A 144,179-nucleotide genomic window follows, 5' to 3' on the forward strand; every position below is an offset into this window, starting at 1 on the left:
CCCTCGTGTTCCTCGAGGATGCGCCAAACCCTACGGAGATAGGGATAGACGCCGCCCTTGCATTCTTCCCCCGAAGAATACTCCGAGCAGCAGATGATGCCACACGGAGACATCGCCAAGGGCCACGAGACTTCTCGCGTCAGCTACTGCGCCATATTTTGGGCGTGATAACCTAGAAGTATCGACTGTTTCGTGAATGGCAGCTCACTCGCCTACCAGACACGAAGCGCCACTTAAACCGCATAAGACGGGAAATTAAGGCAGCAGTCGAGCAACACCGGAACGAGGAAAGAGCAGACCTTGTGTCTACGCTAAGTCCTGAGAGCGGCAGTGCATGGAGGGTGGTTAAGTCCTTTCTACGCCGGCGACAGCGAATACCTCCCTTACAGATCGGGAACGACTTCGCCAGCGACCCGGACGCGAAAGCCAGCGCTCTGACTGACGCGTTAGCAGGGAACTTCACACCGAGGAGCACATACGGCAGGTCCACGGGCAACTACCAACCTTCCGCGCCGCAAGGCAGGAAGGCGACGTTATCGAGACGATAAAGGAGGAAGAAGTTGCTGTACAGCTTCACTGGAAGAATCCCAAGAAGGCTGGAGGCAGCGACAGTGTCACAAACCTCCTGCTGAAGAACCTTCCGCCGGTAATACACCGGCTACTTGCCGATGTTTTCAACGAAATCCTCCGCTCAGACATCTACCCCTTTGCATGGAAACATGCGGAGGTCGTGGCCCTTCTAAAATCCGAAAGGGACCCACACCAGGTATCCAGCTACCGAATCATCAGTCTGCTCCCGTCCCTCTCGAAGGTTTTCCAGAGGCTGTACGCGAGAAGAATGATGTAGCACGTCACCCAGGAGGGCATAACTCCTAACGAACAGTTCGGATTCCGAGAAGGACATGCCACTTCCCACCAGTTCCTGAGGATAGCAGAACCGGCGATGAGAGCACCAGAAACAAGGGAATTCCTTGGAGCAGAGTTCCTCGACGTCTCCAGAGCGTTTGATTCGGTGTGTCACGACGGTCTCGAGTTCAAACTTTTTGAACATGGGATACCGATGTCCCACGTGACGCTACTGCGGTCTACATCTACATCTACATCCATACTCCGCAAGCCACCTGACGGTGTGTGGTGGAGGGTACCCTGAGTGCCTCTATCGGTTCTCCCTTCTATTCCAGTCTCGTATTGTTCGTGGAAAGAAGGATTGTCGGTATGCTTCTGTGTGGGCTCTAATCTCTCTGATTTTATCCTCATGGTCTCCTCGCGAGATATACGTAAGAGGGAGCAATATACTGCTTGACTCTTCAGTGACGGTATGTTCTCGAAACTTTAACAAAAGCCCGTACCGAGCTACTGAGCGTCTCTCCTGCAGAGTCTTCCACTGGAGTTTATCTACCATCTCCGTAACGCTTTCGCGATTACTAAATGATCCTGTAACGAAGCGCGCTGCTCTCCGTTGGATCTTCTCTATCTCTTCTATCAACCCTATCTGGTACGGATCCCACACTGCTGAGCAGTATTCAAGCAGTGGGCGAACAAGCGTACTGTAACCTACTTCCTTTGTTTTCGGATTGCATTTCCTTAGGATTCTTCCAATGAATCTCAGTCTGGCATCTGCTTTACCGACGATCAACTTTATATGATCATTCCATTTTAAATCACTCCTAATGCGTACTCCCAATCTGAACGATCCTTCCACGTCAGGGCCGACTACGGTACGTCTACAGATCGACAGATACGTGCACGGGTGCCGCAGGGGTCCCTAAAAACTGCCGACGCTCCGAAAGTGGCAGGATTTGAACTGACGCTGTACGCGAATGATACAGCCCTGTTCATTCGCAGCATGAACGCCGAAGTGCTTAGAAACCGCCTCCAACACGTGTGCGACGCCTTGGGATCATGGGTAACAAAGTGGCGGCAGAAATTCAACGCCACGAAGAGCCAGGCAGTTGTCTTCACCCGAAGACTCCTGCCGCCGGGCTTCCGCCAGTCTAAATCCTGGGAGAACCTATCCCATGGATCGGGACGGCGAAATAGCTATGGGTTACCCTAGACCGCAGGTTCACCTCGTGATTTCAAAGGGAGGGCAATAGGACACCTTCGCACCCTGTATCCGCTGCTAAACACGCAGTCGTCATTGCCATCGCAACACGGCACCACCCTATACCTAACTTTGGTTCGCCCACTGTTAGAGTATGCAGCCGTGGTCTAGGGCAAAGCCGCAGATGTTGACTTTGTGACTCTTCAGCGGATACAGAATCGCGCCCTGAAGACTGCCATGCATCTTCCGAGGCGCTATTCGAGGCGCCTTCTCCACGAGGACACCGGGATCCTGCCGTTCCGAGACAGGATCCGCGCCACCGCCAGGAGGTTCTACGAGAAAGCGGGCCACCCCCGCAACAGGCTCATACGAGGACTGACCCAACAACCACGCCTCATACCAACCATGCGCACACCTTGGCCTGACCTGCTGAGGGATTAAGTTTTACTAATCCCCCAACAGAGTGTGTTCACTTTGTCTGCAGGTATTCACCAGCAAGGACGAACCAAGAAGCCAGGTAATATATTCTCTCCCCCTTAGCAACTGCAAGAATGAAAATTCTGTCTAAACTGCACCATCTCGAGCAAAGTACCCGGTTCGTCATATAGTGTCAGCGTCAGAGGGCAGTGACCTGAGAGTCAAAAGTACTCTCAGTATGGTGTGTGAGCCAAACAAACACGGGCCGCGGTGACTGCCTCGTTCGTAGCAGACGTACCTGTGGGAAGCACTTACTGAACAAACGGGCGAGCATCCCGCCACGCTATAAGTCAGCGGCCAACCTTCGGGGCTGATGCAGCTATTTTAGGCAGCTTTGAGCCTGACTCTGGATTCAGCAGCTTCCACACCAGCTTGAGAAGCCACTAGCCGCCACGGAACACAGGGCGATCACATGTATTCTGGGGAATACAAGAAATAATGTTTAATCTTGTCTTATTGCCCCTGGTGACGCCACACAGGTTCTTCGAGCTGCATCCTGATGAAATATTAGGGGTTTCCAGCCCGGGAGTGGGTGACCCCTAAAAATTGGATGTCGGAAGTGCTCAAGTAGCGCCACTTGGAATTGGAGGGCAAGCAATACTGGTCAAGTCTAAGGAGAACGATTCCGGAAGTGGTTTCGACTGCGTATATCATCGCCTACAATAGTCACACAGAGTGAGTAGGAAAGAAACTTTTCACTTGTCCTCAGACTATATAGTCTTAATTAAAATACTGTTGATCAGACCAGACTGCATTGCTACATTAAGTCATTTTTTAGACCATATCCTTGCTTGCACTGTAGAATTTGTGGGACACCATCACTTACAGGCACTCCATTTCTACTTCAACATATCATGTGGTTAAAAAAAAAAGTTTTAATAGGATAACAGCTGCGTACTCAGCATTGCCTGGGTATTATTTCTTCCAGTTCTCTTAGTCCATCTCATCCTTTCCCCTCTCTCTCTATGTCCTCCGCCCTTCTATCCACCTCCTTCTGCCCCCTCTATTTGACCATCTTCTCCACGCCTCATTCTCTGTCTGTCTCCTTCTACCCCTCTCTGTCCATCTGTTGCTCCCCCTTTCTCTGTCTGTCTGCTCCTCCCCATTCTCTCTTCTCTCCATCTACTCCTTTCCCCTCTGCCCATGCCGGTCTGTGTGGCCGAGAAGTTCTAGGCACTTCAGTCTGGAACCGCGCGAGCGCTACGGTCGCAGGTTCGAATCCTGTCTCGGGCATGGATGTGTGTGATGTCCTTAGGTTAGTTAGGTTTAAGTAGGTCTAAGTTCTAGGGGACTGATGACCTCAGATGTTAAGTCCCATAGTGCTCAGAGCCCATCTCTTCCCCCCTCCCCCTCTATCTCCTCTAGGCCTCTCCTCCTCACCTCCTCTAGGTCCTCCTTCCTCTCTGTCCATACCCTCATCTGCCCTCTCAGTCATCTCCTCCTTCCTCCCTCTCTCTCTTTCTCTCTCTCAGTCCCTTTCTCGGTCCATTTCCCCCCCTCTCCCTGTCCATCTCCTCCTCTCTCTCCATCTGCTCCATTACCCCTCACCCCCCTCCATCCACTCAATTACCCCTCTCTCTGTCCATCTCCTCCCCCCATCTCCATCTGCTCCATTACCCCTCACCCCCCTCCATCCACTCAAATACCCCTCTTTCTGTCCATCTCCTCCCCCCCTCTCCATCTGTTCCATTACCCCTCTCTCTCTCTCTGTCCATCTCCTCCCCCCCTCACCATCTGCTCCATTACCCCTCTCTCTCTGTCCATCTCCTCCTTCCCTCTCACTGTCTGTTCATCTCTTCCTCCTCCTGTTCTCTCTTCGTGTTATCATCTCTATCCCAATAGGAGGTTGCTGGTTCTTGCCCTCACAGCATTTCTGTCCAGATGGTAAGAAATATGGGTACCAATTTTGGCTGATGTTGATCCCAGGGTTTAGGAGTAGTTTTTTATCTGTGGCTTTTCCTGCATACGCACATTTCACACATATTTCAAATATATTTAATGTATTTCACCTGCAGTTTCGTTTTCACGCAGCTCAGTGTTTAGACGTCATATCTCCTGAATTATGAGTCGTACAATTTTGCGGATACTTTCAGTGGTATATGCGAATACAGTCTGCAAAGTGTGTCGCAAATACAGCTACTTCTAACATCATGCCTGATGCTTCAGTTTTACTGCATGAGCAACGAAAACGTAGTAAACGATAAACTTTTTTCCTTTCATTGTTTTGCAAGGGCTACCAGTGAAAAAACGTTTCGTATAAGTTTGAAATTATGGGCAAAGTTTGTTGCAAGTCACGAAGTGATCTCATTCTCAAATACTGGGTGAATAGAGCCTGGGGCTCATGCGTCATGGGCTACTCTCCATTTCCACCCTCACCGCCACCCCTTTCATAGATAGATCGTTCTTACACCTACATAGATCCTTTCCAGACAGTAAATGATGTTTGTATGCCAAGTTTGGTTGAATTCGACTCAGTGGTCTAGGACGATAAATGGACCACATATACATACATACATATGCACATCCATTTTTATAATATTAATGGATATATTTATTGGACCACATACATGAATTTTAAATTGCCTACCTCTTTCTTCTCTGGACCCCATGTAGTGGGATTTGGCGCTCCCAACTTAGATATACATCTTAGTGGGACAAACCCGTCAGCCTCTTCCGAAATGCCTTTAAATTCAAGCACCGGATTGAGACTCTAACAATAACAACAAAACTTAACTATAAACAGAGAATACAAACAATTTTCTGGGGAGGACAACCACAGTTCAGAAACATTGTGAATAGTAATAACAACATTCAGCACTCAATAACCATTCAACTCATCATTAAAAACATTCAACATTCAGTAATCACCAAAATTTTCGTAAAGATTATAACAATTAAATATTCAAGAATGATGAGGTGTTTCTAAAAGCCGCATAGCTGTATGACGGTGCTTTATTCACAGCTACCGGTTTCACGTCAGTACAGATGCATCTTTAGGTTTAGCTATCAGGAATACAAATCAAATGATTAGATTTCCATACTGTAGATGATCCATTATGGGGTCTCAGCATTCAGGAAGACGTCCACGTTAAGAGTCAAGTCGTACTGGTGGGTTGTAATAATAAAATTGAGTACACCCAAAAGGTGCTTGTCAAAATGTACAAAGCATGACTTTTGAATGAACCAGGCTGGATGACAGCCCGAAAGATATGTTACAAGATCCGATAGGCACCAGCTATATAAAATCAGTATAAATGCAACATAAAATCCCGTGTGCTGCGCGTACTTCCGTTGTCCTAACGGTCCAGTGTGGTATAAGCAGTCTGGGGAGGCTACCAGTAAACAGCTGGTGTCTACCGGATCTTATAAAATTTCCTTCGAGCTCCTATCCATCCTGGCTCATTCAGCAGTCATGCTTTGTACGTTTTGACAAGCATCTTTTGGTTGTACTCAATTTTATAATGAAAATCCACCAATGTGGTTTGACTCTTAATGCGGACAGCTTCCCGAAAGGTGGGACTCCGTAATGGTCCATATACAGTATGTAAATGTAACCATTTGATTTGTATTTTTGACAGATAAATCTAGATGCGTCTGTACTGAGGCTAAACTGATAGTTGCAAATAAACCCTCTTCATACAACTATGCGACCTTTGGAAACACCTCATCATTATTGTCTTTTTAAGTGTTATAATTTTTATGATAATTTTAGTGGCTACTGAGCGTTGAGTGTTGTTACTGCTAAACAGAGAATGTTATGACGTAATTAATTACATGCAATAGTTCTCTGTGGAAGCAGTACAACTTGAGCTACCATTTTCACACAAAATTAACTTTGTTAATGACAAAAAGAACTGATAAATATTTACAGCCTGATTTCATCTGTCCGGCTGATTCCTGTTGCTGCCGGTGACGCTCCGTCGATGCGACTAACGGTTACATTGTCGAGACGGCATCTGATACGTATACGTATCACGAAGAAAAAAAAACAGATGATAATTCGAACATCATGCACTCTCAACATTTTTCGTGGAACTGTTCTGTTCAAAGACTGAGCTCGCACGGATACAGTACAATACACGCAATATTGCGGAAGCCGTCAGCGCGCATACGCATAATTTCGAGAACTCAGATCATACCACCAGTGTTGTTCTCCAGTCATCTTGCATGTACGACATATTCCATCATTTCGACGCGTCCTTTTCCGCGCCATTCCTAGCTGTGCGCGCACGCCTGCTTTCAGGAAGTCGATTGTGACGCAACGCCAGCGTGATTCACGCGGTACAAGCAGTTTCCCACGGCGAGGCGACCGCGGCTACAGTTCGCCGTCAACACTCGCGCCGAGCACATGTTGCCCTGAAGCAAAGAGTTCACTTCCCACACGTGTGTACATCGTTTCATGTACTGCACGACTGGCATTTTAGCGAGTATCGAGAGGCCCACACTCGAATATGGCAGCACGCTGCCAAGGATAACCTCTGTTTTCAGCGTCGTGCAGATGAAGACTCTAAATTTATTTTCGCAGTTCTTCAAGAGCAGCATCTACATTTACACTCACGTGATTAATCTACAATTCACAATTACGTGCCTGGCAGAGGGTTAGGAGCGGAAAGCGTTTGACTCGGTGCCCCACTGCTCCTAACTAAGGTAGGAGCATATGGGACTGGTTCCCAAGTATGTGAGTGGCTCGAAGACTTGTTAAGTAATAGAACCTAGTACGTTGTCCTCGATGGTGAGTGTTCATCGGAGATGAAGGTATCATCTGGAGTGCCCCAGAGAAGTGTGGTAGATCGGCTGTTGTTTTCTGTCTACATAAATGATCTTTTGGATAGGGTGGATAGCAATGTGCGGTTGTTTGCTGATGATGCTGTGGTGTACGGGAAAGTGTCGTCGTTGAGTGACTGTAGGAGGATACAAGATGACTTGGACAGTATTTGTGATTGGTGTAAAGAACGGCAGCTAACTCTAAATATAGATAAATGTAAATTAATGCAGATGAATAGGAAAAAGAATCCCGTAATGTTTGAATACTCCATTAGTAGTGTAGCGCTTGACACAGTCACGTCGATTAAATATTTGGGGGTAACATTGCAAAGCGATATGAAGTGGGACAAGCATGTAATGGCAGTTGTGGGGAAGGCGGATGGTCGTCTTCGGTTCATTGGTAGAATTTTGGGAAGATGTGGTTCATCTGTAAAGGAGACCGCTTATAAAACACTAATACGACCTATTCTTGAGTACTGCTCGAGCGTCTGGGATCCCTATCAGGTCGGATTGAGAGCGGACATAGAAGCAATTCAGAGGCGGGCTGCTAGATTTGTTACTGGTAGGTTTGATCATCACGCGAGTGTTACTGAAATGCTTCAGGAACTCGGGTAGGTGTCTCTAGAGGAAAGGAGGCGTTCTTTTCGTGAATCGCTACTGAGGAAATTTAGAGAACCAGCATTTGAGGCTGACTGCAGTGCAATTTTACTGCCGCCAACTTACATTTCGCGGAAAGACCACAAAGATAAGATAAGAGAGATTAGGGCTCGTAAGAGGCATATAGGCAGTCATTTTTCCCTCGTTCTGTTCGGGAGTGGAACAGGGAGAGAAGATGCTAGTTGTGGTACGAGGTACCCTCCCCCACACACCGTATTATGGATTGCGGAGTATGTATGTAGATGTAGATTTAGATACAGAACCACCTTCAAGCTATTTCTTTAGCGTTCCACGCGGGGAAAACGGATGGGCGTCAATAAAATTTGTGACACTGAGGATAAGGTAAAGGATAGAAATTTCATGAGAAGATTCTGCCGCAAGGAAAACCGCATTTGTTTTAATGATTACCACTCCCAAATAATGCATGTATCATATCCATGGCACTCTGTCCCCTATTTAGCGGTAGTACGAAACCAACTACCCTCCTTTGAACTTTTCTATGTCTTCCGTCAATACTATTTTTTACAGATTCCACGCTCAACAGCAATAATACAGAAAAAAGCGGACAAGCATTGTGTAAGCAGTCTCTCTACTACGCCTGTTGCATTTTCTAAGCGTTCTCCAGTAAATCACAGCCTTTGGTTTGCTTTCCCCGCAAGATCACATATATCTAGTCGTCCCAATTTAAGTTATTCGTAATTGTAACCTCTAAATACTTAGTTGAATTTACAGCCTTTAGCTATGTGTGATTTATCGTATAACCGAAATTAAGTGGATTCCTTTTAGTACTCACGTGGATAACTCACATTTTTCATTATTTAGAGTCAATTGCCACTTTTCGTACCATACATCTTGTCTAAATAATTTTGCAACTTGTTTGAACATCTGGTGACTTCACTAGACGGACGATGACTGCTTCATCTGCAAACAATCTAAGAGGGGTGCTCAGATTGTCTGATAAATCGTTCATGTAGATCAGGAACAGCAGAGGGCCTACAACGCTTCCGTGGGGAACGACAGATATTACTTCTGTTTTACTCGAAAACTTTCCGTCAGTTACTACGAACCGTATCCTCTTGACAGGAAATCACAAATCCATTCGCACATCTGAGGCAATGCTTCATAGCATAGGAACGGTGTCGTAAGCCTTCTGGAAATCCAAAAATATGGAATCAATTTGACGTTCCCTGTCTACAGCACTCACTGCTTCGTGAGAATAAAGAGCTAGTTATGTTTCACAAGAACGATGTTTTCTGAGCCCGTGTTCGCTACTTGTCAACAAATCGTTTTCTTCGAAGTAATTCATAAAGTCCGAACGCAGTATATTTTCCAAAATTCTACTGTAAGTCGACGTTAGTGATGTTGTTGTTGTGGTCTTCAGTCCTGAGATTGGTTTGATGCAGCTCTCCATGCTACTCTATCCTGTGCAAGCTTCTTCATCCCACAGTACCTACTGCAACCTACATCCTTGTGAATCAGCTTAGTGTATTCATCTCTTGGTCTCCCTCTACGATTTCTACCCTCTACGCTGCCCTCCAATACTAAATTGGTTACCCCTTGATGCCTCAGAACATTTCCCACCAACCAATCCCTTCTTCTAGTCAAGTTGTGCCACAGACGTCTCTTCTCCACAATCCTATTCAATACCTCCTCATTAGTTATGTGATCTACCCATCTAATCTTCAGCATTCTTCTGTAGCACCACATTTCGAAAGCTTCTGCTCTCTTCTTGTCCAAACTATTTATCGTCCATGTTTCACTTCCATACATGGCTACACTCCATACAAATACTTTCAGAAACGACTTCCTAACACTTAAATCTATACTCGATATTAACAAATTTCTCTTCTTCAGAAACGCTTTCCTTGCCATTGCCAGTCTACATTTTATATCCTCTCTACTTCGACCATCATTAGTTACTTTGCTTCCCAAATAGCAAAACTCCTTTACTACTTTAAGTGTCTCATTTCCTAATCTAACGCCCTCAGCATCGCCCGACTTAATTCCACTACATTCCATTACCCTCGATTTGCTTTTGTTGATGTTCATCTTATATCCTCCCTTCAAGACACTGTCCATTCCGTTCAACTGCTCTTCCAAGTCCCTTGCTGTCTCTGACAGAGTTACAATGTCATCGGCGAACCTTAAAGTTTTTATTTCTTCTCCATGGATTTTAATACCTACTCCGAATTTTTCTTTTGTTTCCTTTACTGCTTGCTCAATATACAGATTGAATAATATCGGGGAGAGGCTACAACCTGTCTCACTCCCTTCCCAACCACTGCTTCCCTTTCATGTCCCTCGACTCTTATAACTGCCATCTGGTTTCTGTACAAATTGTAAATAGCCTTTCGCTCCCTGTATTTTACCCCTGCCACCTTCAGAATTTGAAAGAGAGTATTCCAGTCAACATTGTCAAAAGCTTTCTCCAAGTATACAAATGCTAGAAACGTAGGTTTACCTTTTCTTAATATAGCTTCTAAGATAAGTCGTAGGGTCAGTATTGCCTGAAGTGTTCCAACATTTCTATGGAATCCAAACTGATCTTCCACGAGGTCGGCTTCTACCAGTTTTTCCATTCGTCTGTACAGAATTCGCCTTAGTATTTTGCAGCCGTGACTTATTAAACTGACAGTTCGGTAATTTTCACATCTGTCAACGCCTGCTTTCTTTGGGATTGGAATTATTATATTCTTCTTGAATTCTGAGGGTATTTCGCCTGTCTCATACATTTTGCTCAACAGATGGTATAGTTTTGTCAGGACTGGCTCTCCCAAGGCTGTCTGTAGTCCTAATGGAATGTTGTCTACTCCCGGGGCCTTGTTTCGACTTAGGTCTTTCAGTGCTCTATCAAATTCTTCACGCAGTATCATATCTCCCATTTCATCTTCATCTATATCCTCTTCCATTTCCATAATATTGTCCTCAAGAACATCGCCGTTGTATAGTCCCTCTATATACTCCTTCCACCTTTCTGCTTTCCCTTTTTTGCTTAGAACTGGGTTTCCATCTGAGCCCTTGATATTCATACAAGTGGTTCTCTTTTCTCCGAAGGTCTCTTTAATTTTCCTGTAGGTAGTACCTATCTTACCCCTAGTGAGGTAAGCCTCTACATCCTTACATTTGTCCTCTAGCCATGCCAGCTTAGCCATTTTGCACTTCCTGTCGATCTCATTTTTGAGACGTTTGTAATCCTTTTCGCCTGCTTCATTTACTGCATTTTTATATTTTCTCCTTTCATCAATTAAATTCAGTATTTCTTCTGTCACCCAGGGATTTCTATTAGCCCTCGTCTTTTTACCTACTTGATCTTCTGCTGCCTTCACCACTTCATCCCTCAAAGCTATCCATTCTTCTTCAACTGTATTTCTTTCCCCCATTCTTGTCAATTGTTCCTTAATGCTCTTCCTGAAGCTCTCTACAACCTCTGGTTCTTTCGGTTTATCCGGGTCCCATCTCCTCAAATTTCCACCTTTTTGCAGTTTCTTCAGTTTTAATCTACAGTTCATAACCAAAAGATTGTGGTCAGAGTCTACATCTGCCCCTGGAAATGTCATACAATTTAAAACTTGGTTCCTAAATCTCTGTCTTACCATTATATAATCTATCTGATATCTTATAGTATCTCCAGGGTTCTTCCGTGTATACAACTTTCTTTCATGATTCTTGAATCATGTGTTAGCTATGATTAAGTTATGCTCTGCGCAAAATTCTAACAGACGGCTTCCTCTTTCATTTCTTAGCCCCAATCCATATTAACCTACTATGTTTCCTTCTCTCCCTTTTCCTACTACCGAATTCCAATCACCCATGACTATTAAATTTTCGTCTGCCTTCACTACCTGAATAATTTCTTTTATCTCATCATACATTTCATCAATTTCTTCGTCATTTGCAGAGCTAGTTGGCATATAGACTGTACTACTGTTGTAGGCGTGGGCTTCGTGTCTACCTTGGCCACAATAATGCGTTCACTATGTTGTTTGTAGTAGCTTACCCGAACTCCTATTTTTTTTATTCATTATTAAACCTACTCCTGCATTACCCCTATTTGATTTTGTATTTATAACCCTGCATTCACCTGACCAAAAGTCTTGTTCCTCCTGCCACCGAACTTCGCTAATTCCCACTATATCTAACTTTAACCTATCCATTTCCCTTTTTAAATTTTCTAATCTACCTGCCCGATTAAGGGATCTGATATTCCACGCTCCGATCCGTAGAACGCCAGTTTTCTTTCTCCTGATAACGACGTCCTCCTGAGTAGTCCCCGCTCGGAGAGCCGAATGGGGACTATTTTACCTCCGGAATATGTTACCCAAGAGGACGCCATCATCATTTATCCATACAGTAAAGCTGCATGCCCTCGGGAAAAATTACGGCCTTAGTTTCCCCTTGCTTTCAGCCATTCGCAGTACCAGCACAGCAAGGCCGTTTTGGTTAATGTTACAAGGTCAGATCAGTCAATCATCCAGACTGTTGCCCCTGCAACTACTTTATCTGCCCATCCGTTGTGGTTGCACCTACGGTACGGCTATCTGTGTCGCTGAGGCACGCAAGCCTCCCCACCAACGGCAAGATCTATGGTTCATGGGGGGAGTAATAATAGTAAGAAGCTAAATATTACCATTTGGCCATCTGGCGCACAGATATCTGTTCGTCCAGAATCCAGAGGCACATGCTGCTGGCCTGTTCCATCATGCAGTATTGGTAGAGCACAAATACTGTAATTTATAACTCTGGACTACACTACTATACAACATTACGCTACATTACAATTACTGCACTACGCTACTGTTCTTGTTAGCAGGACCAAGCTGGATTTCTCATTTGTCTGGATAATTAACCCTTGGTGCGCTGTGGTGCAACTGAGCTATGCCACCCAAGGTGCAGAGATTGGGAGATGGCTGTCACGGTCTCGGGAAATCCTTACCGGTCCTCCCAAGGCTGCTCCCCGTTTCCAGAATGTTGTGGTAGGTGGATGTTACCCCTTGGCGCGTCTCTTTATCATGACGTATAACCTCTTCTCTGTTGTATCTCAGCTATGTAGCTTGCAATTCATAGCCTAATATTTTAGCTGCTAGCGAGTTCAGCTTCTGCCACAGCTTCTCAATCTTTATTATATTGTAGACTGTCGCATTTCCAAATACGTTCTTGTCCTGCTCTGTTGCTTCTAAGGGTGCCAATGCTCCACATTTACAATTGCCTGTGGTGCGTTGCCGCATTTTTGGGAAACAGCTAGGACATGCTCCATGTCCGACAGGTAATTTATAGCTCCCTTCATCGGAAGGAAGAATGTCATTCTTGTTCTTTCTTCTCCATTAAGAAGGAATTAGTAGGTTCTCCTCCTTGTTTCTGGCCTGCCCCAGATTGCTTGCTATCTCCTATCAATGAATTCCTTTATTTCCGTATTCGGTACGGTTCTTGTGCCCAGTATCTCCTTTACTTTATCACGTTTGCGCTTTTTGAGCCAATATCATGCAACTCTCTTTCTTGCTGCTAGGTCTAGATGCATCAAGTCTAACATCACCTGGGATTCGGAGTGGAACAAGAGGCCAGAAGACAAAGCGGACCTCTGTCGGAAACATGTAACAAGTCCTTCAACGAAAGTTGCAGTCAAGATGTGAAAGCCGACAGGAGAACTTACCTCAACAGAGGAAATTATTTCGACTGTTAACACATACCTGTGCTCATAGAACCTCATTACAAACGAAAACGTTTTCAAGAGGTTATTGGAATACAAAGAGAACTGCGTCAAAAAGGGTTCATTTTAACTAAAACATAAGTGTCCCGTTGTTGGGACAAGAAACTTTTACAACGTTTTCGTATTGCTCAAAATGTGTCAGTGAAAGTCACAGGAAGCATAATTTTTTTGACGATCTTACCATGACGTTGCGAGTTTCCTGTAACCTAGAAAATTCTATGACCTTGTGAAGTCGTCGATGCCTTTACGTGTTCGACCTTCTACTGGACTAGATTGGAAGAATGTGGCCTATCAGACTTTCAACAGCTATCAGTAGAGTTTAAACGATGACGATTAGATACCTGCCTTGTGTTACAATGTTTCATCAAAGTCAAGCAGTGATAAGAAACTATTTGATAACTTCTCTGCTGCGATATGCATTAATTTTTTCTCGCAGTAAGGCGTCGAGCTGAGAGCAGGTCAGTATACATCGTGTGCACAAGGTTACTATTTTAATGCCGTTGGTATGTACGTAATTCTATATCATATGCCACATGGCGTAGTCAGTAAAGGAGAGTATTAAAGTGAGTGTAGCTACATTAGTCAAACCCCTACGTGGATTTTACGGGCGTCAACGTTTAATTTGTTTGTATCGTACAGCAGCGTCAGTGTCAGACATCGGGAGCAGCATCGTCACAAGTTGAACTTAATGTGAGAGAAGTAATCAGTGACGGGAGAATTGAATAGAATTGAATCCCTTCACGAGCTGAGTAGCACCCAGCTGAACTTCTCGGCGTCTGCTTCACTTCAGTGGAGTGACTCGTGACACTCGTAGTTAACACACGTGCTTGTAAGTAATTGATTTATCGTATTTTGACTTCGCTTCCGTCAGTACAAACAAAAAAATCCAGAAAGAATCTTCCACACCAAAGCGGAGTGTGAAACTTCTGAAACTCCTGACACCCTTTGTTCCGGAAATACTGGTGTGGCAAGATATGCAGGAAAGTTTCTACGAAGTTTGCAAAGTAGGGGGACATGTACTGGCAGTACTGAAACTGTAAAAGCTGATCGTAAGTTGTGCCTGGATAGCTAAGCTGGTAAGAACATAGCCCAAGAAAGGCAAGGGTGCCATCGAAGTCCCCATCGGCATACAGTTTGTATCTATCAGGACGTTTCTCAGGCAGAATGTTCATATTCTACGAAGTTTGCAAAGTAGGTGGACATGTACTGGCAGTACTGAAACTGTAAAAACTGATCGTAAGTTGTGCCTGGATAGCTAAGCTGGTAAGAACATAGCCCAAGAAAGGCAAGGGTGCCATCCGAGTCCCCATCGGCATACAGTTTATATCTATCAGGACGTTTCTCAGGCAGAATGTTCATATTCCGTGGCATTGTCAGTTAGGTCTTTCGCTCCTTTACAATAGTCTAAAACCATATGACAGATAATAACTTAAACCCGTATCTCTGCTTTTCGTTGTAAGCTCTCTGATAGCTGGTAAATAGAGAACACATCAAAGACCTAAACAATCCACAACCTATATTTTCTCCCTTTGTGATTGATCCCAGTCTACGTGTGACGATGTATCTGTCTAGCAATAAATTTTAGAATTAAAACACAATATTTAAATTGTAACTGGATGAAACGGACCACGTGTTTCTTCCCACAATACCTCACGAAACAGCCAAAGGTACTTAGTATCATTATAATCTGCTACACACGCCATTATTTTTATTTACTGAAATTGCTTTCTTTCCTTTGCTTACTAGTTTTCTAAGTAAAAATTTTAGAATATCTATTCATAAAAATTGTAACAAAACCTATTGTCATACTCTGCAAGCCACCTAACGGTGCGTAGCAGAGGGTACTTCTGGTACCACTACCTGATCCGTCCGTCTCTGTTCCACTCGCTAATGGCGTCTGGAAAGAATGAACTGTCGGTAAGCTTCTGTATTACCTTTAATTTCTCGAATTTTCTCGTCGAGCCATTTTGCGAGTTTATGTGGGAGAAATATTCTCTCGAAATTTCAGTAGTATATCTCCCCGTAATGCACAACGCCTCTTTCTAACGTCTGCCACGGAGTTTGTTGAGCATCTCTGTAACGCTCTCGCACCGACTAAACGATCCCGTGACGAAACGCGCCGCTCTTCGTTGGATATTCTCATCTCCTCTATCAATCCTAGCTGGTAGGGATCCCATTTTGATTAACGGTACTCAAGAATCGGTAATTTACTTCCTTCGTGGGTGAGTTACGGGTACTTAAGATTCTTCCTATGAATTTCAATCTGGCATCTGTTTCTCCTACTATTTGTTTTATGTGATCATTCAACTTAAGGTCGCTCTGCATAGTTACGACTAGAAATTTTACACTGGATACAGTTTCCAGTAGTTTGTCATCAATAATGTAGTCGTGCAGTAGTGGATTTCTTTTCATATGCATGCGCAATATGTTAAATTTGTTCACGTTCGGGGTCAACTGCAACAGCCTTCATCGTTCATCAATCCCTTGCAAGTCACACTGCGAATCGGTTCTGTCTTCCGGCGTTGCTACTTTCATTCGACAGTCGTTGACGGATTAAGGTTACGTGGGCTTCGGCGAAAAGTATCCATTTCGCTCTTTTTTCTTATCTTAAGTGACCTTCGATTACGTCGTTGTATCATTCTGTTCTTAACTCTTGAAAACCAGCGAAGAGCTTCTTCAGGCCCTAAGCTATCCAGTTTCCTGTCAACATGTCCTGTTCCCTTCCATTTCATTTGCACTGTTTCGTGTAATTGCGTTTTCCTCTCCAATCTAACCCCAATCCACTAGTTCATTTTTCTATTTCTCCAAGTCATCCAGTATATGTGCCCCCACCACTATAGCACCACTAGATGATCAGAACTCTCTTTTTGAAACAGTTTTGTATTCAAAGACAACGTTCCACTACTACAGCTCAAAACACAAAAACTCCCACTAACTGATTCTTGCAATTCGGTAGCTCTACTTAGATTACCTTTAGAGAGCTCTTCAGGCCATCCTTGCTCTCCTATTTATTATGTATTCTGTGACACTCAGTCGTTGTCTTCAGTTGTTCTACATACAGAAACTCGTAAGTCGGTTATACAAATTAATTGTTAATTTGTAATCTTTCTTTGGTGTCATTATATACACTGGCTGCAAATAGGTGAGCACCCGGAATGTTAGGAGGAAACGAAATGAAACTTCGCTGGTTGAGGGGATATGAAATGTTACTGCAGTAACGACAAAATCGAGTCAAATTTCCAAAGGATTTCACAGTGTGAGCGCATTTGTCACTATGAGATACACCCTCTCTTCCGTGGATGCATTCACTGATGCGGTTGGGAAAGGTGTCAAAGCCGTTGTATCTACATCTACAACCATTTACATCCATACTCCGCAAGCCACCTGACGGTGTGTGGCGGAGGGTACCTTGAGTACCTCTATCGGTTCTCCCTTCTATTCCAGTCTCTTATTGTTCGTGGAAAGAAGGATTGTCGGTATGCCTCTGTGTGGGCTCTAATCTCTCTGATTTTATCCTCATGGTCTCTTCGCGAGATATACGTAGGAGGGAGCAATATATTGCTTGACTCTTCGTTGAAGGTATGTTCTCGAAACTTTGACAAAAGCCCGTACCGAGCTACTGAGCGTCTCTCCTGCAGAGTCTTCCACTGGAGTTTATCTATCATCTCCGTAACGCTTTCGCGATTACTAAATGATCCTGTAACGAAGCGCTCTGCTCTCCGTTGGATCTTCTCTATATCTTCTATCAACCCTATCTGGTACGGATCCCACACTGCTGAGCAGTATTCAAACAGTGGACGAACAAGCGTACTGTAACCTACTTCCTTTGTTTTCGGATTGCATTTCCTTAGGATTCTTCCAATGAATCTCAGTCTGGCATCTGCTTTACCGACGATCAACTTTATATGATCATTCCATTTTAAATCACTCCTAATGCGTACTCCCAGATAATTTATGGTATTAACTGCTTCCAGTTGCTGACCTGCTATTTTGTAGCTAAATGATAAAGGATCTATCTTTCTGTGTATTCGCAGCACATTACACTTGTCTACATTGAGATTCAATTGCCATTCCCTGCACCATGCGTCAATTCGCTGCAGATCCTCCTGCATTTCAGTACAAATCTCCATTGTTACAACCTCTCGATACACCACAGCATCATCTGCAAAAAGCCTCAGTGAACTTCCGATGTCATCCACCAGGTCATTTATGTATATTGTGAACAGCAACGGTCCTATAACACTCCCCTGCGGCACACCTGAAATCACTCTTACTTCGGAAGACTTCTCTCCATTGAGAATGACATGCTGCGTCCTGTTATCTAGGAACTCCTCAATCCAATCACACAATTGGTCTGATAGTCCATATGCTCTTACTTTGTATCTTCTGCTGAGGGAAACTGGCCCACGACTGTTGTAACTAGTCCTTGATATCCTGGCTGCTGGAACTGGGACGGAATTAAAGTCTAAGTTAGTCCCAAACATGTCCTGTCGGCGACACATTTGGGGATCTTGCGTCATGCAGACAGTTCGTAGACCCACGCGCATGTTGAAAAATGACATCACGAAACATGAGAGAAAATACGTGTGGACGCGGGATGTCCGTGTAGTCAGAGTTCCCTCAATCACTACCACTCGTGACCTGAAGTCATAACCGACAGCTCCCCACACCATGATGCCAGGAATAACTCTGCTATGCTGCTCCAAAACACCTGAGGAATGGGCCTCTCACCCGGTCGCCGCTCAATGACGACGGTGATCCCGGATGGTGCAGAACCACGTTTCATCACTGATAACAATATGGCGCCATTGATCAGCATTCCATGCTTCCCTGTCACGGCACAGCTCCAAGGGTAGCTGTTTGTGATGCTAATGGCAGCCCTACGCATGGGACGATAATTCCCTGGTCTGGCTGTTGCTAGTTTCCAACCAATGGTGCAAATGACACAGATTGTTGCGCGGAGTTCACTACCTGATCTCGGATGGCAGGCGCAGATAAAAATGGGGTTACGATGTGCTTCATGCACAATACGGGCGAATCTACCTTGTGATTGTCAGACATGGTCGACCAGAACTGTGACGACGATTACGCCTGTCCTTATGAGCAGTCTAACAACGACCCACTGTAACATCTGAATGCCTGTCAAATCTGGATATTGCATGGTTCGACGAGTGGGCCAAATGGCCGCAATGAGGGGCTTTCGAACCAGTCAGGTGCTGATAACGCAGTGCCACATGATTACGCGAAGTATCTGGTCCTTCACAGCGTTCACACAACACCTGGCACTCTTAATGTCTGTTATATAACTTACCAGGCCTCGAAACAACAACAAATACGAGAAACACTAAAGCACTATGGTGGCCGTCCTAGTTGTTACAAAGAATAGCAACTCTGTAACCATTTACGTACACACCATCGATGTCACATTGGCATCCGACATGGGTTCTAAGTAACGCACTTTTTTCGCCAGGCAGTGTATTATGTTAGCCTTTTTAAAACTGATTTTCAAGTCTACTTCCAAACTTCATCTATTCTTTCAACAGTTGTTGAATGTTATCTACACTGAGGCACAGAGCGGGCGAACACACTAAGAGAAATGAAACAAGAATCACAAAATCAGAGAGGTATGCATCAAAAGTAAAGAACATTGCTTAGGAAAGCCAAAAATTAAAACAACACTAAAAATTGACTGGGCGGTGTCATTAATTTTATTTTACCTGCATAAGTCAATTGAGGGTCACAATTCCAGTTTAATGGACAATAATTGACATTATAAAATAGGCATGAACATGTGAGTAACCTGGAAAATATGCCGCGTCGTATAGTAAACACTGGTTAGAAAACTATTCGAATCTCTACAGAACATCTTTCTCTCTCTCTCTCTCTCTCTCTCTCTCTCTCTCATTCACACACTCACTCTCTTCCGCAATCAAGAATGAAGTACCAAAAAGAAATACGTGGAGAAATTCCGAATTGATAGGAAGAAAAACGGTATTATTTTCTTTGATCCTCTTCGGTCTTCTTCAAAGGTAACAACTCTTTGGATTTAGATTTTTTTCTCTAATATTTCCAGAAACCTCTCAATGGATACCTGCAATTTGAACTGTTCAGTAACAGAGATACTTGTTGATAGTGGTGTGTGCGGAGTGGGTGGCCCACAATTTTTGTGTCTCATCTGGTTTTACAGGAATGTATTTTGAAGTGTTTCTCTCAGTTACCGTATTCGTATGTTACTCAAATTGTGAAGAGTAGGATTTGAGACCGCAATGCATGTGTCATCTCAAACGGGCTGCATGGAAATGAACTTCCTTTTTAAAAAAATTAAAATGTCGTATGGCACTGTTAACTGCTATATCCCACAAGATATCGAGGGGGTGGGGGTGGGGATGGGAGGTAAAAGGGGAGGGTAGGTTCAGCCGCCTGTCGGTAGGTTGCCCTTCTTCGCGCAAATTAGCCCCTTTCTTTGCGGATGTGTGAGAGATGCGTCGTGTGTATATTTTTAGAGTGTATGTAGGTGTAATACATGTGTGTGTAGTGTAGTGTCGTGTTAGTCTTCTGGGATGATGACTGGAAAGAGTGAAACCCGGTGCCGGCACATAGAATAGCACCAACGGGGCTGCCGGGCTTTACGTTTCCGTCCGACTGATGGATCATCATCAGGGAGTCTTGCACGCACTCATTTTATTTTCGGAGAGGTTTAGAATATAAACCTGGATATTGCTCCAAAGATCGGTGACCAGCAATTTTACGCCGCCACCTCTCCTCCCCTTGCAAACGGCCTTGCAGCAGTGGTCTCAACGGTTTCCGTCAGATCACTGAAGTTCAGCGCTGTCGGATTTGGCACTTGGATGGATGACCGTCCGAACTGCCGAGCGCTGTTCGCAAGTGGGGTGCACTCAGTCCTTGTGAGGCAATTAAGGAGCTACTTTATTGAGAAGTAGCGACTCCAGTCTCTTATACTGACAACGGCTGGGAGAACGGTGTGATGACCACATGACCCTCCAGTGACACCTATAGGCTGAGGGTGACATGCCGATCGGTCAGTATCGCTGGGCCTTCCGAGGCTTGTTCGGACACAAAGAAAGTCCTCCTCCTCTGTTGGTCAAGTGCTAGCAGTAAAAATATCATCCACAGGATTCGACTCCACTTCCCTCTAAGCTGAGAGTCATTGGAAAGGAGTGTTCTGCCGACATCGGCTGCGGAAGCGGTTAGAACCTTTATAACAGACAGGACGCTGTTTTAGTGACCAGCATTTGTATCTGAATCACTGCAGGTTGTGGCTCATTGTCGGTGCCCCGTGCTTATTCGGATAGCTGAGCCATGAGGAACTCCTACGCTTGAGGTATAAAGATAATATCAAAACTAGTACACGAGGGGTTGCAGCAAAATTTATTAATTTGTACAGGACAGCATGACATGTTCGTCGATTCCCTTGTCAGAAAAGATGAGTATAGGGAAATGTACCTTTCTGGACGCATCAGCGGCGGGCACTTGAGTGTGGGGAACAGATTTGATTATTTGCCATTGTACTTCTCTAGTTATCATGCTGATGTTGCCCGTTCTCACGTTTCTCATTTCCCGCAAAAAAGTGATAGTGTTGATGGCGAAAAAACAAGGTCTTTTAACTACTTGTTTGCGTTAACATCAAGTCCGTATCTAGCATGTCATATTTTCTGACTCAGAATGGAGAGGTTCCTCTTCTCCACCATTCTGTGAAATTCTGCGGAATAGTAGTTCACTTAGACAAAGACTCTCCAGCGACCTTAACCTAGTATAATAGCTATCCTACTTCCTACATGACTACGCGTTCAGGACGTCTATTAATGACAGCTGGCCTAGCGCGTCACACTATACTGACGAAGAGAATGACAGTAATCACTGAAAGCGACAACCGTCGCAGCTAGAGCATCGAGTTCATGGGAGCTCTCGGTGAATGTAGAACATGTGAAGTTACAATGAAATCATACTGCTCGATGTTAAAGTGCTAATAACGATGGCTCACCTCGCCCTTCAGAGCGATCAAGACGCGTTCACTGGCAGCGTAGCAGGTAAAGCACCCATCAGCTGTTAGAGACAATTCATCAAAGGAATAATGACACTCAGAAATGAATTAAATCAGTGGGGAACGTTGAAATTTCATGACAGACCGGGACTCGAACCCGGATTTCGCCGATTCTCGCTAACAGTAGCATTAACCATCTCGGCCATCCGGACATGGTCCCCGACGGACCCAAATTTCCGACTTATCCACACACACACACACATATATATATATATATATATATATATATATATATATATATATATATATATATATACTCCTGGAAATGGAAAAAAGAACACATTGACACCGGTGTGTCAGACCCACCATACTTGCTCCGGACACTGCGAGAGGGCTGTACAAGCAATGATCACACGCACGGCACAGCGGACACACCAGGAACTGCGGTGTTGGCCGTCGAATGGCGCTAGCTGCGCAGCATTTGTGCACCGCCGCCGTCAGTGTCAGCCAGTTTGCCGTGCCATACGGAGCTCCATCGCAGTCTTTAACACTGGTAGCATGCCGCGAAAGCGCGGACGTGAACCGTATGTGCAGTTGACGGACTTTGAGCGAGGGCGTATAGTGGGCATGCGGGAGGCCGGGTGGACGTACCGCCGAATTGCTCAACACGTGGGGCGTGAGGTCTCCACAGTACATCGATGTTGTCACCAGTGGTCGGCGGAAGGTGCACGTGCCCGTCGACCTGGGACCGGACCGCAGCGACGCACGGATGCACGCCAAGACCGTAGGATCCTACGCAGTGCCGTAGGGGACCGCACCGCCACTTCCCAGCAAATTAGGGACACTGTTGCTCCTGGGGTATCGGCGAGGACCATTCGCAACCGTCTCCATGAAGCTGGGCTACGGTCCCGCACACCGTTAGGCCGTCTTCCGCTCACGCCCCAACATCGTGCAGCCCGCCTCCAGTGGTGTCGCGACAGGCGTGAATGGAGGGACGAATGGAGACGTGTCGTCTTCAGCGATGAGAGTCGCTTCTGCCTTGGTGCCAATGATGGTCGTATGCGTGTTTGGCGCCGTGCAGGTGAGCGCCACAATCAGGACTGCATACGACCGAGGCACACAGGGCCAACACCCGGCATCATGGTGTGGGGAGCGATCTCCTACACTGGCCGTACACCACTGGTGATCGTCGAGGGAACACTGAATAGTGCACGGTACATCCAAACCGTCATCGAACCCATCGTTCTACCATTCCTAGACCGGCAAGGGAACTTGCTGTTCCAACAGGACAATGCACGTCCGCATGTATCCCGTGCCACCCAACGTGCTCTAGAAGGTGTAAGTCAACTACCCTGGCCAGCAAGATCTCCGGATCTGTCCCCCATTGAGCATGTTTGGGACTGGATGAAGCGTCGTCTCACGCGGTCTACACGTCCAGCACGAACGCTGGTCCAACTGAGGCGCCAGGTGGAAATGGCATGGCAAGCCGTTCCACAGGACTACATCCAGCATCTCTACGATCGTCTCCATGGGAGAATAGCAGCCTGCATTGCTGCGAAAGGTGGATATACACTGTACTAGTGCCGACATTGTGCATGCTCTGTTGCCTGTGTCTATGTGCCTGTGGTTCTGTCAGTGTGATCATGTGATGTATCTGACCCCAGGAATGTGTCAATAAAGTTTCCCCTTCCTGGGACAATGAATTCACGGTGTTCTTAATTCAATTTCCAGGAGTAGATATATATATATATATATATATATATATATATATATATATATATATATCAAACATCAAATACTGACCGAATCGATTCCACAGACCGAACGTGAGGAGAGGGGCTAGTGTAATTGGTTAATACAAACCATAAAAAATGCACGGAAGTATGTTTTTTAACACAAACCGACGTTTTTTTAAATGGAACCCCGTTAGTTTTGTTAGCACATCTGAACATATAAACAAATACGTAATCAGTGCCGTTTGTTGCATTGTAAAATGTTAATTACATCCGGAGATATTGTAACCTAAAGTTGACGCTTGAGTACCACTCCTCCGCTGTTCGATCGTGTGTATCGGAGAGCACCGAATTACGTAGGGATCCAAAGGGAACGGTGATGGACCTTAGGTACAGAAGAGACTGGAACAGCACATTACGTCCAGATGCTAACACATTTTGTTGGTCTTTTTCACTGACGCACATGTACATGACCATGAGGGGTGAGGTACACGTACACACGTGGTTTCCGTTTTCAATTACGGAGTGGAATAGAGTGTGTCCCGACATGTCAGGCCAATAGATGTTCAATGTGGTGGCCATCATTTGCTGCACACAATTGCAATCTCTGGCTTAATGAATGTCGTACACGCCGCAGTACATGTGGTGTAATGTCACCGCAGGCTGCCACAATACGTTGTTTCATATCCTCTGGGGTTGTAGGCACATCACGGTACACATTCTCCTTTAACGTACCCCACAGAAAGAAGTCCAGAGGTGTAAGATCAGGTGAACGGGCTGGCCAATTTATGCGTCCTCCACGTCCTATGAAACGCCCATAGAACATCCTGTCAAGGGTCAGCCTAGTGTTAATTGCGGAATGTGCAGGTGCACCATCATGCTAATACCACATACGTCGACGCGTTTCCAGTGGGACATTTTCGAGCAACGTTGGCAGATCATTCTGTAGAAACTCGATGCATGTTGCAGCTGTTTGGGCCCCTGCAATGAAGTGAGGACCAATGAGGTGGTCGCCAATGATTCCGCACCATACATTTACAGTCCACGGTCGCTGTAACTCTACCTGTCTGAGCCAGCGAGGATTGTCCACGGACCAGTAATGCATGTTCCGTAGATTCACTGCCCCGTGGTTTGTGAAACCCGCTTCATCGGTAAACAGGTAGAACTGCAACGCATTCTCTGTTAATGCCCATTGACAGAATTTCACTCGATGATTAAAGTCATCACCATGTAATTGCTGATGTAGCGACACATGAAACGGGTGAAAGCGGTGACGATGCAGTATGCTGCTCGCCGACCGTGGCCCGTGTTTGTTACAACACGCAACTGAACGTCGGAGGTTTCAAACGTCAACTTTAGGTTGCAATATCTCCGGATGTAATTAACATTTTACAATGCAACAAACGGCACTGATTACGTATTTGTTTATATGTTCAGATGTGCTAACAAAACTAACGTGGTTCCATTTAAAAAAACGTCGGTTTGTGTTAAAAAACATACTTCCGTGCATTTTTGTATGGTTTGTATTAAACAATTACACTAGCCCCTCTCCTCACGTTCGGTCTGTGGAATCGGTTCGCCAGTATTTGATATGGTTTACGAAATATATCCAGCGGTAACGTTAGGTGACTCACCCTGTATATATACAGGGTGTTACAAAAAGGTACGGCCAAACTTTCAGGAAACATTCCTCACACACAAATAAGGAAAAGATGTTATGTGGACATGTGTCCGGAAACGCTTAATTTTCATATTAGAGCTCATTTTAGTTTGTTCTTCCACCTACGCTCAATGGAGCACATTATCATGATTTAATACGGGATACTCTACCTGTGCTGCTAGAACATGTGCCTTTACAAGTACGACACAACATGTGGTTCATGCACGATGGAGCTTCTGCACATTTCAGTCGAAGTGTTCGTACGCTTCTCAACAACACATTCGGTGACCGATGGATTGGTAGAGGCGGACCAATTCCATGGCCTCCACGCTCTCCTGACCTCAACCCTATTGACTTTCATTTATGGGGCATTTGAAAGCTCTTGTCTACGCAACCCCGGTACCAAATGTAGAGACTCTTCGTGCTCGTATTGTGGACGGCTGTGATACAATACTCCATTCTCCAGGGCTGCATCAGCGCATCAGGGATTCCATGCGACAGAGGGTGGATGCATGTATCCTCGCTAACGGAGGACATTTTGAACATTTCCTGTAACAAAGTGTTTGAAGTCAAGCTGGTACGTTCTGTTGCTGTGTGTTTCCATTCCATGATTAATGTGATTTGAAGAGAAGTAATAAAATGAGCTCTAACATGGAAAGTAAGCGTTTCCGGACACATGTCCACACAACATATTTTCTTTCTCTGTTTGTGAGGAATGTTTCCTGAAAGTTTGGCCGTACCTCTTTGTGACACCCTATATATATATATATATATATATATATATATATATATGTGTGTGTGTGTGTGTGTGTGTGTGTGTGTGTGTGTGTGGTGTCTATTCTTTCGAACATGTCTGAAAGAACAGACACCACGTTTGATCCTGCTGCTTCATATGTCAATTAATCAAAGGAATAATGGCAGTAGCTGCTTTGGAAATGAATTAAATCATTGCTGAAAGTTGAAACTTTGTGCCGCACCGGGACTCGGGAGTCAGATGTCTCCGTTTCTCGCGAACTCTCGCGTTGACCGCTTCGGCCACACAATACGCTTACCACACAATACTGAAGTAGCGCCTATGGCCATTATCCTCATTACTCGTAGCGATCCGGCACAAATTATCGACCGTCTCCAGTGATTTAATTCGTTGTCCAATAACAGCTAATACCATTATTTCTTTGATTAACTGTCGCATAAATAAGCAGGGTCAAATTTGGCGTCTGTTCATTCGGATACGTAACGAACTATTTAGAAGTGTTTTTCCGGATAGGTCTGAACATCGTGTGCCATAACCTGTACAGGGCGCATGATTCTCATATTTTATATAACGACGCCACTCGAAACTGTTGTACCTGAAGTGAACGTTAGTGTTCACCTACAACTACTAATTATTCTTTTATTAAATCGTCCGTAAAAGGGCGCAAATACTTTGCTAATGGTAGTGCAATTTTGAAGCTCATCAGAACGGTACGCCCAGTTGATTTTTCTTCCTGCTCTTCTGAGAGCTTCCTTTTAAATTTTAAAACCCATTGTACACACTCAGGTCCTTCCCATTACCCGTTTCCACATTCTTCGACGTAGTAACCCATGTAGTGCCTTTGTAGATTGAACTTGGTGAAAGCAGTATCTTGCGATACATTAAACGTTTTGTGCACCTCTCTTTCTGTGTGGAAGATTCCTCGAACTGCGGATCGACATGCACAGACATTGTCGGTGTTAACAATAACTAGCTGTTACTGCTATTAGCTGCCGCCGCTGTCAAAACTTACGCTCCTGTACTTCACACTCCCTTGTTACCAGGATCACATGGTGCACAGTGTGAACGCATTTCCCTCACTTCCCACTACGCCGCAAGTGGCGTGCTCGGGAGTACGAGGGTTAGCGGGAGCGATGTGAGTAAAATTAAAAGGAAGGAGAACTTCTTACTGACTCTGAAGTCTTTCGGCACCAAACGTTCCCTTGTTTATAAGAAAACATAAAAACGTAAATCCTCTTGAAACTTAAACTCTCAAAGATGAAGATAATCTTAAAATTATAATCCTCTTGAAATACAACCTCTTAATAAATTAAAGTTCTGTTAGGAGAAACCTGAGATTGCTCTTAACCACGCCAAACTTCTAGCTGGCTAAGTCCCTTCTGGAGACTAAAATGCTCTAAAAATCCTATAATACTTCTTGAGAATAAAACTCACTGTAACAGAAAGTATTTTTTGGGGGGAAGCTCTTCTGTTGAAATATATATTTGGCTTCCTAAGTTAAAAACTGGCGTCTTCCAAGCTGGGAATCAATTACCAGGTATCTTTGAAATTTCGAGCTGTATTTATCTCCAAGCCCTTTAACTATGTCCCAATATTGTAACGTGACGTAATAGCACTAGTCTTCTAACGGATTTCGTTTTGTTTAGATCTAATGCCACGTACTCAGTTAACCACAGCTGTCGCTCCTGGCCCTCCTGCCCAATATAAGCACATTACCCGAAGATATCGCATTGGCTGTTGTTCTATTAAAAGTACTCTGTCTTCAGGCCACTAATGGCCTACCGGGACGATCCGACCGCCGTGTCATCCTCCGTGGAGGATGCGGATAGGAGGGGCGTGGGATCAGCACACAGCTCTCCCGGTCGTTATGGTGGTATTCTTGACCGAAGCCGCAACTATTCGGTCGAGTAGATCCTCAATTGGCACCACGAGGCTGAATGCACCCCGAAAAATGGCAACAGTGCATGGCGGCCTGGATGGTCACCCATCCAAGTGCCGACCACGCCCGACAGTGCTTAACTTCGGTGATCTCACGGGAACCGGTGTAACCACTGCGACAAGGCCGTTGCCTGTTGATCTATTAACGGGTGCCAATTTCTTCTTGGCGTGGAGACGCACTCTGCCTTAAAAACTTGCAATATTACGAACACTATCAATCAATGATAAGATCAGTTACACTCGTAAAAATTTTTATTTCCTAAAAGGAAAGGACAACCCGGTTTCGGGACCGATGTTCCATCTTCAGGTGCATCTGCAAGTTTATAAATAAATAATGATGTATATCCAAATAGTTAGCATTAAGAAAGCTAAGCAGAACTCATAATAAAATTCTTAAGAAAAAACTCAATGTACGTACATCAAATGTGAGTCCATAAAAGTCGAATAACAGAGGTTAAATTAGGTTAAAATAGTGCCTCCCGGGTACATGGCATAAACTGGAGAAACCCTCAATTCCTAGGCCTAACAGAAAACCTCTCACAGAGTAGCAGCCGGCCGGTGTGGCCGTGCGGTTCTAGGCGCTTCAGTCTGGAACCGTGTGACCGCTACGGTCGCAGGTTCGAATCCTGCCTCGGGCATGGATATGTGTGATGTCCTTAGGTTAGTTAGGTTTAAGTAGTTATAAGTTCTAGGGGACTGATGACCACAGATGTTAAGTCCCATAGAGCTCAGAGCCATTTGAACCATTTTTGAAGAGAGTAGCATCTTCATAAAAAGACATAGGTCCCTAAATTAAGAGCGGAACCATCGTAAATAAGATCAAAATATTATACGACGCAACATCCTATAATTCACATTCCAAAATTTACGAAGGTCCGGACTTAAAGGCGCATGGGAATTCCTAAGGGACCAAACTGCATAGGTCATCGGTCCCTAGACTTACACACTACTTAAACTCAGTTAAACTAACTTATGCTAAGAACGACACACACACACCCATGCCCGAGAGAGGACTCGAACTTCCGGCGGGACTGGCCGTGCAGCCCGTGCAGGACGCCTCAAACCGCGTGGCCACTCAGAGCGGCTGCCAGACATGGATCTGCATAAAGTTAGGTAGGCAGTCTTTCAAATACTGAAACAAACAAAAAAGGATATATAGTCTATACAACTACAGGCATGTGTGAGTAGACCATGTGATCCCTGAGTGGAGGTTGTGACTTACCAGTTCTGCATACATACCTATTAGTCCCGCACTATGCACAAGCGAAAGCTGAAATGCCGGCGAGACAGGCCGTGTATCCATAACGTAAGCGAATGCATCGCTCGCGTCACTGACGGTCAAAATCTGAATTATACCCCTTCAGAACTGTCGATAAACTAAAGAAAATGGAAGACAAAATTACAAGGCATTTTATAGCCTACTAATAATGCAGATGAAGCAGCCAAAAAATTACAGCAATATTGATCACAGTAACAATAGCCAATACAGTAAAAATCTCAATGAAAGATTTTTAAGAAATATTCCTAACGTCAACAATAGCCACATCAATGGAAGACCAAATGGAGACGCACAATAAGACTACACTTAAACTCATGTCAGGTGCTGTCTCCCACTAGTACTTGGCATCTCCGTGTCCTTCACAGTGTAACTCAACATCTGACACTGTTTACGTCCCTTATGTACCCTAAGAGGCGTGCTGATAACATTAAACAAGAATAACCATCTGACAGTGTTCACGTCCCTTATATATGCTACCAGCGTGGTAACAACAGTAAAGAAGAATAACACTAACGCACTCTGGTGGCTTTATCTATCTGTCACAGAGAATTTCAACTCTAATCATTTACATACCTTCCGACGGTGTGTACTTGTACGAAGCTAGATTGTCATCTGTCAGTATCTATATATTTTCTTCTAGTAAGGCTTAACCACAAACTTCTTTCCTTGCCTGTCTCTACTTAGTACTGCATTTTGTGCCCTATCTCCTGTCATAACATTAGCAAATGTCAGAAAGAGCGTGTATTTTATATGACTTGGCCCATTTGCATTTTTATTCTCGCCTATCAAATTATCTATTAGACAGCCGTATCAGAGGACATCCTCTTCTTATTCCGCCCTTGGTTTTAATACGTTGTTCACTAAAAATATCTTACAGAAAAAAATCAATTTTCCTATGAGTGTAAGGCCACTGGCCCAGGCACTCTATTGTATTCATCATCATCATCATCATCATCATCATCATCATCATCATCGTATCCAGTTTTGGTTTAAGCATCCTTGCGCCTACATTTGTATATGCCATTTCTTTCTGCACTCCTCTATTTTCTGAAATATGCTTTTGATACCCAGTTCATTCCTTATTCCACTATTTTTCATCCGTTCTATGAGTCTGTAACCAGTCAGAGGTCGTAGGAGTCTCATCTCTGCAGCCTTAATCCCCCTCGATTGAATGGCGATTATACAGAAACTCCAGACATTCGCAGAACCCGTTTATTCTGAATCTGGGGAACTACGTCCACAACCATAGATGGAAACATAAAAGACCAAAAGACATACTTGCAAGGACATAACATCTATGGCCAAGCTTACGCAAACATAACGGCACAGGCGAGCCCCTGTTAATCAGACGCATTTACTGGATATCCAGCTGAAATACACTGCCGAATAACTAGCACCATACAGGGAAGCCGTACCGTACACTGCATGCAAACAAGCTCCACACATCCCCCACACAGTGAGATGATCTATGGCCGATCTCCCACTACTGTATAACGATCTTGATTGTTCCAGGAAAGTAGCAGCCGCAGCAATTGGGACACATCGCCATCGCCTGTCACGGTAATGATGCATGATACCTATACTAACAAATCCAACCTTGCATGAACTATCGCAGCTAGTAAGCCACTACTGCTCTTATTACCCATCCCACTGTCGCAGAGGTTTTTTTTCCCACGGCACGAGCCATGGCACTTTTTTCCCTCTGCTCTTCAAATCGCTACCCTCACTCGCGTTTCGTCCACTATCTATCACCTGATGGACAGTGTTAATGCGTAGCCTTACCCAGACGCACGGACAACATCACAGCCCAGCATCCTGTGATCCACCCACTAGATAACTAACATGTTTACGGAGGTGACAGTAGAACTTTTGGTTTGGTCACCACGTTGGTGCGGGCGTGGAGGGGCCCCATCTCTAGTGTCTGACGCACACATTAGAACAGGCACTGACATCGCATTATAAGATTTTAGTACAATCTCTTTTCTAAACTTTTTGAGGAGGGTGTGATTTATAGTACCTACCAACAGCTGTAATTTTTGCAGTCCGTATTCTTGATCACTGTGTGCGATATATGAGACCTCACATCCAGGTATTTCAAAGTATTTATTTGTTCTAGCGGCTTATCTGTAATTAATAGTTTTGCCCCTAAATGCTCCTTACCATAGTACAGCTTTATTTTAGTTTCATTTTTAGATAATGTCATATTATAATCATTTGCCACCTTGTGCAAGAGCCAAATTGCTCTCTGCAACTTGTCAACTGGTGTGTATTTATAACTGCATTATTCAGCTAACAATGGTGCACTAGTATATTCTGCCATATCTTTATAACGTTGTCTGTATATATATTAAATAATGTTGGTGATAGAGAACAACCTTGTCTCATTCCTTGACAGATGTCAATTTGAGGGTACTGAATGTCAGGGTAGGTTAGTATCCAAGCTTTTGATATTCAATGGTCAACGTGTACACAAGCTGGAGTGAGCAAAATCTTGACTCAACCAGTACTGTGGCCTAATGCGCAATGGTACTTTACCAAGCGGCATCTGCAATGGCGTTGTCTCCGTGCTGGATCTGAAAAACTAATTCCCTACTCTGGCCTTGACTGAATTCACTCAGTTGCATTTTTCCTTCATTCCGTAGAACGTTAATCCTTCCCTAGTCGAAATAATGGCTATTGCACACTTGCTATTGGTTGGAGCAATGTACACAATTTCTTTGCCCGCAAAAATGCCAGCAGGAACAATTAACTACCGCTTTGCTATCTGTCGCCATGATACGCGAAGCGTATCGTCCTCACTTCCTAGAAAGCAAAGCTACCAGTTCCCTCGCTTATTTCCACACACTTGTGCAGTCCGCCACGATACGAGAGAGAGGTCTCAAAATGGTTTTATATAATTGGAATTTCTCCACCATGTCGCATCTGCGTCGCCCAGTATTTCTACAGCCAATCACTGTCTCGCTAGAGGTGAATAAACAAATTTATTTTTCTTCCTGGGTCACAGCCTAGCCCTGTTAATGACGTGCAGCCACTTACCCTTGGTACCGGCCTTATTTATGTTAAAAGGAATAATGTATTGTTCTGGCCTTATCCCTTTCTGCGCTGAAGCTCGCCATTCCCTTGCTAAATGGGACTTTTACAGTATCATTAACCACCTGCTCGGTTCGTCTCCAAAATTCGTTTCACTTTAACTTGTTTGTTCATGCCAGTCCATTTATTGGTAGATATTGTTTCATTAGTTTTTGGTACATGAGATTAACTGCGATTGCCGTTTGTCGATATAATATAATTATTATTTTCTGAGGATCTCATACTGCATCGCCCTGTCGTTATGGATCAAGCTCATGTAAGGTCTGTAAAATCTGGATGCCTTAGAAACTCAATGAACATCATAGAGCATGTCTGAGACGCCTTGCAACGTGCTGTTCAAAAGAGATCTCCACCTCTTCGTACTCTTATGGAGTTAGGGGCAGCCCTGCAGGATTCATGGTGTCAGCTCCCTCCAGCATTAAACTAAACTCCGTCCGAACAGGCCTTGGGAGGCCCAACGGTACCGACCGGCCGCCATGTCATCCTCAGCCCACAGGCATCACTGGATGCGGATATGGAGGGGTATGTGGTCAGCACATCACTCTCCCGGCCGTATGACAGTTTACGAGACTGGAGCCACTACTTCTCAATCAAGTAGCTCCTCAGTTTGCCTCACTTGGACTGAGTGTACCCCACTTGCCAACAGCACTTGGCAGACTGAATGGTCACCCATCCAAGTACTAGCCCAGCCCGACAGTGCTTAACTTAGGTGATCTGATGGGAACAGGTGTTACCACTGCAGCAAGGCCATTGGCCCTCCAGTATTACTTCAGACATTAGTCGAGTCTATACCACGTCATCCTGTGGCAAATCTGCGTGCTTGTGGGGGCCCTACATGATATTAGGCAGGTGTACCATTTTCTTTGATTCTTCAGTGTATTATATTTACTAGATGTTGGGATACACCATTCTTTTCTAAAACTTCCCATAATTTCAATCCATTAACTCTGTCAAACGCTTTCTCATAGTCAATAAAGTTTTTATATATGGGGTGATTGTATTTGCAATGTTTTTCAGTAATTTGGCTGACTGGGAAAACACTGCCTAAACACTTCCCATACAATACCTGTTCTGTTCTTCAGTAAGACACGTTGCTGAAAATACCTTCAGTCTTTTTGTTATTTGTTTTCATATATCTTGTAACCAGAGTTCAGAAAACGAATACCTGGATCATAATCACGTTTTCTGCGATTCCCATTTTTAAATAATGGCATAACAAATGCTGTTTGTCAATATTATGGTATGTTGCTGTATTTCCAACAAGTATTTACGCAACTCATTAGTCTTGTGAGTAATGATTCCGAAGTATATTTAAATAATTCATCGATCTTGTCTTCCGTTACGAATTTTCTGTTTTTAGATGTTTACATATTTTTAATATTAGCTTTAGTTCTTCCACGGATATAAGATCAACATGCTCGTCACTAATTGCAGTTTTCACTTCTCCTCACACCTGTCCATAGATTTATTTTGGAAATAAATCCTGAAGTGGGGTTAATTTGAATTATCTCTCTTTCATCTTTTCAGCATCCAATAGGTTTTAGTTTCTTTCCCACGTACATCATCCCCATTTCTCTGATTGCCAGTAAATATCCATAGCTTTGTCATTTTAGTTTTCTTGTCTCTCTTTTGACCACTGCTGTGTGTCGCTGGTATTCAAATAGCCTTCTTGTAAATATTTCCGGTAGGCCTGACATCGGCTAGTTCCTTTCTTGGTTCCAGATTGGGAGTCCCTTTTTGTTTTTTATATTTTATCCTTTTCCCTAAAGCTTCACCAGCAGGTACTTATATTATTCTTAGTATTTCTTCCGCTCTTCATTAATATTCGGTTTTTCTGGTACATGTTTTAGTTCCACGTCTAAACGTTTTCTGTGTAACCAATTAATGGCTGAATTTTGTAGAAAATGTATCATATGGACTTCTTCTGGTGTTTGTTTTTTGATTGCGCTTTTATTTTTATACAGTGGGATTCTTAGTTTTGATATTACCAGGAAATGGCAATATTAACGTCCTATCATTTGTAGACTCCGTTGTCTTCTATTAACAGGACGGGTTTCTCATTTGCAATAACCTAGGGTATTATAGATCTAGTACCCCTATCACTCCATGTAAATTCATGAACATCTTTATGGGAAGGAAAAACTATTTGTTATGTTTAAATGATTGAAGGCAGAAAAACCTATTAACTGATCTCCATTACAGTTTTTAGTATGTTCCCCATATGGCGTTCCTTTTCTATTTCCACAACTGACCGCAACTTTTCTTTCACAAGAAAGATAGCTATCAGGGGCTCTTGGGGCTTCTTTGTGTAGTAAAATGGATTCTTTCGTCTTCTGAGCCTTTTCCTGTACTAATACATACAAGTATCCATCGAAGAGTAGCAGTACATAAAGATACATCAGAGAACCTAAACCGAAAATAATATTTCTTCACCTCTTCCCATTTCAAAACCAGAGAAGGTATTTTGCATTTTATGTAGAAGTTGACACCATCTTCCGCAACTATCAATACATTTTAATAACGACGACATATGGAAGTTTGGGTCTGGTCGTGGATCGTGCACGGATAGCCAAAGCGGTTAAGGTGACCGCTCGCCTAAAACGGGAAATCCGGGTTCCAGACCCGGTCTGGCACAAACTTTTATTATCGTCACTCCCTTAACACAGCTAATGGTTGTTCGTATTCGCAACTGCGAATAAATTTCATGTATAGGTTCATTTGTACATTATCTAAAGAAACACTCGGTCATTCACTCTCTCAGCTTAGGATTTGGCTCAATTATCCAAAGATATTTTAAAGTTATTGAAATGTATATCTAATGTATGAAGACCCATATCAATAGTTTCATATGACGGGCAAAGAGACTTCTTCATGTACAGCGAATATTTGCTTATTCACACATTCAGAGAAGGCATTCAGTTTAGTGAATGAAATTCCACTCGTTTTATGTGTGGTGCAAAAAAAGAAGCATTGCGGAAGCATTTACAATTTTACTTCTAACATCAGATGGCAGTTACATTAGGAAGATGTCAACGCCCATTGTCTAGGAACAACTTTTCATGAAAACTGCAGCACCATGTAGATGGTACGAAACAAACTTCAAATTAACATGAAGTGTACCACATGTCTGACCATAGATTCTGTGTACAGGGGGAACCAGAACTCCCCTAACAAACTTTCAGAAGTGGTATCATGCACCAAAACAAGAAAAAAAAGTCCAATAACAATGGGCTCTATAATGCATACATTAACAGCTATGAGCACTTGTTCATCTTCGATACTGTGAAACACACCTCTTCTACTGCAAGCTCTTCACTTCCCATATCTTGGGACGAGGTAGTATGGCCCAAAAATAGAAAAAAAAGTCTGGTAAACGTGGGCTCCAGAGTGCATACCTTAAAAGCTATGAGCACTTTTTCGCTATAAAAACGTTTTAGAGCTCATCTTGATTAGACTTCGGCCGGCCGCGGTGGTCGTGCGGTTCTAGGCGCTACAGTCCGGAACCACGGGGCTGCTACGGTCGCAGGTTCGAATCCTGCCTCGGGCATGGATGTGTGTGGTGTCCTTAGGTTAGTTAGGTTTAAGTAGTTCTAAGTTCTAGGGGACTGATGACCTAAGATGTTAAGTCCCATAGTGCTCAGAGCCATTTGAACCATTTTTTTTACTAGACTTCCTTTTTTGGTTTTGGCCATACTAGCACCTCTAAAAGTTTTTCAGTGGTGCTCTGGTTCACCCCACAGAGAGAAAGATTACACTGCTGGTTTCTCATTCAGAAATCACAGTTAAATATTGCTTGTTTCTGAGAAGGTCGTGTTATACCTCATGTAGGGATTGGTTCAAATGGCTCTGAGCACTATGGGACTCAACTGCCGTGGTCATAAGTCCCCTAGAACTTAGAACTACTTAAACCTAACTAACCTAAGGAAATCACACACATCCATGCCCGAGGCAGGATTCGAACCTGCGACCGTAGCGGTCGTGCGGTTCCAGACTGTAGCGCCTTTAACCGCTCGGCCACTCCGGCCGGCCCTCATGTAGGGAGAGGAGACGTCTACCAGCGTGTGTTGGTATTAAACAGTGGCGGATCGATGCCTTTCAAGACTACAATTTATCATACCGTGGTATTTCTGCTTGCGTTTGTCAGGTTCCGTCGACTTTTACGAGAATAGTGAACAAATGGCTTCAGGACGGCCATACTCAACTTCGTGCAGGATCTCAACGGCCGCACGTGACTAGCTCCTCAGAAGACAGACTTACATTGAGGTGACAAAAGTCATGGGATAGCGATATGCACATATAAAGATGGAAGTAGCATGGCGTACACACGGCATAACAGGGCAGTGCACTAGCAGACATGTCATTTGCACTCAAGTGATTCAAGTGAAAAGGTTTCCGACGTGATTATGGTCACGCAACGGCAACTGAGGGACTTTGAATGCGGAAAGGTAATCGGAGTTAGGCGCGAGGGATATTCCATTTTGGAAATAGTTAGGGAATTTAATAGTCCGAGATCCACTTTGTCGAGAGTGTGCCGAGAATACCAAAGTTCATACATTACCTCTCACCACGCACATGCACAATGCTGTGGCCGAAGGCCTTCACTTAACGAGCGAGAGCAACGGCGTTTGCGTAGAGTTATCAGTGCTAACAGACAAGCAACACTGCTTGAAATAACCACAGAAAACAACGTGAGACATACTACGAACGTAAAAGTTGGGACAGTGCGGCGAAATTTGACGTTAGTAGAATATGGCAGTAGATGACCGACCTTAGTGCCTTTGCTAACAGTACGACATCGCCTGCACCGCCAATCCTGGGCTCGTGACCATAACGACTGGACCCTAAACGGCTGGAAACCCCTGGCCTGGTCAAATGAGCCCCGATTTCATTTGGTAAGAGCTTATGGTAGGGTTCGAGTGTGGCGCAGACCCTATTAAGCTATGGGCCCAGGCTGTTAACAAGGCACTGTGCAAACTGGCAGTGGCAAAATAATGGTGTGGGTTGTGTTTACATGGAATGGACTCGTTCCTCTGGTCCAGGTGAACTGATCATTGACTCGAAATGGTTATATTCGGCTACTTAGAGACCATTTGCAGCATTCATGGACTACACATTCCCAAACAACGATCGAATTTTTATGGATAACAATGTGTCTTATCACCGGGCCTCAATTGTTCACGACTGGTTTGAAGCACATTGTGCAACGTGAATCCCATCCAACATTTATGGGACATAACCGAGAGGTCAGTTGGTGCACAAAATCCTGCACTGGTAATACTGTCGCAATTATGGATTGCTATAGAGGCAGCATGACTCATTATTTCTGCAAGGGACTTCCAACAACTTGAGTCCACGTCATGCCGTGTTGCTGCACTACGCCGGTCAAAAGGAGATGCTACACGATTTCAGGAGGTATCTCACGACTTGCGCCACGTGCCTTGATTCATAAAATGCTCTTCATTGTATCAACAGAGGTGCCCACATGGACAATGTGGTGACATCTGGAAACCATGGATTATAAACTCGGCGACGATTGTTGCGGCTTCCCTGACGCAGCATCGCAGAGCGGTACGAGCAATGACAGCACTTGACTCAGGGAGTGGCACCACCGTCGTCTTTCCAAACGAGCCTCGCTCCTGCGTACAGCTTCGCAATGGATATATCTGGGTCTAGAGGAAAATGAACGTTGCCAGATTGCGACTCAGCTCCTGGTGTGATAGCATGGTATACCACTGGAGACACAACACCATCACCTCTAGTTCACATGTCTAATAATTTGGATAGCTGCCGTTACATTTTTGAGGTGTTAAGACCGGCGGTCCCTCTGACATTATCTTTCAACAAGATAGGGCAAGACTGCGCGTTGCTCATGTTAGACGTAGCTCAATACAGAGGCTGTTCGACTTTTGCCCTGTCCCTTATGCTCCCCAGGCTATAGGTCTCTGGGTTGCCCAGAAACTGGCAAACCACAACGAGCTACCCACTGGGACTGGTGAGCTATGGCAGAGAGTTGAAGCAGCATCTCTCATCGAGGCTCAGTTCGTCTCGGTGCCCAGCTGGGTTGTTGCTTTCAGAGGCAGCATCTCTGTGTGCTAAATGTTACACCCTGTATATACCCAAATCACCTACAAACTTAATCATGTATCCTTCCCTTTATATTGCATATATATAGAAGTAGAATTACTGGTGTTGCAATTGCAGTGGTCAGCTGCAAACATATGGCCACTGTATAAATTTGTCATTTCGGGTGTGCCGTCTGTCGAGGTTTATGACAAATTATTGGACAGCCAGTCATATCATTACAATGAGAGCAATTGAGCAGTGTGTGGTGCGTATTCCAGTGCGACGTGGAAACTAAAGCATTTATAGATGTTCCATAAAGGAGATAAACTGGATTCTCAGTCTACGAGCGCCGCAATGTTGAGCACGGCATCGCAGCTGAGGACCGATGGCATGGGCGGCCGGGGTGGTCGAGCGGTTCTAGGCGCTACAATCTGGAACCGCGCGACCGCTACGGTCGCAGGTTCGAATCCTGCCTCGGGCATGGATGTGTGTGATGCCCTTAGGTTAGTAAGGTTTAAGTAGTTCTAAGTTCTAGGGGGCTGATGACCTCAGAAGTTCCATAGTGCTCAGAGCCATTTGAACCATTTGAGCCACTGATGGCATGGAGAAACGGTAAACTACTCTCGCGACAACCTGGTTGACATCCTGGGCCAGTGTGTGTCCATCAGTGTCGATCTAAATGTAAGGCTTTTGTGTAGTTGGTGAACTCGAGTACATGTTTCGTTTCAAGATGGCGATGATATCTTTGACAACAACACATCTAGCTGACTCGCATGTGCCCTGTACGAATGCCTTGAAGGACTTGTTCAGTCTTCAGTAGTACTCCAAACTCATCAAATTAGTCACCTACTGAGATCTTGTTATACAGAACTACATGTCCAGCAACTACACACATGCCATACCGTCAAATCGACGCTGATGGACGCATTGCCTGACGTGGTTGATCTTAGCAGAAGGTAGCTACCGAACTGTCAACAACTTATACAACTTCGTCATGTTAATTTGCCGGTGAAAATAGTAAATAAGAATACCTACACGGTTTTAGGTAGCTGATCGTACACGGTCCAGTCACATTAAGGTGACCAATTGTCAAAAGCCAGATTAGCCACCTTTTGCAGCGCAGACGTACAGAAAAAGGGTCACTGAGATTCTAGAAGTTGAAAATGGCTCTGAGCACTATGGGACTTAACTTCTTAGGTCATCAGTCCCCTAGAACTTAGAATTACTTAAACCTAACTAACCTAAGGTCATCACACACACCCATGCCCGAGGCAGGATTCGAACCTGCGACCGTAGCGGTCGCGCGGTTCCAGACTGTAGCGCTTAGAACGGCTCGGCCACTTTGGCCGGCTCTACAAGTTACCAACAGCGATGTGGAGTCATCCTGACTCCAATGCCGTGGCCAGGGGGCTAGGTTTCATACTTGATGATCCACGGCGCGAACAGATTCCCGCATTTCTCGATTGGATTTGAATTCGGGGGATGGAGAGGGTTGGTAGCAGGGGAGTATGGTAAACTCATCGTGGTGCTCTTTGAACCACTCACGTATTCTGCGAGCTATGTGGCACGTCGCATTGTCCTGCTGGTAGATGCCACTATATGTCGGGATGGACATCAATAGTTGTGATTCACTGTGGCTTCCAGAATGACGAGATTTACTAGGGAATGCCATGAAAACATCCCCCAGAGGATAACGCTCCCTCCTCCGGCCTGAATCTTCTGACGACTGTGGCAAGGCGATACACACCAAAGGCCATCTGTCTGATGAAGCATAAAACGTGATTCATCTGAAACGGTCACCATTCGCCACTCAGCGTACCACCAGTTGCTGTACTGGGGTGCAAATTCCATCCTTCGTCGCCGATGAAGAGCAGGCACCATGGGTGCATGAACCCTTAGCCCGAAAACCAATGATCATGCCCTTTTGGAAGTCAAATAAATCACTCCATTCCCGCTTTACAACGACTGCACTGTTAACGGCGTACCCCGATAAGCTTTGTAGACTCTTCAGTGACACTGCAGCCACCTGCCGCCTGTGATTGGTTATTGCACACTGACATCGAACATAGACAGTGCTCACATTAACGTGACTGGACCGTGTAATCCCACGATCGTATAGTGTACCCACTTCTTATGGCAATTTCGGTAGCGAAATTATCAGCAAGCAGGTAACGAAGATCATCGTTCCAAATAAACAAAAGCCGTAGACGCGAAACGCTACCGACTGGAGACATACACGCTTCTCCCGTTCTTTGATCTTGATTAGATTAGATTAGATTAATACACTCCTGGAAATTGAAATAAGAACACCGTGAATTCATTGTCCCAGGAAGGGGAAACTTTATTGACACATTCCTGGGGTCAGATACATCACATGATCACACTAACAGAACCACAGGCACATAGACACAGGCAACAGAGCATGCACAATGTCGGCACTAGTACAGTGTATATCCACCTTTCGCAGCAATGCAGGCTGCTATTCTCCCATTGAGGCGATCGTAGAGATGCTGGATGTAGTCCTGTGGAACGGCTTGCCATGCCATTTCCACCTGGCGCCTCAGTTGGACCAGCGTTCGTGCTGGACGTGCAGACCGCGTGAGACGACGCTTCATCCGGTCCCAAACATGCTCAATGGGGGACAGATCCGGAGATCGTGCTGGCCAGGGTAGTTGACTTACACCTTCTAGAGCACGTTGGGTGGCACGGGATACATGCGGACGTGCATTGTCCTGTTGGAACAGCAAGTTCCCTTGCCGGTCTAGGAATGGTAGAACGATGGGTTCGATGACGGTTTGGATGTACCGTGCACTATTCAGTGTCCCCTCGACGATCACCAGTGGTGTACGGCCAGTGTAGGAGATCGCTCCCCACACCATGATGCCGGGTGTTGGCCCTGTGTGCCTCGGTCGTATGCAGTCCTGATTGTGGCGCTCACTTGCACGGCGCCAAACACGCATACGACCATCATTGGCACCAAGGCAGAAGCGACTCTCATCGCTGAAGACGACACGTCTCCATTCGTCCCTCCATTCACGCCTGTCGCGACACCACTGGAGGCGGGCTGCACGATGTTGGGGCGTGAGCGGAAGACGGCCTAACGGTGTGCGGGACCGTAGCCCAGCTTCATGGAGACGGTTGCGAATGGTCCACGCCGATACCCCAGGAGCAACAGTGTCCCTAATTTGCTGGGACGTGGCGGTGCGGTCCCCTACGGCACTGCGTAGGATCCTACGGTCTTGGCGTGCATCCGTGCGTCGCTGCGGTCCGGTCCCAGGTCGACGGGCACGTGCACCTTCCGCCGACCACTGGCGACAACATCGATGTACTGTGGAGACCTCACGCCCCACGTGTTGAGCAATTCGGCGGTACGTCCACCCGGCCTCCCGCATGCCCACTATACGCCCTCGCTCAAAGTCCGTCAACTGCACATACGGTTCACGTCCACGCTGTCGCGGCATGCTACCAGTGTTAAAGACTGCGATGGAGCTCCGTATGCCACGGCAAACTGGCTGACACTGACGGCGGCGGTGCACAAATGCTGCGCAGCTAGCGCCATTCGACGGCCAACACCGCGGTTCCTGGTGTGTCCGCTGTGCCGTGCGTGTGATCATTGCTTGTACAGCCCTCTCGCAGTGTCCGGAGCAAGTATGGTGGGTCTGACACACCGGTGTCAATGTGTTCTTTTTTCCATTTCCAGGAGTGTACTAGTTCCATGGATCATGAATACGGTATTTTGTAATGATGTGGAACGAGTCAAATTTTCCAATACATGACATAATTAAGTTAATTTAGCCACATAATTAAGTTAATATAACAACTTTTTTATTTTATTTTTTTTATTTTTTATAATTTTTTTGTTTGGTTTTTTTCTTTTTTTATTTATATCAAAAAATTCCTCTATGGAGTAGAAGGAGTTGTCGTTCAGAAATTCTTTTAATTTCTTCTTAAATACTTGTTGGTTATCTGTCAGACTTTTCATACTATTTGGTAAGTGACCAAAGACTTTAGTGGCAGTTAGATTTAATCTTGAATAGTGAAGATCATCCTTTCTCCTAGTATTGTAGTTATGCACACTGCTATTACTTTTGAATTGGATTTGGTTGTTAATAAAAAATTTCATAAGAGACTATATATACTGAGAAGCTACTGTGAATATCCCTAGACCCTTAAATAAATGTCAGTTGTTCTGGGAATTACTTGCCGGCGTTCCTCACACATATCTCAGAATGAGTCGGCAGTTCATAAAACAGTCTCTGATCGCCGCCAGCAGTGTTGTGATTAATACATATCTAAGCCACTCAACCACCTTAACAAACAGAACGATAACAGATGCTGATATAAGAAGAAGTGTGTTTGTAGCTAATCAGGTTTCGTTATATCTGGCACAATCTTTTGCCTTCATTCTATTCGATAGCGTCCTCGCTTCCCACGATATTTAGACTTTTCTACTTTTATCCGGGACGCAAAATACTAACTTTTCTCGAAGTCACCACATAGATTTTGGAGGAAATTTTGTTTTCTGAAAACAATTACAGCTCTTAAACGAAGGCTGTTTTGGTTGCACTTTTCTACACGAAAGATTCCCAGTCAGAATTATTTCCCATAAATTCTGTTTATTATAAAACTTCCTATTGATGTACATGAATAACAAATCCTTATAGGCTCAGTTCGACTGCAAGCAATGCCGAGAATAAGAAAACTATTAGTTGTTAACCTGGTAAAACATACATCTAACACGTGAATAACTTAGCAAAATTTGTATAATTTGTGTGAATGGGATAAGACCATAATCTATAGAAGATTCATGACAGGATAACTACATGGTGATCGCGCAGCGACTGCCTAAATTTGCTAGAAGAATGAAAGAACTGTCCACGCACGCAATATAAAGAGCCTCCAACTAGTTGCAAAAATACTGAGTTCTGAAATGAGGCTAATCAAAACACTGCACCTACAGACGCTCATTGATTCTTGTGCCTTGCTCGCCTGAGCTGCAATCTCTGGCCACGTTCAACCCTCAGATGTGTGAAGCATAGTGGATGCCTCGATCGGTCGCAAACTGCCACATATTAGCTCTGCCTCTGATCTCCAGATGCCATACCTAACTCAAGTGTTTTCTTCCGTGCCTCGACTAGAAGTCTCCACCAAGTTCCAAGTTGAAGTCTGTTCTACCACTCCTCCAACCAAAGCGTACTCTACTGTACCTCGAACAGACTTGTCCTCCACTGTCTCTCGAACTGGAGTGCCCCTGCCGAGAAGTGAGTTCGTTCTCCACTCTGCAAATCTCTGCAATTCTCACGCGCCAATGAGATTTTTCTTTTTTGCTGATAGAGAGATAATCATGGCAGGTCTTCAGTTAGAGGCCACACTTCCTGTGGATGCATATTATGCGTCTTTAATGGAATGGTTTCCATCGCCTTCTCAGCAGGACTAACTAGATTTACTTACGAAGGCACCCTAGGCCTGACACTTTTTGGTGTCCCCATTTTTTATTCCCCATTTCAACGTTTTCAATTTTCATACATTTTTATTTCCCTACGAAATTAAGATTCCATATTACAAAAATTAAGATCAATAATGGTTTAATTAAAATAAACATGCCATGATAGATTCTGAATTTATAGCCACCAAATGTTTAAGTTTCGCCGGTATCTTACATTTTTCGTTCAGTAGTTCGTTTCCAGTTTTGTACACCACTTAGCTCCTTCACGTCCTTCATTGTGTTATATCAGACTACTTTTTTAAAAAGAATAAGTCCTATCTCGTACAGTAATGTTGACATGTGGCAGTCTATTGCCGTACTGGCGCATCTCATGTACCAATCACAATTTGATTTATAATCATTGCTATTTTACGATCATTCCTATCATTTCGTAAAATATTTAACGTTTTTAATGTCAGTGATTATATGAATGTGTGGTGTCCAAAAGAACAGACACCACGCGGAATCTGCAGCTACGATGCGTATTATGTAAGTGAAGGTGGAGGGGGGAGAAAGGAAAGGAAAGGACAGGGAAGAAACTAATGATATCAGCTACTTCGGGACTTTATGGGAAATCCTAACCTAGCAAGCAAGACATCCTGGGTTCGAGTCCCAGTCTGGCACACATTTTCACTCATCGCCACCGATTCCGCATAAAGTCCCGCTACAGCTGATATCATTTAGTTCCTTCCCTTTCATTTCCTTTCTGACCCCTCCACCTTCTATTACATAATACGTACCATAGCTGAAGATTCCGCGCCGTGTCCGTTCTGTTTGACATGTCTGTAAGAACAGACACTACACATTCGTATAATTGTTTCACCTCGATGGACAATTAACTCACAGCCTTCATTATAGACGCAGACGCACATTTACGTTCGACCTCTTATGTGAATACAAAATTAGCGAACATGGAGGATGTGAACGGGGACTGTGGATAAGTGGCACTGTAATCCGTTCCTCGTAAGAATGAACCTGATGCAAATAAACACAAACGCGCTGATTGGTCAGAAGCCGTAGCACACGTACACTGCTGTTGTTACGCTCTTGGAAGTAGGTCCTACTTATGTACTAGATATCTTATTAGTAAGTTATGTAAAATGTAACTTTAAGATATTCAAATGTATTAATAGCCATCAACTTTTTACTTAATTGCGATTTAGCTACGTAATTTTTATTTCAAAAATCGTGGACAGTCACAGCCTCTGCAGCGTTGTGCTCTGATTGCAATATGCAGTATGAAAATTGCTGAGGCTGCTTTCTGTTCAGTAGTGAAACTCGCGCATGGAACACGGTTAAAAAGTGCCGAGAAATAGATTATTCTTAATGTTTTTCATGAATTTACGGAGATAATCGGCTTTGAAGTTTCCCAGCGTTGTATATACTGCAGTGGATAAATGTATCCACATTGAACGTGTAGCGCAGTCGGTAATGTAATTGAGTAAGAACGAAACGCGGATATTCGTGCACTAATTCAAATCTCCCTAGTGTATGTTTTTTCTCGTTCAATTTGAAATACCTACATCTCATAATTATAAAACTCGTCATTTTTTATGAATAATGCACGTCTTCTTTTTTCTAGTTATATACTGGACACGAAATGCCTGTTTCCATTTCAAATACTTTTCTTAATTATCGATGTTTTATGAAAGACTGTTCATAAACGTTGTTTAAATTAAGAAAACATAACAATTTAATTTTTAAGGCAAAAATGAAAAACCAAATCCTCTTTATTTGGACTATGTCCACTGTTTAATATATCACAGAGGTAAATAAGTATCGTAGAAACATGAAAAACAATCTTTTTCACAGCATCGAGCACATCATACAAATGCTGCATTTTTACATTTGCTACTATACCATTACAATATGAACCCAACAGAACTGATCTGGAGCCAAGCTGAGGGATTTGGCCCGACAAGTAACAAGACTGTTAAGCTGCCAGACGTACTGGAACTAACGCACGCAGCTTTCTCACACGTCACTGCCGAACGCTGGCGGGGTGTAGAACAGCTCGTCATAAAAGAAGAAGAGAAAATGCTGCGCCTGGTTAGATTCGTGGATTCTGTTGTTGACAGGCTCGTTATCAACGTAGCGGGTGACACTTCCAGAACTGAAGTGTATTTCTCGGATTCGGATAAGGAAGGAGCTAAGAGATTACCAGACGTCTGGCTGTAAGTAATACCTTCAGTGGCTTCAATATTTACTATATGATGAAATCCTTCAATACTCTCTTACGTTACACACAGCTTATGAAAAACAATTACCCTGTGGTTAAGTCAGGAATTTTCATAATTTTTGTTTTTAATTACAACAGTACGTGAGCTAAAAACGATAATGTGTTGCGGTTTTCGAGAAGTCGTCTAAGAAGCGGATTGTAAGAGATTTGCAGTGTATTATTTCATTCTGGTTAAAAAATAAATGACATTCGAAGCCGTATTGCTCCTCTTTTTACGTGTGAACTGCAGCTGGCCACGTCACTGCAGGCTAGCTGTACCAGCTGACCGGCCAGTGCTGTTCAAGTTAAATGCGCCGGTAATGCTGTTGTCCCCTATTGTTACTAAGTCGACGTCCGCGCGCACAGCACGAAACGTACCCTTATTATCTTACTTGACAGTACTCGAGACAGCTTGGCTGCAGTCCCACGTGAAACTGAAATCCAATGAGGTTCCAGCAAACGCGGAAGAATACATAGTGCAATGTTTACATCAGGTTAATTCTTATGACGAACGGATTATAGATGAGAGCGTATTAAGATGGTCCGCGCATTGCTTGTAAACACTGTGCCCGCCTGACACAGTGGTTAAGGCAACTGCCCAGTAAACAGGAGATCCCAGGTTCAAGTCCCCGGTCTGGCACACATTTTCACTCGTCGCCGCTGATTCCGCATAAAGTCCTGATGCAGGTGATATCATTAGTACCTTCCCTTTCCTTTCCTTTCTGCCCCCTTCCACCTTCTATTACACAATAAGTATCCAAGCTGCACAGTCCAGGTGGTGTCTGTCCTTTGGGACACCACGTATTCATGTAATCACTGACATTATTCATTATAATCGTTAAATATTTTACGAAGTGATGGGAATTATGTTAAAATAGTAATTATTATAAATCGATTTGTGACTGGTACATGAGACGCGCCGGTCTCGCAATAGACTGCGACATGCCAACATCATTGCACGAGTTAGGTCTTATTCTTTTTAAAGGTAGTCTGATCTAACACAATGAGCGACGTGAAGAAGCGAAGTGGTGTACAAAACAGGAAACGAACTACTGAATGAAAAATGTAAGATACCGGTTAAACTTACACATTTGGTGGTTATAAATGCAGAATCTATCATGGTAAGTTTCTTTTAAGTAATTCCATTATTGATCATAATTTTTGTAATATGGAATCTTAATTTCGTAGGGAAATAAAAATGTATGAAAATTGAAAACGTTGAAACGGAGAAATAAACGAGTGAAATGACACCAAAAAGTGTCAGGCCTAGGGCGCCGTCGTCTGTAAATGTGGCACTGCTGAGAAGAGGGTGATGGAAACCATTCCATTAAAGATGCATAATGTACATCCACAGGAAATGTGGCCTCTAACTAAAAAAGTGTCATAATTATCTCTCCACTGGCAAAAAATCTGGGCTACCCCCTTGTTCAGATCTCTAGGGGAGGACTGCACAGTGGGTGGTAACTATGAGAAACTGATCGAAAAATCAATGAGAAGGTAATATTCTAAGAATCAGAGTCTGAGTGTGGTATAGGCAGCTAGAGAATTAGAAAAGGGAAATGCAAAAGTTCGCACTAGTAGTAGGTGGCCAATGAAGTGAACTGCAAAGCAGATAAGAATCTGCTCAGAAGAACACTGGATAACATTAACAAAGGCATAAAATAGTACAGCAGTAGTACAATTCGTTATGAACAGGGAGACTGAGCAAAAACTGAGTTACTGCGAACAGATCAATGGTAGAATTATTCTCATCAGAAGAGAGTAAACTAACTAATGAAAGAGAAGAAAGTCTCCTTGAAACGTTCTATAAATTTCATCAATAATAACAAGTGTATTTTTCCAAAATAACAAGAAATGAGGTGCATAATGGAAAACCTGGAAAGGCGGACAGATACCATCTAGGTTACATCGTGCTCTTATAAAACTTCGAAATCAGAGACCGGATTGTAATTTGCACTCGTAACAGATTAATATTCAAGCAAAACTCATTATTGATATATTTTAAGAGATTCGCAACAAAAACATTGGGTACTGAAGTATGGAGGAACGCTGAAGTATTGACTAATGATGTGCGTTTGAAGTTCTCTGAAGCTGTAGATAATCTGGTAATGAACACTGAAGGACCAAAGAAACTCGTGTAAGCATGAGTATTGACGCGCGGGTTGCCGCACGGTTTTGGGTGCCTTGTCACGGTTCGCGCGGCTCCCCCCTCGGACATGGTGTGTGTGTTGTCTTTAGCGTAAATTAGTTTTAGTTAAATTTTGGTAAACATTTTTGGAATACAGTGATCAATAGATTATTATATTTTGACTAAAGTTCAGTCTTGATCACACCATTTATGTTTCAATGATATAGGTAACCGGTTTCGGTTATTTTTACATAACCATCATCAGACCGATGGCTCCTTTAGGATGGTAGGCGGAGCTCTCCTCAGCTGCTACGAACTGCTGATCAGTTAACTTCGTAGCAGCTGAGGAGAGCTCCGCCTACCATCCTAAAGGAGCCATGGGTCTGATGATGGTTATGTAAAAATAACCGAAACCGGTTACCTATATCATTGAAACATAAATGGTGTGATCAAGACTGAACTTTAGTCAAAATAGTTTAAGTTAGATTAAGTAGTGTGTAAGCCTAGGGACCGATGACCTCAGCAGTATTATCCAATAGGAACTTACCACAAATTTCCAAATTTTTCCAAGCGTGCTTATTCGATTACAGAGATACGTAAACAGGCAGAATACGGCGCTGCGGTCGGCAACGCTTATATAAGATTAAAAAAAGTGTCTGGCACAGTTGTTATATCGGTTACGGCTGCTACAATGGCAGGTTATCAAGATTTAAGTGAGTTTGAACGTGGTGTTACAGTCGGCGCACGAGCGATGAAACACAGCATCTCCGAGGTAGCGATGAAGCGGGAATTTTCCTATACGACCATTTCACGAGTGTGCCGTGGATATCAGGGATCCGGTAAAACATCAAATCCCAGGCATCGCTGCGGCCAGAAAAAGATCCTGCAAGAACGGGACCAACGACGACTGAAGAGAATCGTTCAGTGTGACAGAAGTTCTGCAGATTTCAATGCTGAGCCATCAACAAGTGTCGGCATGCGAACCATTCAACGAAACATCATCGATATGAGCTTTCGGAGCCGAAGGCCCACTCGTGTACCCTTGATGACTGCACAACACAAAGCTTTACACCTCGCCTGAGCCCAGCAACGACGACATTGGACTGTTGATGATTGGAAACAGGTTGCCTGGCCGGACGAGTCTCGTTTCAAATTGTATCGAGCGGACAGACGAGTACGGTTACGGAGAAAACCTCATAAATCCATGGACCCTGCACGTCAGCAGGGGCTGTTCAAGCTGGTGGAGGCTCTGTAATGGTATGGGGCGTGTGCAGTTGGAGTGATATGGGACCACTGATGCGTCTAGATACGACTCTGACAGGTGACACGTACGTAAGAAACCTGTCTGATCACCTGCATCCATTCATGTCCATTGTGCATTCCGACAGGCTTGGGCAATTCCAGCAGGACAATGCGACAACCCACAGGTCCAGAATTGCTACAGACTGGCTCCAAGAACACTTCTGAGTTTGAAACACTTCCGCTGCCACTAAATTCCCCAGACATGAACATTATTGAGCATATCTGGGATGTCTTGCAACGTGCTGTTCAGAAGAGTTCTCCATCCCCTCGTAGTGTTACGGATTTATGGACAGTCCTGCAGGATTCATGGTGTCAGTTCCCTCCAGTACTACTTCAGACATTAGCAGACTCCATGCCACATCGTGTTGCGACACTTCTGCGTGCACGAAGGGGCGCTACACGATGTTAGGCAGGTGCACCAATTTCTTTGGCTCTTCAGTGTATATCACAGTAGGCAATTTATTTGAAGAGGAATGAACCTCCCTAAAAAGCACAGTTACAGACGTTCGGCAGACAAATATTGATACAAAGAAGGCAACTGCAAAGGAATCCAGTTTAGTCCCTTCAGTATCACTGTGACACTCTCCCATCTGTTAAACAAACCTGTGACCATTCATACTGCCGTCCGCAGTGGCCTAGCGGTTCTAGGCGCTACAGTCTGAAACGCGCGACCACTACGGTCGCAGGTTCGAATCCTGCCTCGGGCATGGGCGTGTGTGATGTCCTTAGGTTAGTTAGGTTTCAGTAGTTCTAAGTTCTAGGGGACTGATTACCTCAGAAGTTAAGTCCCATAGTGCTTAGAGCCATTTGAACCATTCATACTGCCCTTCCCTGTATACGTTAAATACCTGGTATGGGTTCCACAAACTTGAGCGATATTTCAGAACCGGTCGCATGAGTGATTTGTAAGGAATCTCCTTTGTAGATTGATTGCACTTTCCTTGAGTTCTACCAATAATTCTACCACCTGCTTTACCCACGACTGAATCTATGAGATCATTCCAGTTCATATCTCTACAAAGTGTTACACCCAGGTATTTGTATGAGTTGACGGATTCCAACAGTGACTTATTGGTGTTATAGTCATTTTTCATTTTGTGTAGTCCAGAATTTTACATTTCTGAACATTTAATGCAGGTTGCTAATCTTTGCACCACTTTAAAATCTTACCAAGATCAGACTGATTATTTGTGCAGCTTCTTTCAGATATAACTTCATTACAAATAACTGCATTATCTGCGAAAATCCTGATTTTACTATTAATATTGTCTGCAAGGTCATTAATATACAACATGAACGACAAGGGTCATAACAAACGTCCCTAGGGCACACCTAAAGTTATTTCTATATCTGATGATCACTCTCCATCCAAGATAACATACTGCGTCTTCCCTACCAGAAAGTCCTCAGCCCAGACACAAATTTCACTTGATATCGCGTATGATCATATCTTTGACAATAAGCATAGGTGTGGTACTGAGCCAAATGCTTTTGGAAATCAAGAAATACAGCATCTGCCCGATTGCCTTGCTCGAAAGCTTTCACTATGTCATGTCAGAAAAGTGCGAGTTGTGTTTCACATGATCGATGTTTTCGAAATCAATGCTCGTTAGCATTGAGGAGGTCATTTTGTTCGAGACACCTCATTATGTTTGAGCTCAGAATACGTTCTAAGATTCTACAACAAATCGATGTCAAGGATATTGAACGGTAGTTTTGTGGATCACTTGTATTGCCCTTCTTGTAGACGGGTGTTACCTGTGCCTTTGGGCACGGTTTATTGTTCGAGGGATCTACGACAGATTGTAGTTTGAAGAGGGACTGACTCAACTCCAAATCCAGTATAGAATCCGGCAGGCAGAAATTCCATCCGCCCCTGGAGCTTTGTTCAATTTTAACGACTTCAGCTGTTTCTCAACGCCACTGACACTAACACTTATTTCATTCATCCTTTGAGTGGTACGAGGATTAAACTGTGGCAATTCTATTGGGAACCAGTTGATTTTGGAAATGACCTCTTTACAAGGCATTTTATTCTGAATGTAAATTTATTGTATAGAATGCGCCACACAGTTACGGCATCTTTTTCGGTTAATTTGAGTCGTTTCTTACGCAGATAATAAGAGTCCCTATTTCGCATATTGTAATAGCATATCTCTAATTAACTGTACGGTTGTGTTTGCTTTCGAATGCGTAACTTTTGCAAATGTATACAGTGAAGGGCAGTCTGGAAGTCGTAATATTTAGTCCTCTGAATTTATTTCTGCGTGATTATCTTGGGGTCAAATTTGCAATCCTTTCTTCTAAAGACTCACTAACTTGCTGCATTTGTGTAGCCTATAACGCAGCCGGACAATAGATATCTTTCTCATTAATAACATGATAGTGCTTATTTTTGAGCAAACTTTGCTGACATGGTCCCCTTATGTCAACTGTCTATCAACGATGAGACCCAAGAATTTGTAATTCTCTCCTTTTTGAGAACTAAATTACCTAGTCCAAGGCAGATATTGTTAGTCTTTGTAGTTTGTTTGTAATTGTCTGTATATTGTCTTATTTGCGTTTGCAAACAAGCTTTTTTCACAGAAATATTTATAAACCTCCCTCTTTTTTGTAGTGGCACTTATTCCAGTTCTTCTGCTGAGTCATTTTTAGCTATGAGTGTAATGTCACCCCAAAAATGATTCTGTCATATCGTTTACATACAGAATGAAAAGATGGGGCTCCAGCTCAACGTGTGTGGGATTGGACTGTGGGAAGTATTGGGGAGATTATTATACGGAAAAAACTGTAGGCAATCAGTGTGTGGAGGGATTGATAGGTGCGATGTGAGCCTAAGGAGATGAACAGTATGACAGCGGAGCAAAGAAAATATTAGTTGCAGACTTCATTTGCGATTGGTGGGTTAGATAAGGTAGCCTGTATTTGGGTCGGTTTAAGCGATGAGTTCATGGCCTGCAAGAGAAAGGCCACTGAAATTAGGTTGGCATTTAGGCAGTACGAAACGCAGTGGTCTAATAACTTTTGTGCTGTTAAATAGAGGGTTGCATCAGCGCTGGACTATGGTCGGTCAGAAACGTAAACGACGAAAATCCATCGATTACATCCATACTTTGTTGTAAAATATGTAGCATTGTTTTATACGGAAACTCATTTTTCTTTCCATACTATTAGGGGATGGAGCGCGGGAAGAATGGCGATTTCACACACTGTATACCTGGTCGAGCAATAGTTATGATTTGTACATGACGAAGAAGGAAATCTGCTGCGTGCTATTCAGAATAATCGTCCCAGTATTCACATTATCCATTTAAGGAAAATATGCAAAGCCTAAATCCACAACGATCGGACGGGGATTTGAAGCCCTCTCATTGCGCAAGTGAGTCCGGTGTTTGTAATTGTCTAAAAATGGTTCAAATGGCTCTGAGCACATGGGACTTAACATCTGAGGTCATCAGTCCCCTAGAACTTAGAACTACTAAAACCTAACTAACCTAAGGACATCACACACATCCATGCCCGAGTCAGGATTCGAACCTGCGACCGTAGCAGTCGCGCTATTCCGGACTGACGCACCTAGAACCGCTCGGCCTGTAATTGTCTGTACATTGTCTTATTTGCGTTTGCAAACAAGTTGTTTTCACAGAAATATTTATAAGCCTCCCTCTTTTTTGTAGCGGCACTTCATTCCAGTTCTTCTGCTGAGTCATTTTTAGCTATGAGTGTAATGTCATCTCAAAACTGCGATGCATCGCTTGATTTACTTTTAGTGGTAAGTAGATTGTCTAGAGAGAAATTCGTTAACGAGTAACCTGTCGCTCAGATTATCCGTTTCCACGATACAGTCGCAATACCAGTTCCCTTAAACAATTCATCTCAGCATACTCCCGGTATTTGGTTTGCCCGGTAACAACTTCGAAGTAGACCACTCATTTTCGACGTTTTCAGTGCCCTATATCTATACAAAGTAGTGGTTTTATATGCCATTTGTTTCACATAGGAAGCATACCGTAGTTTATCGTATCCCTTATCGAACTGAACATTGTCTCTTTGCTTAGACATGCGTTAGTGGTTTCTCAAATGAAATTTTCTGTCACGCCATATAATTGCTGCCATTACATTCCACTGTAGATGTTACGATTACATGGTCGCTTCCGAGAAACGGCTATTCGCAGCATCACCGTTACTCAGCACATTTGCAATTTGCTTGTGCTGCAGATTATATGGTCGCTTCCGAGATAGGGCTATTCGCAGCATCACCGATACTCAGCACATTTGCAATTTGCTTGTTCTGCACACTCTAGCTGAGCAGACGCTGCTTTGGCCAGCTGTTGCGGTGACCTTGACCGGAGTCCGGACCCACCACACGTCTCTTCCCCCACCACTGGCAGCCAACGCTGTGGGACGCTCGCCAGTAGTGAGTAGCAATTGTTTTACTGGTGTATGCCGGGCGGACGCGGGATGCTCGATTTTGTAACAAGTGGTTTGTAAACAGAATTATTGTTTTATTTACTTTCGTGTCTTTGCTCACACATCACTGATATTTTAAGACTTCCGTGGGAAACATCGAATCTTTCTTGTAGGAGATACGTGTGAAGTGATGTTCAAAATAGTACTTTGCTTCATGTTTGCTTTCGAAACGCTGGAAAGTTATCACGGACGAATCTAAACAACAGAAAAACCATCAAGTTTCCGCCAGTTATCAGTAACATTTTCTTACTTATTGATTTACTTTGCACCAGTTGGCATCACATACTTGCATTTCGGCGTTTCTGCTTTCCTGTTAAGGGACTGAAAGGCGCTGCGTTGTTTACGGGACAATGAAGTGATATTTTTAGATGACAAAAAGTGCTCTATAAATCGCATGTAATGGTCAGCAGCATGCAGTGGGTGAGTTGCTACAGTAGACGTAAAATTGTGTAGTTCGTTGGCTCCAGAGCAGCCTCAAAATTGGGCTATCATTCAATCAACAACTGAGTTACCGGCACTTTTAAACATTTCTTTGCAAACAGACCATCAGGAATTGTTGACAGCGACTTAATATTCGCCCTAGGTGATGCAGTCAACTTTAATGATGCAGAATGCATACGCTGTACGATACTGGACAACTTTGCAAATGAACTGTTGTAATTGTTAAGTGCACGATTTTGTTAAGATGTGCATGAGGATAGGTGGTTGGATTACAACAAACACATCTTCACTGTTGATAAATGTATTCCAGAGAAACAGACTCGTACACTGTACAGAATGACACTACCGGCACAAGTATTTACAGTTTACACACTACACAGAGATGCTTTGGAGCGAACTGCACAGCTGCCCCAACGAGCACACGCAGAAAGGAGAAACGTAAGCCAGACGCCTCATTAGCTTTTGAGACACTGGAAATGGCGCTGAATTCAAATGACAGCCACCGCATTAACTACACAGAACCACAACGTGAACGGGCTCTAATATGTGTTTATTTATTTATTTATTTCTTACACCATGGATTCAACTGTGAGAATTTCACATGGAAGTAGTGTGTGTCAATTTTTACATTGTTAATGACAAGTACTTATACACTATGTTTACAAGTAAAGATTAGAAAGTTACGTAACTACTACAATGATCCGTAACACTATATGATGAAATGAGAAACCTTAGGCCTACAGATTACAAAGCGTAAAACATAGTAAATTAAATATGAAAACGTCATATAACCCAGAGGGTTAAATATAAGCAGTTAACACGAAAAGTGTGACATATGTGACAGGAATATACAGCTTAATGTTCATTTTAAATGATAATGCATCTTATTTTATTTTAAGGCAGTTTCTCTTTGTGTTTCATAAACTCTTCCAAACTGTAAAATGGCATGGCTAAAAGAAGTTGCTTCAGAAGCTCTTTAAGTGTAGATTTGTTGGCTATTTCACATTTGATTTCTGGAGGAAGAGCATTAAATATCTTTATACCAGAGTACTGTACACACTTCTTCACAACCTTCAAATCTTTACCTTCAGTGTGTAAATTGTGTTTCCTCCTTGTGTTGTACTGATGGCATTCACTGTTACCTTTGTATAAATCAGTGTTTTTACTTATGAAACACATAAGTGAATATATGTATTGAGAAGTAGTTGTAAGAATTCCCAGATTCTGGAACAGGCTTCTGCAACTGCATCTAGGGTCTACACCACATCACTCTTATAACACGCTTCTCAGCAATGAATATTTTCTTTCCACAAGGTTGATTTCCCCAGAAAATAATTCCATATGCCATCAAAGAATGGAAGTAACCATAATACGCTGCTTTTTTAATGCTTAAGTTTGCACTGTCAGAGATGATTCGCATTGCAAAAATCGAAGAGATGAGTCTCTTGTAAAGATCTAAAATGTGATGTGACCAGTTCACTCTACAGTCAATCTTCACACCTAGAAACTTTGTTACTTCCACTCTTTCTATGACTTCTGTGGCATATTTAACAGTCATTTTTTCCTCACTTTTGGCAGTTGGGGTGAACTGAATATAATTAGTCTTACTAAAGGTTAGTAAAAGACCATTTGCAGTAAACCATTTAATTAAATCTGTAAGAATAATATTAATTTTCCCATTTATCACCATTAACCATTATGTTCGAATCGTCTAAAAAGATGGTAAAATTACACTGTATCATGCTAGAAGAAGGTAAATCATTTATAAATAACAGGGACAGTAAAGGACCAAGAATAGAGACCTATGGCACTTACAATTTATGTTTCTCTATTCTGATGAAATCATTCCACCACACAAATTGTCTGACTTATCTAAGGCTACTTTCTGTTTCTTATCTGTCAGGTATGACTGAAAACAGTTGTTTGTTACACCACTTATTCCTAGATGGTCTGCATTCAGTAATAGTATTTGGTGGTTCACACTGTCAAAGGCTTTAGATAAATCACAAAATAACCATGTTGTCGCCATTTTCTCATTTAGAGATTCCAAAACCTTATCTATAAGGCATATATCGCTTGTTCAGTTGACAGACCTTTCCAAACTGATGTTTGCTAAGAATATTGAATTTATGTAGGTGTTCTAAAATTCGGGAATACATAAGTTTTTCTAGTACCTTTGAAAACACAGTCAGGAGAGATATTGGTCTGAAATTTGTAACATCAGTTTTCTCCCCTTTCTTAAACAGAGGCTTCACAATAGCATACTACTTTAGTCTATCAGGAACAATTCCTTGTTGCAAAGAGGCATTGAAAATGTGACACAGTCTACTGCTTACAGAAGCACAACACTGTTTTAACAATTTTCTAGAAATATTATCTACCCCACAGGAGTTCTTGGTTTTCATGGGGACAATTGTTCTATCAGTTTGTGATTCACAGAACCCTTGCAGTCTATTTGCTCAGACACTCATTGAAAGTGTTTATTAAAGATTTCAGCTATGATCTCAGAATTTTGGACAAGATTCCCTTTGTGTTTGATTTTGAAGTTTTCTGTGGGTCTTTTTTTATTGTTCCCTGTCTCCTTGCTAACTATTTGACAGGCAGTCTTCATTTTATTATTGGAGCTGTCAATTTCTCTTACATAATACAGTGCTTCTGATGTCTGAATAACTTTCTTTAGGATTTTACAATACATTTTATAATGTCTGATTAATTCTCTGTCCCTGGACCCTCTGGTTGCTCTATAAAGTTCCCTCTTACATTTACATGACACTCTAATACCCTTTGTGATCCATGGCTTCTTTAAGGATGCGGAAATATTGTTCCTACCAAACTTTTTAGAAAAAGCTTCTTCAAAGTGGGATAAGAATTCATTTATGAATTTGTTAAACTTTATATCAACATCATCTACTCTGTGCACTGAATTTCAGTCTTGATGCTGCAGCGTATGGTTCAAAATTTCCTGGGACTCTTTGTTCATAAGTCTGATTGCCTTCCAGGATGGGACTGTTTTCTTGAGAGGTCTGTAGTCAGGTAGAGTGAGGAGCTGTCTATCATGGCCTGATATGCCATTTAAGATCGGGGTGACAGTGAAGCTCTGGTATAAACTTATATCCAAAAATATACTGTTGCACTGACATCTTTCATTGCCTTGTGGTGGTCTTCAGTCCGTAGACGCAGCGCTCCACATTAGTTCATCCTGTGCGAGCTTCTTCATTTTAGGCATAACTGCAGTCAACACCAATTTGGACTTGCATATTTTATACAAGCCTTGGTCTTCTTCCACAATTTACATCTGTCACACTTACTTCCACCATCAAACTGATAATTCCTTGATACCTTAGGATGTCTCTTATCAACTAATCCCTTGATTTAATTAAATTGTACAATAATTTTCTTTTTTCCCTGTTGGCTTCAGTAACTTCTTATTAATTATTCAACCTACCCATGTAATTTTCGCCTGGCTTCTTCTGCACGTGTTCACAGGAACACACCTCTCCCAGAACAAGACCTACATTTTATTTTCACCTGCTGTGTTTTGTACTTAACTGCAAGTGTTTAGTGTTAATTTGTGTATATTTGAGTCTGATGAAGCTACCTCACTGATATATACAACTTATCCTATAAGTACAAAAATAAAAGTATTTAATAAATAGAATTAGTGTCTACTTACAGATGTAAGTGTGGTTTGTGGTAAGCCTACTCATCTGTAATGCAGTCTGAGGTCTAGGTTAGCTTGGAAGATGATAATTAGATTGTGAGTTGGTGGAGCGAACATGTGTAAATGCAGAAAACCTGCTTGTGGTAACAAATTGACAGCTAGTGAAGCATAATGTTTACATGTACACTGCACTGAAAAATTTCGGGGGAGGGGGGGGGGGGGGTCCAATACGTCACTTTTACCGAACACTGGCCCAACTAGTTCTGTGAGTACTTTAATTGCAAGCAGATGGTGAAAAACTTGATTTTAGAAATGATTCACCTCCAAAGTAACAACTTGGGGACCAGTCTCCAATGAGAAATAAAAGAAATTGTATTTTTTTTTAAAAAAGAGAGGTATGTTATTCTCAATTAGCAAATACAATAGTGTTACAATGAATTGTAACAGTTCAAATTACATGTTTCTGCCAACTTTTTTTATGGAATGGTGTAAACAAAAGATAAAAGGTAGGTATTCAGTTATCCACATTCAAGTCTTGAGACACCAGATGAGGGGGAGAGGATATGACCAGAAATGTTAATAATAGGGAGGATGGCATTGTGTGGTGTTCATATAGAAGAAACATTAATCGCAGTCTCAGTTTGCCCATATTCCTTTGCCATTTATCCCTACTGTCTCTTACGGTGTCCATCCCCCCACTCCCCCGCTCCATCATTTTGCCTGTGTTTATGAAAATCATTTAATATTTCCAGAATAAAAATCCCTCTCTTCCACTTACAAACAGAATTTTTAGTTTATTTTTATGTGTATTTGTTCTAAATTTACTGTGTAATGGGACATGAACCATGTTAGTCAGAAATTACATAAGAAGAAACCAGTAACTAGTAATCTCGTGAACCATACCAATATCTGAATCCCCATTGTAACCATTTTGTGCTGGTGTGGGAGAGTGACAATAAGTTATTGCTATTATGCTGCTGTACATCAAAATGTCTTCCCTTCCTTTGAGCACTTGGAAGTTTTTAAGCCATCAAAAATAGGGCTTGTTACAAAATAGGAAATTTGTTGTATTTAAGCATTACAGATCTGTGGTTTAATATCAGTTTTGTATTTGAGCATTGCAAATCTGTGATTTAATATCATTAGAGCAGGAGTTGATCTTGGAAACAAGCCCCATTCATTCATGTTCTGTAAATCCCATCATGAAGGAGAGCCCTCAGGGATATGTAACAAATCAAGTTATATATGTTTATGGGCTGAAGCAATCACCACAGCCTAATTCCATAAAATATAGTAATGTGGGGGTTGGTTGTACAATGACTACTTCTGGGTGGTGCTTGTCAGGTGGCGCTCGACCCCCATCTGGGACATTTTGGGTTCATTTGATGGCGAGGGAGACACAGACATTGTAGGAGTCTGCAAAAAAACAATTGATGAACAAAACAATTCTTTGTTGTTCAGTGTGTTGTGGACAGTTATATGGGAGCACCTTTGTCTCAGGCATTCTCTTCCCCCCCCACCCCCCCTCCCCCCACCCCCAACCCCTCTCAGTGTGATAGGCATAGCAAACAGCTTGGGGCATACCCATTTTGTCTGGGCGGTGGCATACTGAATTGAGCATTGCTGAGAAGCTGGGGTGCTGGGAGTGTGGAGGCAGTCACGGCCCTCAGCAAGAAGCAGGCGGCCAGTGACAAGACAGCGAAGGCATCTTAACACTGTAGCTGGTGGTGTCCTAGTGGTGTGACAGCAGGTAGTGCTTTACAAGAAGATGAACCCTAGATTGTAGGCTGCAGTACTAAATCATGCAGCAGCAGTTCCTCAGAAGCATAGAGCTGGGTGATAGTCTGTTCGCATCTCAGACCAAGAGTTGGCGGCAGATAAGTCTTGTGAAGAAGGCAGCAGTGTATTGGCTGCCAAGGACATCATAGTTACTGTTATTCATACCTGGTTATTCATGAAAATTTTAAGTTTAGGAATACATGTTAGTACCAGTGTTAACAAGTGCGCATGACACACTATCACGCATGCCCTCTCGAGGCTATAGCCAGTTCCAGTACAACATCCGTTGCAGCTGTACTGAAGTCACAAAGTGGGGCCGAGGCTGTTTCCCAGGTAATTTATTGCAATATGACATGTATTACTATATTATAGTTTTTAGTTTTTGACGTTGACCATTATGGACAAATTGTAGTTCCTTTTATTCTGGAGAAGGTTGGGTTATCCCAACTGAAATCTAAGTAAATCTAGGTAAACATTGCAACTGAGGCTGTTGTTAATTTAAAATTTACTGTGTAGACTCTAAGGACGTGTCCGACATGGACTGGGCACCAAAACATTGTTCACTTGACCAGGAGCTGGTTTGGGTCATAACGAAATTCAATGGAGGCACATTTAAAAATAGAAACCAGCAGTTAATGTGACACTGCAAGAAAGTTGGCTGATAACATCTGTTTCTTTTTGTTTGTTGGTCATCCACTTAATACATCCAGCAGCCACAAGCAGTAAGCTATCTCTTATGATTTTGTTGTAGAACCTCTGATTGCCCTATCCCTACCCTCAGGAGCCTAGCCAGTAGACGCTAGGTATGGGTCTTGCGATCCCAGTGTTCATTAGCAGAAAACTGGTTAACATCAACAATTCTCTGTAACTATAAGATCTGTGCATGCTTCGATGCAATAGCAGAACATGGTACGTCACATGGAATGAAGACCTTGACTTCACTGCCATGATTGTGAAGACGGTTCAAATGGGAGGGGGAGTAGAAAAAGAAGCTCAGTACCTTCAGGGTGTGCTAAGTGCTTGTGGGGTGGATGGTTTTTAAGGCAAGATACTCATTAGTGGCTAACCTCTGCAGAACCCATTGCACCTCAGTCATACACATCCTCAGCCCGTACACATCCTCCATGAAGTCCCAATCTCTCCCTATGTGATTTCCATATTTTTGGAGCCCTGAAGAAAGACTTTAATGTTGTAGATTTGCTTTGGATGAAGAGATGCATGCCTGGATACAATCATGGCTCTGTAGGCAACTGCAAACATTTTTCGATGAATGCATTGACCACCTTGTCTCACAGTGGGATAAATGTATTAACAGTTGTGGTAATTACTTTTTACACAACGTTCTTACTTTATTTTTCCATCTATCTTGTTTACATTTGACTGCTCCCTTATACTCTGTATGCAGGACAAGTACTCTGCTGTGTGGGAAACTGCTACCTTTGTGCAGTGGACCCCTGACCTATCAAGGGAAGTCCTACATTTCTCAATGCCATAACACAGGTCCAAAAATATGCAGGTAGGACTGTGACAGAATCAATGGAGCCTTTGATTGAGATGTTCACTCAGCTCAAAAGCAAAGGATCCGATCGGTATTGGAAACGATGCTGCAAATTTTGAGCTCTGCTTACATCACGTGCACAGTGCCAGGAGGCTTCACCACTTCTGCCAGCTGCCTGTACGAACCCAAGCAACAGACATCAGTGGGCTGACATGAGCCACAATTTGCAGATGATTACGCCTTGAATGCTCGATAGGTACAGGCACAGTCTCCTCCAAACATCTCGGATGAGCCCTCCCTGCCCCCCTCACTGGCTGCCAAACCGAGTGTACATTGGATTTCTTTCTGGGCCAGGATATTGTTCCCTAAGGGGCTCATAATCCCTCCTTGTGCCTTCTCAGATCCTGCTGAAGGAGTGGCCACCTGTCCACTCTCAGGGTGAATGAGCAAGGAAGGCCAGATGGCCAGCCTCCACATTAACATTCCATCTCGTGCAAAATTCAGCATGCCCTCTTCTCACATGATATCCTGCAAACTGCAGATAAAGGTCAACAGGAGGAATCCATATTCCTAAATTTCCAAAAAGCATTTGACATTGTGCCCTATTACAGAAGGTTAATGGAGGTAGGCAAAGATAGGAGCATACGGTATAGGTTCCCAGATATGTGAGTGGCTCCAAGGCGTCTTGAATAGCAGAACCTAGCCCATTATCTCAACGGTAAGTGTTCATCAGAGACAATGGTACCGTCAGCAGTGCCCCAAGGAAGTGGGATAGGACCACTGCTATTTTCTCTATACATAAATGATCTGGCAGACAGGGTGAGCAACAGTCTACAGCTGTTCGCTGATGATGCTGTGGTGTATCGGAGGTTGTGGTCATTGAGTGAGTGCAAGACGATAGACTAAATTTCCAGTTGGTGTGATGAGTGGCAGCTAGCTCTAAATGTAGAAAAATGTAAGTTACTACAGATGAGTAGGGAAAAAAAAACCCTGTAATATTCGAATATAGCATAAGTGGTGTGCTGCTTGACACAGTCACATTGATTAAATATATAAGCATAAGTTTCAAAGCGAAATGAAATGGAATAAGCATGTAGGCTAATGATTGTATTAGGGAAGGCGGGAAGGTTGGCTTCGATTTGTTGGGAGAATTTTAGGAAAGTTTGGTTCATTGGTGCAACCCATTCTTGAGTACTGTTAGAGTGTTTGGGATCCTCACCAGCTCAGATGAAAGGAAGAAATTGAAGCAATTTATCTGTGAGCTGCTATATCTTTTACTGGTAGATTTGAACAACATGCAAGTAAAAAGTGGGATTTGAAGCTCTCTGCACAACAGTTCTATGTTGGCACCATGAAAACAAGATAAAGGAAACTGGGGCTCGTATAGAAAGTAGTTTTTCCCTTACTCTATTTGTGAATGGAGCAGGACAGGAAGTTACTAGTAATGGTACAGGCTACTGTCCACTGCACCCTACAGTGGCGTGCAGAGTATGTGTGTAAATGTAGATGTAAAATGCATTACCACCCACCACTTATCGTGTGGTGCCGTAGCATCCATCTCGTGTATACTGCGAGGTGCCTTGTCAACAGAGCCCGTGGCCAAAACAAGAGACACCAAGGTGTCCAATGTGACATGTCAACTCTTTCTTACTGCTACACCCAGAAGCAGGAGTCTGAAGACTTCTGTCTGTGGCAGAAAGCATCTTCAGGTGTTCGCAAACTGTGACCAGTTCCTTCTGCATTACAGATAGCATGCATATGCCCTATCCATCCTAGTACTACTAACTCAAGAATTAATTATAAAAGCACACATAGAAATTTAAATATGTAACTTACTATCTACCAGCATGTCACCAACGAAGGCTGATGCCTTACTGAGCTTTGTAGCTGGATGTTCAAAATAAATGTCACCTGCACTACAGACTGCATGAATCTATACTTTACCCTTACTAAATTTAAGAATTAACCTAAGAATACATAAAAAATTAAATACGTAAGGTGCTGTTCTGCTGGCATGTCACAGGTGGTAGCTGGAAATCATGATCAGCTATTAATTGCACAGGTGAACATCTTACGTGGAGTTATGAAATTTCACCGAAGAGCAGAAAATCCAAACAATTACGAAAAAAATAGATTACTACTCACCAAAAAGATGGTAACATTGAGTTGCAGACAAGCACAATGAAAAGACAGTTACACAGTGAGCTTCTGGCCAAAACCTTATTCAGAAAAAAAAGGAAAATGCTTACATTCACACAAGCTTCACACTTCATGCACACATGACCGCTATCTCCAGTCTTTTCACTGTTCCTGTCTGCAACTCAATGTGTCATATTTACGGTGAGTAAAAATCTATCCTTTCCATAATAGTTGATATTCCTACCTGGATGTTTTGTTTTTAAACAATTAAAATAATTGTGATCCGTATGTCAGAGTGAAGAAGATCTATAAGGGATGCACACCTAGCTTTTGTGTGCCATTTGCATGTACACTCATTAGATCAGCTGTGAGGGCAAGTTCATTAAGAGATATCTAGTTCTGGCACGGACAGCTGTATGTGTAATGTCCAGATTTAAAAAAAATATATATGGAAAGCTCTGAATTGACTCAGAGAACTAAAGAGACCCATCAACCACTGAATGTAGGTATTATCCCTGCAGCTGTAGCTCTAAATTGGAAATGTTCTCAGAATTCGAATCCCCCCATTTTTTTCAGTGCCATTCATTTCTCAAAAAAAAAAAAATTTTCCATTAGTCTTGTTGTAAATCACTTCATAATTTTTCAGTGATTTTCAGAGAGGGGGGGGGGGGGGTTGCAAGTGTCCCATTCTTTAATTTTAGAAAAAAGTAAAATTAAATTAATATACAAAATTTTATATGGGCAGTTCCTCCATGTTTTCATAAACGACAAGTTAGAGAGGATGTTTAGGAAAAAAATTGTCAACCTACTTGTTTCCACATAAAAACTGCAGCCAATTCTCAAATTTTCAGTTTGCAATTACCTACAACCAATAGGATGTATATAAAGCAAAAAAAAAATGAAAGAATTTATAAAATCAAGTTTAATTGCAGTACACAATATCTCAGTTCTCAGCTAGATAGTGGGTTTCAAGGCCTGGATGATTTGATATGGAATGCCCCGTTAACCAAGTCGGCTATTTATACACACTCCCCTGAACAACCCAAACTTTCACGTCGCACTGTAGGTTCATTCCATTTCATATCGCTTTGCAGCATTATACCTAGAGATTTAATTATCATAACTGTGCCTAGCAGCACACCGCCAATACTGTATACCAGCGTTACAGGGTCACTTTTCCCTACTCGTAACCTACATTTTTCTACTTTTGGAGCAAGCTCTCATTTGTCACACAAAATAGAAACCCTGTCTAAATCATATAGTCTTTCATTTTTATTCGACTGCCCCTTGCAAATAACTTTGATGTCTCTTGGCACTCTGTGGTTTAGACATTATGACTAGCAGTACTCTACAGACACTTTTACTTATCTGCTCCTACTTCTGTAAATAGCAACTGCTATTTTGGAAATGTAATCATTGTAGAACTTAATAACTCTGTAGAAGAGTCAGAACTGTTGTAGCACTGGAGTGTGCTACATAGCATAATTGCAGGAACTGTGGCAGCATGTCGACTTTTATCCCTGTTTTGCGTAGGTTCCCCATTTGCACCTGTATTTCACAAAAACAAAGTAATCCATGATCGCCGGCTCTCTCTGTGGTGACTGGAAACACCATCATTGAATGTATATGACACACTGATGGACATGTTGCAGAAGCAGAAGATAGTCCCGGTTGGCGAGTGCCATTCGAAGGCTGCTGTTCAGAACTGAGGAGGCACATGACAAATGATGTGCCTTGAGTGATGGAGGCCTCTTCTGGTAAAGCTATATACTGAGGGTTGAGTGCCTGAGTGATGGAGGCCTCTTGTGGTAAAGCTATATACTGAGGGTTGAGATCAAATCATATTTCAACTTACCAAATGTCCACTAAAAATATACTATTTTAAATTTTAAAAACTTTTGTCTCTTACCAAAGGATATGCTGCAATGGTTAAGTCACTGAACTCATGTTGTCTAAGAGTAGGATTCAAATCCTGTTCAGATAGATATAGGCTTTCCATAGTTTCACTTCATATGAAAGCTGGAATTGTTCTTTTGAAAAGACAATGTCCAAGCTGTGCTTCTGTTGAATTTCTAATGAATTCATCATCAAAAAATTGTAAAACCCTCGCCTTTGTTCCTTTTTAAAATCTATTATCCTCCTTTTGTTTATTCCCAACTTGAATATGATTATACAATGTATGAAACAGCAGGCATGTGTAACTCAAAGTAGTTAGATACTGTTCATTTTAAGGGGAACAGCCATGTGACCTCTAGTTACCCAAGAAGAATGAGACAGCATATCTGGGTAGTGACACCTGTTTTAAGGATCTAGCCACTGCTGTAACTATTGACATAAAATAATTTCACCAGTAAATCTCATGAGTAGTAGTTTAGAAGTAGACATAATGTCTTACACAGCTTGACATTGTAGATGTTAAGAGGCTGAATCATAACAGGAGCAGTTCACTGACATGGCTGATTATAAGACCCAAACTAATTTTAGAAACGAGAAAATACAAGAACCATTGCACCACCTATGATTGTAGTTAAATCAGCTATTAAGTAAATTTTTTAGTATCATCACGATTTTGTATATACTCCTCAGTATAAGCAAGTCAATATCCTTGGATGCTAATTTATTTTTACAGGGACTATTTCATAAAGCAGTTAAGTAGATGATGAGATGACGTCACTACAGCCAGAAATTCTTCATTGGCTCACATTTGGTCAGTGTACTAACAGAGACAATGATGGGGGAACATTTCTGATACTGTAGCAATATTCAGAACCAAGGAAAGGTTTCCTTATTTTGGGAACCAGAACATGTGAGAAATGGGGGAAATAATATTTCAGACACAGTAGCCAAAGATGTCTGCAGAGATACTTATACTATATCCCTGCATTCTCTGATCTCATTACTGAGAAGGAAGCACTTATGAGTCAGTGGGAGGAAGGGCGATTGCAGGTAATATACAAAAAGCTGTAAAGTCACTCATTTGTCCATGGTACTTGTCCTGACTCAGGACATTACTTGGAATCTCACACCTACCTTTGCAGATGACAGGACTCAGTAGATTGTGGTACCTTATGTCCCTCCTCCATGGAACGCAACTTTGATTGCTGAGCAAAGATAATCAGTATTATTATTAATATGTACTATGTTTTTGAATTGGGTCCGCTCTTAGCAAAACACAATTTTGTTTTTTACCCCAAACTTGTTTCGCCGCAGTTGCAGTGTCATCAGTGGGCTTTTATTTTATGGTTGTTAAACATAAAGAATGTTCTTTACTGTTCGTAACATAAAATTATCTATTCATACCTTTTAATCACTTAGTGTGGTTTTCCTGCTGTATTATGTTTTTACAGTGTCTGTTTTCTTTTATGGTTTGTCATCTGCATATGTGTGTGTGTGTGTGTGTGTGTGTGTGTGTGTGAGAGAGAGAGAGAGAGAGAGAGAGAGAGAGAGAGAGAGAGAGAGGATGAGGAGAAAAGAAAATGTAAGTGAAACATAATGAAAATACACACACACAGGTGCGCGTGCACTTGCGCAGGGGGCTCACGGTTCTTTTGTGAGTTCATGCGTAGTGCGCATGGGGCTCCAAGCTATTGCAGCCAATTCTTTCCCTGGCAGCATTTCCTTCACCCTGCCTTCCCTCCCTATCCTCGCTCCTTTCCTGTTGTCACCTCCTTCCTCTCTCTTGGTGTTCTGATTTATGTTGACCTGGCTATCCACCTGGTTTTCTGTATTGGTTGCAATTTTGTTCCTTTTGCCTATTCTTTCATCCTTTTTGACATTTAGGTCCCCACTTGAGGTTTGACCTCCACTTCAGAATTTCCTGTTTTTAGTGTGAGCCATATGGGAAAGAACTCCCTCTCTAGCATCTACGATGTGGATTCCTTTCCCCCCTTCCTTCCCCTCTCCCTTCCCCACTGTAGCCCCATTCCATCCGCTAGGTCACCAGCATGTATAGCCAGTCTGTGTGGTGGGGCTGTTATGTACCCATATGGCTGAGTGCCCTGACAACACGGGGATCACACTACTGATACCTGAGCTGTACCTTCCCCCTGTATGCCAAGGAGTGGTTGCTTACCTTCTTGGAGCATCGGAACTCCCGGCAATGTCTGTCGTGCCAGACGGCCACTGCTGTGGCTGGGTGACGGCCATGGGGAGAGCCCCTGGTCGGAGTGGACAGTATCAGGGCAGATGCTTGGGACATGAAGCATATCAAGCTGCAAAAATCTGGCTGTTCTCAAACAGCTGTCTCTTCGAATGATGAAGGATCATTGAATGCTGCTTTGTGTGACCTGGCAACCTCCCTTCCCTGGCTACACCATGGGAGGAGGGCCAAGCTCGCCATCTTGCAATGAAACCCTTTCCCCATTACTTTGTTTGTACTAGGACATATGGGGGCACATTCCCACTGTTTTTCATGGAAAATATCGAGGATAAATTTCATGAAGTGGATTCTCTTAGTAAGATGCAGTCGGGCTCCCTCTTGGTCAAAGTTGCTTCTGCCACCCAATCCACAGCTCTTTGTGCCTATGATCATCTTGGCAACGTCCCGGTGTCTATCACTCCTCACCGATCTATGAATATGGTCCAGGGAGTTACTTTTCATAGGGTCCTCATCCTGCAAACTGATGATGAACTCCAGCCTAATCTGGTGCAGCGTGGCATTCATTTTGTTCAACATGTGCAGAAGGGTCGCAAAGACAACCACACCAATACTGGCGCCTTCATTGTGGATTCCCGGAGAAGGTCAAAGTTATGTGCTACAGATGTGACATGAAGCCGTACATCCCTCCACTTATGCAGTGCTTTTGGTGCTTGCATTTTGAGCATATGACTTCCATCTGTATGACAGATCCTTTGTATGGTGACTGTGGCCACCCACTCCATGAGGGAAGCCCTGTTCTGCCACCTATGTGTGTCAATTGCGCTGACCACCACTCCCCTTGCTCACTGGATTGCCCGCCTTACAAGAGAGAAAGGAAAATCCAAGAATACAAGTCCTTGGATCACCTGTCTTATGCTGAGGCTCCATCCATTGTCACTATCTTCAACTTTTGCCTCTGTTACTTCATTTCCTCCTCTTCCCTTGACCTTATCCCAGCCCCGTCCCTCTCTTCTCTCCCCCTCCCATGCAGTTTCCACGACCTCCCATCAGGGAGCCACTCCCCCGCATCAGCCAAAGAAGTGCCCCCCTTCTTCGGCATCTGCTGGTGATCAGGTTCCCTCCCGGGACCCCTCTCCCTAGTGTCTCTCAGGCCAGAAGATTCTACCCACCACTCGTTCACGAGGCACACCATCTGTGCACCCCAAGGTCGCCCCCTCTCTTTCAGATCCAGATCTTGCAGAAGCCTGTACTCTCTCTGTGCCCTGCCCACCCCCACCTCAGAAAGAGTAGAAGAAGAAACATAAATCCCAAGACAAGGCACCCCCAGTGCTCCCGTAGGTGCCATCTCGCCCCTCATGACCTGAGTCTGATAATTGTAAATAATAGATTTCAGCTATCAGTCGTCCTCTTTAAATTTTATTGGGAGATCTAGATTTCAGCTAGAAACTAGCCATTCTCAACGTACTATCATTTTTGATCAATGCATGTAATGCCTGTTGGTCGGGCTTCATCCACAGTTCAATGAGTATGATAGTGCACTGACAATGGCTAGTTTCTAGCTGAAATCTAGATCTGCCAATAAAATTTAAAAGGACGACTGATAGCTGATAGCTGAAATCTATTACTTACAAGTCGCTGAGTGCAAATGCCTTCTGAATGGAAGGTAACCTGATGAGTCTCATACCTTATTTATGGATGTAACTCCACCTTCGTCAGTGATGACAACTGACCGAGTGACCTGACCTCCCCCCTCAGCTTACCACAAATCATCCAGTTGACTTGCAACAGATACTATCATCACCTACCCCAAATGCAACATCTTGTCCCTTCCTATTCTGTGTTCTGTCTTGTTCTTCAAGAAACACATTTCTGTAATGAACACTCTCCAATATTTTGTTATTATCGGGCATTCTGTCAGAACCGTGGTGGCCCCGGATAGCATCCAGTGGGGTCTGCACTTTGGTTTGCTCCAATGTCATTAGTAACTGGATCCCTCTATGTACTAATTTGGAAGCGATAGCAGTTTGAGTGCACACAACTCCGGCAATCACCATTTCCAGTGTCCACCTCCCTCCAGGTAGGCCACTTCCTTACATTACACTGTCTACCTCAACCATTCAACTCCTGCCCCCATTTCTCCTCCTTGGGGACTTCAATGCCCACCATCCACTGTGGGGGAGTGTCACTTCGACGGGTAGGGGTATCCTAATTGACCAACATATCATGGATCTCAATTTGCCTCTCCTTAATGATGGTTCCACTACGCACTTCAGTGCTGATCATGGCACCTTATCTGCTATCGACTTCATGATCTCCTCCCCTATCCTCGTGACTTCCCTACACTGGTCATCCCATGATGGCAGACAGGCCCCCACATTGGGCATTCCGCAGGGCCAGATGGCCTTTATATACATTTGCTGTGAACTTTAACACATACATTTGCTGTGAACTTTGACACCTCCCTCTTGAATTCCATTGATTTAGTTGTGCAAGGCATCTCTGCCACTGTTTTTCATTATGCTGGTACTGTTGTCCCCCTATCCACAGGTCCCTCTCACCACCACCTGGTTTTATTTTTTATTTATTTACGTATCAAGTTCCTTAAGACCAAATCGAGGAGCAAACCTCCAAGCCCATGGAACATGTCAGTACATAAAATTACAACATAAAAGTAATAACAGATAAAAATAAAAAAGTTTATGAACCCAAAAGAAGTCAGTCCATAAGTTTAAGTAAAAGCAATCAACAGTACAACAAGAACCAGCTTACTTTTTCAAGAAACTCCTTGACAGAATAGAAGGAGTGACCCATGAGAAAACTCTTCAGTTTCAATTTGAAAGTGCATGGATTACTGCTAAGATTTTTGAATTCGAGTTGTAGCTTATTGAAAATGGATGCAGCAGTATACTGCAGATGTAAATGCAGGTTTGATTTCTGCCATGAATTAACTGAGTGAAAGCTGCTTATTCTTGGAAATAAGTTAATATTGTTAGCAAGAAATGACAGTAATATATATATTGAGAAGCCAATGTCAAAATATCCAGACTCGTGAACAGGGGTTGACAAGAGGTTCATGGACTTACACCACTTACTGCCCGAACCACCCATTTCTGAGCCAAAAATATCCTTTTAGAATGGGAACTGTTACCCCAGAATATAATACCATATGGCATAAGCAAATGAAAATAAGCAAAGTAGACTAATTTTTGTGTCAACCGATCACTCAGTTCAGATACCGTTTGAATAGTAAAAATAGCAGCATTAATTAAGTCTTAGAACACGATCCTCAATGTGGGCTGTCCATGATGGTTTACTATCTATCTGAACACCTATAAATTTTAACTGTTCAGTTTCACTAATCATATGACCATTCTGTGAAATTAAAACGTCAGGTTTTGTTGAATTGTTTGTTAGAAACTGTAGAAACACAGTCTTACTGTGATTTAGCATTACTTTATTTTCTACAAACCATGAACGTAGGTCATTAACTGCTCTATTTGAAATGGAGCCAATGTTGCACACAACATCCTTTACTACCAAGCTAGTGTTATCACCAAACAGAAATATTTTAGAGTTACCCATAATACTAGAGGGTGTATCATTTATACAGGGTGTTACAAAAAGGTATGGCCAAACTTTCAGGAAACATTCCTCACACACAAAGAAAAAAATATGTTATGTGGACATGTGTCCGGAAACACTTACTTTCCATGTTAGAGCTCACTTTATTACTTCTCTTCAAATCACATTAATCATGGAATGGAAACACCCAGCAACAGAACATACCAGCATGACTTCAAACACTTTGTTACAGGAAATGTTCAAAATGTCCTCCGTTAGCGAGGATACATGCATCCACCCTCTGTCGCATGGAATCCCTGATGCGCTGATGCAGCCCTGGAGAATGGCGTATTGTATCACAGCCGTCCACAATATGAGCACGAAGGTCTCTGCATTTGGTACCGGGGTTGCGTAGACAAGAGCTTTCAAATGCCCCCATAAATGAAAGTCAAGAGGGTTGAGGTCAGGAGAGCGTGGAGGCCATGGAATTGGTCCACCTCTACCAATCCATCGGTCACCGAATCTGTTGTTGAGAAGCGTACGAACACTTTGACTTAAATGTGCAGGAGCTCCATGGTGCGTGAACCACATGTTGTGTTGTACTTGTAAAGGCACATGTTCTAGCAGCACCGGTAGAGTATCCCGTGTGAAATCGTGATAACGTGCTCCATTGAGCATAGGAGAAAGAAACTAAAATGAGCTCTAACATGGAAATTAAGCGTTTCTGGACACATGTCCGCATAACATCTTTTCTTTATTTGTGTGTGAGGAATGTTTCCTGAAACTTTGGCCGTACCTTTTTGTAACACCCTGTATAAATATGGAACAGGAGTGGCCCCAACAATGATCCCTGAGGCACTCCCCACCTTGACCGTACCCCACTCAGAGACCCCACATCATAGCCATTCTCAACATTGTGAATAATGACCTTTTGCTGTCTGTTTCTAAAGTAAGATATGAACCAATTGTGAGCTACTCCCCGTATTCCACAATTGTCCAATTTCTGGAGCAATATTTTGTGATCAACACAATCAAATGCCTTAGTTAAATAAAAAAATATGCCTATAATTTGAAACCTTTTGCTTAACTCGTCGAGTACCTCACAGAGAAAAGATAATATAGCATTTTCAGTTGTTAAGCGACTTCTAAAGCCGAACAGTACATTTGATAGCAAATCATGTGATATAAAATGATCGATTATCCTTACATACACAGCCTTTTCAATAACTTTAGCAAATACTGATGGCATAGAAATAGGTCTAAAATTGTCTACATCATCCCTTTCTCCCTTTTTATAAAGCAGCTTTACTACTGAGTACTTTAATCATTCAGGAAACTGACCATTATAAAGGAAAAATTATAAATATGGCTAAATACAGGGCTAACATGTGCAGCACACTACTTTAATATTCTGCTAGGCACTCCATCATAATCACGAGAGTCCTTATTCTTTGGTGATTTAATTATTAACTCAATCTCTCCCTTGTCTGTATCCCAGAGGAGTATTTCAGACATCAGTCTCGGAAAGGCTTTTGCCAAGAGTGTTATATTATTCCCTGTAGAAGCTAAATTTTTATTTAATTCACCAGCAATGCTCAGAAAATGATTGTTAAATACTGTACATATGTCTGATTTATCAGTAACAGAAATATTTTTACTGCAAACTGACTTTACATCGGAGACGTTGTGTTGCTGACCAGACTCTTCCTTCACAACTGACCATATGGCTTTAATTTTATCCTGTGAATTAGCTATTCTATTTGCATACCACATACTCTTTGCCTTCCTAATAACATTTTAAGCATCTTACAATACTGTCTGTAATAGGCTACTGCAACTTGTAACTACTTCTAACATTTTGGTATAATTCCCACTTTTGTTCTACATGATACCCTTATCCCACTATTCAGCCACCTGGTCTGCCCATTACTGCTAGTACCCTGTTTAGAATGTTCTAATGGAAAGCAACCCTCAAAGAGCATGAAAAATGTGTTAAGGAAAGCATTATGTTTATCATCTGTGTTATCAGCACTATAAACATCCTGCCACTCTTGTTCCTTGACAAGTTTTTAAAATACTCTCTATTGCTGTTGGATTAACTATCCTACATAGTTTGTAATTACATGTGACATTTGTTTGAGTACAAAAGCCTTTTAGTGTTAAAATTTGTGCATCATGGTCTGAAAGGCCATTCATGCATCTAGTAATGAAGAATGAATAAAAATATTGTCTATGGCTGTGCTACTGTTTCCCTGCACCCTAGTTGGAAAAAACACAGTCTGCATCAGATCATATAAATTTAGGAGATCTACTAAAATCCTTTTTCTTGCACCATCATACACAAAATTTATACTGAAGTCACCACATATAACTAATTTCTGGTACTTCCTACAAAGTGAATCGAGAGCCCTCTCTAGCTTGAGCAGAAATGCTCTGAAGTCAGAGTTAGGGTACCTATAAACAACAACAATTAGAAGTTTAGTTTCACTCAATTCAACTGCCCCTGCACAACATTCAAATATCTGTTCAGTGCAGTGCCATGATAGGTCTATGGACTCAAATGGAATACTATTTTTTATGTACGTAGACACCCTCCACCCCACAAGGAAATCCTTGAAAAACAGCCAGATAAGCTGTATCCTGATAAAGGAAGCCTCGGAATTGTCAAATTATTTAAGTGGTGCTCCTTGGTGGACCAAGGATGTTGCAGTCACTGTCCAGGACTGCCGACAGGTGCTGTAGCGATTTAAGCAACATCCTTCACTGACCAACCTCCTCGGTTTTAAGCATCTCCATGTTAAGGCTCGTTATTTTATCAAGTGGAATAAAAAGGTATGCTATAAGCGCTATGCTTCCTCCCTGGGGATGCATGCCTCTTCATTGCACGTTTGGTCCAAGCTCTGTAACCGTCTAGGCCGCCAGCAACAGTCAACTGTCCAGGGTCTGAACCTCCGAGGTGCTCTGTGCACTGATCCATTGCGAAGGACTTAATTGAGTTCAGAAAGGGTGGGCTAAGTACAGTTAGCGGTGTCATGTTTGATGCTGTTAGAAGTAGTTCCTGTGAGTTAATATGGATAGAGGTCATTAGTCATGACAACTGGAATAAAATAATAATTCGATCCTTTTACTGACTTCCCAAATCAAATAATACAATTGCTGAAAAGTTCAAAGAAAAACGAAGTCTAATTTCAAACATGTACCTGACTCATACAATTACAGTTGGTGCCGACTTCAATTTACCCTATGTTGGCAAAAATACATGTTAAAATCCGGAGGTTCACATAAAACATCATCCGAAATTGTGCTAAATGCATTCTCTGAAGATTATTTCGAGCAACTACTTCATGATACCACTTGAACAGTAGACAGCTGTGAAAACACTATTCATCTCTTAACAATAAATAATTCTGAGCTAACAATGAGCATGTAAATGGATAGTTGGATTAGGGAATGCAGGCTTGTCTTAGCAAGACTGAATACTGTAACTCCCAAATCCATCAAAAATAAACATATTCAAAAAAGCAGATAAAAATTTGCATGACACCTTCATCAGAGACAGTCTCCATTCCTTCCAAATTGTCCGCAGCTCATGGTCTAGTGGCTAGCATTGCTGCCTCGAGATCGCGGGGTCCCGGGTTCGATTCTCAGCTGGCTTGGGGATTTTCTCTGCCCGGGGACTGGGTATTTGTGTTATCCTCATCATTTCATCATCATCATCATCATCATCATCATCCCTCATCATCATTATTCATGACTGTGGCTAGATTGGACTGTGTAAAAATTGGGACTTCGTATGGGCTCTGATGACCACACAGTTGGGTGCCCCACAAACCTAACATCAACTCCTTCCAAATTAAGAGTGTAGGTATACACCAGATGTTGCTTGAATTCAAAGAAATAGCATCAACAGCAAATGAGAGATTTGTAGCAAATAAATTAACAAATGACAGAGCTAATCCTCCATGGTACACAAAACAGGGGCAGAATACTGTCACAGAAACAACAGAAAAAGCATGTCAAATTCAAATGAACACAAAACCTCCAAGATTGGCAATCTTATATGGAAGCTTTAAATTTAGTGTGAACTTCAGTGTGAGATGCTTATAATAGTTTGCGCAACAAAACTTTGTCTCGAAACTTGGCAGAAAATCCAAAGAGATTCTGGTTGTGTGTTAAGTATCCTAGTGGCAAAACACAATCAGTGCCTTCTCTGCATGATAGTAATGGAAATACTATCAATGACAGTGCTGCTAAAGCAGAGTTACTAAATGTAACCTTCTGAAATTCCTTTACCAAAGAAGACAAAGTAAATATTCCAGAATTCGAGTCAAGAACAGCTGCCAACATGAGTAACTTAGAAGTAGATATACTCGGAGTAGTGAAGCAACTTAAATCACTTAGAAGAGCAAATCTTCTGGTCCTGATTGTGTACCAACTATTTCCTTTCATAGTATGCTGGCACAATCATATAAAATCACTCGCTCGACAAGAGATCCGTACCCAAAGACTGGAAAGTTGCACAGGTCACACAAATATTCAAGAAAGACAGTAGGAGTAATCCACTGAATTACATGCCCATATCATTAACATTGATGTGCTGCAGGATTTTGGAATATATATTGTGTTTGGACACTACAAATTACCTCAAAAGCAACAATCTACTGATACATAGTCAACAAGGATTTGAAAACATCATTCTTGTGAAACACGAAGTGTTGGGTGCTATCAACAAAGGATTTCAAATTGATTCCTTATTTCCAAATTTCCAGAAGGCATTTGACACCATACCTCAAAAGCATTGTAATCAGATTGTTTGCTTATGGAATATCATATCAGTTATGCACCTGGATTTGTGATTTCCTGTCAGAGAGGTCACAGTAACTGATGAAAAGTTATAGAGTAAAACAGAAGTGTTTTCTGGCATTTCCCAAGGTAGTGTTGTAGGGCCCCTGTTCCTTATCTGTATAAACGATTTAGGAGAAATCTGAGCAGCTGTCTTAGGTTGTTTGCAGATGATACTGTTGTTAATCATCTAGTAAAGTCATCAGAAGATCAAAACCAATTGCAAAATGATTTAGATAAAATATCTGTGTGATGTGAAAATTGGCAACTGACCCTGAATAATAAAAAGTATGAGGTCATCCACATGAGTGCTAAAAGGAATTCATTAAACTTTGCTTATACAATAAATCAATCAAATTTAAAGGCCATAATTCAACTAAATACATAGGAAATACAATTACAAACAATTTAAATTGGAAAGAACACATAGGAAATATTGTGGAGAAGGCGAAGACTTCATTTTATTGGCAGAACACTTAGAAGGTGCAACATCTCTACTAAAGAGACTGCCTACAGTACACTTGTCTGTCCTCTTTTGCAGTACTGCTGTGCAGTATTGGATCCTTACAAGGTAAGATTAACAGAGTACATCAAGAAAGTTCAACAGGCAACATGTTTTGTATTATCAAGAAATAGGGGAGAGAGTCTCATCGACATAATACAGGATTTAGGGTGGACATAATTAAAACAAGGACGTTTCTTGTTGCAGCAGGATCTTCTCATGAAATTTCAATCACCAACTTTCCCCTCTGAATGCGAAAATATTTTGTTGATGCCAACATACATAGGAAGAAATTATCGTTATAATAAAATAAGGGAAATCAGAGCCTACACAGAAAGATATAGGTGTTAGTTTTTTCCGCACTATGCTTGAGAGTGGAATAACAGAGAATTATTATGAAGCTGGTTCAACAAACTTCAGAGTAGCCATGTAAATGTAAATGCAGATGACTGGTTTAATTTCCTTGCATCACAGTTTTCCATTACTGTACAGAGTATCTCTATGGTATTTTAAAACTTCAGTGTATTACAGCACTTGAACAACATTTTTTTACTGTTTCAATAAATACTTCTTTAGTCACAAATGTCATCTAATTAATTTGCCTTCTGACCCCATCCACAACATCCCTTCGACAACATCCCTTTGTTGACTGTGGCAAAAGTATAAGAGATTCAAGACTTCAAATTGTAGATGTTGTCAAAGGCCCCACGAAAACTCGATGTGTGGCAAAAGTCCAAGATTATATCACTGGAAAATCACCCGAGTGTGTTCTACCTCAACTCCACCCCTCCTTGATCAACTAGGGACACGCTTGACATCCTCACTTTTTGTTTTATCAGGTGTGTGAGGAAAATAATCAGACTGATTTTTTATCTACCAAAGTATTTATTTTTTTCAGATGACAATATTGGGTCCTTCGGCAGCTGTAAACCACCAGAGTCATCGTTCCTGTGTTGGCAGTCGCACTGAAAGACTTCAACTGGTAGGGCCTTTAGCATGTCGGTCACATTCTTTTGAATGATCTCCAGAGCCCCAAAATGACATATTGTAAGACACTGTTCAATTTTGGGAAAAGATAAAAGGACTCAGACCAGATGAATAGGGGTGCTGTGGAACAACAGGAATGCCTGTGAGACCAAAACTTCTGTGATGGAAGTGGCTGTGTGGTGTAGGGTATTTTCAAGATGCAGCATCCTCTTAACTGTAGTGTCTCATCTCATTCAATTAACCATTTTCCTGAGCTTTTTAATGATGATGATGATGATGAGGATGTTTGGTTTTGTTGGGCACTCAACTGTGCGCTCATCAGTGCCCATACAAAGTCCCAATTTTTCGCACAGTCCAATTTCTTTACTGACTCCAATTTAACCACTGTCACAAATGATGGTGATGGTGATGATAATGATGTAATGAAGAGGACATCACAAATACCCAGACCCTGGATAGAGAAAATCCCCAACCCAGCCGGGAAACAAACCCAGGACTCCGTGATCCAGAGGCAGCAACGCAAGCCACTAGACCACGAGCTACGGACTGAGCCTTTCAAGGACATCATTATAAAACACTTGGTTGACAATGTGTCCTGTAGGGACAAAGTCTTCATGCATGATACCCCTACTGTCAAAAAAGCAAGTCAGTGCTGTTTTGATGTTCAATTTGCTCATTCAAGCTTTTTTCGGTTGAAGAGATATCTCTATGTGCCACTCCTCACTTTGCCACTTTGTCTCAGGATCATACTTGAAAAATCCAGGATTCACCACCTGCGATCACACAACTGAACTAATTATAGTCATTGGAATCCTCTCAAGAAGATCAACACATACGTCTACTCGATTGTCCTTCTGCTCAGCTGTGAGGTTTTTTGGCACAGTTTTGGCTCAAGTGTTTCACATGTACAAAACTTTGGTCAAAATTCGATGAACAGTGAAAGTGTTATTAGTAAACATTGGTCTGATCTCACAAGAGCATGCACATATTTGATGTTTTTGTCAGTTTCTGAAGTTGAAAATCTCCCTGAGTGAGATTCGTCTTCAACCTGTTCTCAGCCTTCCAGAAATGATTTTTGCCAGCAGAAAACTTGTGATCTTTATAAGGAATGTTACCCACAGGCCTGTTTCAACTCTTCAAAAGTCACGCTCACAGTGTCCCCCAAATTTAAAACAAAACTTGATGGCATAATGTTGCTCTAAATTCTGCTGCTCCGTATTTGTACTCATAACAAAAACACAACTTCACTGATGATGGCACTCTCAAAAATCACGTGATGGCTGTGCAGAGCTGGAACTTGGACTAAGCACCTGGAAGGGATGAACACACCAGACTACACAAGCAGAGCAACACAGTTTTGCCAGATTGCTCACAGTGTTGTCAGTCTCATTACTTTTCTCATACACCTTGTATATATGAAATTGCTGAACCAGTGGTATAACGATGGCAATGGGGTTACTTCCCATACTATGTTCGGTAATTAGTTTGAAACTGAGTGTAATGTTTGATCTGAATAAATCATGTAAAACATTACTCGTTTCCTTTAATGTTATGGCTGGGCTTGTGAGTCAAAACCCATTGTTGCCAACACATTTAGGTTTTTCATTATTTCCATAAAGTACTTATCGTGGATGTGGGGATGGATTCAAAGGGCACAGCTAATTTCCTTCCTGATATTTTCAATATTTGAACTTGTGCTCCATCTCTAATGACATCATCAATAGTGAGGCATTTAACCATAAACATTTCTTCCTGTCCTTAAACAGCTATTACTGTTCTGTATTCTTCATATCATCTGTAACATACACAAACAAAAACTTTTAGTTTGTGAATTTCATACCCCAAAAACTATTTAAATTTGTTAGTTAGTCTGATTTCTGTGACAACATAAAATCATAAAATTCTTTTTGAGAGGTACTTTCAGCTTAATGTTGATTAAATTTACTAGTTTGCTCTCATATTTATTGCATATACTGTAATGGAGAGCATGTACCTGTTCTTTTAAGTAATTTAAAATTGTGTTTCTTTCAGGACTAATCATTTTATGTTATTGCATTGACCTCAAGCTTAAGCTGGCACATTTCCAATGCTGGAAGAAAAAGTAATCATTGATTAGGCACTTCAGTTTGAAAAAAAATTGAGCTCTGTGGAAGAGAAAAGGATACGATCACTGAGAAAGTAAGCAATTGATTTTAAATACAACTACCAGGTAAAATATTGTTTCATGTTTACAGTTTTTTCTTTATCTATTTCAGATGTGTGATAGATGGTCATCTCACCTTCTTGTGTTTCTTCTACTGGTAATATGGTCACCAGAGGAAGTAAAAACTGGCAGAATACTTGTTCTACTGCCACACATTGGTAAAAGTCATTTCATGGCATTTGAACCTTACTTGCGTTACCTCACTGCAGTAGGACATGATGTTGTTGTATACAGCCACTTCCCACTGAAAGATCCACCCCCTAATTTCACAGATGTAAGTTTGGTTGGCTATAGGCTTCAGGATTATGCCACAAATGCTATTCCACCATTTCTTACACTGTTGCCTCTGAAGGCTTATATCACTGCATTTTTCTTTGGGTTGGGAGGTGTTGTCCAGTGTGCAGAAGTTCTTGGCTCCAAACCAATGCAAGAACTTATGAAATCTGATGAGAAGTTTGATCTCATTGTTACAGAGCTTTTCAACTCTGACTGTGTGCTGCCCTTTGTACACAAGTTTGGTGCTCCCCATATAGCATTAAGCTCCTGTGTCCCTGTTCCAACATCTCTTGATCGATTTGGAAATCCTGACAGTCCAGCATATATTGCAAATATGTTTCTGCCGCTTACAAATAATATGAACTTTTTTGAGAGAGTTTCAAACACTCTAATGTATTTATGGACAAAGGCAGTATTTTACATTATGTATGACATACCTTCAGAATTAGTGGCTTGGTACCATTTTGGTTTATCCATTCCAAGGCTTAGTAGCATAGCATACAACACCAGTCTGCTGCTCACCAATACACATCCTGTTATCAATTCTCCAAGACCGTATGTGCCAAGTATAATTGAAGTTGGTGGAATACACTTGCCAAAAGTCAAGAAACTTCCACAGGTGGGTATTATTGTATTTTTTAATTAATGAGAAATTTTGAATATTTCTGTGTAATAGTGTAGCAATACTTGCTAAAGTACGTATTAATCAAAGTGTGAAAATAATGGAGTTACACAAATTTTGGAGGACTAACAGAGGTACTCATAATCAACCACCTGATGATATTTGGAAACTATAAATTTATTTCTGAACAAAAATTCAAAACAGAAATTGTTGGTGAGAATGTTGCAAGGGAAAGGAGAAATCTTATTGAAAATGGGGGGGGGGGACAGGGAGGGGGGGGGGTGAGAATGGGAATATTACTAACACAGGAGTAGCAAGCAGTATTGTTTTATTCCTCCTTAGTACCTGCACTGTCTGTCTATGACCCTCTTTCGGGTGATGTTACAATTACTTGTACCTAATTCATAAGAGTTATTGTCTACCAAAAAACTCAGCCTCACAAATCTTGGTCCTATACATAGGGCTGAAATTCAATAAATCAGAACTGGTCAAAGACCTACTCACCTTCTCCCAACCCCTATAGTGGAAACACTTATTGACACATCTCTGACCAAAACTAACCAAAATCCAATATGGAACCTTGTGTCTCCCAGTTCATTCCTCTGTCCAACTGTGACTGTTCCCTATTCCTGTCCAATGTACCCCTGGTTACCTTCCAGAAATTTCTTACCGTCAATCTGGCCTTATCCTTTTTTCTCAAACCCCTGCCAAAAACATAGGTCTCTTTGTGAAGGAAAGAAATCACCCAGAACATTAAGGCACACCTAATTTGATCACTCTACCTGCAGGCAAGAGCTCCACCACTGTGATGATGAACCACAGTGATTACCTGACAGGAGTTGTATGCCAACTGTCTCCCTTCCAGCTTCAAATCCTGTTGCAGTAATCCCATCCCAGAAGTCCAGCATAAGCTTCAGCACCTACTCAGATCATTAGAAATACCTCCAACCCATTACCCACAGCCTAACTTTCCGTATCAGAGACACAAACCAGTTTCTTCTTTGGTCCTCTACCATGTCACCTCATTACCACTTGGGTCCAAGTTTTTCACCAATGACACCACATTTCCCTTTACATCATCACCACCTATGACCCACTACCTTTACAATGTCCTATCAACTCCAAACCCACCATCTCATTCCTTACACACCTAACAAGCTACACTCTTACCAATAATTGCTTCTCCTATAAGTGAGCAATATACAAACAAAACTGTACCATGGCCATGGACACCCACGTCATCATTGAAGGGCAACCTGTTTATGTGTCATCTCTCTTCCTAGCTACCCAAAATCACGACTCCATTATCTAGTGCATTTTCAATGATATGGACCCAGCTCCACAGTCTTAACATGTTATCGGCTATCCTCTTCATTTGCTCCTCCATAGTGCAACGAGTCATCTTTCTGAAAGTTGATCTCTGTTCATATCAAGTCTGCTAGTCATCAATATTACCGCCATTTTGATAGCTGCTGTCCCTTCTGGGAAAAAAAATCTCTCTTCCATACAGTTGGCCACTTGTGGATGGTGCATCTGCAATGATGAGCACTTAACTTGCCCAGTATGCTGAAGGTCAAGAGCTAGGTGCAATACCTATTCTACGCAATCACCCATCACATTCTATTTTACATTAGTCTACATTTACATCTCTTCTACCTCTGCTAGTCATTCCTTTCCCTGTTCCACTTGCAAAATAACTGTCTATATGCTGTAATTCCTCTACATAGCCTAATTCCTCTTATTCGTTTTTTGTGGTCCGCCTACAACATGTACATTGACGGTGGTAGAATAATTCTGCAGTCAGCCACAAATGCTGTTTCTCTAAACATTATCAATAGTGTTTCATAAAAAGAACATTGTCTTCCCTCCAGGAATTCCTACCTGAGTTCAGGGAGCATCTTCGTAATACTCATGTGCAGATTGAACCTACAATAGCAAATCTAGCGGCATGCCTCTAAGTTGCTTCAATGTTTTCCTTTAATCTGACATGATGGGGATCCCAAACACTCAAGCAGTACTCAGAGATGGGACTCAGAATTCTGTATGTGGTCTCCTTTATGCAGGGTGTTACAAAAAGGTACGGCCAAACTTTCAGGAAACATTCCTCACACACAAAGAAAGAAAATGTGTTATGTGGGCATGTGTCCGGAAACACTTACTTTCCATGTTAGAGCTCATTTTATTACTTCTCTTCAAATCACATTAATCATGGAATGGAAACACACAGCAACAGAACGTACCAGCGTGACTTCAAACACTTTGTTACAGGAAATGTTCAAAATTTCCTCCGTTAGCAAGGATACATGCATCCACCCTCCGTCGCATGGAATCCCTGATGCGCTGACGCAGCCCTATAGAATGTCGTATTGTATCACAGCCGTCCACAATACGAGCACGAAGAGTCTCTGCATTTGGTACCGGGGTTGCGTAGGCAAGAGCTTTCAAATGCCCCCATAAAGGAAAGTCAAGAGGGTTGAGGTCAGGAGAGCGTGGAGGCCATGGAATTGGTCCACCTCTACCAATCCATCGGCCACCGAATCTGTTGTTGAGAAGCGTACGAACACTTCGACTGAAATGTGCAGGAGCTCCAACGTGCATGAACACATGTTGTGTCGTACTTGTAAAGGCACATGTTCTAGCAGCACTGGTAGAGTATCCTGTATGAAATCATGATAACGTGCTCCATTGAGCGTAGGTGGAAGAACATGGGGCCCAGTCAAGACATCACCAACAATGCCTGCCCAAACGTTCACAGAAAATCTGTGTTGATGACGTGATTGCATAACTGCGTGCTGATTCTCGTCAGCCCACACATGTTGATTGTGAAAATTTGCAATTTGATCACGTTGGAATGAAGCCTCATCCGTAAAGAGAACATTTGCACTGAAATGAGGATTGACACATTGTTGGATGAACCATTTGCAGAAGTGTACCCGTGGAGGCCAATCAGCTGCTGATAGTCCCTGCACACGCTGTACATGGTACGGAAACAACTGGTTCTCCCATAGCACTCTCCATACAGTGACGTGGTCAACGTTACCTTGTACAGCAGCAACTTCTCTGACGCTGACATTAGGGTTATCGTCAACTGCATGAAGAATTGCCTCATCCATTGCAGGTTTCCTTGTCATTCTAGGTCTTCCCCAGTCACGAGTCATAGGCTGGAATGTTCCGTGCTCCCTAAGATGCCGATCAATTGCTTCGAACGTCTTCCTGTCGGGACACCTTCGTTCTGGAAATCTGTCTCGATACAAACGTACCGCGCCACGGCTATTGCCCCGTGCTAATCCATACATCAAATGGGCATCTGCCAACTCTGCATTTGTAAACATTGCACTGACTGCAAAACCACGTTCGTGATGAACACTAACCTGTTGATGCTGCGCACTGATGTGTTTGATGCTAGTACTGTAGAGCAATGAGTCGCATGTCAACACAAGCACTGAAGTCAACATTACCTTCCTTCAATTGGGCCAACTGGCAGTGAATCTAGGAAGTACAGTATATACTGATGAAACTAAAATGAGCTCTAACATGGAAATTAAGCGTTTCTGGACACATGTCCACATAACATATTTTCTTTATTTGTGTGTGAGGAATGTTTCCTGAAAGTTTGGCCGTACCTTTTTGTAACACCCTGTAGATGAGCTACACTTTCCAAAAATTCTCCCCATTAACCAAAGTTGACCATTTACCTTCCCAACTATAGGCACAGTATTTAATCAACATGACTGTGTCAAGCAGTACACACCTAATACTGTTTTCAAACATTACAGGATTGTTTTTCCTTCTCAACTGCATTAACTTACATTTTTATTCATATAGAGTAAGCTGGCACTCATCACACCAAACAGAAATTCCATCTAATTCATTCTGTATCCTCCTACAGTCACTTAAAGACAACACTTTCCCGTACACTACAACATCATCAGCAAAAAGTCACAAGCTGCTGCTCACCATATCCTTCAGATCATTTATGTATATAACAAACACGAACAGTCCTATCACATTTCCCTGTTGCATCCTGCTGATACCTGTGTCTCAGATGGAAATTCGCTCCTGTTGCAGTCATATTGTGCCCCATCAGGTGCCAGGCCACATGTGAAAGCAGTCCTATCAAAAACCAATTCTGCTGTAACTTTTCCACAGCCTTTTCTGTGGGCATGACCGTCAGCCAACTGTGTACCCAAATGAACAGCTACTGCCTAATTGTGGCCAAGAGCAAAGTTAAAATAGTGGCAGGCTCAGAAAAGGTACTCTATATATAGGAAAAAAATTAAATTTATGCATAAAGAAATGTATGTAAATAATATAGGAGACAGGTAACAACTCACTGAATAGTAGGGGCACTGAGTTGTCAACAGTCACACAGACAAGGCTGAAAACAAGTCGCAACATAAAACTACTCAAGAAGCCTGCAACCATGGTATATCATTTGAGAGCACTTCTAACACTGTTGAATAGGTCAGTTGAAACTGGTCATTTGTTGTTCCAAAAATTTATACTGACACGTTTTGGGTATAGCCCATCTTCAGAATGTGTGCCAAATGAAATGCAATGTCTTAAGCCCAAGCATAACTTACAAAAGTCCTTCAGAGTAAAGTTACTGAAAGCATTATAAAATATACAAGGTAAAATAATTATACCAAAGAAAAATTTTCCTTCATACAAAGTATAATGTGATGAATGCTTCCTCACCGTTAGTGTTCCAAAACCAAGGTATCAAAATATGCCACCAGGTGGCATTGCTGTATGGATACAGTGGCATCACTAGTGTGCACAAAAATAAATGAACAACTTGATTACACAATACTATTGAAAATCTGTAAGAAATAGGAAGAAAGACGTATATATAAAGCTAAATAAAATAATTCAAAATTGCAATACAATGATTCAAACTAATTACAATAATTCAAAATTATGTACACAAAAGTGCATTAAGCTTCACGTAGTTCATTAGGGAGAGAAAGGATAACAGGAGAGGTGGAAAAAGGGGGTGCAGCTTATTGTGGCATAACAAACAAATCACAATTCAAAAATCATGTAAAAACCAAAGTATCTAAAGCAACACACTATGTACTAGATAAAATACACACCCATGTGGGCTAGTGGATAAAGCGAGACATCAGGATTGGAGAAGAAGCATCTTTATTACACAGAATGGTGCTTCTACACTGACAAAATATTTATTACATCACTGAATTAACTAGTAAACAAGGAATCCATAAGCAGTATAATGCTTTTACAAGTAACATTAAACATTATTACATCAACAAAGTCTTTTCCATAGCACAAGGCCATTTAAACCTTGTCTTTTTCACTACAGTTTAGTTGCTTTTTAAACAAGTATGTCAGTAATTTTATGTTTATTGAATTTTAATTTGTCAGCTTCGATCATGATGGTACTTCATTTTGTTACTTTGTGGCTTTTTAAGTATATGTGCTGGTGTTCAAAGAACCCATTGTTTCTACACATATTTGGACATTACATTGTAGTACTTTGTCTCTTATTTCTGTTGGATTATTGACATTGTATCCTGTACCTCTATGATCTGCATGACCTTTTGCTAACCTATTTGTAAATACTTTCAAGTTTGTATTGTGTTTTTACTTCATTGATGTAACTATGTTTAATGTTGCTTTTAAAAACCTATATTTCTTATAGATTCCTAGCCGACTAGGTAATTCAGTGATATATTAAATATTTTGTTGGTACAGTGTCACCATTTATGTATTAAATATGCTTCTTAGCTGTACCTAATGTATCCCTTTATCCACTAGCCCACTCGGGTGTGTACTTTATCTATCATATTTTATGGGGTATAAGATACTGTGGACAGTATGACACACCATAATTTTTAAGCATTAATAACATTTTTACCAGTTATATTATTAGATTGCAAAGCCAGGCAAAAAAATTCTTAGTTTATAAAACTGAACTGACTTTTAAAATCACTGAAAATCATTATTTGTACTATCTTCTTCTTCTTCTTCTTTTTCCTCCTCCTCCTCGTTGTCATCATCGTTTTCCTCTTCATCTATAAGACAGTCTTCACTGCCATCGAGAGTGTTTCTTATGCTGCACTTCTTGAAAGAGTTAACAATAATGTCTTCTCTCACTCTAGACCACAACTGTTTTATCAACTGACACACTTGTTTGCTTGTAGTTCATTTTTAAAGCTCCCTTCAGTATGAATTCATGTTGGGTTTCATCCATCATCCATTTGTTCCATTTCTCTTTTATATAAACTTTAAATGGTTTATTTATTGAGACATCAAGAGTTTGCAATTGTGAAGTAAGTCCTCCCGGAATAACAGCAAACTCTGTACTTCCCAGTCTCAGTTTCTCTTTCACAGAAATTATCTAGCACAAGAAGAGAACTCTTCTTCAATAAAGCACCTGTCCTTCTCTCCCGCCCTCTGTTAATCCCTAATTTTATACCAGCCTTGTCCATCCAGCTCTTGTCATGTACGTGAACAACAATACGTGGCAGTATTTCGGATGATTGTGGCATTGTTTTGTGCTTGAAAATTATCATTGGATTAAGTTTAGTACCATCAGCACAATGTGAAAAGGCAACATTTTAGTGTATTTTTTCATGTCCACTTGCTTTTATACGTACAGTTTTAGTGTGTTTCATGGCAATAGCTCTGTTAGCCAGAAAATCAAATGTGAGAAGAGTTTTGTCCATAGTCACTGTTTGGCTTAGTTCCACACTGGTTTTCTTTCAGTGTTGAATAATAAAATGATGGAAAGATAATATTTTGTCTTTATGTGCTTACGGCATTTTCTGAGATGTTTTGGTTTGCATGCTAAGTCCATGATGCTTCATAAACCTGTAGCACCAATCAACTCCACCCTTGATAACGTCTGTTAAGTTCCACTGTAACGCTAATGAGGGTGTATTTGAATCATTTTTGTATTAATTCCAATGACTTTTGATGAATGTGCTACTACTTTCAATTTATAGGTCACATCATATGAATACCTTTTATTTTTCTATTATGAAACTAACTGTTAACAAAAATATTGTACTATTACTGATAATACAAATCACTTCAAATTCAAGTTTATGGCACTGTAGACTGCAGTGATGCATCATACGCTAGACAGTGTTCTCAGTGTGTGATGGTGGGATGGGAGGGAGACAGTGTTAGCAAGCTTGTGAATGCGCGCAGTTCATGTTCTCTGCATTGGTGCACTGACGCCGCCAGTTGAATCCAGTGTTGCCTGATAGAGAGAAGTTTTCCATGTCATCAGATATGTGGCAATTTTTAAGACTGGTGGGAATTTTAGATCAATCACTGGACATTTTTATATGAATTTCAATAAGATGCACCTTAAATTTGGAGGAATTTTTTCAAAGAAAAAAGTGTGTCTTATAGTCTGTAAAATATGGTAGTACTTTTGATGGTTTTGTTGCTTTACATTATTTCAAGCAACCTATTTAGCAGTAAGCCGAAGTGGCAAGAGACTGTAAACTTTGTCAGCTTTGAGACAAATCCTTTCTTGACCAAAGGTACATGTACACTCATGCTTATAAATTAAGGATAATTGCAGAATATGGTGCCACACAATGTGGCTCTACAGAAAACTGGTGCTAATAGCATGAGCACTTAGGGAACACACACGACACAGATCTGTAAGTCCACGGTATTGGTGATAAGTTGAGAAAACCATCCCAAAACACATGTGCTACAAAACGCCACTGTTTCCTGCGCATGTACCCCGACATCAATATGGGATATGATCACCATGCATACATACACAGGCCACACAACGGGTTGACATACTCTGGATCAGGTGGTCAAGCAGCTGCTGTGGTATAGCTTCCCATTCTTGCACCAGTGCCTGTCGGGGCTCGTGAAGTGTCGTATGGGTTTGAAGACGTGCAGCGATACATCGACCGAGAGCATCCCAGACGTGCTCGATGGGATTTAGGTCTGGAGACCAGGCGGGCCACTCCATTTGCCTGATATCTTCTGTTTCAAGGTACTCCTCCAGGATGGCAGCTCGGTGGGGTCATGTGTTATCATCCATCAGGAGGAAGGTGGGACCCACTGCACCCCTGAAAAGGCAGATGTAGTGGTGACCTGTTACAGTTCCTCTGTCATAGACATGCAGGGGTGTACGTGCACCAATCATAATGCCACCCCACACCATCAAACCACAACCTCCATACAGGTCCCTTTCAAGGACATTAAGGAGCTACTGTCTGGTTCCTGGTTCACGCCAGATGAAAACCCGGTGAGAATCACTGTTCAGACTATACCTGGACTTGTCCGTGAACATAACCTGGGACCACTGTTCCAATGACCATGTACTGTGTTCTTGACACCAGGCTTTACAGGCTCTCCTGTGAGCAGGGGCCAGTGGAATACACATTGCAGGTCTCCAGGTGAATAAACCGTGTCTGTTCGGTCGTCTGTAGACTGCGTGTCTGGAGACAACTATTTGAGTGGCTGCAGTAAGGTCCCGAGCAAGGCTACCTGTAGTACTCCGTGACCATCTGCGGGTGCTGATGGTGAGATATTGGTCTTCTTGTGGTGTTGTACACTGTGGACATCATGTACTATAGCACCTGGACACATTTCCTGTCTGCTGGAATCATTGCCATAATCATGAGATCACACTTTGTGGCACACAGAGGGCCTGTGCTACGACCTGCTGTGTTTGACCAGCCTCCAGTCGCTCTAGTATTCTACCCCTCATAACGTCATCAATATGTGTTCTTTGAGCCATTTTCAACACATAGTCACCATTAGCATGTATGAAAACATCTGCACACTTACTCTCTGAACTGTACTCTGACGTGCACCAACACACCTCTACTCATGTGGACTGCTGCTTGTGCCACCGTGCAACAACCGCAGGTCAAATGCACTGTGTGGTCATACCTCAAGGTGATTTAAAGCTGCAAACCGCCCACCATGTATCATCATTATCCTTGATTTATGAGCATGAGTGTAAATCAGTGGACAAGCACAAGCACACACGCATGCATGCGCGCGCACACACACACACACACACACACACACACACACACACACACACACACACACACACACACACCTGTACAGCTACTCTGTGCCAGCTCACTGCACAATGCCAGGGTACTTTTTCAGTAAATAGACTGGGGGGAGGGGGTTAAATGGGTGGGGAGGGGGTGAAGTGGGGAGTAGGAGGAAGAAGTGGGGGAGGGTATCTGATGGCTCTGAATGAGGTAACAAGTATACAAGGAGGGAGAGGCAGCAGGTGTGTGGGATAGGAATGTGACACAGAGGCACCTGAATCTGTTAGTTCATGCAGCACTTGTTGATGGTGATGTAAGTGAGTGGATTAGCAGGGAGTGACAGAATAGAGGAATGGGAGGTGGTGGTGAAGAGGGGCTGAGTGCAGGAGGTTATTGGAGATTGAACCCAAGGGGATTCAGGAATGAAAGATGAGTTCGAAGATGTTTCAGAAAAGCTGTTGCTGGGGAAAAGGGTCCAGATAGCGCAGGCTGTGAATCAGCTCACTGAGTATGTTACGCTCAGCAGTGTGTTCCATCCACTGGTTGGTCAATTCTTCTTCTGGCTTCCTCAGGGATACAACCCATGTTGCAGGACGTTGGGAGTGGATGCATCATGGGGTTGGACTAGGATATTTTGTAGGTTGTGGTTAGCAGAATACCTCTTTAGGTAAGATGGGAAGGATTGCAGGGAGGATGTCCCTCATTGCTTGTTACGATGGTAGATGGTTGAAGCCCTGGCAAAGAATATAGTTCAGTTGTCTCAGTCCAGGATTACATTGGATGATGAGGAAGTTATTCCTTTGCAGCTCATTGTTGGAGGCAGCGGGAGGATTAGGGCATTTGAGGAAATGGCATGGGAAATCTGTTTGTGGACGAGGTAGCACTCTGTCTTAAGGCTACAAGTGGCCCATCAGGACCATCCGACCACCGTCTCATCCTCAGTTGAGGATGCAGATAAGAGGGGTGTGTAGTCAGCACACAGCTCTCCCGGTCGTTATGATGGTCTTCTTTGACCGGAGCCACTACTATTCAGTCGAGTAGCTCCTCAGTTGGCATCATGAGGCTGGGTGCACCCCGAAAAATGGCAACAGCACATGGCAGCCTGGATGGTCACCCATCCAAGTGCTGGCCATGCCTGACAGTGCTTAACTTCAGTGATCTAATGGGAACTGGTGTATCCACTGTGGCAAGGCTGTTGCCTGTTTGTGGACTAGGTTTGGGGAATAGTTCCCGTCTGTAAAAGCCTTAATGACATCTTCAGCATATTGGACAAGTATGGTCACACCATATGGGAGAAGGGTGGCCACATTATATGAGAGTGATTTTTGTGGTGTGCAAAGGATGACAACTGTCAGATTGCAGGTACTGTTGATGGTTAGTGGGCTTGATGTGGATATAAATGTGGATGGATCCATCAGAGAGCTGAAAGTCACACCATCTTCGCCGCAGTTTCCCTTTCCTCTATTATGTTGCTCCCTCCAAATCCACTCCCTCACAACACTGCACATCACTGCACAAACTAACTGGTTTTTTTAGGAGTGTGTCACATTCATGTACTATTCACCTTCCGCCTGTCCCTCCCACATTCCTATCTCATCCACCTGCTGCCTCCCTCCATGCCATCATCCATCATTACCCAACCCTCCCTCTCCACTCTCCACTTTTTTTCTCTTCTCACACACTACACACAACACAACCCCTCACCCGCATTCTAACTGCCAAACTGCAGCCTGGATTCGTGTAATCAGCAGGGTGTCAGGGAGAGAACAAAAACTTTCCAAATGTGATTCAGTACAAGAATGCTGAATATTTGATGGGTATTTTCAATAATTGATGAAGTGGTACTGAAGAGAACTGGGCAGAAAAAAAATGTGTGGTGCAATTTGAGTAAAAGACAGGACTGCTAAGTACATCAAGAGGCACCAAGAAATAGTTAATAGTGGGAAAGGAGGAGGGGAGTGGAAGTTGTAAACAGAGATCAGACTAGAATGGTTTGCTTCATCAAAGCGGCCTTCAGGCTGGACACAGTAGCTGCTGCTGCTGCCAGTAGTACTATTTCCTTATTTGTTTGTTTATTTGCCATTTTCTTTTAGCCTGTTACCTAGATACAAGAACAGACCAAATGTTGCACAGGAATTAGAATGTATGAAAATAACAGTTAATATTTTAATATAACTTCAGATGAGTTAATATACCTAAGCATTGTGATGTTTAAGGGAAAAAAATAGTAAAATATCTATTTAAAAACAATATATAAATAATTTTAAAAATCTATAACTACCCTTTGTGCATCTGGCAGACGGATACATGTTCATCCAGAATCCAGAAGACACATGATGTTGGTCTACTGTACTATGCTATATATTGCTACAGCACAAATTTTGTAATTTCAGACTAGACTATACTACAAAGCACTACATTACACTGCTGTACTGGCATCAGAATGAAACCAGATTTCCTCATAGTCTGAATAGTTAGCCCCTGGAGCACTGAGGCACAACTCAGCATTCATAGGGACTGTGCTACAAGTGTCAGCCGAGATGAAGAGATTTGCAAGATGGCTGTCAGGGTCCCAGGAATTCCATCCTAGTCATTATTGAGGCTCATCTCCAGAAGGTTGTTGTAGGTAGATGTTCTGTCATGGTGTCTCTCTTTGCCATGATGTGTGGCCTCTTCTTGGTTCACTCTTGCCCATGTTGGTTTGCAGTTTACAAGCTGATACTTTAGCTGTCAGCAAGTTCAGATTGTGCCAAAACTCCCCATTATTGTGTTGTGGGCTATTGTATTGCCAAACATGTTCTTTTCCTGGTCTGTAATAGCTTGTGTAATGACGTGATCCACGTGCTGATTGCTCCACATTCTGTGGTGTATTTTTTTCAGTAAGTAGCTGAGATATAGACCGTCTCCCAACAGGTATAGCTCCCTTGTTTGCAAGGAATTATGACATTCTTGATCTTTCTTTTACATTAGAAAGCAAATGTCAGGTTCACCTCCCTGTTCTGCCCTGTCCCAGATTTCTTGCCACTCTCTGTCAATCCATGCTTTCATTTCCTTGAATCCAATATCTTCTTTAATTTACCATATTTTCCCTTCACTTGAGCCAGTATTTGCATCTTGCCTCCTTACTGCTGGCCCTGTGGTAGTAAGCCTAGTATTATCAGCAATGCCCCAGTAGGTGTTCTACATGCACCCATTAGGTGCAAGAGTAGACTTCTCACTGCTCACAGAAGAGTTTCTGCTGTCTTTATCTTTCTGGCTCTGTATTATCTTACCAATCTTCGGTAGGTAAAGGTAATTTGAAAAGAAATACCGTATTTACTCGAATCCAAGCCGCACTTTTTTTCCGGTTTTTTTAATCCAAAAAACCGCCTGCAGCTTAGAATTGAGTGCAAAGCAAGCGGAAGTTCTGAAAAATGTTGGTAGGTGCCGCCACAACTAACTTCTGCCGTCGAATATATGTAACGCTACACAGGCATGATTTGTAGGCACAAAGACAAATACTGGCGCCAAAACCTCTGCGTCAGTAAATAAATATAAAAAAAGGTGGAAGACGAGCTTTTTTTCTCCGCCCCGAGTTTCAACCACTGCATTTTCATACATTATCCAACAAAGTAAAAACAAATTCCGTATTTATATTGTTCATATTCGAATGTAGCAGAATTTCAATATACTACGAAAATCCGACTGGCAAGACTGTTTGGGATATTTGTCAATATGGCCAACTCTACGTTCTGAATTTTTGCCTACCTGTGAGAAGAGATGGTTGCTAATAGGAACCTGATGAAATGTGAATCACATACAGTATTCTCTTCACCATAAGAATAATACGAATATAAACATTTTGCCATGTATTCTTTCGTGTTTGCTGCTATCTCATTTAAATCCTGTCTGCCTAATAAACTACGAAACTAGAGTGAGACAACAGCAAACGCGGAAGAATATACCTATCGTGTCATGTTTATATTCTTATTATTCTTACGCCTAAAAGTGATACAGTCAGAAATGAAGCACGGCAACTGACTAGATTTTAAAATCTAAGATGACTCTAATTTCTGTGCAGAATTTGATGTACTAAAGAAGCGGCCGCAAAGATTTTCAAACGGAGAAAAATTTTCGCCTAACTCTCGTTCAGAACATGTTCTATCATACGCAGTCTATTATTTGGTTCTTGTTGATCATTATCAAAGAAAGCAGCAGTGTAAGTAACAACAAATAGTAGTCTCTTTCCATTGTTTCGTTAATGAGACGATTCCTCTCTCTCTCTCTCTCTCTCTCTCTCTCTCTCTCTCTCTCCCCCTCTTTTTTTTTTTTTTTTTTTTTAAAGCGGCGGTAGCGCGCACAAAAGCAAGCCATGCCGCGAGCGGCGATAGGCCGTAAACACACACTATCAGAATGCGACAAACAATGCCTGACACAGTACAGTAATGCATTTTCAGCTTAGAGTGACATAAACACCTATAACAAAGAAAACGGCACTTATCAGATCAAAGCAAAATAAGCAATCGATTCAAACCAGACGAAGCACGTGAAAAAGGAAGGGTACCCGTATAAATACGGACGGAGTGCCTGACGCATAGCAAGGGCTACCTGGTAAAGCTTAACTGCTAAGCTTACAACTCGAACCAAACTACTGTAGGTGTATCGTCATTCATTCGACCTAAATTGTGTCCCATATTACAATGGACCAACTTTGTTTCGATTTGGAGGTGCGGACTAAAACTTTTCTCTCTCCTTGAATTTTGAGTTTCAAATTTCAGGTGCAGCTTAGATTCAGGAATTTTTTTTTCCTTTATTTCGAGTCTCATTTTTCAGGTGCGGCTTAGATTCGAGTGCGTCTTAGATTCGAGTAAATACGGTAAGTGTTCAGTGAGTTGATTTATTGTTCCAAAACACACAGGATTAGTCTCCTGGCAAATTCTGTCTCATGTACTCAACTATCCACTATTCAAGATCATAATTAGAAGTGAATAAGCCACAGTTTATCCCTTTCAGTAAATAAATTTAAGTTTACTTGCCTTTCAAAAGAAATATTGTATTTGCACCACACTCAGTCAGCAGGGTTTGCTATGAACACCTGAATTCAAGTTAAAGTTCACTAATTATTTTATTATTATTATTGGAGCTTCATATTTTTGCACTGTGCCTTCTGCACTTGACAGTAAATCATAAAGCAACTTACGGGTTTTAGTGTTGTAGGACTGCTGAATCCAATGATGCACACTATAACACATGTAATAAGCGCTATTTTATTACTCAGAAGCACACATATACAGTTATATACATTCTTGATTCTCTGTGCATGTGTGTACACTTTCGCGTGTAACAAACAGACTACCGCAAAGAGCTTGCCAAAACAAAGATATTACACGCGACTTGGTCGATAGTCACCACATTACCCCCCCCCCCCTCCCCCCTAGAGTGTGGAGCAAAAAACATAAATATTGGGGCATACATGTAAAGGAAACACCCGGGGGGGGGGGGGGGGGGGTTTAAACTGAAACCATACCTTACCTTACATTACATTAGTAACGGAAGTCTTCGAGCCAGCAAGGTGGCTGGATGGTCCTGTCTGACTGGCTGAATCCTCGTACAGCAGTCGAGGGATCCGAGGAGGGGACGGTAGGTTTTGAGGAGCCGGGATAGTGGACCTGAATACCTGTTGCAGTACATAGTACTTTTACCATTGATGGGTCAGTACCAAGAGGCAATGAGACAGACTGGAGAAGATGAATTTGGGTTAAGTTGTCATTGGGGGTGCTGGCTCGTTCGTAGAAGATACACACATTATCCAGCTGCATAACAAAAAAACACTTTAGAGCTGCAAATAAAATCTGTGTTCACATTCACTACCACTTCCATATACGGGCTGACAGAATCTCCACACGAGTTGTCATCGGCAACATCACACGTTCTGGGGCTGGCCCCTGATATGTCACTGAATCCTAACAGGGGAGAGGCAGGGGGCTGCCTTTAGGAGTTGGAGTGCAAGGCGGGTGTATCAGGGGGTCGGGGCTGACTGGGTGGGATATCGGGCAGTTCTCCCAGAAACCACACCAGTTTGAGGTGGCAGACAGATACCGTTTGAGGTGTGCCGTTAATGAGCACTTCGAACATGGTGGTACGCCGCGATATGACTCTGTGCGGGCCCAAGTATGGAGGTCTGAGTGCTGGTCGGATGGTGTCATGGCACACCATGATGGGAGTGCACGACACCAAGTCCTTATGCAGAAATACAGGAAGGAGCAAGTGCGGTCGAGGAGGAGGCACGCAAATGTTAGTGATTAGCTCCTTGACATGCCCGACAAATGTCGAGTCGCAGATTTCATCTGGAGGAAGTGAAGGCTCAACTAGATCTGCTGGGAGTGTGATGGGTTCTCCATATAGTACTTACGCCAGGGATGCACCAAGGTCACCTTTGTACGTGGTCCGAATGCCTAACATTACCCATGGTAAGGTGTCGGCCCACTCACTTCCGTGGCACATCAGGGAAGCTTTAAGCGTTCGGTGCCAGCGTTCAACAAGCCCATTGCTCTGGGGATGGTATGCTGTAGTCCTAAATCGTTTCACCCCACAGAGTTCACAAAGCTGTCGGAAGAGGGCGGACTTGAACTGGCGAGCCTGGTCAGTGGTGATAGAAGCTGGGCAGCCGAAGTGCGAGATCCACATTAATAAAAGGGCTCGGGCCACTGCATCGGCTGTGACAGTAGTGAGAAGAATTACCTCTATCGAGCGGGTAAACCTGTCAATGGCAGAGAGTATGTAACGGAAGAGGCCCGAGGGGGGTAAGGGCCCAACGATATCAATGTGTATGTGCTGGAATCCTCTTTTTGCCACATCGAACGTACCCATGGGGGGCCATGCATGACGTCCTACTTCCAACTTTTGCATGCTGAGAAGCCACACATGCTCACACCCAACTGTGACATTGTTTTATCATCCCGGGCCAAATGAAATGTTCAGATACCAGATGTGTGGTGGTGCGAATGCCAGGGTGTGCCAAGTCATGGATACTATTAATAATGTCCCAGCAGAGAGGTGTAGGAATCACCAGATGTATGCGTGCTGTTGAAATGTCACACCAGATGGGTGATGAAAAACCAGGAAGTGTCTGTCACTCTAGTTTGAGCCCTGTTTTAACATCTTGAGCGCAATGCAGCGAGTTCAGTATCCTCTGTCTGCAATTTAGGGAGTTCACTGAGGTCCAGTTGTCAAGATAAAACCGACACACGAGATAGAAAATCGACAATGATATTGTCTGCCCCTCTGACGTAATGTATGTCATTCATAAACTGACATATGAGGTCCATATGCCAAAAATGTCTCGGGGATGAGTCCTTTCCTGGGTTACAGAAAGTGTATATCAATGGTTCATGGTCGTTAAATACCACGAGATGGCGACCTTTGATATATGGTTCAAATGGCTCTGAGCACTATGGGACTTAACATCTTAGGTCATCAGTCCCCTAGAACTTAGAACTACTTAAACCTAACTAACCGAAGCACATCACACAACACCCAGCCATCACGAGGCAGAGAAAATCCCTGACCCCGCCGGGAATCGAACCCGGGAACCCGGGCGTGGGAAGCGAGAGCGCTACCGCACGACCACGAGATGCGGGCACCTTTGATATAGTCTTGGAAATATTTGATAGCAGCGTAAATAGCAAACAGTCCCTGGTCAAAGGTTGCCCGTTTACGTTGGGAAGCGGACAGTTTGTGGGAGAAAAATCTGAGCAGCTGTACAACACAACACACAGGTTGCTGAAGTACAGCCCCCACGGCTGTATCACTCGTGTCTGTAGTAAGTGAGTGGGAGCATCAGGAATGGGGTGAGCAAACTTAACGGCCGTATGTAAGGCTGACTTTAGGTTATCAAATGCGCGACGCATATCTGGAGTCCATGTGACTGCCTGAGACCCTGAAGTGTTTTTTTCCTGTAAGAGCACCCATCAGTGGGGCTTGTATGTCGGCAGTGAGGGGGATGTGTTTGCGGTAGCAATTTACCGTTCCAAGGAAGTGGTGGAGGCCCTGAAAATTTTTGGGCAATGACACCGTACTAATGGCCTTGACCCATTTGGGTATGGGGCGGATGCCGTCGGCAGAAACCCCGTGGCCCGGAAAAGTGACACTAGTGCGGCGGAGTTGTGACTTTGCATTGTTCACTGCGACACCATTTGCTTTTAATAGTTGGAACACTGTATTTAAATGGAGTTCATGTTGCACGAGGGAGGAAGAAAAAATTAACAAGTTGTCCAGGTAGGCATATGCAAAGTCAAGTTTTCCAACTAATGAGTCGATGAACCGTTACCATGTCTGTGCAGCATTTTTAAGGCAAAATGGCATAAACAAATACTCGAACAACCTGAACAGAGTGGTGATAGCGGATCTTTCAACATCCTCTGGTGCCATTGGCAGTTGGTAGTACACCTTGTGACAGTCCATTACACAGAAAATTTGTGCCCCATGCAGTTGGGAAGCAAAGTCTTGAATACTTGGTATGGGATAATTATCTAGAATTGTTCTGGTGTTAAGCACCCGATAGTCACCGCAGAGGCGAAAAGTGCCTTCTTTCTTGGGCACCAAATGAATGGGTGATGAGCAACTTCTAGGCAAATAGTTTTACTATCTAAAAGTTCCTGAATAATATCTTTGGCGTGTTTAAGTTTTTCCGGGTTTAAACGCCTAGCCTTTGCACGTACGGTGGGCCTTCTGTGGTATTGATTCTGTGGACAGTACCGTTGCTGATCGCGAACACTGATGGGGATGATGGAACCACACCTGATGGACTATGACTAACCTGTAATGCACACGCTTGTGTGTCCCAGACTGGCAGGTCAGTAGCAGTGGCCATGATCTGCTGATAGTCCTTGTTGTAGAGCTCGGTGGGGTACTTGGTAGTGTATCAGGCACAGCTTCTGTCCAGCAGTAGAAATGTCACGAAGTGTCGGCGACAGGTGCGAGGAAGCGGTGCCCAGGGTGGGGGGCGTGGCTCTGTGTGACAGCTGGGCGACCTGCTTACGAGTGTCTGTGAGCTTGGCTTGCATGGCAGTGATGCATAAATGGAGGGCTTCATTGCTGTCCCGAAGTTCGTCATTGTGTGATCCAAGAGAGAGCACTGCAACAGCGGTTTCAGCTGGCTCACTCAATAGAGTGGCACACTCAGATTAGAGGGAAGAGATACCTGAACCGGTGGTACGGTCTATTGAGTTAAAGGTTAGTGTACCTTGTTGTAGGTTGGGTGACAGTGTGTAGGCTAAGAGAATATCTACCCCAAGCACAGGTTCATCCACCTCCACGATAACAAGAGTCCACTGTAAGGGGTTATTAATGTCCTGCAGTTTAAGGCTTGAATTAGTTATTCCGTGAGATTGGATCAGGGACTTATTGGCAGCTCGAAGCGGGGGGCAAGGCTGACGCTCGAATTTAATACCTGCAGACAAAGGTATCACGCTAACCTCAGCCCCTGTATCGACTAGAAATGAAAGGCAAGCCACTGGGTCTTTCATGTACAAGTGTCCTTGCGCGTGAGGTGAAGAAGTATTAAGTGATAGGAGTCTGTGCGGTGCAACGCGGCCCGCAGCGCCTGAATTGGGTTGCATTATTAGTTTAGGAACGAGAATGGAGAACGACATTTCTTAGCCGCGTCGCCAAAGCTGGAATGGAAATAACACCAACTTGGACAGCACGTGGTGTCATCCGTTGTGCTGGCTGAGGTCGAAGTGGTAGTGGAGGGGTTCTTGTTTGTAGGTTTCTCCGGCGGTGTCGTTGCAATAGTGCTGGTAGGAGAGGAGTTACGGTGGTGGCTGCCAGGTGGCGTTTGGCCTGCTCACATGTGCGGAGCAAGTTGTGCGTACTCTGTAGGGCCATCTTGGGGCGGGGGGGTATGTGGGGCGGGCAGAATGTTGTAAACCTGATCTGCGATATTCAGTCTAGCGTCTAGTGGGATTGAAGTCACATGGAGAAGTTGAATTTGAACTTCCGGAGGCGTGGAGATGGCGCCAGACCTGCGACGGGGATCTGGAACCCAGCGACTTTTGACGGATGAGGTGGATAGCTTCCTCTGTCAATGTGGATAGTCTCTCAAGGATGGTGCGTCGGGCAAACGCATATTTGTCTGTCATGGGGGAGGAAGCCACAGTATTGCAGATCAGGTCCAGTTCATCATGGAGGTGACATAGTAAGTAAAGGAACTTCGAATTGCTTCGTGTTGCTGCAAGACGTGGTCAACCAGGGCAAACCATGTGCATGGGTGGTCCTCGCGAAGGGGTGGTAGCTTTGGCCAACGGATGGGGAAGTCTTGACATAACTGTTTATCAGAAACTGTCACTCCCTGTCCATAGTTCTGTAGCGTAATTGGCTCGGGTGCAGTAGCGGTGCACAAGCTTCCACACTGTCAGTGACACGCAGCATGGTAGGTGTGGCTGCCTCGACCTTGGTCGAGAAGTCAACGAATTGGGCGTTCAATGGAGTAACACCAACAGGCCTAGAATGGACCAGTGTGGTAGAGTCGACTGTAGTCGACCGATGAGCGGAGAACGACAGAGTACAGTTTCCAAGTCCCTCCCCTACAGGTGCATTAAAATTGTTAAAATCACCGAATGTTCGTGGAACACACACGGCAAACATGGCAGGAACAGCATGTGCCGTTGGAAACACTTGTAAAGCAGACGCTGGTAGTACGGGAGGGGGGGGGGGGGGTAGAGGGGGTTGGTGCAAAATCTGTAGTTCCAGGATAAACAAGAAATTTCCCATCTTGAGTGTCTGGCACTTGGGAAGCCCGTAAACATAGTCACTGGGATTTGAGCACATTGTGTCGGCCGTTGTTCTGCACTCGGAACACATGGGAAGTTCATATTCAATGTGAAATGTTTGCATTCAAAGTTTTGTGCACGAAAAACGTTCTATTGATAAGGAACACTGCTACACAACTGCTGACTCATGTACGGTAACAGAAAGTTATTGTTCGTACCTGTTGTCAGCACACGTGGCTGTGGGAATGTAGAAGCACTGTCCGGTTGAGTACAGCTAGTCGGTGTGTTCGGGAACTGCATCGAACTATTCCAAACACGAGATAGATAATTGGAAAACCATACCGAAGCGTCCGTTGGAAGACTTTGTTGGCACATGTATGGTGTAGCGGGTGGCAAGCGATCCATTGTGTACCACTCGATGGTACGAGAGTTCGTTGTAGCACTCATGAACAAAATTCAGGGTCACCAGTATGGGTTTTAGTGTTGTAGGACTGCCGAATCCAATATGCACACTATACCACATGTAATAAACACTATTTGATTACTCGGAAGCATACATGTACAGTTATATACATTCTTGATTCGCTCTGCACATGTGTACACTTTCACGCGTGGCCACAGACTACCACAAAGAGCTTGCCAAAACAAAGATATTACACACGACTTGATCGATAGTCGCCACAAACTAAATAATGGATGAGTAATGAAACTTAACCACAATTTGTACTCACATGATTGAAATGTTTCCTTACAGCTCATGCATGATTGACTGCCTAGTACCTATCTCCAACTTTCATGTGCGGATCATGTATCATCAATACTTTTCAACAGTGTCCATCATCAGAAGAGCCACATCATATTACAGGAAGTTACAAGACTCAGTTCCTTCCAGTAAGAGTTGCATCAGCACAAATAGCACCAGGGGCTGAGATATTGTACCCTTACACACTTCTGTAACCACATACCTCATTCAGCAGATTTCTAAATGTTCATATTTACACCAGTTGTGCTATTGTTTGCAGCAAACATTTTGCCCTGAATGAAAAAATGAAAGATGGAAATTGTGATACCTCACAGTAAAGCATCACAAACATTGCATAATGCTATATCTTAGTTTGCTCCTTTTCTATTCACGTAATGTATAAAGCTAATACTTCCAGAACTTTTGTTAAAAATTCTCTTAATTTCAGGACATAGCAAAGTTCATGGATGAAGCAGAACATGGTGTTGTGTATGTTAGCTTTGGTTCACTACTGAAAATAGATGCTTTGCCAGATGAAAAACGTGATGCAATGGTCCACGCATTTGCACGTCTCAAACAGCGTGTACTTTGGCGATGGTCATCTGAACTGTATGAACGTCCAGCAAATCTGATGACAAAATCTTGGATACCTCAGTTTGATGTACTCAGTAAGTTTTCAATTGGAAATAATATTCTCCAGTTAATATGTTATTTATTTATATTAAGTACGAATTTGAATAGCAGTTACTTACCAATCAAAGAAACAAAGTGAGAGCAGCAGCTTACAGAAATTTGGAGTTTTCAAAATCTAGCATCTCTTCATTGTGAGATGAATGGAAAAGAAGAAACATACAGGAATTCACAATATTCTGTTATGTGTATCTCTTATAAAGTTATCAGTACATAGAGTTGATTATTTTCTTTGCTATTCCTGTAACTTCTGGCACAGATTATTCAGAGTACAAAACCTCGAACCACATTATGTAATTGGCTTTTGATTATAGTGATCTTTCTTCAGTGGCGATATAATGAAGACTTTCTATATTTATGTAACCCTTGTGGACAATGGACCTTGCCAAGGTGGGTTGGCTTGCAGGCCTGGCCAGATAGCTGTACTTAGGTGCAACCAGAACAGAGGGATACCTGTGGAAAGACCAGACTAACCTACTGTTTCTGAAGAGGGCAGCAGCCTTTTTAGTAGTTTTAGAAGTAATAACATGGATGACAGGTTGATCTGGCCTTGTAACATTAGGCAACATGGCCTTGATGTGCCATTACTGTGAAAGGCTGGAAGCAACAGGAAAATACAACCGTCATTTCCCTTGAGGGTATGGCACTCTACTGTATGGTTAAATAATGATGGAACCCTCTTTGATAAAATATTCTGATAGTCCCCCATCAGAATCTCCAGCTGGTGACTATCTTACAGGGAAACATCACCAACTTGACCTCATATTTTAAGGAGAACAAAACCATACTTGCAAGATATCAGTCCCAGCAATCAACTCCATGTGAAAACTAGGGCCATAATTCTGAGAGTACACAGTTATGAGCATTGGAAGTACAGTTTTTAAACTTTTGCACCCACTGGTTGTTTGGCTCGCTCCACACCATTGCTGCCGACGAATGCCCACGAGAGAAGTACTGTACAGTGAAGTGACAGCCAGTTCCATTCTATTCACACAATGTTGAAGGCAAGGGAAGAGAGGTGGTCAGTGGACACATTAACATGTTTTGAAATCATGTTTGAGAATATCTCATTCTACATGACAAACAGTAAGTAATATGAGTACGTAATATGTCAGCCTACGCACAAATAATGTAAAATTATTTTAATGATATTCTTATATGGATATTTTGCAGCTATATATACATCTCAGAATCAAAATTAATAAGCTTAAGCACTGAAGAAATATTGCAAAATTAAGTTAATGATTTAAACAATGGAATATTCAGGTTGGAATATCAACAATATTATGAAAATAGCAAATTGCTACTCACCATAAAGATGATGTGTGAGCTGCAGACAGTCATGATGAAAAGACTGCTACATGTTAGCTTTTGGCCAAAGCCCTCTTCAGAAAAGAGAAATGCTCACACATTCATACGAGCTAGCACACCTCATACACATATGACCACTACCTCTGTCCACTTTGGTCACACTGGAACAGAAACACATTGAACGGGAGCCAAAATCCAGGATGGAGCTGGGAAGGGGGAGGGATAGCAGCGTACAGGTGAGGGAAGAGGAATCAGCGCCACCCGGTGGAGCGTGCAGGGTCTAGAGGTGGCAGGACATAAGTATATCGGACACAATAAGCTTTATATGATTTGATGTCACATCAGTGTATACGTGCATTCCAATTGATGAAACAATTGTCATCATCATACGAAGACTAAAACAAGAAGGAGGCATATCAGATGCACACATTGATGAAATAGTAGCTATGCTGAGGAGCATAAAAGCACAAAACTACTTTGTGTTCGACAGAGAACTAGAAGAACAAGATCTTCAGACACATAATAAAACCAAACAAATACAAAGATGTAAACTGGTGCCGTTATTTCAGTGACATAATATATGCTTTATTGATGAACCACATACACACACAAACAGCTACGCAATGAAATAAACAATTTACACCCAAAAATTTATCTCACATTAGAAACAGAAAAAGGCAACTACTAAATTTTCTAGATCTTAACATACAAAAGATAAACAACACTCGAGACTTTCACAATATTCAGGAAACCAACAACCACCAGCACCACTATTCACAATCAAACCACCCATTGGCCAGCAAGCACACAAGCTTCATATTCATGCTCCACAGAGTAAACAGAACACCCATAAGCAAACAGAAACTAAACACAATAAAACAAATAGCATTGGAAAATGGTTATGATACTCATATAAAAGAGAAAGTAAACCAACAAATATGTAGACGGAGAAGGAATGAGCAGTCCACGTGCACACTAGACCTTACACAATACAGAACACAACAGGCAGACAATGAGCATGTGCGGCGCATAACAGACCAACACCACACACAGGAAACTAAATGGCACTTACTGACCTACAATAATAGGCAACATATTAAGAAAACAGAGACTTCGCATAGGGTACAAAAGTGAAATGAAATGATCGTATGGCATTGTTGGCCGGGAGGCCCCATGCGGGGAAGTTCGGCCGCTGTATTTCAAGTTCTTTTTAGTTGATGCCACTTTGGCGACTTTGCGCGTCAATAATGATGAAATGATGATGACGAACACACAACATCCAGTCATCACGAGGTAGAGAAAATCCCTAACCCCGCCAGGAATTGAACCTGGGACCTCGTGCGCAGGAAGCGAGAACACAACCCCAAGACCAGGAGTCGTGGACCCGCATAGGGTACAGAACAGACAGCACAATATAGAAAATGATCTGAACACTGGAAACATCCACAGATTCAACTGATCAGGCACATATAAACTGACCAGACAGTATACATAGGACAAACAAGCAGGAACTTTAAAACAAGATATTTAGGACACCTCAGAGCTCTAAAAAGTAATAGCTCCCACAGCAGATCTGCTGACCACCTAATATAACACATCCATCATCCCAACTGCAATAGAAACAGATTTAAAAGTACTAAAGTACATCCATGGCCTCTACCATAAACTAACAATAGAGGAAAGCTTCTGCATACAGAAGTCAGTAGCAGAAGGAAACAGGTTATAAATGAGTACACTACAATATACAAAGGCACACTATTTAACACAGCAAAGGAACTTTACAAAAAGACAGCACAGGAAGTTTAAAACACACAAACACAGAGAGGGGGGGGGGGGGATAAACAAAATTCAAATTCGGTGCCATGAAATAGGGCACACATTAAAAACATTTACACTATGTTTTGGTGAAGTGAAAAGCACTCATTACAAACAAAATTCTGCAAAATATGTGCAGAGTTTGTTTGTGCTACTCAGTAACTCATGCTAATGCAAAAGAAAAAGGCTCTGCCAAAGCAAAATGTAACTAATAACAGATACATGCTTGAAATATCCTGGCACAACAAAATTACATTGTAAGATTAACTCTCAAACCAAATTCACATTACCATCATTTGGTCGCAGGTAACACGCTACCAGTACATGATAGTATGCTAAGTATACATGCATAAGTACATAAGGACTAAGTATATGAACATATAATGTAAAATTAAGGTAATAACAAAAAAATTACAAAAATTATTCTTTAGGCCCTATTTTTGCAGATCAGTTGTCAGTTAAAATATGTTCACATTTCACAAATTTTGATAAAGAAAATCTGTTGATAATGGCACAGAGATGTTGAACCATGTTTAGGTCACATGGGGTTTTGTGTAACAGGCGGACTTCATATCCAATAATTTTAACTGTGAACACAGAAAATTCAAGAGCATCAAGACCAAATAATGAATATTTATTTTTTCATTATTTTCACTCATCAGTAAATATTGTATTGTTGTTGTCCAAATGCACATGATAATTTTATATGAAACCATTACAAGAAAATGGAAGATACAAATATGTACACGAAATAATATATAAATCCAATACATAAAAGAATAGACACATACAATACATAGGTGATATAGTATATAGTAATACAAATTTATACACAGATATGCTTCTGTTATTAAAAAATATGGTCAGTTCTTCAGTTCTATTCCACCACAATATTATTGCACTTGACCTCCTGTCACTGATATCAGAAACAAGTAGTGTTTTACAGTAAAAAAGTACAGTGGTGACTAAGGAAAACCTTTGAATTGTGAATGATTTCAAAACAGTTGTCCAAATACTATCAAGTAGTTCATTGTGTCCTCATGAAATATCATGACAAAAGCTCACAATAACCTGACGGAAGTGCCCTCATTCCCAGGTTCAATAATACTGTGGTAGGCTAATACTGAGCCAGCAAGTCCTTTTGTACAACAGTGGAGCAGTAAAGGTTTTATATCATCCAACAGCTGTCTGTTAGATATGTAAATATAATGAAAATGTTTTGGGGAAGAGACAGTATTTTGCGTTTTTATTTAATGTAAACATTAACAGAAAAATGTTACCAAACAGTGTAGTTACTCGCTGATTAAAAACATTATTCAAGTAATTTTTTTTTAAACTTCTACTTTAAATATATTTTCATCTTGCAACTATCTGACATACACTGGAAATAAGTATGAAAGCCAGCATTTATCTGAAATCTTCTTGGTGGGCCCTGATATATGAAACATGTCAGTATATGTATAGTGAAGGTATTGTTAGTACAGGGCGCAAAAAAAAAGAACCATTCAATTTTAAAAAAATAATAACTATCATGTTATTTGAGATATGGGCATGAGCAATTTACTGTTGGAAAGAGCAAACTCTCGAGTTTTACATGGCATCTCAAAAAGAATCATCTAATTTTAAAAAATCGTAAATATATTTTATTTGAGATAAGGTATATGATTCATTTTTCTTCGCTGTGAACACTGTTACAGGGAGCACATATCTCAATATGCTTGAGAACTTTCTTTTCCCACAGTTGGAGACTGATTCAAACGACTTCATTTACCAATAGAATGGGGCACTGCCATACTGACATCTGGGAGTGGGGAAATTTTTAAATCAAGGGATTACTGAATTATGGTTTGGTCGCACTGGACCAAATGATTCAATCTTACATTACTGCCCTCCAAGGGCACCAAACCTGACCATATGTGATTATTTCTTGTGAGGGTAAAAGACTATTTATGTGTCAACAACAATGTGTGAACTGGGACATGGCATAACAGCAGCTGTAGAGAATGTAACTCAAGAATGCTCGCTGCAGTGTGTGAACAGTTTGAATACCACATTGACATATGCCGTGCATCTAAAGGGGGGAATATTAAACAGCTATGAAAAGTTTTGAAAAAAGCTTTTTGAGTTTTCTGTCATCAAAAAACAAAATTCACTGTATATGTTTATTAGTTTCAGAAATATAGACGTGCCAAATTGGATGATTCTTCTGATACACCCTGTATTTTACATTTTCAGAATATGGGTTTTCAGTATGTCTGTCAGAGATTGTGAATTATTATTCTGACAGCTCTCTTCTGTAACAAAAAAATTGTTTTAGGTGGCAAGTGGTTTAACCACGGAACATTATTCCATATGTTACAATAGAAATATGCTGTCCTGGTGGTGGTGGTGGTGGTGGTGGTGGTTAGTGTTTAACGTCCCGTCGACAACGAGGTCATTAGAGACGGAGCGCAAGCTCGGTTTAGGGAAGGATTGGGAAGGAAATCGGCCATGCCCTTTCAAAGGAACCATCCCGGCATTTGCCTGAAACGATTTAGGGAAATCACGGAAAACCTAAATCAGGATGGCCGGAGACGGGATTGAACCGTCGTCCTCCCGAATGCGAGTCCAGTGTGCTAACCACTGCGCCACCTCGCTCGGTGCTGTCCTGGAACCGTCTGATGTACAAATGTTGGTGATAAAGCTAAGAGCAAAACAGATTGAATTGAGTTTCTGCACAAGTTTTATTACATGGTCATTAAAATTTAAGTTTTCATCGACATGAATCCCGAGCAACTTATACAATGCTGATTGCTGTTTTATCCGTGTCGCAGCTTTTGACATGTTGACTGCCATGTGACCACCGGCGGACACAACAGAGATTTACACGTGATGCAATGCATCCACCAGTGACCACATGCTCCACTCCCCTTAGAATGGTGCCATCTAAAAATATAGTCAAAGAACAGACACCATTGATGACCTGCAGCCGTCCATAATGAAATTAGAATTATATATTAATACCATCAGCTGCTGACGGGCGTTCATATATATCAACAGGGACAGGTGAAAATGTGTGCCCCGACCAGGACTCAAACCCGGGATCTCCTGCTTACATGGCAGACACTTTATCCATCTGAGCCACCAAGGGCACAGAGGATAGTGCGACTGCAGGGACTATCTCGCACACGCCTCCTGCGAGACCCACGTTCTCACCTTATATGTCCACACACTACATTCGTAGTGTCCCTACCCAACACACTCATTACTCGTGGAAGATATTCTTACCAAGTCCCATAAGAGTTTGAGTAATATGTGTGCATCTGCATGGAAGAAGAAGGCCATGGCCAGTATTGCCAGAACTATATATTTATATGGATGTGGTGTCTGTTCTTTCAGACATGTCCGAAAGAACAGACACCATTGATGACCTGCAACCATCTATAACAAAATTAGAATTATATATTGTAACAGTTGTGGTACTAAATGTAACACTTCTGTCACTAAATGTAACTGGGTTTTCTCTTTTGATGCTGTCAATTGTCAGGATGAGCATTCTAAAGCATTCTGTCAGGGTGAAAATATTAAATAAATTAGCTTTTCTCTCTTAACAACATGTGGGCAGGGTGGGTTCTTCCTTGGCTCGGGTATGAGGTAGAATGAAACAGCATTTTTACATAAGATAACTTTTATTGAAAGTTTCGTACAACTGTATCTTACTGGACGTTCTGGTTCGGAGAGCAGCAGCTGTGTCGTTTGCGTAGCCTTCTGCTGCGGCAGCGGCGGTGGCGTCTGATTATGCGTAGCGGTGTGTATCTCGTGTCGCCGTCTCACCCAGCTGACTGGAGAAGCGCAGCGCGAGGTGGCCCGTTTAATTATTGCGAGCGAAGTCGTGCATCGGATGGTGATACCTTGAATGTGGCGTCCCAGTGTTTCTCTTCTCTAAGCGGCCGCGTGTGTTGTGCATTGGCCAGCGGAGCGGCGCGGCGGGGGAACGCCAGTGTCCCGGACTCGAACAACGGACTCCCGCTTGCCAGTATTCGGCTGTCAGATCTTCATCCCAGCTCACAGGTGACTGCTGATGTGAGGCCGTCTCCTTCCCGTCCTCACGAGTCACCCGGGTACGTAAAGATCAGACTTCAAATACCTTTTAACTTCTGTCTTCTGGCGCCGACGCTGCTGCTTGCTATTCCATTACAGCGGTGGACTTGGTGCGTCTGTGCATGATGTAGTCTCTTCTTGCATGACGGTCTTCAGCACCGAAACTGACTGAAAACAACTGCTACGCTTCTTCACTTCTTCGTCGCTCATCTCCGTCTTCGTCTCGTCTTCATCCGTCGGGCCCACCGCGTCTCGCGTATTTATTCACTTCAGTTCACTGGAGGTGAACGACTTCACAGCCATTGCCTCTTCTGTCACGTTGAAAAGCTTCTCGAAGAATCTTCTTAACGTCGGTCATTGGCTCTTGGGATGTAGGCGAGGGCCTTTGCTCACATGTGACAACTGAGAAACACGTGAGCCGGTCATTGCCTCTTCTGTCACGTTGAAAAGCTTCTCGAAGAATCTTCTTAACGTCGGTCATTGGCTCTTGGGATGTAGGCGAGGGCCTTTGCTCACATGCAACAACTGAGAAACACGTGAGCCGGTCAGGTGATGCCCTGACGGCTGAATCGACAGTGCCCGCTTATGTGGAACTTGCTGACTTCACGGTCATTGTCTCTTCTGTTCTGCTGTTCTGCCCACTGAATGCCAGTATGTAACTCTCTAAACTAAACCAAGTTTTTCATTTATATTCTAATTTCTACTTCACTTTGATTTCACTAATTTATTTACTTAAGTACCACTCAACAATATTAATACCTTCAGCTGCTGATGAGTGTTGATATATATCAACAGGGACAGGTGAAAATGTGTGCCCCAACTGGGACTCGAACCCGGGATCTCCTGCTTACATGGCAGACACACTATCCATTTGAGCCACCGAGGGCACAGAGGATAGTGCAACTGCAGGAACTATCTTGCGCATGCCTCCCGCAAGACCCACATTCTCACCTTATATGTCCACACACTACATTTGTAGTGTCCCTACCCAACACACTCATTACTCATGGAAGACATTCTTACCAGGTCCCTTAGGAGTCGGGTAATATGTGTTCATCCACACAGAAGAAGAAGGTCATGGCCGATAGTCTGGGAGGCGTGCGTGAGATATTTACTGCAGTCGCACTATCCTCTGTGCCCTCAGTGGCTCAGATGGATAGAGTGTCTGCCTTGTAAGCAGGAGATCCCGGGTTCGAGTTCCGGTCAGGGCACACATTTTCACCTGTTCCCGTTGATATATATCAACACCCGTCAGCAGCTGAAGGTATTAATATATAATTCTAAAAATATAGTCGTCTATTCAGAAGTGGGCTGTATGGCTGCTTGTGCGGTTTGAGGTGCCATGTCACGGATTGCGCAGCCCTTCCTGCCAGAGGTTTGAGTATTCCCTCGGGCATGGGTGTGTGTGTTGTTCTTAGCATAAGTTAGTTTAAGTTTAACTAGTGTGTAAGTCTAGGGACCGATGACCTCAGCAGTTTGGCCCCTTAGGAATTCACACACACTTGAACATTTTTGTGTGACTACCAGCAGGCACAGGGGGATGGCATGAACCTCTGCTGTGTCTGCTGGTGGCCTTGCGGCAGTCAATGTGTTCAGCAATGGCTTCACTTTTGATATCTTCAACCTTCTACGAAACTCTCCTTCACTAAAAGATCAGGTGGCTATGTATGCTAAGGGCCTTGTAATTACATGGAGCAGCCTTGATTATAAACCTTCTGGTACCTCATCTACCCCTGCCAACATTTTATGTCTCAAGGATTTTTTTAAAATCTCTTTTAATGCTTCTTGTTTGTCTGTTGAATCTACCTTCACACTACAAACAGCTTTTGAATGTTCTCTGATTTTTCTTGAATTGTGAACTTCAAGGTGAATAAAGTTGTTCCATTAATAGAATAACTGTTTATACAATTTGGCAAATTTTATTTTTTAATACTAATATTCTCTACATTTTTGAGAATGATAACCTGGTCTGCATATGTTCTCTGTTTGTCCTCACAGTTCCCCAAATAGCATTTGATTTGTTTTCAAACTGCCATATGGAGCTATCATTAGTCAGAAATTTGCCTTAGCAATTATTTTTCAATATACCCTCTTGTTGTTCTTAACATCCATACATATTATAAAGAAAAAGTGTGCTAAACAAGTAACGTTCAGCCAAAAGCCCTTCATGTTAATTCGACAACACACACGCGCACACCCATGCCTGCCCCTGCATGCACGCACGCGCACACACACATGACCACTGTCTCAGGCTGGCAAGGCCAGACTTCTTGTCTGTGACTCAACATCTTCATTACAAGGTGGGTACCAACCTATCCTTTTCATAATAGTGTCATTATTCCATCCTGCATTTTCCATTGTTTGATACATATTATAAAAATTAATTCCGCAGACAGTATCCACATATGCAGTTAAATGTGCCTACAAAATTATCTCATGGTACCACACATGATTCAAGAGATATCATAAACACTGAGATGCATGAAAAAAATGCCACATCATGTTTGGAGTTTACTACTAAGACACTCCTACAGTCAAGCCAACTTGAGGTAATCCGAGTCAACTTGAGGAAATCGCTGACACCTGGCAGTGCTTTCGACAGTTTTCAACTTTAAAGCACAAATGGCCATAGGTGAAAAAAATAACCATCTATACATCTATGAAGAGATGTTGCCATAGAAACGTTTACAAAATTGCATTGTAGACACACAAAGCATATTGTATGCGCATACAATGCAAAAATCCATACAAATACCGGTTTGTTTCCATATGAGGTAGTGTACGGGCAAAAAGTGCAATCACCATTTGATTTAGTGAAGCTACTACATACAGAAACAGTCTGACATTTATATCCCAGAGAGATATTATTTTTGATAATGTAGGTCAGATAATATTATCTGAAAAACACAGTTCTTTTTTTAAGAGTTCTACAACTGGTTTTTTTTTAATGCAAGATGTGATAGAGGGACTTGCCTGTGCATTACCATAGGGTCTGATTCTTGACAGCTTCTTTGGAAAGCACATCTCAAAAATCTGAGGAGAAGGAATTATATGCATCATCTGTATTAGTTTTGGACTGCATTTATGACCAAGACTCAATGCTTTGATATTTACAAAGTTTGCAGTTTTTTTTTTGTAGAAGAATTTCTTGTATACATGAAGTGTGCTTTTCTTTCTTTCAATGCCACTGAAGGAATGTTGAGGACAAGATCATTGTGCTCTGATAACCCTAAAACAAAATTGGTTATCTCTGTAGGACCTACATTAAAAAAGAAAATTACATGTAAGACAGTTAGTATTATTTGTTACCTTCTTAGGGTCAAAAAAGTTAGGAAATAGGTTAAAACTACGTCAGAGATTTAAGAATTGAATTGGTCTTTCAGCCTACTTTTGTTCATAAAGTTTGTACTGAAATCCCCTAACACAATATAGTGACTCTTGCAGTAAATAGAATGTTAAGTATTGTTTCTAATTGATTAATAACTATTTTTGTATCTTCAGTAGGTGATCCATATACTGCTATAAGACTACGATTATGACTGCACAGCTGCTGCTTCAAAATGCTTTTCTGCATTCAGTGATTCAGCTTCATACCTTCTTTTAAAACTGATACCTAATTTGGTAAAAATACATGCACCTCCATTTTTGGGATTCTTTTTACAGTATTAACTTGCCAACTTAAATGGGTAGATGTTAATGCTGTTTAATTCAAAATTTCTACAAAAGTGCTTCATAATGCACATGCAGTCAATAATTGTATCATTCATTGTTACCTCAAGTTCTAATGATTTCTTTCCAAGACATGGAATGCTTAGGTGTAAAATCTACAGGTAACTAGGATGCAGACTGGTTATAGTTGTATTGACTTTATGCAGTATCCTGTTCTGTCCTGTGTCATGGCAAGGTCCCAAAAATCCTTGAGAAGCACAAGTCTTCTGCACCTCAAGGAGCGTTCACTGGGTTATGGTGAGTTGCTGTTGTATCTAAGAACAATAAATTGCAGTACTCTAGGGTCTGACGGTAGATGAGTGGAGTTGGAACAGTAATTTAATAAGATCAAATAGGATTCAATAAGGTTATCAGAAGGGTACTGAAAAAATTGAAGACCAAGTAGAATTTAAATCAGGACATATGTTTTACTGCTGAGAGAGTGGGGAGGAAATTTAGGTGTAGACTTGATTATAAACAAGAAAATATTGTTACTGAAGGAAACTCAGATGCAATTTAAGAATAATCAAAATTACTTACATCCCTTGGAAATCATTCAAGTCTTTAACTGGTGTGGTTAAACTGTTGAAGTCTTTCTCTAGGTTCACAAATGCTAGAGTATCCCGATTTTAGTTCAGTCTGCCTTCTGTTATTAAATGCCATTTCAGATTTGCTTCTGTAGTACCGTTACCTTTTCTGACATCAAACTGATCACTTCCACTGTTTAACAAAATAAGGTAAACAATATACACTGATGAGCCAAAACATTATGACCACTGCCCATCGTGACAATGGATGCAGCCTGGTAGCATTACAAGCACATGATGCAATAACAAAAGCATGTAAATTGGTAGCATTACAAGCACATGATGCAATAACAAAAGTATGTAAATAGAACAAACAGACGAGTGATCATCATAGTGAAGCTTGGGCTGCAAACGGGGAAATCCATTGAGATACACGACATCGATAAAGGGCAGATTATTATTACGCAGAGCCTGTAAACAAGTATCTCAAAACCTGTGAAACTGGTCGAATGTTCACCCGCTACTGATGTGAGCATCAATGGAAAGAGGTTGGACAACGAAACTACAGTTAGGCAGTAAACGGTTGGACATTCACGACTCTTCATAGAGTATGTGGTTCGGAAGCGTGTATGCTCAGTAAACTAGGGTAGCTGGTAATATGTGGCTTCTCTACCAAAAGAGCATAATACTGGTGCATGCACAGGTATTCCGGAACACACTGTTCATCCTACATTGTTGAACATGGAGCTCCACAGCACCACCCCTACATTTTCTTCTGTTGACCCAGTGACATCATCAATCACAATTTCAGTGGGCACAGTACCATCAGGATTCAATTGTTGATCAATGGAATATGTTGGCTCGTCAGGTGAATCACTATTTTGCTGCATTAGGTCGATCTGTCATCGAGGTGAATGGTGGCTCAAAACATGCAGCACACCACTGCCACAAACGCAAGCTGGTGGGAGCAGTATTATGCTATGTGAGACATTCTCCTATACTTGCATGGGACCTGTGGTAGTAATCGAAGACAGGCTGACAGCTGTGAACCGCCATCATCACTCCATGCTTGATGTCTCCCGATGGTGATGTCATCTTGCAGTAGTATAACTGTCTGTGTCTCAGAGCCAAAACTGTGCTACAGTAGTTTGTGGAGCATTATTGTGAACTCACAATGATAGCTGAGCAACCAATTTCACCTGATGTAGATCCTATGGAACCCATCTGGGTCGCTAGGAGGTGCCATTACCACATATGCAAATCAGCAGTTCATTATTTATGTGAATTACGTGACCTGTGCATAGACAAGTAATGCCACATACCTCCACAAATCTACCAAGAAATTGCGATATGCAGAATGTGTGACGTATTTCATTCCAGACTGACAAACAAGCTGTAAAGCAGTTGGTCCTACTGTTTTGGCTCATCCGTGTAATTTATCATCACTTGCAGGAAGACAGTTTTCTCCCCTGCTCAAACCAGGGATCATAAAAATATATGGTCTAACTCCTGGAAGCCAGGAAATTCTGTAGTTACTTCCGTTATGGGTTCATGGGCACCTACCTGCAATTGGTAATGCACTTGTAACCATACGACTTGCTTTCTTATATAAACATCATCTCATTGGTATATTTTTGAACATAACCCTCTCTTCCATTGCCATCAAGAGCACACACAGTAAGTAGTACAGTGCAGTGCTCCTTATTATTGCCATTTTTGTTCCTCCTCCATCCCATCGCCAAGACACTACCAGTTGCAGTCGCAAAATTAGAGGGCTTGTAGAGTGCACAGAACATATAGGATGCAGATTCTCAGCAGAGAAATACATATGAGGGTTTTTAATCATTGTCATGCTACTTTTAATTCACCTCGTTTTCAAATGGGGATCAGCAATTACAGTTATAAGGATTTTTTTAGATTTCTGTGGTATATAAAGGGTGATTATAATTCAAGTTCTGGTTTCAAAATGCTGTAAAAAAAAGAATCACTCTCAGAATGACGTCAAATTTGGACAGAATGTTATGAAAGATGGGAGAAACATTGATGATGATGATGATGAGGTCCCATACTCTGAGGAGCATAGGGGATGATGCCAACTAGGCAAGATCCTAGCAGAGGTGGTTTGCCATTGCCTTCCTCTGACCGTAATGTGGATGAATGATGATGATGATGAAGACAACACAGCAACATCCCTGACCCCACCGGGAATCAAACCCGGGACCCCGTGCACGGGAAGCGAAAATGCTACTGCAAGACCACAAGCTGCACATGGGGAGAAACATTATGGGAAAAAATCAACAAAATATTTCCCCTTAGATTGGCATCATAACATAATTAGATTCAGCTATAAATGACAGATGAATCTCAATATGACAAAATGGCTCTGAGCACTATGGGACTTAACATGTATGGTCATCAGTCCTCTAGAACTTAGAACTACTTAAACCTAACTTACTTAAGGACATCACACAACACCCAGTCATCACAAGACACAGAAAATCCCTGACCCCGCCGGGAATCGAACCTGGGAACTCAGGCGTGGGAAGCGAGTCAATATGACCATTGCACGTTAAACCAACTGTGCTATGCAATGTGCACTGGCGTACAAGTTCGGTAGTCAACAGTTGTGGCACTGTTACTTTGGTAAGCCCATCCACAACAGCAAGGTTATACCAGATTGGATGAGAAAAATTGGTTTTTAGTTGTCCAAAGGCCACAAACGGCATGAAAACCAACAATGAAATCAGTTTTTAGTTGTGATTACACTGGCTTAAGATATGTTCTTCCCGAAGTTGAAATCGAGAAACAGCCTATTCGACAACAGGTCAGTGTCTTAGGGATAATGTTCAGAAAGTATTGCACAATGCACATCTGCAATTCAGTTGCATTTATAATCAGAGCACCAAACATAGTATCTTTCAGATAATCCCACAGCCAGAAGTCACACAGCAAAGATCATGTGATATGGATGGCCAGGCTGTAGGGAAATGACAGCTGTTAATTCTATCATTTCCAAAATGCCTTTGCTGCTTTACAGGCATGCAATGTGCAGAGGAGCACCATCTTGCATAAAAAGGATCCTATCCACACATTCATGCTGCTGAAGGGTTGGAATGATGTTGGTGCACAAAAAACTCTCACAGCATTTACCAGTGAGGGTATATTACCCATTCTCCTCAAAAAAATATAGCCCTACCATAAACAATACTGTCAACCCACACCACATTGTTACCTCTGCAAAATTAAGCATCAACCCACACCACACAGTTACCTCTGCAAAAAGAAGCAGTACTGGCTGATATGCGAGTGGATTTTCCATTGCCCATAGGCTGCAGTTCTCTGTATTGACATGTCCTTGGAGATGGAAACAGCCTTCGTCTGTCCACAGAGCATTCCATAGGCAGTCATTGTCAACTTCCATGCAAGCAAGAAGTGCTAGGGCAAATATTTGTCTAACTGGCAGGTGACCATGAAACAACTCCTGAGCATGGATGACTTTATATGGACAATAATGCAGCATCTTTTCTGCACTTTACTGGCAGGTACATTCAGAGTTCAGGCAATTCCCCCTGTACTGCATATTTGCACCCCACTACCACCATCACCACTTTTTGTTAAATTTTTCCTGCCAGTTGGTATTCAAAAGAACCTTTGTTTTTTAATTTTTTAATCTCCAGGCTGTTGGCAGACATCAGACCAATGCCTTTTTCTCACACCCTTGGGGGTCCAGAATGTCTGCAGAGTTAGTGGCACACAGTCATGGTTCTTGTAAAAGAGCTTTATTGGCAACAGACAATTTTGCGTATTCTGCTACTTATGATGCCATCTAGAGGTAGAGTTATTGTTAGATTTTTTTTCCCCCGTAACGTTTCCATAATATGTTGTTAAAATTTAATGTCATTCTGAGCAGTGGTTCTTTTTTTTATGGCATTTTGAGACTGGAACTTTGATTATAATCACCCTGTACTTCATTGTAGGCTGCCCTGGCTGCTATTTCAAGATAATTCACATAATGCACTGACAGTCTTGAAGAAGTGTCTTAGTCACATATCTTCAGGTGAATCTTATCAAGTTTTGTTAAACTTTTATGCAATTTTAACTATGGGTGTAAAGAATGGATAATTTTGAAAAATCATCAGTATTCTCCATGAAAACACGGGAGAACTGCCGGATATCAGTAACTTCCTGCCACGATATTTCGGCGCAGAGTCTTCTGGCCATCTTCAGGTGAATGCTACTGTAGTTGTACTGTACTGTAGTACTACTACAGTAGCATTCACCTGAAGATGGCCAGAAGACTCTGCGCCGAAATATCGTGGCAGAGTACTGTAGTAGTACTGTACTGTAGTACTACTACAGTAGCATTCACCTGAAGATGGCCAGAAGACTCTGCGCCGAAATATCGTGGCAGGAAGTTACTGATATCCGGCAGTTCTCCCGTGTTTTTATGGAACAATCAGTACGCCGGGAAAGCTTTAAACATCACATCATCAGTATTATACAGCACAAGGGGATTATGCTGATCACATGCCTTCAGAACCAACTTCACATTCAGTCTCTATGTTTAGGCTAGTGTGTCCCCATTTGCCATCAGACAATAGCTTGAGTTAGAGATATTTATCTTCCCATTTCGTCACTGCATGAACTCTCTCTCCCTCCCTCCCTCGCCATTCACAATTTTATTCCTCTGCTATTTCTGTGCATCTACATAGTTTAATAAAACTGTTTTTTTCTGTTATTTATGTCCTTACAGATCACCCCAATGTAAAAGCGTTTGTGACACACAGTGGATTATTGGGCACAATTGAAGCCGTACATAATGCTGTTCCTGTGGTGACTGTACCTTTCTTTGGAGATCAGGATCACAATGCTAAGAATGTTGTTCGACAAGGGATAGGTATTCAGCTAAGCTACAGCAATTTAACAATGGAAAACCTGTTGAATGCTTTGAACCAAGTAATTTACAATATAAGGTATGTAGTTCACAACATTTTTTGTAAAAGTTTTAAACCTGAATAGTTTGCAAAACAAGCTTGGCAGTCTAATGTGTATGTAATCTGGCATAATGGAAGACATGTAAGTGCCCTATTCTTGTCACAGTAAAATGTTTCACAATATCACTCCCCATAGTTAACTACTATAAATTTAAGGAAAAAGTGTTACTTCTACTTAAGGGCTATTTCTAAAATATTTTTCAATCTGTTATTTGCCTGATGTAGTAACCATGTAGTGTTTCTCATTGTGTCAAAAGTTGATGGACGGGGTGTTAAACTGTTTTTTTGTCAGCTAAAGATCTAGAATTGTAAGCAGCTTCTAATATTTTAAAAATGAATCATTTATTTTTTCTATGCAAAATTATTGCTTGTGATGATGTGACTGAAACACAAAAAATTCCTATTTTAACATATTGTTTCAGTTATAAGGAGAATGCGATACAGACATCTAAGATATTTCGTGACCGTCCTAAGTCTCCAATGGAAACTGCAGTTTACTGGACAGAATATGTTCTTCGACATGGAGGTGCACCACATTTACAGTCAGCAGCTAAAGAACTCAATATATTTCAGTACCTTCTCTTGGATGTAGTGGCTGTTCTGTTGATTTTTAGTATCATTGTTTTAGTAGTCCTTGGCTATTGTTTTAAAATTATGCTTTCCGTATTACGTCCCAAACAGAAACTTTTATGATATATGGACTGGTATGAAAGCAGGAACTCACTGACATGGAGGGTAATCAAACAGTGTTCTGTATGTCAGTAGTTAAGTTTGCAAAGTTTATGAACTACACAGAATGTAATAACAATTTTTGCACTTCTGCATCAGAAGTCATGTAGTTTACCAGTGGCGTGAACATTTTGTTGTTACTATTTATTGTGAAATGCTTCTCAAAATAGAGGTTCAGAAATGAAGAATTTTCTTGAGGATGGTTTAGTTATAATGATCTCAAAAATTAGCAAGTGTATTACAGATGGTTAAAGCTTCTCAGTTGCTGCTTCTGGTCCATCAATTTCCATGGACAACAAACAGCATTCTCGTTTAGTAGCAGCTTGTTCATTCATATTTTATTAAACTGAGATGATGAATCTGTGTATATTATTGAGGTTGGTGATTTTAGTAATTACTATATTTATTGTGTAGTATAATTTTGTCAGACATGATGCCAAATATGTTGTTATATGATGGGTAGTTTTTAATTGTACACTGTTTTATTCAGCACCAACTAAAGCTAATACTACAATGATGATCAGTATTATTGTTTTACTTATAAAAGCTTCCAAGTGTTACTGTTACTGCTTTACTCAAACTGTAAATCTCCAGTCTGTTAGATCAGGAGGAAACTTAATAGCATCTCACTAATGGTTCTATGTAATAACACATATGCAGTTTTTGTTTTTGTTCTTTTTCTTTACATTAGATCCTATGTGAAATATTCAAACTATGCGGTGTATTACAGCTGAGAGTTCAAACAAGAACAATCAGAAACCTTTGTTTAATTGATTTATTCCTACTGTCTATGGAAACTAAGCAAATCACAATACAAACTTCCTCAAAAATTCATTGTTGAAATTATGGATTTGATGAAAATAAATCTGGGCATTACTTTTCCAATGATACCATTGCAATACTTGTTTATGATCCACACTTAAAAAAGTTGTAGTAATATTTTCCATTTTGTGTGGTAAATGGACAAAAATATGTCAAACAGCAACATGCTCAACAAAATACCCCCACCCTGAGCATAGGAGAGGGCAGGGAATTACAGTTCCCTTGTGAGCATTTGATTGTTGAATATGGGTTGTTGGATGTTTTTAGCAGAGAAACGCACAATACCGTTAACTTAAGTATCATTGACATACACTTTAGACATGTCATGGACATCACTGAAGCACCTGGCCTTTGCTGATGACCTGTCTGTATTAACAAACAACAAAAATGAAGCTGAACTAGTGATAGATATACTACAGTACAGTAAATCTCCTGTAAAACTAAACTCCAAATTTCCTATTTAAAAAAAAAACTCAGTATATGGACACCAAATCAAGTGGAAAACTTCCACTGAAAACATTGTCTCACAGGTCACTTACTTCAGGTACTTAAGACAAACCATCCAACACAGGGATGAACACAATCTCAAACACAGAAAGAATATTTAAACTGAAAAGATGTACAAATTGACTTGGAATCACTGGCACAAATGAACAGTGTCTTGTAATGTAAGACTTTGGCTCTACAACAAAGTTGTTTTACCAGAAGCCTTGTATGCAGCAGAAACCGCATTTATTACAGGGATGACCAAAAGTCATAACAGAAAGAAATCAGAGCAAAAAATTCATAGAAAAATGTATGGCACTCTTCTCCAAGATGAAATTTGGGTAAGATGATCTACATAGGAAATCTATGAACACACAATCATCATCTCAGATAAATTTAGGAAAAGACACCAACAAGTCTATGGATACCTATTGGAGATGGATGAAAACAGACTCCCAAAGCAAATTTTTAACATCATTCATGCAAGCAAATTCAAGACCAATTGGATGAAAGGAACACAAGAAGTCCTGCAACAACTAAAAATTTCAGAAGAAGAAATTGAGGACTGGTAACAGATCAGTATAACCCTTGGCCACGAAACTAGTTGGACAAAGCTGTTGAACTGTTGCCATACAACTTCCATCACAATTCGTTCTGTCTTATTATAATTCATTTTGAGATCTACTTACAAATTTGCTCTAATAAGGTATTTCACTCACTTTTATATTTATCTGTATCAGGAGGAAGCAGTGTAACATCACATGTAAAATGGAGGTGGCTCAGATATGTTCTAGTAACAAATATTGATTCATCATTTTTCAAACAATGGAAAAGTCAGGATGGAATAATGACAATATTATGAAAATGATAAATTGTTACTTATCAAGTAGAGGAGATATTGAGTTGCAGACAGGCACAACAAAAAGACTGCTATATATTTAACAAGAAGGCCTTTTGACCAAACACTTAAGTGTGTAGCAGTCTTTTTGGTGTGTCTGTCTGCAGAGTGAGTAGCAAATCTATCCTTTTCATAACACAATCATTCATCGTTTTTTCTAGTTAAGGATCTGAAAACTTCCTCTAGGAGTGCTGAGATTTTTTAAAATGATATGAAATCTCCTTGCCTGCTTCCTCTTTAAATTTTGAATTTCTCATTACCTTGATTAAGTGTAATGGGATCTACACCACTGAAATATTCTTCACTATGCTACCACAGTTGGATACCTGCCATGTTTCTCAAGGAATGTTACTGCAGATTTTGTTGAAAATATCTTAAAGATTTCTGAAAATGTATAGCAGTAATGGAAACTTCTGGATGAAACAATGTGTAAAATAAAGGAAAGGCAACCATTCAGCTACAGCATACTGATGTGTGGAGCATAGAAACACATAGCAGAAAATTGAATATTGTTTCATAGATGTATGAAAATGTATGGATCCCAGGAAAAGTGGTCATTCATACTCTTTTCTTTGTTCTGTAATTTTATTTATGGCTTGCAGAACGTCATTTGTGCTGAATCTACTCCTGAACCAAACCTGGTATCTTCGATTGATTAAAATCTTTTTTTTTTTTTCTATGTAGTTGGTGATAATTTTGGTGAATATCATCTATATAACAGAGAAGAGGCTGAGAAATCTATAGTTCTTTCCTCTTCTTTCCCATATTTTTTGGAAAAAAATACTTGTAGAATTGTTCCAGTTTTAGGAAATTTTCCTGCTCTATAGACATTCTGTAAAGAAACTGCAAGTTCCTTTATACATATCCTTTTGTACTCTTCAAACCACCATGAAGTGCATGACAGGATACGTCCCATGGTACCAGATATTAGGGCTTTTGCCTGTCCCACTCTTATGTGGGGCACAGGAAAAATGATCCTACATACCTGTGCACAGTGTAATTAGTCTAATCTTGTTTTTGCACTCCCTATGGGAGTGATATGTGGGAGCTGGAATATATTCCTAGATTCATCACTTAAAGTTGGTTCTAGAAATTTTCTAAGTAGTATTTCATCGGATGGTTTGTGTCTATTTTCAGTCATCTGCCAGTTCAGTTCTTTCAGCATATTTGTGAAACCCTTCCACAGAGCAAACCATACTACGATCATTCACACTGCCATCATTTGTATCTGATCAGTACCTGCTGTCAGTCCTATTTGATACAGGTCCCAACACTTATAGAATGGCTTGCATGAGTGTTTTGTATGTAAACTGATTGCACTTCCCTAGTATTCTGCCAATGGAAAGCCTTATGCCGCCAGCTTTACCTACAACTGAGCCTATATGGTTGTTCCATTTCATATCATTAAATGGTTATACCCATGAACTAGTATGAGGTGACCTATTACAACTGGGGCTCACTGATATTATAGTCATAGAATGCTATGTCTTTATTCACCATATAGCAGAGATACTGAGTTACAGATGGTACAACAAAAAGACTGTCAAACAAAGCTTTTGGCCCAACAGGCTTTCATCAGAATTAGGCAACATACACTCACACAAACACAGCTCACACACACATGACTACAGCCTCTGGCTGCCAAGGCCAGACAAATACATTGGTAGCCAGAGACTGTGATCATGTGTGCATGAGTTGCATTTGTGTGTGTGTGTGTGTGTGTGTGTTTTGCCTAATTCTGGTGACGGCCTTTTTGGCTGAAAGCTTTGTTTGACATTCATTTCGTTGTGCTAAGTGTGACTCAACGTCTTCACAATGTGGCGAGCAGCCTTTTCATAATATTCTTCTTGTTCCATCCTATATTTTCCATTGTTTGATACTATGTTTTCCCCATTTTTGAAGTGCATAATTTTACATTTCTGTACATTTAAAGCAAGTTGCCAATCCTTTCACCACTTTGACATCTTATCAAGATCTAACTAAATATTTGTGCAGCTTCTTGCAGACAGTTGCATTATAGATCGCTGTATCATCTGCAGAACTTCAGAGGTTTTTATTAATATTGTCCACAAGGTCATTAATATATAGTACGAACCACCAAGGCCCAACAAACTTCCCTGGGGTACACCCAAAGTTATTTCTACTCTTGTCGATGACTTCCGGCTAAGACAACATGCTTTGTCTTTCCTACCAAAAAATCCTCAATCCGGTCCTTTTGTATTACTTTCCTCCAGCTTTAAAGACTGATACTGAAACACAATTATCTGCTAGCTCTTTCAAGAAGTATTCTGTTAAGTATGAGGCAATATTCAGTTCCAGGTTACTTACTAAATTCATGAAAGTAGTGGGACAAGTTAAATGGCCCTGTAAACAGAGATGATTTCCTTATGTCAATTTTTGTAAATTTGTATCCCTATTGCATATGTAAGTCTGTTGGAAAGTGTCCCTTAAATTGTTGACTACAATCAGAATAACAAAGTGACTGATCTGGTTGTAGGCCTGCTACTGTAGCGGCAACAAGAAAATGTGAATGGTATCACGTTCTGTCCCTTTCACCACTGATAAATTGCTTTGGTACACCAGCTAGTGATTAAATGGTCATTTGTAGACTGTGCTTGCTGCTGGTAACGTAACTGTTGTGATTTTTTCGTTTTTCCTGTGAATCACCTTACGTTTATGCTGTAGAATGTCTGAAACTTGCAGAGAAAGTGTGCAGGAAAGTATGAGTGCTAAACAGAGCATCGGTGATCTGGTAACGTTTTGCAGGCTTACACACATGAGTTTGTGTGCTCAGTGCTGGATTATTTTGAGTAGAGAGGCAATAGTACATCTCTACTCCCTCTAACAAAGGCAACTGAAAGAACTACAGACTCACAAAAATGTGTCATCAAAACTGGCAAGAAAAAGGTAATACTGTGCACAAGGGGCTGGTTCACTTGAGATAAGGACTCTAAGTAAAAAGAGGAAGACAGTACTAGGACATATTTTAACAAGATACTGTTTAAATCATTTTCTTGAAAGAAAAATGCCTAAGGAAAGGGCAAAAAAATTATATGGCAATAGTATGAAAGACATAACATTCAACCTTAAAAAGACTGTGTTACTGTGAGGCAGAATTGTGCTGTGGCATCAGGACTCATTTGTTGACAGTTGTCAGTGCCCTCAGTTTCAGATACACAAAATTAAAGAACATACAATTATATCAAAAAGAAGTGACATTGTTGTGTGGCATTGTTGATTCTTGAGAGACATTTTTGAGATACAGTTTGAAGGTACTGTTTGGCTGGATGGAACCTCCCTAAGGGCCAGTCATTCTGTTGGAAAAGACTGGACAGACAACAGTATATATGTAAGTATTGCTGCAAGAGTGCAAGTTTGCACAGCGAGGAGGGGGGTGGGGAGGCATTGGGCGAGACCTGTGGATATAGAATATTTTTAATATTTTGGAAGATGAATGATGACTTCCAAGTACCCACAAAAAGTTCTACTTCCAACCCTTTTAAAAACCTGCATAATACTGACATTTAAATCATTTTCTTGGAAGAGAAATGTCTGAGAAAAGGGCACAAGAATTATTTTCTTACACACTGGAACTTACTGTGGTTTTGTACCAAACTGTCTCCTCGTTTACAGATTGAGGAAAACAAGCAACAAACACAAGTATTTTCTTAAGTGGTTCAAGAACCAACAGCGGGTAAACTTATATCAGCCATGGTTCATTGTTCTTGATAATACCCTGTAACATTCAGTTGTGGCGCCGATGAGGTCGACACCAACATCGATCTGAGTATCGTCTTTGAACTAAGCTACGTATTATCTTTGAGATGTTCCGCCATGTCAGTTCTTTGTGAGCCTTTGATGTGTTTAGGTGAATAAACAAACTACTGTTAAATTGGTGTTGTTTGGTGTAACCAACCCGAACATCTACCTCACTGGTGACCCCAAGTTGTAACATCTTCCGTTTTTGCCGTTTTACTGTGTCCGTGACCTTCACATTGGTTATTTTCGCGTGTATTACATCAACACAGCATTCAAACAATGACTTCGCCCCAGCGCCTAAAGCCAGATTTTGTGATCGACATGCATCGTGTTGCGGACGATGTACACCTGCCAGGACTGCAACACGATGCCTTTCACTCAACAATTACTCCAATTTCGCCAGACGTTTTCAAGCCTGCAACAATAAGGGAGGTTAGGAGTGTGCATGACTTCGGCTATCAGACACCTATGTTCCCACCACATGTGCCCTCCCTCATCGACGGTGCAGTTACCTCTTACAGATCTTCATGCAGTGCAGGACCAATGCCGATTTCTGCAAATGATTCGTTGGAAAACCTACAACCACCAGGACAATGATTTGCAATGCCGCATTCTGTGCAGTACCACTCGGATACCTGACACGTGGCCGGAACTCCTTCGTTCACAGATCTACCTCCTCAGCATCCGACCACGCCCGCGCCTGCCTCGGTTCAGCATCAGAACGTGCCTTCCTGCTTCGATACCTCGGCCTGCAACAGGAACAATAACTTGTTATCTGTGCCTGACCTCCATCTCCGTCCCACTGCTATACCTCAGTGTTTTGTGCCACGACATTCACCTTATCCGCACACCATTTTGAGTGAAGTGACTATGAACAGTGAACATTCACACATTCTGTCCCAAGTTCCACATCATTTTCCACACTGTGCTTCTGCACAGTCCGCACCTCCACAGCCTCCCTGCAACACAGGTGGCCCCAGCTCTGATCATACATCAAGCTTTCGGTGGACTAACATGCGTTTTCAAACTTTGAACTTTTTCTCATCTGTCGCCCCCGCGCCGGCTCCAGTCAAGCTTCCGCTACCGTTCTCGGCACATCTCGGTGCCTCATCCGTCTCGATCTACCACAACGCATCAATCCAAACACATCCGCAACATGTTGAGCTTCCGCAACCGCAATCGACACATTACGGTGTCTCACCCAAATCGGCATTCTGCGTTGCAATGCATCACACTCAACCACAATGTATCACTATCACGCTGCCACCCGACAAGCCATCGTCGCTACATACCCTGGAGGCACACTCTCCTGGAATACTACAGCAACAACAGCTCGTTTCAGGTAGTGCCCCGACGAACTCAACTCAACCTGTTCTTCCGAACATTCTACAATGCTTACTGATGCTGCCGCCATTTAATCCCAACAGAGCAACAACCTGGTTCAAAATTGTGGACAAAGTGTTCGACCATTACAAACTCGACGAGTCAACCAGGATTCTGTGCCTCATCACCCACCTGCACGACCAGGAGGACTTGATTGCTGATCTGGTCGACACCCTGGACTCAGCTACTTGGTACACTCTAGCCAAAAATATAGTTCTATGTCGGCTTGCACACTCAACTGAGGCAGCAATATGGCAAGGGCTCCACGTCGAGCAAATAGGCAATGACAAACCTCCCCAGCCCTGGAGACGGCTACGTGCCCTGGTCAGCGCCGATATATTCTCTGACACAGCTCTCCTCGCCATCTGGTCAGAGAAACTATCTCCTCACATCCGCTTTGCTCAGGCTCAAAGTTCTCCTGAACCTGACGAGGAAAGAGTGACAATTGCTGACAAGCTACACGATGCATCACTGCTCTATTTCGCCAGCCACTGCCTACCTGACAAGTCTCCGGTTCAGTCTCATTGCCCTGCGGCCGGACGCGACTGGGCCCGTACTGTGCTGACCATTCCACTCGCTCCAGGAAGCCGTAAGCAAGCAACTTGGACGCCACTGGCTCCACCCACGGTCACACCCTCTCCTGCAACCGAACCTGTTGCGGCCACCGAGCCTCAGCCGCCGCCACTGGCAACGAACTTTCTGCAGGAAATGCAACCGCACCACCCGTACTGTTACTTCCACACACAAGGCGGCACGGAACTGCAGACCACCCTGCTGATTCTCAAACGCCAATCGCAGGCCTCCTGTGCACAACATGACAGGCACCCCCCAGTGCTCCATTCTGATCAGGAATGACCAGATAATTGCAGACGACTTTACATTAAAGACATTTCGTTGGGATACCTTTTCCTAGTGGACACAGGCGGGGATGTTTCGCTGCTACCTATGTCCTTAGCGTCGTCAAACATCCGCCCTCATCATACTTCATTGCAAGCCGTGAATTCAACTAAACTCAATTGAGTCAGCAATATGGCAAGTGTTCCACGTCGAGCAAATAGGCAATGACAAACCTCCGCAGCTCTGGAGACGGCTACATGCCCTGGTCAGCAACGATCTACTCTCTGACACAGCTCTCCTCGCCATCTGGTCAGATAAACTATCTCCTCACATCCGCTTTGCTCTGGCTCAGAGGTCTCCCAAACCTGTCGAGCAACGAATGACAATTTCTGACAAGCTGCATGATGCATCAGTGCTCTATTTCGCCAGCCACTGCCTACCTGGCAAGTCTCAGGTTCAGGCTCATCGTCCTGCAACCGGACACGGCCGGGGCTGCACTGTACCGACTGTTCCGCTCGCTCCGCGAAACAGTAAACAAGCAACTTGGACGCCACTGGCTCCACCCACGGTCACGCCCTCTCCTGCAACCGAACCTGTTGCGGCCACCAAGCCTCGGCCACCGCCACTGGCAATGAACTACCCATACTGTTACTTCCACACCTGGTTTGGTGAGGCGGCACGGAACTGCAGACCACCCAGCTGCTTCCCAAACGCCAATCGCAGGCCTCCTGCGTACAACATGACAGGCACCCCCCAGTGCTCCATTCTGTCCGGACACGACCCGATAATTGCAGACGACTTTATATTAAAGACATTTCGTCGGGATACTTTTTCCTCGTGGACACAGGTGCCGATGTTTCGCTGCTGCCTATGTCCTTAGTGTCGCTGAACATCCGCCCTCATCAAGCTTCACTGCAATTAGTGAATTCAACTAAACTACAAAGCTCGGGTTCAACTTCCCACGTTGTCTCACTCTCCGCAAACTGCAAACTCAAGCGGACTTTTTTAGTGTGCGAAATTGACAAACCTATACTAGGCATTGACTCCTTATGACACCCTAAACTTTCACCGAACCTAGTTTGAAACACCGTGTTTCATCAACCATCCAAGACTCACCTTCCCTGTGCTCCATCCAGCAACCCCCCCCCCCCCCCCCCCGCCCCCCCGTAACACATCGGTCCGGGCTTATCTCATCCGTACATGCTCATTTCTGTCGACGATGTTTCAAGAAACAACACACAAATGTCTTGTCGAGCTCGAAAACATTGGTCGCCAACACAAGGAAAACTGAGCTCTCCCTCTGGCTCCATGAAACTCAGATCCAGCTCTCCAATGCAGCAAAAGAGTTACAGACACTACAGCAAGGTCAGTAAGTGCACTGAATCTGCTTGCAGTCCCAGCAATTGAGCCTCCGTGTGTTTACCTCCTACTACCTCTCGCAACTGTGCTATCAAGGCTGCCATAACATGTACTGACAGTTCTGCAGGACCACACCCTCCTAACACAGCAGCGTTTGATACTCGGCCGGACATGAGTGCACATGCCCGATGAGCGTCACGTGTTCCCGAACCGACGGCTCCAACCCTGCCCCTCACGGACAGCGCCTCAAACTATGCAACTTCAGCACCTGCACGCCACTGTGCGACCGCCACTGACAACAAACAGTGCACTCGCACCAAGTGTATCACCCGCAATTGTGCTGCCACAGGCCGCACCCTCGGACAATGGACTCACTAACGGCTCACAAGCTCTTCCGAGCTCACCTGCCCACAGTGCCACTGCTTCGGGCCAGCGGCCATTTTGTCGCGTTGACTCCTGGGACACTTTGCTGCCTCGGCTACTGTCAGATCCGCCGAGTGGCTCCAATCACCACAACCACGCCTTGCCCGCCACACATTGTAAACAAACCGCCTCCTGCGCCGCCAGCAACATTTCTGTAATCACCAACGGCATGGTTCACGCGCTTCGCCTCATGCCAGGTCCCCCAATCGCCGGAAACCACGTAGACTTTGCCCCGAGCGACTCGCCGACCTTAAAAATCAGATTTCTCAAGTACTAAGCTCCGGCGTCATTGAACCCTCTGCCAGTAGCTGGTCCACGCCCGTACATATGACACCCAAGAAAGACATATCCTGGCGCATGTGCAGAGACTACCATCGTCTAAATGCACGAACAATTATGGACACCTACCCCATACCCAACATTGGCGACTTTACCAGTTCCCTCATAGGTGTGACCACATTCTCTGTCATTGATTGCAAACGGGCCTACCACCAGATCCACATGGCACCTCAAGACACTGAGTAGACAGCAACCACCACCCCGATCAGGTTATTTCAGTTTCTATTCATGCCCTTCAGTCTGAAAAACGCAACCCAGACCTGGCAACGCTTCATCACAAAGTGCTAAAAATTCTGCTTTGCTTATCTTGATGACATTTTCGTGTTTATCTCCTCCGTCGAGGACAACATTCGACATGTGCAAACTGTTATGAACACACTCATGGCAGCACGCATTGAGACCAACCAGGACAAATTGCAGCTGTATCAACCCGCTGTCACTTTTCTTGGTTTTTGGGTCTCTGCTGACGGCATTTCACCGTCCCCTGAGAAAGTACAAGCAATAATAAACCTACCCAGACCTTCGTCATTCAAAGAGCTCCGGCACTTTCTGGGGATGGTTAATTATTATTGTCGACATCTACCTTAGGCGGTGATTCAGGCTCTGCTGATGGATGCCTTGGCAGGCACTAAAACTTCTGGATCTTGGCCCGTTCTGTGGACCCCTGCTCTGACTGACTCTTTCACTGTCGTCAAAAATCTTCTTGCTGAGGCCTGCACCATTGCTCATCCTCGTCCCAATGCGCAGCTTTTCATTACCACAGACGCAAGTGACACTGCCATCGGCGCTGTCCTTAGCCAGACAATCGATGGCCAAACTTCGCCTCTGCAGTTCTTCTCGCGCAAGCTCATCAACGCACAACGGAAATATTCCGCGTTTGTCAGGGAGTTGCTCGCAGTCTACGAAGCAATCAAGCATTTAAGACTGACTTTGAGGGACGCCCTTTCTATGTTTTCACGGACCACAAACCCCTGGCAGCGACCATTACAAACCCGCCAACTGACCTGCATCCTCGCCGCTTCAGGTACATGGACTTTGTGTCTCAGTTCACCACCGATGTCAGACACATAAAGGGTGCTGACAATATAGTTGCTGATTTCCTTTCATGAGTCGACGCCGTCCATTTGCTGTTAGACCTCTCTGAACTGCCCAACCTCCAACCCGCTGAGGAGGAGACACAAAACCTGATTTCAGACTCTACCTCTTCCCTACACTTCATCCGCACCACCTTCCCTAGCATTTCTGCTGAGGTCTGGTGCGACGACAGTACGAGCACGTTACGCCCCCTCATCCCAATCACACTCCGTTGAGCTGTCTTCAACGCATTGCATAATTTAACACACCCTGGTGTTCGTGCGTCCGCCGGCCTTGTAGTGGAGCACTTTGTGTGGAGAAATGTCAACAAGGACTGCCAGCAATGGGCACAGTCCTGCGTCGCGTGCCAATGCTGCAAAGTACGCAAGCACACTTCACCTCCCCTCGGCGCCTTTTTGATCCCTCCTGGGCGATTCCAGCATATTCATACTAACATTGTCGGCCTTCTCTCCACCTCTAACGGCTTTCGTTATGTTTTCTCGTCTATCGAGCGAACAACTCTCTGGGTCGAGGCTGTCCCTCTCCCCAATATAGAAACTGTTGCTCGAGCTTTCGTCGAGTCAATGGTATCGCGTTTTGGATGTCCTCAAAGGCACAATAGCTGAGTTCATATACGACCAGAACATTGTTCTCCCTGGCGAACTAGTGAGCTCTTCTGCTTCTCTCCCTCAGTCTGACTTACCTTCCTTCGTGGACCGCGTCAGACGCCACTTCATCAAACTCCATATCCCTCTGCCCGCCAGCCATTCCCACCTTAAGGTTCACGTCCCGAAATCTCTGGACAATTGCGAGTATGTCATGCTCCGAAATGACACTTCGTGCCTCCCTCCAACCTCCATATACTGGCCCTTGCTGAGTTCTCCGGCGCTCAGACAACACCTATGACATCCAGATGAAACATTCAGCTGTCACAGTCTCTCTCAACAGACTTAAGCCTGCTCATGCTGAGCCTTCTTCTACCACCCTTCAGGCCACCACCACGCCACTCACTGTCGTGGTTCACGACGCTCCGACCACTTCCTCCATGTCAGACTTACACACTCAAATGAGTGACTTCCAGCTCCCATCATTGAACTCTCCTCTGACCTCGCCCCCTACCCCGGTCTCACCCACTCTGTCGAGTGACCACATGCTCCCCATGTCGAGCTTACCTACGATCACGCCCTCACCACCGGGCCCTTCGCCGGTCCCTTCCACCTCTCACCTCTCCCCCATCTCCTGCTACACCCTGATGAGGTTTCTCACGCCCCCCCCCTCCTCCCCATCTTGAACGTGCCCTCGCTTGAGGTGTTTGTGCCTGTCCCCACAGACATAATCCAAGACATCTCAATAATATTACACGATTATACACTGTTTGTCATGTGTTACCCTTCATCCAGTGCTCATGACACAACCTCCGCCATTCCCTGCCACCTGGTGAAATATGTTTCCCTCTCGCCCGATGTTGACCTGGACATACTTCGTGTGTCCACCACCATGCCCACCGGAGACATTATCATCATTGCTCCGTTCCACTCGCAAACCACTGGCCTACCTGTCGCCACACAACCAGTACACCCAGTACGACGCCTGGTTCACGTCAACGGCTTCCAGGTTCGGTGGCCGAACCTTCCTTCATGACATTTACCCACACAGTTCCCTGACGATGCTGTCAAACTGACCGTGGTCCAGCTCCTGTGGACCACCCCTGCCGACGCCTTAGTCATCTCCCCAGCCTCTCAAGAGTACTCTGTACTGCTGGCTGATGCCAGAGAATTGGAATAATGTTGTCAGAGAGAAACGTTGTTTTAATAGTGTGCTAAAGTGAAGCGAGTGTATAAAACAGTATAAAAGATAAAATGAGGTTGACACCAACATTGATCTGAGTATCATCTTTGAACTAAGCTAACCATTATTTTTGAACTGTTCCACCATGTCAGTTCTTTGCGAGCCTTTGATGTATTTAGGTGAATAAACGAACTACTGTTAAATTGGTGTTGTTTGGTGTAACCAACCTGAACATTCACCTCACAGCTATCAGATATAAAACTCCAACAAAAGCAACAAAAAAGCAGACACCGTTAAAACATAAGAATGTGCAAGTTCATGTTGATTTTTGTAAGGACTAGTTCGTGGAACTTATGAAACAAAGTAACCCGCAGTTTCAACAGTATGTGATTGAGGAGGTGGCAAAAGAAAACTGTCATAGGATTATAGGCTTCCCATATACTACTGCCATTTTAACACCATCAAAGTAATTTGGGTGCATATCAAGTATTATGTGGAAACAACTAATACTGTGGCAGAAATCAAAAAAATATTAGAGGAAGCAGTAGCTGATGCCAGAGAATTGGAATAATGTTGTCAGAGAGAAACGTTGTTTTAATAGTGTGCTAAAGTGAAGCGAGTGTATAAAACAGTATAAAAGATAAAATTGCATCCACAAGCAGTTCGGGTAACTCTTCCATGGACCATAGCATAGATATTGACAGTATCGGGAAAGGAAATGAGCTTGAACTAAGTTGCTGTAATTTGTTGCTTGAGTGTTTGCAGGTGTGGTTCATGATTTGAACTTCAGGTGAATGACTTCTTCTGCACTTTCACAACAGTTCTCATATTTGTATTTAGAAGTACCCTTCTGCACAAGTGGCATACTACATGCATACTACAGTGACTGATAAGTAGTTAAACAGCTTGTTAGTTGTTGTATTCATATGGACGATTCAGATTCATTGGAGCATCCCTTTCACACCAAATATGTCACTTAAATGTGAATAACACTGTTTGTTGTAGAAGACAGTGTAAGTCCACTTCCTTTTGTTGAGATATTCAGGTACTAGTCAACTCAATAGTGCTAATTAATAGAGTGATCTGAAGGTCATACAGAAGTGTGCAATTTTTGCTTTCACTACTATTCTGCCCACATACACAGTTTGATGGCCAAAGACTTCAGGTATAAGAAGTTATGCCCATTCTTCCAAAAGGCCTTGTCAAATAGGGTGGATGAGTGGACTGAGGTTGAGGATTCTCTCTGACCTTGGGGAAGGAATGTGTCCCTAAAAGGGGGAAGAATCAACAATGATCAATGGCATGAGGATGCAGAATGCAATGGAACCACTGCATTAAAAAAACATAATGTGTACCCACAGGACATGTGGCTTCTAACTGAAAAAGTGTCATGATGATCTCTCCATTGGTAAAAGATTCCAGATTAGTCCCCCATTTGGCTCTCGGGGAAGCGCTGCCAAGAGGGAGGTGACCATGAGGAAAAACTGGAATAATGACCAATGGGATAACATTCTACAAGGCGGAACTTGGAATGTCAGAAGTTTGAATGTAGTAGGAAGGCTAGAAAATTTGAAAAGGGAATGCATAGGCTTGATACAGATATAGTGGGGGGTCAGCGGAGTGAAATGGATAGAAGATAAAGATCAGTTCATCGGTGTCACACTGGATAATGTTCTGGAAGCTGCACAATATTCCAACGAGACAGTTGGTCATCATCCTCAGGTGATTACTGATGTGTTGCTGTAGTGGCTCGATAGTATATATGCTGACTCACTGGGAAAGTGTAGGCGCGAGAAGTTGGGGCTGTAACATTGTCGCAGATGAATCATAGAGTATGACGATATCTGGTGCTTCCTGCTAGAGAAATGGACCACAGTCTTTGCAAGTGTGGCGCGTGAAAAGTGTGGCAGCAAATTGTGGCCAAGCACGCATGCAGACAGAGTGTTCACACCCAGTTTAAGTGTATGGTCTCTGATTCTCCATCTGTGTTGACTCGGATTCATTCATAGGCATTGCTGAGTTGAAATCCCATGTCTTCATTAATCAGGTTGTTACTTACACATATTTTGAGTGCTTCTTTAATGCTGTGGTCCAAGTACATGAAAGCAGCTGAAAGGATCTTCGTCTCTCCATAATTCATGCTGTGTTCTGTGTCAAGACAGTGTTCAGCAACAGCAGACTTTTCTGGCTAACCCAACCTGGTATGATGCCTATGTTCAATGCTTCTATCCTTAATAGTGCGACACGTTGGGTCACTTCATTATTTCCCACACTGGCGCAGGATTTTATATATCCCTGGTCTCCCCAGACCGATATTGTCTTTAATGGGACCCAGCATAGTTTGCAATCATGCTGGAGAGTGGAAGACACATTTTATTTGATGTTTCTTGAACAACCTGCCAATCTTGAAGAACACACCCTCAACATAAGGTAGAAAACCATCCTCATGGACTTCTCCATTTCTTCTGATTGTTCTTGAGCTTTAGTGCATGTAGGTTGAAATGCATTACGGATCTGATATATCAGATTATGTGTTTTGTCAAACACTGACTGAAGATGGCTAAGCTCTGTTGATAAGCTCCATGCACCTAAAGTAACACTAACCCTATGATCAGGAGTCCGTAATACGCCATTCCATTGGGATGGGTGATGGCAGCTCAAAGCTTGTAGATACAGGTCAGTGAGAGTTGGTTTACGAAACACACGGTAACCCAAGGAAACATCTTCTTTTCTGCAGACCAAGATGTGTAAGAACGGATGGTCTACGTTTTTTCTCCACTTACATGGTGAAGCAAGTGCTTGGATGGAAGGAGTTAAGGTATTCCAGAAATGCAGGAACCATTACTGCTCCATAAGACCAAACTACAAGCATTTAGGTTTCAACACAGCTGACTGAAGTGCTTTTCCCTCAGTCTTTCATAAAAAGGTTAGCTGCTACAGCAGACAAAGGGTTACCCATAGCAACACTGACAATTTGCTCAAAATATTACTCATTAAATAAGTAGTAAGTCGAGGTAAGCACATGTTGGTATAGATATAAGATGTCCTCTTCCAATTTTCTTCCTATAAGATGTAATGAATCCACCAGAGGTACTCATGTGAACAAAGAGACTACAAAAAAAGTGACTAATATTTCAGCTGGTTTGAGATACAAAGTCTTCAGTCATTGTACAAAATCGTCTGAGTTTTGAATGTCATGTTCATATTTTCCTATCACAGGGTTCAGAAGAGAAACCAGGTATTTTGCTAGATAATATATTGGGGCTCCAGTATTGCTCACGGTGGGGCAAAGCAGAACCCCTTCCTTATGGACATTACGCAGCTCATAAAGTCATGGTGCTAGTGGTGCTTACACTCTTAAGCTCTTTTTAAGATGTTCAGGAAACTGACTGGATTTGAGGATTGCAGATGTCTTCTGTTGTACCATATCAGATGGATCCTTCTGGACATGATGACACGCTGAGTCCTGCAGTAAATCCATCATCTTGCCAAAGTAAGATGTTGCAGGCAAAAGAACAGTAGCATTTCCCTTGTCAGTAGGTAAAATTACTATTTCTGTGCCTTATCTTAAAGATCGAAGGGCTTCCCTTTGAGGTGATTGTTCAGGTTGGTTACACAAAACAACACCCATTTGCAGTAGTTCATTTATTCACATAAACACATGCAAGGCTCACAAAGAACTGAACATGGCAGAACAGCCCAAAGACAATCTCAGAGTCCAAAGACAATGCTCAGAGTCCAAAGACGAACGCATATCGATGCTGGTGTCAACCTTATGGGTGCCACAGGGCTACCACCCCCCCCTCCCTCCCCCAACAGTATTTAGTACTAAGAGAGGCCGGCGGGGTAGGGGGGGGTGACTAAGGCGTCGGCAGGGGTGGTCCGTGGGAGCCGGACCACGGTCAGCACGACAGCATCATCGGGGAGCTCTGTGGGTAGATGTCATGAAGGAAGTTTTGGCCACCAAACCTGGAAGTCATTGAAGCGAGCCAGGCGTCGTACTGGGTGTGCTCGTCGTGCGGCAACAGGTAGGCCAGCGATTTGTGGGTGGAACAGAGTGACGACGACGAGGTCTCCGGTGGGCATGGTGAACACATGAAGCATGTCCAGGTCAACATCAGGCGGGAGGGGAACACATTTCACCAGGTGGTAGGGAATGGTGGATGAAGAGAAATACACGACGAAAAGTGTATCATCACAGAGTATTATTGAGGTGTTGTGGATTATGTCTGGGGGGGACAGGCACAACCACCTCGAGCAAGAGCACTTTCAAGATGGGGGCGGGGCATGAGAAACATTGACAGGGCGAGGCAGGCGGTGGTGGAGAGGTCGAAGGGACAGACGAAGGACCCGGCAGTGAGGGCTTGATCGTAGGTAAGCTCGACGTGGCGAGCATGTGGTCATTCGACGGAGTGCATGAGACCCAGGTCGGAGGAGAGCTCAACAATTGGAACTGGAAGTCACTCCACGGAGCGTGTGAGACCGGCGTAGAGGGCGAGGTCGGAGGAGAGCTCAATGATTGGAGCTGGGAATCACTCGATCAATTGTGTAAGCCCGACATGGAAGGAGTGGTCGGAGCGTCATGAGCCATGACAGTGAGTGGCATGGTCGTTGCCTGAAGGGGGGTAGAAGAAGGCTCGACATGAGCATGCTTAAGTCTGTTGAGAGAGACTGTGACAGCTGAATGTTTCATCTGGATGTCATAGGTGTTGGCTGAGCGCCGGAGAACTCAGTATGGGCCAGTATATGGAGGTTGGAGGGGAGCACGGACAGTGTCAACTCTGAGTATGATGTACTCGGAATTGTCCAGAGATTTCGGGACGTGAACCTTACAGCGGGAATGGCTGGCAGGCAGAGGGATATGGAGTTTGATGAAGTGGCGTCTGACGCGGTCCACGAAGGAAGGTAGGTCAGACTGAGGGAGAGAAGCAGAAGGGCTCACGAGTTCGCCAGGGAGAACAATGCTCTGGTCGTATATGAACTCAGCTATTGTGCCTTTGAGGACATCCAAAATGCGATACCGATGACTCGACAAAAGCTCGAGCAACAGTTTCTATATTGGGGAGGGGGACAGCTTCGACCCAGAGAATTGTTCGCTCGATAGACGAGAGAACATAACGAAAGCCGTTAGAGAAGGGGGAGGGGGCCGACAATGTCAGTATGAATATGCTGGAAACGCCCAGGAGGGATCAAAAAGGCGCCGAGGGAGGGTGAAGTGTGCTTGCTTACTTTGCAGCGTTGGCACACGACGCAGGACTGTGCTCATTGCTGGCAGTCCTTGTTCACATTTCTCCACACAAAGCGCTCCGCTACAAGGTGGCTGGATGCACGGACACCGGGGTGGGCTAAATTATGCAATGTATTGAAGACAGCTCAACAGAGTGTGGTTGGGATGAGGGGGCATAACATGCCGTACTGTCGTCGCACCAGACCTCAGAAGAAATGCCAGGGAAGGTGGTGCGGACGAAGTGTAGGGAAGAGGTATAGTCTGAAATCAGGTTTTGTGTTTCCTCGTCGGCAGGTTGGAGGTTAGGCAGTTCAGAGAGGTCTAACAGCGAATGGACGGCATCAACTCGTGAAAGGAAATCAGCAACTACATTGTCAGCACCCTTTATGTGTCTGACATCGGTGGTGAACTGAGATATGAAGTCCATGTACCTGAAGCGGTGAGGAGGCGGGTCAGCTGGCGGGTTTGTAATGGTCGCTGCCAGGGGTTTGTGGTCCGGTAACACACAGAAAGGACATCCCTCTATATCAGTCTTAAAATGCTTGATCACTTCATAGACCGTGAGCAACTCCCTGTTAAACGTGGAATATTTCCATTGTGCATTGGTGAACTTGCACGAGAAGAACTGCAGAGGTGAAGTTTGGCCGTCGATTGTCTGGCTAAGGACAGCGCCAATGGCAGTATCGCTCACATCTGTGGTGATGAAAAGCTGCACATTGGGAATAGGATGCGCGATGGTGCAGGCCTCAGCAAGAAGCAAGGGCAGTGAAAGAGTCAGTCAGAGCAGGGGTCCATGGAATGGGCTGAGATCCAGAAGTGTTGGTGCCTGCCAAGGCATCCATCAGCAGAGCCTGAATCACCGCCTAAGGTAGATGTTGACAATAATTAACCGTCCCCATAAAGTGCCGGAGCTCTTTGAATGACGAAGGTCTGGGTAGGTTTAGTATTGTTTGTACTTTCTCAGGGGACAGTGAAATGCTTTTGGGAGAGATGCAAAAACCAAGAAAAGTGACAGCGGGTTGACGTAGCTGCAATTTGTCCTGGTTGGTTATGATGCCTGCTGCCGCAAGTGTGTTCATAACAGTTTGCACATGTTGAATGTTGTCCTCGATGGACGAGCTGAACACAAGAATGTCATCAAGATATGCAAAGCAGAATTTATGGTCGAATAGCACTTCATTGATGAAGTGTTGCAAGGTCTGGGTTGCGTTTTTCAGACAGTGGGAATGAATCAGAACTGAAATAACCCGATCGGGGTGGTGACTGCTATCTTCTCGAAGTCTTCAGGTGCCATGGGGATCTGGTGGTAAGGCCGTTTGCAATCAGTGACAGAGAACATGGTCGCACTCTGGGATGATGATGGCATTGAAACAGAGGATGACACGCATAAAACTGAAATCCTAAACACCTTTTGCAAAGCTGTTTCACAGAGGAAGGCCACACTGCAGTTCCTTCTCTAAATCCTTGCACAAATGAATAAATGGCTGACATCAAAATAAGTGTCCAGGGAATAGAAAAGCAACTGAAATCACACTGGACCTGACGGGATACCAATTCGATTCTACACAGAGTACGCAATAGAACTTGCCTCCCTTCTAACAGCCATGTACCGCAAGTCACTAGAGGAACAGAAGGTTCCAAATAATTGGAAAAGAGCACAGGTAGTCCCAGTGTTGAAGAAGGGTCGTCGAGCAGATGCGCAAAACTATAGACCTATATCTCTGACATCGATCTGTTGTAGAAATTTAGAACATGTTTTTTGCTTGCGTATCATGTCATTTCTGGAAAGGCAGAATCTTCACTGTATGAATCAACATGGATTCCGGAAACAGCGATTGTGTGAGACCCAACTCTCTTTATTTGTTCATGAGACCCAGAAAATATTAGATACAGGCTCCTAGGTAGATGCCATTTTCCTTGACTTCCTGAAGGCGTTCGATACAGTTCCGCACTGTTGCCTGATAAACAAAATAAGAGCCTACGGAATATTAGACCAGTTGTGTGGCTGGATTGAAGAGTTTTTAGCAAACAGAACACAGCATGTTGTTCTCAATGGAGAGGTGTCTACAGACGTTAAAGTAACCTTTGTCATGCCACAGGAGAGTGTTATGGGACCATTGCTTTTCACAATATATATAAATGACCTAGTAGATAGTGTCAGAAGTTCCATGCGGCTTTTCGCGGATGATGCTGTAGTATACAGAGAAGTTGGAGCATTAGAAAATTGTAGCGAAATGCAGGAAGATATGCAGCAGATAGGCACTTGGTGCATGGAGTGGAAACTGACCCTTAACATAGACAAATGTAATGTATTGCGAATACATAGAAAGAAGGATCCTTATTGTTTGATTATATGATAGCAGAACAAACACTAGTAGCAGTTACTTCTGTAAAATATCCGGGAATATGCATGCAGAACGATTTGAAATGGAATGATCATATAAAATTAATTGTTGGTAAGGCAGGTGCCAGGTTGAGATTCATTGGGAGAGTCCTCAGAAAATGTAGTCCATCAACAAAGGAGGTGGCTTACAAAACACTCGTTCGACCTATACTAGAGTATTGCTCATCAGTGTGGGATTCGTACCAGGTCTGGTTGACAGGGGAGACAGAGAAGATTCAAAGAAGAGGGGCGCATTTCGTCACAGGGTTATTTGGTAAGCGTGATAGCGTTACGGAGATGTTTAGCAAATCAAGTGGCAGACTCTGCAAAAGAAGCACTCTGCATCGCGGTGTAGCTTGCTGTCCAGTTTCCGAGAGGGTGCATTTCTGGATGAGGTATCGAATATATTGCTTCCCCATCCTTATACCTCCTGAGGAGATCACAAATGTAAAACCAGAGAGATTTGAGTGCGCATGGAGGCTTTCCGGCAGTCGTTCTTCCCGTAAACCATAGGAGACTGGAACAGGAAGGGGAGGTAATGACAGTGGCACGTAAAGTGCCCTCCGCCACACACCGTTGGGTGGCTTGTGGACTATAAATGTGGATGTAGATGTAAATTCGACAATGTTGGGTATGGGGTAGGTGTCCATAATTGTTTGTGCGTTTAGTCGACGGTAGTCTCCGCACATGCGCCAGGACGCGTCTTTCTTGGGTGTCATACGTATGGGCGTAGACCAGCTACTGGCAGAGGGTTCAATGATGCCGGATCTTAGTTGTTCAGAAATCTGATTTTTAAGGTCGGAGAGGCACTTGGGACAAAGTCGACGTGGTTTACTGGAGATTGGGGGACCTGGCGTGAGGGGAAGCTTGTGAACCATGCCGTTGGTGACAACGGAAATGTTGCCGGCGGCGCAGGAGGCAGTTTGTTAACAATGCATGGCGGGCGGGGCGGGCGAGTGTGGTTGTGGTGATCGGAGCCACTCGGCAGATCTGACGGGAACCGAGATGGCAAAGTGTCCCAGGAGGCAATATGACAAGATGGCCACTGGCCCGAAGCAGTGCCACCTTGGGCAAGTGAGCTCGGTAGAGCTCGTGAGCCATTAGTGAGGACAGGGCATGTCCTGTGGCTGCATGGTCACGGGCGAAACGCTTGGCACGAGTGCACTGTTGGTGTTGTCAGTGGCGGTCGCATGGCGGCGTGCAGGAGCCGAAGTTGCATAGTTTGAAGTGCTGCCCACGAGGGGCGGGGTAGGAGCTGTCGGTTCAGGGACACGTGATGCTCATCGGGCATGCGCACTCATGTCCGGCTGAGTGCTAAACGCTGCCGTGTTAGGAGGGTGTGGTCCTGCGGGTCTGTCAGTACATGTTATGGCAGTCTTGACAGCACAGTTGTGAGGGGTAGTTGGAGGTAAACACACGGAGGCTCGATTGCTGGGACTGCAAGCAGATTCAGTGCACTTACTGACCTTGCTTTATCCTTGCTGTAGTGTCTGTAATTCTTTTGCTGCATTGGAGAGTTGGATTTGAGTTTCATGGAGCCAGAGGGAGAGCTCAAAGTTTTCCTTGTGTTGACGAGCGACGTTTTCGAACTCGACAAGGCATTTGTGCGTTGTTTCTTGTAACGTCGTCGACAGAAACGAGCATGTACGGATGAGATGAGCCTGGACCGATGTGTCACGGGTGAGGTTTGCTCAACGGAGCACATGGGAAGTGAGTTTTGGATGGATGATGAAACACGGTGTTTTGCACTAGGTCCGGTGAAAGTTTGTGGTGTCGCAAGAAGTCAATGCCTAGTATAGGTTTGTCAATTTCGCACACTAAAAAAGTCCACTCGAGTTTGCAGTTTCCGGAGAGTGAGATGATGTGGGAAGTTGAACCCGAGCATTGTAGTTTAGTTGAATTCAACGGCTTGCAATGAAGTATGATGAGGGCGGATGTTTGACGACGCTAAGGACGTAGGTAGCAGTGAAACATCGGCACCTGTGTCCACTAGGAAAAGGTATCCCAACGAAATGTCTTTAATGTAAGGTCGTCTGCAATTATCTGGTCATTCCCAATCAGAATGGAGCACTGGGGGGTGCCTGTCATGTTGTGTGCAGGAGGCCTGCGATTGGCATTTGAGAAGCAGCAGGGTGGTCTGCAGTTCCGTGCCGCCTCACCAAACTGTGTGTGGAAGTAACAGTACGGGTGGTGTGGTTGCATTTCCTGCAGAAAGTTCGTTGCCAGTGGCGGCGGCCGAGGCTCGGTGGCCGCAACAGGTTCGGTTGCAGGAGAGGGTGTGACCGTGGGTGGAGCCAGTGGCGTCCAAGTTGCTTACTTACGGCTTCCTGGAGCGAGTGGAATGGTCAGCACAGTATGGGCCCAGTCGCGTCCGGCCGCAGGGCAATGAGACTGAACCGGAGACTTGTCAGGTGGGCAGTGGCTGGCGAAATAGAGCAGTGATGCATCGTGTAGCTTGTCAGCAATTGTCACTCTTTGCTCGTCAGGTTCAGGAGAACTTTGAGCCTGAGCAAAGCGGATGTGAGGAGATAGTTTCTCTGACCAGATGGCGAGGAGAGCTGTGTCAGAGAATAGATCGGCGCTGACCAGGGCACGTAGCCGTCTCCAGAGCTGCGGAGGTTTGTCATTGCCTATTTGCTCGACGTGGAACACTTGCCATATTGCTGCCTCAGTTGAGTGTGCAAGCCGACATAGAACTGTATTTTTGGCTAGAGTGTACCAGGTAGCTGAGTCCGGGGTGTCGACCAGGTCAGCAATCAAGTCCTCCTGGTCGTGCAGGTGGGTGATGAGGCACAGAATCCTGGTTGACTCGTCGAGTTTGTAATGGTCGAACACTTTGTCCACAATTTTGAACCAGGTTGTTGCTCTGTTGGGATTAAATGGCGGCAGCATCAGTAAGCATTGTAGAATGTTCGGAAGAACAGGTTGAGTTGAGTTTGTCAGGGCACTGCCCTAATCAAGCTGTTGTTGCTGGAGTATTCCAGGAGAGTGTGCCTCCAGGGGATGTGGCAACGACGGCTGTTCAGGTGGCAGCGTGAAGGTGACACATTGTGGTTGAGCGCGATCTGTTGTGACATGGAAGGCTGATGCGGGTGAGACACCGTAATGTGTCGATTGCGGATGCAGAAGCTCAACACATTGCGGGTGTGTTCGCATTGATGCATCGTGGAAGACTGACATGGATGAGGCACCAAGATGTGCCGAGAACGGTAGTGGAAGCTTGACTGGAGCCGGTGCGGGGGCGACAGGTGAGAAAAAGTTCAGAGTTTGAGAACGCGTGGTAGTCCGCATAAAGCTTGATGTATGATCAGAGCTGGGGCCACCTGTGTTGCAGGGAGGCTGTGGAGGTGCAGGCTGTGCAGAAGCACAGTGTGGAAAATGATGTGGAACGTGGGACGGAATGTGTCAATGTTCACTGTTCATAATCACTCCACTCAAAACGGTGTGCGGATAAGGTGAATGTCTTGGCACAAAACACTGAGGCATAGCAGTGGGAGGTCAGGCACAGATAACAAGTTATTGTTCCTGTTGCAGGCCGAGGTACTGAAGTAGGAAGGCATGTGCAGATGCTGAATCGAGGCAGGCGCAGGCCTTGTCGGATGCTGAGGAGGTAGACCTGTGAATGAAGCAGTTCCGGCCATTGTCAGGTATCTGCGTCATACTGCACAGATTTCGGCGTGGCAATTCGTTGTCCTGGCAGAGGTTGGTTGCCTGACGAAGCATTTGCAGAAATTGGCATTGGTCACGCACTGAACAAAGATCTGTAAGAGGTAACTGCACAGTCAATGAGGGAAGGCACATGTGGCGGGAGCAAAGGCTTTGGATAGCCAGATTCATGCACACTGCTAACCTCACTTATTGTTGCAGACTCAAAAACATCCGGCAAAATTGGCGGAATCATCAAGTAAGAGGCATCATGTTGCAGTCCTGGTGGGTGTGCATCACCCGCAACACAATGCATGTTGATCACAAAATCCGGCGTTTGATGCTGGGTCAAAGTCATTGTTCGAATGCTGTGTCGATGTAATACACCTGAAAATAACCAACGCGGAGGTCGCAGACACAGTAAAACGGCAAAAACGGAAGACGTTACTACTTGGGGTCACCAGTGAGGTGATTGTTCAGGTTGGTTACACCAAACAACACCCATTTAGTAGTAGTTCATTTATTTACCTAAACACATGCAAGGCTCACAAAGAACTGAACATGGTGGAACAGCCCAAAGACAATCTCAGAGTCCAAAGACAATGCTCAGAGTCCAAAGACGAATGCATATCGATGTTATTGTTAACCTCATCGGTGCCACACCTTCCTTCATTGTTGATATTCTGCTTGGGTGCAGGCATCCTGGTTATGGCCCTCCAAGCCTCTCACCTTATTTCTTCAGCAGTCTCACTCAGAAGTTTCAAGAAACCTTGGTCAACATCACCAATAAAATACTTGATAGGCAAAGTCTTTGAAGTGGGTGCAAAATTTAGTCCCTTTTCCAACAGTGACATCCCAACATCACTCAGTTGTTTGTCTGGGAAATTAAACACAATATGTCTACATGCTTGATGTTCTTGTGATTATTTCTACTCAGACGAATGTAGGTTAATATCAACAGTAGCAGAAAGTGGTATAGCAGAATTAAAATTTGTTATGAAATAGGAAGTAAGGTAG

At 43.0% G+C, this 144,179-nt stretch overlaps 1 protein-coding gene, 1 non-coding gene and 3 pseudogenes across 5 annotated transcripts; 2 read left to right on the forward strand and 3 right to left on the reverse strand.

Annotated features, from left to right (window-relative positions):
- Window positions 1–27,747: 27,747 nt before the first annotated feature.
- Window positions 27,748–27,865, reverse strand: LOC126189260 (5S ribosomal RNA; annotated as a pseudogene).
- Window positions 27,866–32,739: 4,874 nt separating this feature from the next.
- LOC126189113 (5S ribosomal RNA) lies at window positions 32,740–32,857 on the reverse strand (annotated as a pseudogene).
- Window positions 32,858–53,611: 20,754 nt separating this feature from the next.
- LOC126187404 (UDP-glycosyltransferase UGT5-like) lies at window positions 53,612–119,627 on the forward strand. Of its 4 annotated transcripts, XM_049928469.1 has the most exons (7): window positions 53,766–53,781; window positions 77,189–77,272; window positions 79,309–79,455; window positions 79,533–80,375; window positions 101,334–101,553; window positions 117,770–117,989; window positions 118,433–119,627. In XM_049928469.1, exons 4-7 carry the CDS (start codon window positions 79,533–79,535, stop codon window positions 118,701–118,703), a joined length of 1,554 nt encoding a protein of 517 aa, XP_049784426.1. In that variant the 5' UTR covers window positions 53,766–53,781; window positions 77,189–77,272; window positions 79,309–79,455; the 3' UTR covers window positions 118,704–119,627. The 4 variants fall into 4 exon arrangements, with proteins under 4 accessions (XP_049784427.1, XP_049784425.1, XP_049784426.1 ...); XM_049928470.1 differs by lacking the exons at window positions 53,766–53,781; window positions 77,189–77,272 and adding an exon at window positions 53,612–53,715; XM_049928468.1 differs by lacking the exon at window positions 77,189–77,272 and having other exon boundaries at window positions 53,690–53,781.
- LOC126189742 (5S ribosomal RNA) lies at window positions 90,475–90,592 on the reverse strand (annotated as a pseudogene).
- Trnat-ugu (transfer RNA threonine (anticodon UGU)) lies at window positions 109,918–109,992 on the forward strand. The gene has a single exon. It is a non-coding gene; the product is annotated as a tRNA-Thr (tRNA).
- Window positions 119,628–144,179: the final 24,552 nt, after the last annotated feature.

This window comes from Schistocerca cancellata, chromosome 5, assembly GCF_023864275.1.
Source record: "Schistocerca cancellata isolate TAMUIC-IGC-003103 chromosome 5, iqSchCanc2.1, whole genome shotgun sequence".
Classification (NCBI taxonomy): domain Eukaryota; kingdom Metazoa; phylum Arthropoda; class Insecta; order Orthoptera; family Acrididae; genus Schistocerca; species Schistocerca cancellata.

Bases quoted from the DNA above. Each gene is read 5' to 3' on its own strand.
- LOC126187404 (XM_049928470.1), top strand. From the start codon at position 79,533: ATGTGTGATAGATGGTCATCTCACCTTCTTGTGTTTCTTCTACTGGTA. The intron at 80,376-101,333 runs GTGGGTATTATT...TCTTAATTTCAG, and splicing joins AAGTCAAGAAACTTCCACAG to GACATAGCAAAGTTCATGGA. The intron at 117,990-118,432 runs GTATGTAGTTCA...ATATTGTTTCAG, and splicing joins CAAGTAATTTACAATATAAG to TTATAAGGAGAATGCGATAC.